The sequence below is a fragment of the Lepisosteus oculatus genome, chromosome 17 (genome assembly GCF_040954835.1).
Source record: "Lepisosteus oculatus isolate fLepOcu1 chromosome 17, fLepOcu1.hap2, whole genome shotgun sequence".
In the NCBI taxonomy this organism is placed as follows: domain Eukaryota; kingdom Metazoa; phylum Chordata; class Actinopteri; order Semionotiformes; family Lepisosteidae; genus Lepisosteus; species Lepisosteus oculatus.
Window position 1 is genome coordinate 9,386,042 of NC_090712.1, and position 116,742 is coordinate 9,502,783.

Sequence of the window (116,742 nt, forward strand, 5' to 3'; positions counted from 1 at the left end):
TTCTTCAAGATCCATAATGAAATATGAACCAGAGTTTCAGAAACATGAAGACGTTTAAACCGAGACCAGGAGGAACTTCTTTACACAGAAGATTGTGAGATTATGAAACAAACCACTTAGCAATGATGTTGAAGCTGATGTTTCTGACCTGGTGCCCTTACTAAAAACTGTACCTATATACTGTACATAGGGCTGCAGTTGATTGATTAGTATTTTAATTGGAATGATTGAATTTATAGTGAAACACTATTTTAACAAACAACAATAACGTGTCTTTGCAAATGTACCATCAAACGTGCAAAGAGAGAGAAACAAATGAGTACTTGAACTAATATAAATGGTTGCTTTTTTCATGTTTCTCATTATGTAGTATATACTGTATACAGCACTTATACAAAAATTCCTACGCAACTGATGTGTGCATGAAATTCTGTTCTAGTCTTGTGAGGCAACAGAAAAAGACTGTTTTAGTCCTAAACTGGACTAATCGATAAGCATTAGAAATATGGCCTTGACATATAGAGTAGCTGTTCATCAACCAGGAAAGTCAATAGTTCTAATTCTAGGAGTGACTGAAATATTGACAAGCTTCCTAGTATGCATTATTTGATTTACAAAAACCTGAAATTGAAGAAATGATATTGTGAGACATATTTGGTGTAATATTCAGTGTTCAGTGTGTGGTAATTTCTTTGGTGTGAGTGAAGTTTTATTTAATCTCTGACCCAGGGAAAAGTGTGGTGTGGACAGTTGAGGAGAGAATGCAGGCTCGCGCTGTGCACGTTATTTTGATTCTTTGTCTTCTTCTTGCTTGATCGGCTAGTTTATTTTTTTTGTTTTGCCAATAAAGTTTGATAATCGGCCAGTGAAAGCTCTGTTGTCCTTCACCTGAATGCCTAAAACATTTTACCGAACCCAGGATTTTACAATATTAACATTATTAAGTAGTGAGGCCCTAGTAGAATGACCCTGAACAGGACAACATTACTGAAGGTGCTATTTGTCTTGAACCACATAGGTTCCCAAATATAACCTTTATAAAAAATTGTTGTATTGCAGCTACAGTATGTCAGTTTTAGTTATCCCATTTAGAAAATTCATAACAAATATAATTCTATAACATATGAAATCATGTTTCATTTATCTAAAGAGAGTTTATAGGCATTTTAACAACCACAGATTTAGTGCCATTCACAGGAAGTCTTTGTTTTCTGCCTCACTTGCCCTTTCGTCTGAAAAACATTTTAAAATTATTTAAATAATTGCAGCTGTGCTGCAATGTTCAGCAGAGTGCTGCACAGTATTTCTGGTCTGTACAAATGTCTATTAAAGATCTGTAGCTCTGAAACCCTCACACTCTACTGTATATCATATATACACATCAGAGGGAATCTGGGCTTCAAAATATGCGTTTTCACAACGTGCATTCACTTCCACGGGAGAGATCAGCAGAAGAAATGTACCCATAAGGTTTTCAATAACCTGCTCCCACAAGTAGTCCCACCAGCTGGTCCCGACTACTTGGTCAGTGAAGATCTCAAGGCACCTTTTGAAACTGAAGGCTTTCAGTTTGAAGGCAGTGTCCACTCTAGAAAAAGTGGGATGAAAAGAGCTACTGTAAATCATCACAACAATAATACTTAACAACTCAAAATAAGTATCTCTACACCCATTCCATCCGAATTCCTGGAAGGAATTCAGCACCACCTGTCTTGTTTCACATTATTGTACATGAAGGGAAGGCTCAGAGGGCTGAATGATCACCGCGTCACTGATGAGATGCTATACAAGTCTGGTCATGTGAGGACAATGGAGTAGTGGATTTCATTAAAAGAGAAGCTTGAGAAGATGTGTATGCATGCCACACTTGGGAGACAGAAATCTGAAAACACCTCTGTTGTGCTTTGGGTTTTCCACTCCGATAGAGTGGAAGATCTTCCTCACAAAATGTCAGAACTTGAAAAAATTATGTTTAATTTGTCAAACATTTTTTTTATTTCTTCCTTTCTTGGTTATGAGGGCTCTTTAAGTAGTTTGCTAAACTGTCTCTTATGAAATGAACCTGCAACTTTTCTTGGGTGCCATTGAAAATGTTAAGCTAACAGTCTATTTTTTAATGGGTTTTCTGCACCTTTTTAAATTTGCCAGCAAATGGAAAAATATAACTTCAAAATCACAGCAATGAATGTGCTGCTTGTGAGTGGGTATTATCTTACTGATAATGCTAAAACACACTTGCTTTTTTACCATCACTACAGGTGATTGCTCTCTGACTACAATCCTGTTCTTTTCTTCATTAAAGTTTTCCAGATGATTAATAACCAAAGCTTTTCATTGCACATGAGCAGTAAACTTCTTGGCAGCCTATGTGCTACAGATAAACATGGAAATAATTAAAACACACTAAAACAATTGAGCACCGAGCTCTGTTAATGAAGCAAAGATAATCTCAGTGCGGATCTGGGAACTTTAAAGTCTGTCTAACGCGGTGTGAAGTGGTGTGTGTAGAATTAACAATTATCACAATAACTATAATAATGCATTCTCATTTAAAGAATCCTTTCACACCATTTGATATTTTTCTAAAAGATTTGGTTAAAGCCATTCTGTGTGCACTGAGCTTTTATTTTACTTCTGAATCAACAAGTCAGTTCGGTATGATTTCCTCTGAGAGCAACATAAAGTCCCAGAACTCAGGTATTGCAGGCTTCTCTGTCTTGTTGTCTGTACTCCCAGTGATACACAAGTTATCATGCAGACCACAATATTCCTGCTCACACATTCTTTTGTGCAGGAACTCTGAAAGAATGCATTGCTCAACTTACAGCAATCTGCAATTTCCAGTTGGCTGTCGGAAGTCTGCAACTGCTGTTTTTGTAAAAGGAAGAGGAACAACCGTTTTGTTCGATTCCCAAATCTGTGTTTAACAGGAAGAGAAAAATACAGATACAGCACATTGTCTAGACCAAGGTCAAGTGAAAAATAATGTACAAAATACAACATTGGCCATATGATGTGGGGCTCCAGAAGGGAAAAGGATAGGTTAAAACCTATTAACCAATTTTCCAAGTCCTTCATTAAAAATGCCTAAAGTTCATAATGCCCTGTTGAAATGCTAGTTTCTTTTATTTCAATACCTAATGCCCCATTGTGTTGCTATAAAGTATATTTACCAGTTACATCTGCATCCTTCAAACAATATAGAAGTTACATGAAGGCCACTTTCAATTGGACTGTTAAATTTTATGTGATGCTGTGGTTAAGCTTTAACATCACCTGCATCTGCCTGAAAAAAAGTAATGCATACTTCTGTTCTTGTCAGGATTTCCCATTAAGTATCTTTCTGCATTATTCCAGATTTCTCTGAAATGGAACTCTACATAGGGTTAAAAAAAGACTTTTTTTGGCATTTCTAGATTTAGAAAATATGCCATCTTGTTTACCTTATGGGAAACTCACTCCATTATGTGGCAGAAGATATGATCACTGTAGTCACATTTTCTCAAGTTATGTTCTCACCTTAACAAGTACCTGTCCAGACACGCAAAGCATAAGCTTAAAATATTAACGAATATCCATTGTAGTCACATTAATCCACAGTTAACTACTGCCCTCCTGTGGCAGCTCCACTTCACTGTAATTGAGAAGAAGTTTTTTCAGAATGATTGTGAAATTATGTTCTCGGCCGGCCACAAAAGTGGAAGGCACTGCTTTATGAGACCTAAAACCGATATCTTCCCCTCATAGAGGCGTTAACAAAAATGCCAAAAAGTACAGTGGGGATTGTGATTCTTCACATATTTTCAGTTGTTTTTACAACCTACCTCTTCAAAATGCAATTAGCAGCTAATGATTGTTCACTTGGTCCCCATTTATTAAATTTGTTCATTGCTGTCCAAGTACAACATTGACAGTACATTTCTGCTATGTTGCACAAATAGTATAGATTTTGCAACTGGAAAAAATAAATGCACAATATATACAGTAGATCTCCACAATCTACAGGACTAGAATGCAGATTAGGGATCATCTAAACTCCTTTAGAAGTTGAGTTAGACTGATGTTCAGTGAAAAGCAGTTAATTTTGCAATTTAAGGGTTTTAGCATTTATAAACTAGAAAACTGAATCCGATAACAGCAAAGTTAAAGGGATTGTCTGCAAACAGTACATATAATAGGCAGAACGTGCAAGAAGTCAACCGAGGGGAAAAAAGTACATCCTCAGCATGGGAAGAATTCTATAAACAATTCCAGACACTTTACATGGTTTTTATTGTGGTATTTTTATATCACCGATACAAGGACAAGTGCGTTACAATGACATCCCCAGTTTCTTCCGGCAAGGCCCGTTAAAGCTGCACAAATGACACCGAGCTGCTGGAGTTACAGACGAGAGGGAAGGTTCTGGGTTTCTAAGTGCTGCGTTGCTGCTGGGTCCTGCCCTAGTCAGACTCCCAGGAAAGTGACGGCTGTGTCCCTCTCCTCCACCAGCTCCGCCGCAGTGGCATTCATCTTCCCACGGGAGAAGTCATTGATTTCAAGGCCATCCACAATCTTCCAGCTCTTGCCCTAAGCAGGAAAGAAGGCAAAATCTGTGAGTGAAAAAGACCTTATACCTGACAGCGGTTTTCAGTCAGGCAACATCATTCAATAAACGCCAATTAAAGGGGAACTACAGTCCCAATGTCTCAGACCGGTTATTAAATCTTGCTAATAAAATAAACTAATTGACGATTCAGAAAAGGTTGATATTTATTTGTCCTTAATTTGAAATCATAAACTTTGCGGAAGTACTCCAAGTCATCATGTTGTCGCAAACCCCAGCTCTGGCCACAGGCGAGAGCGAGTTCCCACGAATTGCGAAGTGAAGTGGCCCTTCCTGCTCGCTAGTCACTGTAATAATGTGACATACGAGCAAATTAAATCCAGGTTGTGCGGTGTTTCACTGCAGAAAGTTTCCAATGTGATCTGGATGCCAAGTTAACAAGTAAGCTCTCGAAATCAAGAGCAATATTTCTATTGAATGAAAAGAGATGCATTCACAATGCTGCTTCTTCACAGTGCAATAGGGCCGCTTCACCTCCTTGGACATTTTGTTGCCTCATTCTGAATCGCAGAACATGATGTGGCACATACATGTTTGAAATACACGCAATGCTTTCTAACCCCAAATATGAAAATAGCTTTGCAGTTCCCCTGAACTTTACAAAAAGGTAAAAATCTTATTGGAGTCTTAAAAGTCTCAAGGGTTAATGACTACCCATTGATCCACATAGAAGTAGCTGCAGCATTACCTTGATGACGACGGGGAAGGAGTAGATGAGATCATCTGGAACACCATAGGAGTTTCCAGAAGAGTACACTCCCATAGAAGTGAACTCACCCTAGAGCAGGGAACACTGTTAAATTGTTGTGGCCAAAAAGCAGAACAGTCACCTTTATATACCATAACAGTTTTCATCGACAGTGGGTTTTAATACTCTAGGTTTTAAAAGGATTTTTTTCCAGATGTGCAAAACATACTTCTGACATTCACCTACAGCACAGGCTTTTGTAAAATGGTCAAACACCCTTAAATAATTTTTCCACTCTTATATGTTAAGGATGACCACGATTGGGATATTTTAGGGATCTTGTTTCCTCACAAGTTGTACAACATTGCTTTGACTTTGCCAGCTCTCCCCTAGTCTATCCCATTACAGAACAGTATGAAGGACCCAACATCTACCAACAGCAGAAACCTGCTTACCTCAGGAGTGCCAAACCAGATGTCTCTCATGTGGTCACAGATAGCCTTGGCGGCAGACATGGCGCTGGACAGTTTGCGGGCCTTGATTACAGCAGCCCCGCGCTGTTGCACCGTCTGCCAAAGAACAAAAAAGCAAAACCCAGAGGATTTACACACATGGTTCTGGACACTGCCCATAGCACTTGGGGCAAAGCTCACCAAGACAGGCCAAACCAGCCGTCCACAAGCTCAACTATTTAGAGACACTATGATCTTGGGGAAAAAACAAGGGCAACTATATAAGATGTTAATCTTCCCTTGAATTGTGGACAATGCACGAGGAAAGTCAAATGTACGTTTTGGGGAAAAAATCAGAAATGCGAGAGTTACTTCAAATCCATATTTCAGAAAAATCATTGGAGGGGGAAAAAAAAAAAACCAACAACTCACAGAAATGAAATCTCCCTTGAGCCAACTGTCATCCTTCACGGCTTCATAGGCCCCGATCTCCTTGCCATGAACTTTGACCTTAGTGTGATGCACATCAGGGTATTGGGTGGATGAGTGGTTACCCCAGATGATAACATTCTTCACATTGTCAGCTGGGACTCCCACACGAATCGCCACCTGTGCAGGGCAAGAAAAATTAACTACTTTCAGCCTAAATTAGTCTTTTGTTTCCACTCAAGCTATATAAAGCAGCAAGTGTGCTTCAGAAATAGTTTTGAGTAGCCCTTTCACTTTTGGGTAAATACTCTAGCTGTGTAAACAGGACCTTCAGCCTTAGACTGATGCATATTACCAACATCTTTATCATTGGGCAACGTTTAAATCGATATACTTGCTCTTTGTGCTGGACAAGTAGATCCTAGAATACTGAAGATTAACTTGAAAGCACACGCTGGTCAGCTAAAACAAACTTATATCCCCACAGGTTCTCTAGAACATTGATTGGCGGTTATTTGATGGATGTAGCCTAACTGGTGCCCACATTATTACAATACAAACTTTCTACCATTTGGTTACAAGGTCATGGTGAAGGCTGCAGACCTGTGACCTGGCCCTGTTGTGATCCAGACGGGTCAGGCAGGAGAAGTTCTCCTTGGGAATAGAAGGAGCTGACTTGGAGGCAATCAGGCAGTTGGTGTTTGCAGGGTTTCCCACAACCAATACCTAAAAAAGCCAACACAGAGTCAATATGAATTGCCATCAGCAGTCATAGCAGGTTACCACCCATAGATTTGAACAGAAGCAGAGCAGTTTAGATTTTTGGAGAATAACAAAGGATCACTTCTCTTTCTTGTATCAGGCTTAAACCCACAAACATAAGTCACCTGTTTCATTTTTTTGTGTGAGCTCTGCATCCTAAAGCAGTTACAGTACATATATAATTCTTACCATGGAGAGCCCATTCCCGCCAAACAAGGTATGAACACCCCACTGACTGAATACTGGCGATTTCATACCCTACAAATAGTGTTGCTCCTATGGTGGGCACAGTTTCCCAAAGGAATACATTTTTACATTCCAGTTTTTAGGTGTAATAATACAAGATTTTCTGCATGGTGCAGTTTTCATTACCCTCCACAAAAAATGAAAAGCCTACTGCATGTTTTCTGATCTGGGACTCAAAAGATTACTTTGAAATAAGGTCAAGAAATTGAACATAAATGGGAGGAGGTTTGGGGGTTAATCAGTTCACATACTTGTATTTTGTTACAAACAAATCAAATGTAGTTATATACAAGTCCTATTCTAGCAGCTTGGGGCTAGAATAATGTGGTTATTGTGTTGCCATACATGTTCAGTCACCACTCAGGGCACAGGGAGCCATGTGGGCTGACATCCTGGTGTTCCAGTGCATCGCAGGGCAGAGGAAAAACACGCCTTGTGCAATTTTATAGATGACAATTAACATGGTCACAAGGTCTTTGGATTGTGCATGGAAACTCAAGGAGAACATGCAGACTATAAAGCGATCATTGAACCACTGCCTTGGTCTTGCCATATAGATATAATGTATGGTAACTGATGGATATATGCAGCTCTAGTCACACCAAACATCAATTCAAGCAATCACGAAGTGTACCTTCAATGCACTCTTTTCTGAATACCACTATACAAAATAACCTGAACAAATTGGTCACTATTTTTTTATGCCAATGGAGGGCAGAAACACAAGCTGTTTCTATCCCATTTCTTCAAAAGCATTAAATACCAGGAACATTCATTTTACAATTATTCAACATTTCTTTCAAGTGCTTTACCCCCCCTTCAGTCCAAATTACAAGCCCACAGGATGTAAGCTGAGGAATTCAGGTTATTTGCAGCACAGAAATGGGAATTACTGGCTGACTGCTGTGCGCAATGAATTAAAGCCAAATCTAACAAGCCACCAGCAAAACTGTGCTTTCATTACAGGCTCATTAATCTTAGTCACCTTGACGGTCTTCTTGGCATATTTATCCAGAGCGGCACCCTGGGACTTGAAAATGTTCACATTGGCCTTCAGCAGATCCTTCCTCTCCATGCCTTCTTTTCTTGGCATGGAGCCTACCAGTATGGCTGCGTCAAGATCCTTGAAAGCCACCTCCTCCTTGTCAGTTGGGATGACCTCTGCAAACCACAGAATTACACTTCATAGTCGGACAGAAGCTCTGCAAACTCGTTTTTCCCTTGACAAAACAGAGGATTAGATTTCTGCCAACAGCAGCCAAAACTTAAAATGCTCATTTACAAGTGGCTGGAAAACTGCTGGTCACCAATATCAGGCAATCTGGTGTTGCAAGTTGCAATAAACCCCCATTATCAGGCTGAACTTCAGCCTGGGCTCTGTGCATTCATCAATTTCCAGTAGTATACCTTGCACACAGTCTGATTTTGTTACTGCGGCACATACTGTGGGTGGTGCTTTCATCTAGGTCACTAAGTGACCAATCAGAGCCCTGCAGTTCGGCACACCTCTCCACCATCCGCTGCTGAGCCTTACACACAGCAGTGTCAGTTCTGCAGGGGGGACCTCAGACTAGGGCTGCAGTCAGTAGGCAGAGAGCTCCATTATAGCGCTGTACGGCAGGAGACGGATCTTAATCAATGGTGCTGGGACAAAGTGCTTTTCAAGCAGTGGAATAAAAAATATTACACATGCAGTCTGCAATTATGAAGGACTGGTCTGAATTATGTTGCAGATCTGATGTCATTAGCTTCAGCACAAACTAAAATGAACAAAGGTAGACGAAAATGAGATTACAGGATTTTAATTCCCCCCCTCCCCCCCGAGATAAGACGCACAGAAGGAACCATCACTCCTCTTCAAGACTAGCTGTGCACTTCAAAATATTACCTAGAATTTTTAATTCACCCAAGCAGTTAGAGAAGTGCACACCATTTAAAGCACTAACCTACATGTTCACTACACATGACTAGGAAAAAAATACTAATCATATTCAAAATTAAACCCTCTGTAGTAGGATAATTGTCCTCCATTTAGAGTAATCTGTAGGAGTTAAATTACCCCCCCACACATTAATTGCATAAAGAAAGTCCTTGCTTCACTGGGTTAAGGCTCTACACACTAACACGCTTGTCTGCTAGAGAACTGGGACTCCAGCAGACTGGGGCATCGGGCCCAGCATACCTCTCAGCAGTGGGAGGGCACAGTCCTGCAGCTCCATCACCACGCCGTCCAGGACTGGCAGCATAGGGGTGATATCCAGCAGAACAAGAACAAGCGGCTAGGAAGAGGAGGCAAAATACTTCAGAAGGAAGCACAACAACCAGACCAGAGTCACTGCGCACATGCAGTCACGCCATCACAAAACAAGGTTACACCGTGCACATCACCTTCAGAAGAACTAAATTCAGATGCCCTTATTATGGACTAAGAACATGCGAGCAAAAAGTTAAACTCAGCTGAAATAAGCATTGGCAAGGAAGTGACTAATGTTAAATTCAAGCACCACTATTTTATAATCCTAAATTGCCAGATACCATTTTACAGCCCCTGGCAAAAGACCCACTTACAAACAGTACGTTTGTAACTTACACGTCTTTAGTGTCTGCAGTTTGCCAGCCCAAAATTAAAGTTCTTCAGTACCATCGCAATTTAATTATATATGAGGCCTAGGGTGTGTTTCCTAAAGAAAGATGCAACTAAACCGGTCCATTACTTACCTGATCTTTGCCGAAGACATCTCCCTTAGCGATGCTGTACAGAAGGGAATAGGCGATCTGGCCAGCAGCGCCAGTTACCAAAACTTTAATGGGATCAGACTGCAACAACAGGGTGAAAAATGGGGGCTTAATGACGGACCATCTCAAATTGCTTTATAAACATTTTCCCCTCCCAGAGTCACCTCCCGCAGAAGCGACTGCAAGGACATCTCCATAGATACACAGCACACATTCAAAATAAAGATTAAAGCCGATAATCAATATATCCTCAGAAATGTTTATGCAAGTCTAAATGAACGTTAATTTATCGGTTTCAGCTTCGCAGCAGGAATAAACTTGCTGTTCTACATTGCAGTGACCTTGGGGTTTTGTTCGAGGTAACAAAAAGCATATAAACAGGCATATAAGCAGCCATTAGACTACAGCAGATGAAACGGATGTCGGAAAAATCATAACACCATGGCGATTATGCACTGCAAGTGTCGTGCAACGCGTACGCAAGTCAAGTAACTGTAGCTCATCTTAAAAAAATGTAACGCCAAATTTATTTGGTGCAAATTTGAAAGTGCAAACTGTAAACGCCTTTCTTAAACAATGGAGTTCAACATACCAGAAACTCCGGTTCCTACCCTCCAACGTCTTCCGATTTATATCATATTTATATTCAATCGGCCCGATGTCGGTACCTATGTACAATGCAAGGCGATAAAGTGGCAAAACCGCCCAAAAAACAAACCAGAATCCTAAACACGTTAAAAATGTACATATGCATGTCTTTACAAACCGATGCCAACCGTCCTCTTACCATTTCGATGACTCTTGATCTGCTAGACACCAACTCTCTCACCTAACTGAACAGAGTGAGGGTGACCTCTATTTCAGACAGCAACTGATCACGGGGGCCCAACGAGTTGTTAATGCGCATGTGCCGCTGACCCCAGTGTATTCTGGGACTTGTAGTGTTGACTCCGGCAAAGATTTTTTATTTTGCTCCGAAATCGAAATTTGGGAAATACATTGTCCAGTATGCCCTGCTCCCTTCCATTTTTAGAATCGCCTGCCAGTATTTCATTGGGGGAAAAGGTGATTAATATGAATGTGGAGCTCGGCTTTCTTCCTGATGTAAGCACGATTTTCCAAATGTATAAAAAACAGCGGCATTTTTTTGGACTTCCTCTGCATGAAAACACTTTTCTACCTACAGTATATATGTTATCTTTTTTTTAAAAAAAGTGATTATCCGCTCAAAGCGTTTAACGCAATTTCTACACGTGTGCACGGGCATGTTCAGATCTAAAATTCGGAATCAGGAGATGATGGAGGAATGTTTACACCTCCGTTACTACGGATGATTAATATTGCTTAAAACTTCAGTTGCCCTCCCGGGAGGAACGACTTGTCTGACCCGGAAGGTAATGGCGGTCGCACGCTGGGCCGAGGGAGTCTGAGAGTCGAGGAAGCTTCCCTGGTTGCCTGGACACGGAGAGCAAGACCTGCCAGCCGCTTCAGGAAGCGTTCGTGCGGCGATGACGGCGTACCGGTGCTCAATCTAAGAAGTAGCTGTAAAATAAACAACAGTCTTCTGTACATCACATGTACAAGAATCTTTTGAAAAAGAAACAAAAGGGTAAAAAATTACACCTTCTCTTTGACACAGAGACCAGTAAACCGTTTTTTGCTCCTCCGTCTGAATGCAAGCTGCAGAGATTGCACATCAGATCTCGGAACACAGCAGGTAGGTTGAAACTGGAAGTTTAAAATGGCATTTCTTAAGTGCTTGTCAAATACGCCAGTGGTTTCAAAATACCTGATGTCTTCTGCTTAAAGATTTAACGTGAGTATAGATTCATGATTATTCACTGTGCATGCATGTTTGAATGAGCCCGTTTGATTTAACAATGCCAAACTATAAATGTGTAGAGTTAGTCCGACAGGCTGTGGGATTAATACTTTCCAGCTTCTGAAATAATGGGAATTGTGCTACATTTCGTGATTTCAGGTTTAGAATTCGATTGCTATTTCTTCCTATCGCTTACTGTTCTGCAATTGCAAGTGATGTTCATTAAAATAGATGTTATTAAAATGTAGTTTTATATTTTATTCTCAGAATGTATGAGACTCTCTAATAGAAATCTGAGTGATTCTTAATTATCAACCTGACCTTGGTTAGTTTAGAAGCTTCAAATGTCTAAAATACTTTTGTATTAAACATAACTGTGCAGTTCATGAGCTCCACCGAAACGACAGTTCTACTGGTAGTACTGAGTAGATACAATACCTTTGGATAGACAGTTTCAGTATAATTTACCCGTTGTTTTTTCAAATTATGTTAATACCATATCTGCCTTTCACTTTTTAAAATACTCCCTTCTTTTTAAAATCTACCTACAATGTGCAACTGGACCACGGTCATTTACCTACAAGTTAAAATAACGTCATTGGATTATTGAAGAATTGATCTTCTTGCTAAGACAGAACGAATACGCTCAGACACTCTAGTGTACATTTAACAAATGGAAAAAAAGAAAATTGTTCTTTGAAAAAAGTTTTTAGAAATGACCTTTCACTGACGGGTGAAAAAAAGTGAAAAGTGCTGTATAAGATCATTATTTCAGAAGAATCCAAGTACAGTAGATCATTGTTCCTCCAACGCTAAGACATTTTTGTTGTAGTTCTGATGTTTATTTTTCAATTCAGTTTGCGTTACTGGACTAAACCTTCAGATCCTGGAGCAAGTGTTACTGCACTGAAACGAATAGGAAAGAAAACAATTGGAAACAATTAAAGTAACCAATGTACAAAACAATTGGAATAATCTAATATAATAAATTAAATAGCAACTAATATTGATTAAATGTGTGGATCAGTGCCTGAACATAAGGTTGTCACAGAAGGCTATATACTGATCCACCTCCTCAATGAACCCTTATCTTTGTAGAGAATACATAGAATTTATGTGTTTTTTTTTGGTTGGTCCGGTGGAGATCACTTCTAGCTACAAATTACGTTTTGTTTGACCTAAATGTTTGCTTGCAATGTAGTGGTATTTCTGTAGATTTTACTTATTCACTTTCCTTAGCAAACATGTTTCCCTAGCATCTTGAAAACATTTTGAAATGTGAGTTTTTTTTAAGAGTTCTTGGAAATAATAGTGGGTGTTTTTTATTACACCCACTATTGAGCAACATGGTGATAAGCTGCTTCATAGCTCTTGGGTGCTGGGTTCAATTCTGGCCTGCAGCACCTTCTGTGAGGAATGTGCATGTTCTCCTCTGGACATGTAGTTTTTCACTGGGTGCTCTGGTTTCCTTCCACAGTCCAGAAACATGTTGTGTATGTGTCTCTGAGGATGTGCCCTGTGATTGACTGGCATCCTGTCCAGGGTGAATCCTGCCTTGAGCCCGTGGTCTGCAGGGCTGGTCTGTGGCTCCCCTCGGCCCTGTGTTGACAAAGCTCTTATTGGAAATGGATGTATCAACGATGAGTGTGATTCGTGTGAGTTGAATGTTTGCTGTCAGGAGAGATGCTGTAACAATGGGAAGAAGAAGTGCATTAACCTACGATTGTGAGATCGTTGTCATTCTGGTTTGACACAGAAAATTGCAGTTCCCTGGCCAGGTGCTTAGTCCTTTCAGAGCAGGAGTGTCAGAGGCTTTCCATTCAGGGGGTAGTGTTAGGTGATCTGACTTATGAATATTTCATGGTCTAATTACAGGGTCATTACATCAGTTGAACAAAGCTGGCCCAGATTTTATTACATCTCATTGACTTTGGAAACCATTATGCTTTGACAGACATTTCCAAGTGCCTATTAAGGGTTCTGTAGTGTTATTTATTTAATAAATAGGTCATTTTAACAGGTTTGGATTTTTTTTTAAGTAGGTGTGGTATTATTTTACTACTTTGTTTTCTTGCAGGCAGAAACATAGTTCTATTTTGTTTTTGGGTTGTCTTCTGTTCTGTTGGATCTGTTTCCAGGGGTATCTTTTCAGGGCTGTTAAGAGCGTTAACAAACAGATGAGAGGATCGGTGGTGGCTGGAAAAAAGATTGTCCTTTAGTCTTCCAGCTTCCAGCTCCATGCCTCGCTGCTGCCTCATTTGAATGTTTGTGTTTGGTTCACACAAATCTTTAGTACTTCAATCAGGAATGAAGCACAGTGTTACGTTTAATTGAACCATTTTATGGGTGTGTTGCCAAAACCTCTCTCCTGCAGCATTACAGGCTTGCTGAGATAATTTTTGTTCATAGTTATTAAGTATGAATGGAGCGAGGGAGGTTTTAACAAGTCGTGGTTTGGAGAGCTTTCAAACCTTCAGAAACTGACACCGACGTTCTGCTGTACAGTTAATCAAAAGCGTGTTATCCTGTAATGTCTTAAATTCAGAAGTCTAGTAACAAGAACAAATAGGAGATGGTGCACCTCAAGAAAATAATCTTGAGGCAATAAAACTATGCAATGGGGCCGTAATCACCTAACATTCTGTACTCTTCGTAAAAGACATTTCATACAGGGGTATTGCATTTATTAAAACTAGGTTTCTTTTCTTAATCTATGTGCCCATACTTGCAGACCTATCACGCTGTCTTGGCAGTGTTAACTGAGCAATGTTTGAAATTCCTTAGTATGAAGCTGATCCACATGTGCTCTCTTACTGTATGTTAGTCTCCTAGAGTTCTTAGTCTAAACAAGCTGTGTCTTGTAATATAAAATACACCCCCCCCCCCCTTTTCTGTCTTGTGAATAAACTCACTGTAATACTTAACAATACAGGCTTATCTGTATTAGTTAATAATAGCGATGATCAGCTTTATGTTTGTTTTTGTTATGGATTGGTTTTGGTTCTGCAAATGCTATTTATATTAAAGCTAAATAAGATTTGCTACTTAAAATGAGCAAACGTACATCTTAAAGGTATAGGAATGCAATTACTACAATAAGCTTAGCATTCTTAAATATTGTCTTCTTACTATTTACTATTTACCTTCTTACTATGTGCCACTTTCCTTGATGCATTAAACAAAAAAAAAACTCTGGACTCTTAGTTCAGACATTCAGAACAATTGTCAGTTTTCAGAAACATGTTTTTAAATGCACCTGAAGTGCCGGGTGAAGCTTTGGCACCAAAGAAACCAAATGACAAGTCTATTTACTGTAGGTTATTAAGCACTGAGTTAAAATGAAATCCAACAGACTCTTCTGATAGAAATCTGCAAATGGACTTTTGGATGGATTTGCTTATGAAAAGGCTTTAAATCCTTCTCTTTGTGGACAGATTGCATGTTGGTTGTGTTGTTGCCTTAAGCAGCACAAACACACCAGGGAGATATACTGTACTGTATTCTGTGTAACACCAGAATATTTAAACGTTGCTCATTCTAAACCTGATGTTTAATTAACTTAATTCAAGATGCATCTCTGCTCACACGATGACCTATAGCCTACTTCTTTCAGGGAGTCTTCACTGTGAAAGAGCTTTCACCTAGAAGATTGTACACAACAGTTTACATCCTTCTTCCATGGATCTATAATATGAGATAAACTAGTGATAGCTGATACCTGAAAGGAGGTATTTCCTAGTTAAGTGCTAATGTTTTCCCAGCATCTTAAGGATTTTTGCAGTTGCATGTTGTAGAATCTTCAGATCACTCCAGGTGAATCACAGTCGCGAATGTTTCGTGTTTATTTGCATCTCTTTGTCTTAGTAAAGGACATACAGTCTGAATTGAGTGGTGATTGCAAAGGGAATTGTAAAGTCACATTTATTGAAAACGTCATCATAACTCCAAAATAAGGCCATACATTGGTCTTAAGTGTAAATTCTGACATGTCTAGTGTGAGAAACGTGAAGGTTTTAGGAAGGTCCTGTAATTGGAGTAATGAGGTTTGAACACTAGAGGGAGGCATTTTATTTGTAATCTTTTCACTTAAGGAGCCTTCATTTTCTATGAGAAATGTCATTTTTCCTGGTGCTTACGTTAAAAAAGTGCACTAGAATTAAACCACATCTGAGAAGGCCCTCATTTATACACACAACCTTTTTGTATGAAAGCAATAGATAACCATATAAAGAATATATAGAACCTGGCCTGTCTTTTTTAATGGAAAGTTTATTTTAACACTACTGTCCTTTACTGGAACCTAGATAGCATCTACATTGGCACACAAGCAGTTACACTGGAGTTAGAATGGTTGTAATGTATAAATTGTAATAATTCCTGGAACCAAGGAATTAAATTATTATTATGAATGAGAGATTATCTTGTAATGATCATGAAATCCATTTGTTCTTTACTTCTATCAAGTGCAGGGCTAGAAAAATGTGAACACCCTGCCCTAAAGGTCTGTGGTCAATTACTGTAACCAGTACTGGCAAGAATATGCATTACAGTTACAGTTTCTTTGCATTTCAGTGGTTGGCAGCTGATCTGGAATTGTTATCACGGGTAATTAAACAGATCACACCCCAATTTAATAACATCTTCCTTGGCACTTCCCCCACCCTTTTCTAATGGACAAAGAGCTGTTTTTCCTATTTCAGTAAGTAAATGAGCTGGATAACCTTAAATAAAGTTTAGCTCTATTAGGGATTAAAGAATCATTTGTTCATTTGTAAACCTATAGAGGGTGGTAGTGAGTTGCCTTTGACGTTGCCTTTGATGTTGCGATCAAGCCTTTTTTTTTCTCTGGTTTAAAAACAAGTGCAAAAAAAAATCCTGTTAGAAATCCTGTTGCGGCGTGGTCTGGAGTCACCATGGACGCTTGCTACAAGTCTTGAGAAAGAAATGTCAGTAGAACTGTCTTGATAAAGTCTGGCGACGCAGAATTGTATTTGCATAAGGGCAGTTAATTAAGGTAATAATTAAGGATGTGACAGTTTCCGATTCTACTTGATTTCAGCTCAAAGACTGCAGCCTCAAAAGTTATGTTATTTTTTGGGGGGTGAGGGTGGGGAAAATTAGCACCCAGGTTTTTTATGCTTGAATGGGGTTGAATTACTATTTGAACCTTTCTGCTATCAGTTCCTCCTCCCTCCAATAAAAATCAGCATGTATTCCAAAAAAACACAATATACAATATATCTACTTTTGTGTATTTTAGTGTATATTAAAGGGTTGATTGGTTTCATGTGGTCATTAAGAATTTCATGCATAAACTGATGGACATTCACATTTTAATCTCACCACATCATAATGAAGGTATTTAGTTTGTTTTATCAATTGTTTTGTGCCACATTGACTAATCTAACTGTAAAACTAACCCATGTGTTTAAAGCTTTGTGTAATAAAGCCTACTTTTTAACATAGAAATGGCAATATTTACATTTTAGCAGCTATGTTTTAAGTGCATGAATAAACTGATATATCTTTTGCTCTCTGAGTGAGAGATTGCTATCCGTATTAAGATTGTATCCTCTATATTGTTTTTAAATAATTCTGAAGTTTTTTTTTTCAAATTGCAAATATTATGACAACCTTTTCAAGATATTTTTATCTGTTCTCTGTTTGATATATAAGCACAGTTCCAAATTAGCTTTGTAATTTGTTGAGACATAGTTAGCTATTGTAGCAGCAAAAAAGTTTGAAAATTACCACAATTTTCATTTACAACGCAACTTTTATACTTACAGAGGTTGAGTAGCTCTGGGGTCATGTTCTCAGACTGACAAAATAGCTGGAGATACCATTGTTGCTAGCACTGTCTCGTTCCTAACACTGTGCAACTTTTGTTCACCAAGAAAATGCCTAAGGATTTGAACAATTACATGTAAGACTATAGCTTTACAAGTCTGGGGCTGCTAGTGTGTTCAGTTGACATTGAGCATAGTTAAATAACGTTTTGCCCACTCTATCTCTTGTCTTATTTTGCTGCATTTTCATAACACTTAATTTATTTAGCATCTAAAACTGGTACATGCAGTTTGTTCTAGCTGAAAGCAAGAATAAATTTAAATTCCAGATAGCAAGGTGCAACCTCTTGTATCATCAGTGACCTGAGAATGCAATATTGTTGGTTAAAAAGTGGTTTTTCCCTTACACTTGTATTCAAAGAAAAAATATTTGATAAGGCAATGTTATGTGAAACTGGAAACTATATATTTTGAAAGTCATTCTAAGGACTTAAACTGTCAGTGAACATTCAGCAACTTATCTTTCCCTTTAGGATACCACTCTAGTAAGATGATAGTTGATCTAACAAGCCAAGACGTGAATGAGAAATACACTTCTACCCATTGTCCTAGTTGACCTGGTGAAAGCACTTGTATTTGAAGTTTTTCTTTTGATAAAAAAGTAGTTTCAACCCTGGGTAATGTGAAGGAAGGTGTAGTACCTGGATGTGGTGAAATCATAGCCTTATTGAAGATAATTGTCTGTGAAAACTGTGAACGTCTTATTGAGCTCTGAGGGAATCTGTCAGCTGAATTGACAGAAAATTCAGAAATTTGGTTTGATGTCTTTATTGTCTTTATACATGATATTTCTCTTGCTATTGCATCCCGGTCTAAACAGTTAAAATATATGCCAATGCAATTTGAAAGTGTTCTAACTTAATAAGGGAATTAGGTAGAAAACTAACTTTTTTTCTATCCACCTGCAGAGAGAAGGAGAAAATAAGTGGGTAATAAGTGTCTTTATTTATTTTAAATGCATCATGGGAAAAAAAAACAATCAGAAGTAAACGGTTTTGCTTTGTGGTCCTGGAGTGTATCGTGATGCTGGCAAGAAAAGCTTTGTCCTAAAGCTGGAACTCAAGTAGAAATGCTTGTCATTGACTTAACTGCCCTTGCCCAAGTTTATCTGGAATTCTGACAGTAAAGCAAAAAGAGAAAACCCCTTCTTCACTGATCAGTGGCCCAGCTGGCCTTTCGACTATATATTCTTGTGCAGTGATCTGATTTAAATACATATTCTTGTGGCGTGATCAGATTCAGCTCTTACTGGGGAGTGCAACCACATTAAGTTTGGTAAAAAAAGTCGAAAACTTTTTTCTACACTGCTACACTTCTTCTTATACACTGACAGCGAATAAATTACTTCAAACCTTTTCTTTCACTTTTCTGTGGAAGAACATTTAGTTCAGTCTCTCGCCATAGAACCATACATTGAAGAAAGCATTGATTAGCATAGGGGATACAAGGGTTAACAGTTACCAGTGTCATTTCGTAATAGCTTAAATGCATAGGCTGTGGAAACGGCTATCGGCATTATTAGAATATCTTCTTCAATGACAAGATCCAGGGAGAAATCAGAAACAAAATCAAGACCTTTTTCGCCTCATAACTCCACAGTGTCCACATGTAATAAAATGTCTTAACAAGCTTTAAAATATCTAAATGTGAGCTGCTCTCAAAGTTCCAGCTCACATGTCAGCTGGCATTTTGAAAAAAAAAAGTCAGGTGACTAGAAACAGGAGGAAAGTAGCATGCGTTTTGTCTCCTCATAGATGAGTTAAAGATTGTGGATTTATTTTTTTTTCCAGATGGAATGCAAAGCAAAGATATTTAGAAAGGAGAGAGAGTACAGAATAATGTAGGGCCAGGATGGCCTAGGATAAACGCTAATCTTGAGAGTCCTGAGCAAAGAGTGTAAATAACGATCCCACAGAGACTCCCTCACTAAGCTGTTCATCAAAGCAGAGCTTTTTGTAAAGAGAACAGTTGCTCCACCTTCCAGCTCCTGCCATTATGGTCATTCTGTTTATTTTACTGCTCTGGTTCTAAGGGCAAATACCTGGAAATGCCATTTTATTGTATTCTATCTCAATTTAACTTTTGCATTACCTTTTAATGAGGTTTACAGAAGTTCTTAGTGTTTCTCATTTCTAGGTCTTCGGTTCCAGTCTTTTGCCCTGTACCTGCTTTCTAAAAAAAGTCATTACAGCAGCTAGTTTGGGGTTGCTGTGGAAAATGAAATTGAACTTTGTTGTGCAATTTGTGTGTTTTTCTGCACATCAAAGTGTATCAATTTAAGATCAATATCATCAGATTTCCAGGCACAACACTGTGAAATTCAAACCTAAAATAGCATTCTAAATCATTCTAAAAACAACGCAAACATTTAAGGCTTACTTACTATTTTACATCCTAGAAGAAAGGTGCATCTTAAAACAGAGATATAGAGTGCATAGTTGTGCATATTCATAGCACAAGATGTAAAAAACATGCTAAGAACTATTTTTTCTGTTTTGTTTTTTTCTTTGCCAATATTTTTTTTAATTGAGACTAATATGGAATGAAAAGATATTCTCCTGGCAGAAGAGAGAATTACACCAGATGGTTTCCTAAGGATGTGCTGTGGCACAGGAGAATGTGGAAAGGGAGGCAGATTTGAATTCTTTCATTGTAAATCTGAAATGTCTACTACTATCCTGGAAAGAACGTGTTTAATCTTGACATTCCCAAGAGACACAAGAGAGTGGGGTTGACTTCATTAGAGGCACTGTTGACCCATTGGTGGGAATAGTGGGATCTGGGAACCTGGAGAGTCACAGTTGTGTTTTATATAGTAAACAGTGTAAATTGTTATATAAACCTGTATATGGTTACAGTACAGGAAGTTAACACATTTTGTACACATATTTATATCTGAAACCTGGTGAGTTTATTAATTAGTGGCCTTCTTATACTTTTCCTTAAAAGGAAGAAGCTTTTTCTATTGTTTTGTAACCTGCAGATTTTTTTTTAAATGTGTTTTATCTTGCTTAGAATGACCCATTCATGAGCTTGAAAACAGAACCCCTAATTTCTCAAAAATAAAAAAAATGAAAAGGGAAAGCCAGGCTTAATAAGCAGGGCTGCTTTGTATATCTACATGATACATGCTCTGTAAAGAGAAGAGATGTGACTTAACACTCAAGTGATCCCAATGTATGTTTATATACAATATGTTCCTTTGAATACACAGTATAGTACAGTTTCTCAAGAAAGTAGTTCGAGATAGACGGTGTTTTTCTATTTTTTTTACCAGGAGGCTGATCCTGCACAGTCAAATCTTTGGCCACTTCATGCTTATCATTGTTACTTTCAGTTTGAAAAGAGACAAATAGCAAAAAGCATTCCCAGCATTGGGCTTCACCATAAACCTCCTGAAACATGCTTTCTGCTGGGCCATACTCATTCTGGTAAGCACACTGCCTAATGTTCCTCATCCAGAATGCCTGCTGGAGCCCTGGAGACATTCCAGGACTACTCCTTTTCTCCTTCACTGGAGTGCACTGTGGAGTTTCTCAGTGCAGGACTGGAAGAATTGCTTCCCCACTCAGTATTATCAATAGACTTTTCACTAATTCCGGAGATCCTGATCCTTTGATCTTCTGTAATACTCGTTTAAGGGTGGGTCTGTTGACTGTTGCACATTATTATTATTAAATACATGCAAATGAAACAATTTATCTGAACTAATAATTTTAGTATCAAACCACAGAATATTCTAAAACCTACAGTATGACTAAATAATTAACTTTGTTAAAAGACCTGATGTTTTTTGTGTTTAGTCTATCAACCCTGTTTTTCCAAAAATACCTTGTTTTGATACCTTTGTTATGAGCTGATCACCCTGGGAAAAATTAAACTGTAATTTCAAATTAAACATCCATTGAAATTTAAATAAGCAATTGTTTTGTTTATCACTTTGAGGACAAATAGACGTAAAACAGAAACTGATAAGTTTTGCAATTAAGAAACATTGAATGCTGTGTTTAAGGAAATGCAATAATGTGACAGGCTTTTATTAAAGGCTAAAGGAAGCATTTTTAACTAATCCTGTGTTTTGTAAGGCATTGCTGGTATGCAAAACTTTGTGTTCCTTGTCTAAGATTAAATACCCAGCTACCAATTATAAATAATTGCCTGTAACTACTGAGTGAAACATTTTTTCTATTACTATTTATTCTATTTATGCGCTATAACATTCAAAACTTTTACTTTTTTAACTTTTCTGATTTTGAATTTGATTTTTGTGGTTAATTTTTTAAAATGTTTTAATTTGTATTCTCATATTGTTTTTTCCAAGGTTATTGCATGATCTCGGTGCCTGTCTTTTTTTATAGCATTAGAGATGGCTCATGGGAAAATTCGATCTTTAGTGTTCTGCCCAAACCAGCATCCTCCCGCTAACTCGTATGCTGTAATTGACCCCAGTAAGCCATGCAGTTCCTCACATGTCAGCGTGTGCACTGGTTTTTCAGCCTTTAGCCATGTCAGCCGTAGTCTCTGGTTTCATGCATCGAGGAATCTGTCACCCCCCACCTCCTCAGCTCAGTCTGTATTATGTTCTGTCTTTGGCCTAAGGGTCCTATCTTACACTTTTGCATGAACTTTTCAACTTTTAACTCTGTGCACACTCCATGTCCTGGGACAATTACAGCTGGATCCTCTTTGACCCTTTAAACCTCTCACACCCACCTATTTAGACGGTTCCTGCCAGCAGTAAGGCTTGCCTACAGTATCAGTTGTACAGTGAGTGTTGGACTTCATTAACGTTGTCAGAGGCGTGATGGATACACACACTGTACATGTCTCCAGAACGAGTAGTATTACCTTTAGCTCATTTTGTTTTGTTGTTCATAATCCTATTATCCTTTCTGTTAGTCAATAGCTTGTCTCTCACAGGAGTGTCTCTATAACCACTCCACTTGGTGTTCGGATTGTATGCATGAGGTATTTTCCCCAGGTTAATTTCACTATACTTTGCAAACTTACACATTTCTTTCAACATTACGGCTGGCGCCACATTGTCCTTGTGCGCTTCAATAGGCGTGCCGCACTTTAGAGCATTCCTCTGTTGATATTCGCTGTTGCACCTGTAGAGAGCATTTGACGTTGTGGCAGGTTTTGTTTGCGATTTTGAAGACGGCATTTTGCAAACAACATTTTTTTTTAATGCTGATCCGTCATAATTAGGGACTAATTAAGAAATTCTAAATGAGGAAAATGGACATTGTGACAATGTGCACTTGCGAACCCTTTGTTGGAACAAACCTTGTGCATCTGTACTTTACTGTAATTGTAGCTTCTGTGAAAAGACAAAGATTCCACAACTGAAATGGCTATTATTTTCATTCACAGAGATGCTGTGTTGCTGAAAATATTGATCTTTGTTTTTCTTAAAAATAATGTTAAGACAGGTTACACACAAGAAGAAGTTCTTCAACACATTGGACTCGTCAGGCTGCTAGTAGCTAATTAATCCAAAGAACTACTGCAGCTGTTTCTTACATGGCGGGGCAGCAATTTTCCAGGCACCCACAGCCCTTTTTTAAATAATGGTGCATTCTGATCTCAGTTTTAATAAAGCGGTCCATTGGGCTAATTTTGTGAATATTCCAATGATTTTGAATACCTCAATCAGATCCTCTCAGAAGCAGAGAAAAGCTTCAGTCGTTTTAGCCTATCAATGTAGGTCATTCTTTTAAGCCTGGCAAGGTATCTTGTCCCTTTTCTCTAGTGCAGCAATATCTCTCCTGTAACATGCTGGCTAGAACTGTGCACAGTATTCCACAAATAGCAAATATTGTGAGATACTTTCCTGCATTTCATGTTCTTATCTGAAATGCAGTAAACAATAAATGGCCTCGATCAATTACCACTGCATGGCCAGAGATTTTTCAGCATGTTACATTTGGTTGGAGAAAGACTTACAGTATAACCCATCGCCTAATCTTTTATTTTTTCTCCAATATTTTATGGCATTGCATGAAGCAACACTGACTCGTATGTTAGAAGGTAGTGGGAAGGGGATCGTGGCAGACGCTGTGCACAGAGGGATGCAGAGAATTGTTCTCCAGTCAGGGAGTCACCAGACTAATGCTGAAAATTATAAAGCTCTGCTGTTACTGAAATCAATAGAACCTTCATGAGAAGATGCAGAGTGTCCCGACTTTTCTCACAATCTTTTTAGGACTTGTCAAATGTAAATATTTTCTTACATTTCATATTTTACATTTTCTTATTCATTCTTTTTTTTATCTACCTTGTTTATCTGACATGTTTTGCCAGCAACCCCTTTACCACGGAGATAACGTCTTATTTCTGGGAATCTTCAACGCAGCCAGCTGCACTCCATTCATGTTCTTCTGACACTGATAATCTTCCGTATCGGGAATTTTAGCTTCATCCTTCCACTCAGATAAGTTCCAGTGATGCCAAGGTTATCAAAGCACAATGGAGAAACTACATATCTGACCTTCATAACATGATCTGTTTTAATTTGAACTTATCAACTACTGTACAGTGCTCTGGGGCAACCAGCCAGTGTCCCCTGATACAGCATTTTCATCTATGACATTGGTCCCTCTGTTTTCTCCAAGTATTGCTTTGTTTTTATTCCTGGTTTTGCTACTAAGACAGTTAGAACATGACACACCCTGAAGGACATAGATAAGAGTCTTGCTGCATTGCATTTTCTAGGTTTTAATGCATATTGGTTAGGATTTGTAACCATGCTGGTAAATGGACAAACATACAACTATTAGGGTCAAATAAAAGCTTAGAATTATCTTTTAATGTGCTATAGGGTGTAGTTATTGAAGTGAAAGCAACAGTGTGTGCTGGTGTTAACCTTAATCACTGCCCAAGGCACCCTCCTGTTGGTTATTTAAGCCATCTGATGTAGCGTATTATAACTGAAGTTGTATAGCTTCAAAGTATACGAATAACATTTTTCTAAGTTATTTTAATAGTGAATTGTCATTAGTGTCACAAAACAAATTACAAATGGTCCGAAAGTATGGGAAGGATTTGAAATTGGTTTCCTGATTAATAGGAAGTGTTATAAATGAAACACTTGTGTTTGAATGCTGTCTGACAAGGTGATCTGTAATCTGTCTGATTTTCACACACCACACCTCTGCAGAAATCCACCTACAGCACATCCTGGGACACACAGATGAAGGCTTGGTGCGAAAGAGGGAAAACTACATTGCATTTTGCATTTGCACTTAAAAATATGTATGCATATGTGAGAGAAAATATAATGCAGATGGCCTTCAATGCCCAACAAAGTGGTATAGTATTTAAAAATTAAAATATTAAAGAGTTTTTAGAAAATGAGTTGGTTTCCAAAATTAAATTTGTTACATTTCAGATGTTTGTTATGATGAAATCCCAGGGTCTTTGTGGCTATCACTTGTGAATTGTTGAAATTCTACATAGAATTATAATAATAATTATATGTAGTTATAAATATATAACATACAGTAGAGGAGTAAACACATGGCTGGGAAGGTTGTTCCACACTCCCAGTATAGACATGATCAAAATGAAAAAGATGTCTATTTTTAAAAAGAGCATCAAAACCAGAGTGCTAATTCAAATTTTGACAGATGTGTTCAGTGTGGTTGTATATTTTAAGCCGTGCACAGGTGAGACATCCGTTTCGGCGTGGCATGACTCTCCTGCACCCCTTCAGAACAGCAGCCATATGAAACCTTTCCATGAGGTGGCTGTCTTCCGCCGCAGAGACACTCGCCATGGCTTGTGCACGGGGAGAGAGGGATGCCGGGAGTCTCCCAGCTGGATGAGCACAGACATGCCAGTCTGCAAACCGAAGGGAGCCTGCAGCGATCCTGGCCCAGTGCTCCCAACAGGAGTCACTGTGCAGTGGGGATTTTCTCAATTAAAGGGATTAGTTGTCATGAAGAGGTAGTTTTGTTGCGTTTTTTTCATAACAGCATTTAGAACTAATGGAGGAGATGTCAGGCTTTGCCAAGGGGATGGGTTTGTTTTGCACTTCAGATGAAACATTAAATATTTAATTCTGTGGACTGTTTTTTTTCTCTTATTTTGTTACAAGTCAGAACAACAAAACCTGAATGGATATGCACCATGCTCTAGTCATTGGCACAGAAATGGGTAAAATAACATGGGAAGTGATTAATTTAAATCTTAAGTATTAAGAAGAAAGTCCTCTTTCGTACAGTAACTAATCCACTAATGGTGAGGACCTCATTTCTTCCATAAGAATGCTTAGAATGATGATGATTAAAATTTTTATTATTAATATTATTTGCTTAGCAGACTTCCTTTTCATAGAGTTACCATACCATAGAGTACATATACTGTATGCATTTTGCATTTTGTTAAATATATCCTTTTTCTACATACATGCAGGGATGGGTCCTGATTTAGGCATGGCACCTTGGCTAAACTCTTGAATTTGCTACTTTAGTGATGTGCACTCAAAGAAGAAAGCATAAGCTATTAAACAAATTAAAGTCTTGCAAAGTAGCTTTGCGGAGAATGCAGACTGTACAGTACATCTGGAGACATTCTGTTGGCAGGGTATTGACGACCTGCGTCTGAAACATGGTCTCAATGCTTTCTCAAGTGTAGTAAATGCAGTTTTTTTAATCTATGCTTACTTAAAATCTGTCAGTTAAAATGGATTAGAAATATCACTTCCAAGAGTACTGTATATTCAAAGAAATAAAAGTTTTTATTTCTACTTTCCTGTCATTTAGCATTTTCCTAACCGTGCCCTTTGTTGTACAGGTTGTGTACGACTCTGATCTGGGTCACAGGCAGGCAGTTTGATGTGCCAGTTAACTATAACGAAAAGCAGCTTGAGATGCAAGGATGCAGTTGAGCACATTGGCCAGTCACATAACCTGCTACCAAGGCTTTCCATTTAACCCTTGGGGAGGCTTCACAAGCTCTTCCTCTAAAAACTAGTAGGTTTCATTTCAGCCCAAACAAAAGTGACAGACCCACAAAGCTCCGCAATCATTTGATTCTGTCTTACTCAATTTTCTATAGATTTTGATCACCTTCTAAACATGCAGAGAATGTGTAATGAAAAAATGAAAGAACGTCCCACCAAGACACTTAAATGGCCTTTGTGGAAGGCTTTTGTAATATCTTACAACTTCAGCATGTCACTTTCTTCTGGGGAAAAGAAACAGTGGTAAAGTTAATGCAGTCATAGACAGTGAGTAAGTGCTGAGGTTAAAATAACACTGTAGAAATTGCCTCTCTGACATGCTTTCTAAGTTAGCATTGAAAGCACAATGAAGTGACTGAGTGGATGTGTCCTGATTTTCTGCCATTCTTGTTTGATGAAGACCCGTTTCAGTTCTCCATAGTTGCATTCACTGGGGACTAGTCACAGAAGTCAGGATTTAAAAAGTTGAAAAGGAATATGATTATTTTTTTTACACTTTGATGTTGAACCCACCTTTTGTAATTGCAAACTAAGAAGAGCTAATTTCCACCCATGTGTTTGGACAGGCAGACAGAAATGTTCGCCTGCACAGGTCACGTATTCCCCCATCAGGGACTACTGGATCGGCTAATCTTGAACCCCAGGATAGGGATTATTATTTGTCTGACAGCTGTTAAGGAACGCAAGAGTGCTAAATGTGCCATTCTGTCCGTAGCCTGTAGCAAAACTTTAGGCCACTCTGTGAACTTAAATACTTTGGAGATAAGAAAAAGAAGGGGGGTAGGAAACTCTTAAGCTTCAGAGAGCAAGAAGTTCCTAAGTAAACAGACAACTGTGTCAATTCTAAATAGTTGGTACTTTTCATGAACTCTTGTCCATTTCATGAGAGTTGGGCGGCTTGCTTGCACCACGAGCAAGCTAAGAATCCAATGGGAGGTAATCTTTTTTTTTCTTGGCAGCATTGAAAATTCTAACTCTGTGGGTTTTTTTTAGACTGCCACCACTCATAGCTGGTCCATCAGGTAACCTCATAAATCAAGTACTTATTAGTTGGTTTCTCAAATATAAATCTTAGTGGTTCAAAATGATGTTACCTGTTCAAATCTAAAATCAATTCAACAGCACATATTATTTTAGTTTTAAAGCTGCCTTCAACCCTTTTTACCACTTTCAACTTGAGAATCGATTCTTCTGTATTTATTCATTTGTTTCTCAGTATGCTATCCAAAGAGCTTGAAACCGGTCTGTTTCGAGTTTATTTTCATTGAAATATCCATCTATTATCTTGCATTATTAGAGAACGATCTTCAGATTTTTTGAAAGTCCATCTCCTTTATGTAACGTTAGTGTCAGTCACATTATCTCTTCACAATAAGGACTAGATATCTCTACAGATTGCTATATATAAGGCCTAGATAACCACCCCACTGCCTCTGTCTCCACAGACTCTCAGCTATAACCTCTGTGGCATGGTCTGCAATAAATATGTGCTATCCTGAACTCACACCTAATTGAAATTTAGATGTACTTTAGCATTGTCAGCAGCAAAAATGGGTTTTGTCGGCTTTGGTTGTCAGTTTTGAAGTTTGAGAGTTTTCTGTGTTTATATCCCTGAGTGCTGGCCTCAGTGGCTTCAGATTTCTCAATGGACACAGTGTGATTCTGCCCCAGGGTGCCGAGAGCTCACAGATCCCTGTTCTCTGTCTGCGCCACACCTCCTCTTAGCAGTAAAAGGTTCTGCTCAGAACGATGAGCAGGGAAGACGCAGTTTTTCTTCTGGGATCCCACTGTAAATGGCATCCTTAATAAAGACATCAGATGCCAATTACTGTGGTTCTTCCAATCAGGCAAGTTTTCATATCTTCTTTAACCAGGACCACCACTATGATAAATTCACACACTTGGCCAACTGCTTAGGAACTGTTTCCTTACTCATAAGCCAATGATGTCTAGATTACAAACTTCTTTCTGAAAAGAAGGAGCTAGAATAAATGTTTAATGTATTGTATACAAAGAAGGCTAGAACAGGGCTGAGAGTAATAGCTGTAGCCTATTTACCTGCTGCAATTCATACTGTAATTTTCATAACTGTGATACCTCAGGTTAGCTTAAATTAAGCAGCATATAAAGTAATATGGTGTAATCACAGTTCCATAATTTGCTTTTCAGAACACTTTGTACTGATGTGTCATTCTGTGCAAATCAGTTCTGTTTTTTTTAGAGAATTCCAGAGAATGCTCCAGTGGTTAAGCTGTATCACAACTGGAACAGAATTGTCCCAGCTCCCCTGCATGTTCTGCTGGTCACTTTCCGTCAGGATTAAAGTGATCCTGTGCCATACTGTTTCTTAACATGAGGAGATAAGCCTCGCAGGCCTGGCTGGGTGTTTAGGCATTGTTTGGGCTTGATTGGTCCAGTCCGATAAGCCAGCAGCGCAGCTCGAACCCTCTGTGTGTTGGAACTAGGCAAGAGCGTCTGCCTGCACCAGAGGCATGGTCACAACAGCCTTCCAGGCAACGCCTGTGCCCCTGGGAGATGCTTGGCTCTGCTGTGAGCTTGGGGAGGTGGCAAAGTGCCCCAGCTGATGTGGCAGAGACAAGGAGGAGCCCAGTAAAGCAGGAACTGCTGGTCCAGCCCTCTTCATGTCTCTTGCCGTCTCCTTCACGGTTCATTGCTAATCGGGAGCGGGCTTCACAACAGCCTGCAGTGCCTGACGCTCGCAGGAATGTAAAGCAGTTGCATCAGGTGCAAATGACAGCTTGTCAAAATTCAAATAAGCACTCAAGTTGTCTTTGTTAAAAAGTAATTACATTTCCCTTTGAAGGAAGAATGTTTAAAGGGTACGTACAGTAATGCTAGGAAATAAGCTAAAGGCTGACATAGCTGCTGAACTCTTCCTTACCAACACCCAGGAAGCTCTGCGTTCCTCGGGCGGTTTTTTTCCCTTTAATGTGGGCTCAAGGTCTCAGACATTCTGCCTTAAGAAGAAGGGCTAGTCCAGCAGACCGCTCCCAGTTCCAGCTTGCCTCCTCTACTTGTGCTCATCTCCCTTTCATACATTAAAGTGTGTGCAGCTTGACACAAACAAGCATGTTACCAGAAACCCATTAACACATGCTAATGTATGGGCACTCAAGGACTACCAATTTGTCCTCATCTGTGAATGTTGCATTAACAGCTGTTCCCAGTTCTGTAAACAAGTCATATTACGGAACACTTTGGTCTTAAGCAGGTTTTGTTAGTGGGAAACCTTTTAAATGTTAGTGGCCTTGCTGTACCTAGTTGCATTTTATTCATATTTTTTTTCCTGATAGTTTATTTTCTTTGCAAAGTGGTTAACAGTGTGTATTCATAATTTTGTGGACCCACCACCCTTTTTTGTAGCTAAAACTACAAAAAATGATTATTTTTTTTCTTAAGTAAATCCTCATCCTGATGTTTATGGTCAATAACTGGTAGATATAATTTTTTATATCGAGAGGCTGTTCAATATGCAGTTTTATATAGAGTAAAGTGAAAGGAGCTCTTCTGTTTCAGAAAATAAATTGCACATCTAGACAAGTTTTTTTTTTAATTAAAAGAGCCTACTCTGAATTTTTTTTAAAAGCTTGTCAATAGATTACATATTCACTTACTGCGCTAAAGGTATTAATCAACAATACTTGGTACACTGGTTTGTAGTTTCTGATTTATCAGTATTTTTCTGGACAGTGTGTGGCTGCCATTCTCTTCATGCAGCCTGAGGACCAGATAAGACTCTGCAAGCTCTCAGCTTTAACTACGTGACCTGTAACAATAAAGGACCTGTTACTCTGAATGCACACATTTTGTCTCGGATGCAGCTGTATATCAGCAGTGTCAGTAGTAGGAATACGGTATTTAGCTGTTGTTGCCAGTTTAAAAGTCAGGTTTTCAACATCTGCTGTGACCTGGTCTCAGTGGCTTCACTGTGGCCAGCGGTAGCAGTATGCTTTGCTTTGGGGTGCTGAGAGCTCTGATATCCTGAGCCTGTCTTCTGCATCTTAGTGATAAAAGTCTTTTCAGAACTGAGTGATGAGTGGAAACGATGGATACCTGCTCCCTTTTATGTGTTATCCTGCTATAGAAGGTGAATACAGCACAAACCTCACAGCTCTTTTTCTGTGATGCTTCCACTTATCATGCTGTAAAGTTCCTGATCTGCTCAAAAACCCTTCCCAAACTCTCATTAGACCTATTACAACATAGCAAATATTCTTTATTTTTATCTTCTGCTTTTAGAAGGGTTTTTATTTTGCCTTTAAATGAAACAGAGGAAACAGTTAATGTCTGTGCTAAGCTGTTTTTTTTAAATTCAGAACAAAAGGCTCTAATGATCTGTTGCCGAGTTATGTATTTTTTCAAACCTCCTGTAACAACCCTGTAAATATGCTTGAAAACTAGAAGGAATAATCCTGCGACCTTTATACTGATTGTTTGCGTTTGAAGATGAGGTGATTTTCTTTAGAAACTGTATACACAGATTAGGAGATTAGGATGGTATAAATAAATGTGAAAATGACCATTTGACTCGACCTTGGGTTGAAGTTCAGTTCGGGTCTGCAATCAGGAGTCATGGTGCTCTTAGCGTAGCTCCTGGTGGACACTGGTACGTGCAGTTTCCTTTTTAGTGAAGAAATGGCAGCACAGCTTGGCCTCTCTCTGCGCGTCTTGGCAGCGTGACTTGGACGAGGCCCAGGCTCCAGTGGCAGGAGGTATTCAGGTTAGGAGGAGGGTGAGCGTGCAGAGTTCTGAGGGGAGTCTCTCCAGGCCCCTGCTGGCAATGAGCCTGACTGTGTTTGGTACCAGGGCCCTCGCTATTCACAGGCGGCAAAATGACAAAGACAACAAAATAGAAAAGGAGGTGAGCTGTCAGAATTCTGTATTACTAACCACCCAAGGCTTTCCTCATTCCATCTACATAGTGTCAGATCTTTACAAACTGTAGCTCAGCAGCACACATATCAAGTGTTGAGGGCTTTTATTGCATTATTTCACATTTAAGAAATACAATACAATTTGTTTAAATACAATTGTTTCAAAATTGAAGTTAACAAGGGAGAACATCCTTATGAACAGTGCTAAAATGTACAGAAGGGTCAATGAAACTTTTGGAAAATAACTTCTGACTGCAAGGTTTTTACATTGGACCCTTTATTTAACATCAAGGCATGGATGTGTTTTTGAAGAGGAAAAACACCCACTAGTGCCTTATTTTAAGCTCTTCCTTCAACTGAGTCGCATCTGTGCAGCATACTGAGTTAAATGTCAATGCTAAACCAACAACATAAAAGCCCTTTGGCGTAAAATATGACATGACTTTTGGACTGACCAGGCTTCCACAGATTACTCTACAATAGACTGGTAAGAGCTCTTGTGGTGGAGAACTTTTAACAGCCATCAAGAGAGTTATCTTTTATGTTTGTTGTCTTTTTTTTTCTTGTTTCAACAGAATCAGGTTTCCCTTCACAATCAGATGTCTTTCTGCCTGACTGAGCTGCACTTGTGGTCCTTGAGGAGTTCCTTGCATGTCAAGGGTAATTAATCTGGCCGTCATTTGTCTGCACCTTTTTACTTTACGTGCCAATTCTGTGCAGCGGCAGTTTACATTCTTGTTCAATGCTAACCCCTTCCTACACCCTGCGGCAGGCAAGTGCTTTCTCATAGTGCCGTATGGCTTTCTGTTTAAGTGCCCACAGTAAACTTAAATATCTCTTAAATATCTCTGTTTTTGTAACAGAACATTTATTTGCACCACAGTCTACTAGGTTTTATCAATGTGCATCACAAAGAAATGGTTAATGACTTGTGCAGTCTATTGTAGATCATTATAGTCGATTGATGAAAACCTCTGGATCTAATAGTGTTGAAAATGAAGTTCAGGCTCCATTTTGATCAGGCAAACTGAACTTATGGCTAAATTTGGCAATTAGATGGGATCTGAAATTTACACACCTGGTTATATCTGGCCATCTTGTATGCAGCTCTGTCACTCTCAAGTCCATTTGTGCTGAGTGGCACACTGGGCCACATTACCATTAATAATATGGTCAAAGTAAGGTGAAAGAATGGAATACTGCTCCTTTGCCATCATGGTGGACAAAGATCTGATCCTAGACCTTGATGTTATTAATGTTATGCTTAAACCAACTGAGCTACCTAGCTTTCTTCATCCTGTATGTACATCATTAAATAAAACTTAGATAAAATGACTTCTACCTGCTGGATTGTGTACATCAGCCAACATGAGGCCTGCTATCTAAAATACTGAACCACCGCTTTCCTTCCATCCTGAGATTCACTTTCAGAGTAAACCAATTTGGTTGCTTATCTCTCCTTATTTAATCAACACAAGCTTGTCTCATTACAGTACTGTATTGCTGTTTAAAAAGGAATGTATTGCATCATAGGTATAGGCATGGTGTGACAGCAGTATCACAGCTGTTTGTTATTTAAACAGGCAAATTAAAGGTTTGTAATTTGTTTAACCCAATAACCCAAATAAAAACTGGCAGAATGTCCTTCAAGAGCAAAGACAAAGTAGCTCAGACTATGCTGTCAAATACTACATTATCTCATCCAAACAAGAACTCTGTCATTAATCTAGGAAACAAGAAATATTAACCACTTATGATAAGAAAATTATACACATGATCCTCCTTCGAAAGCAAGCAAGTCTTTTTGAAACCCAAAAGAGAACAGAAAGAGGCAGTTGTGTCATATTAAACATTGTATAAGGTTTGCTCATTGTAACACAAGATAAGCCAGTTATGGCTGAAAATATCAATCCAATGTGAAGCTGTCTGATGATGTACTTCTTGTTTTAATAAAGCTTTCTTGAAAACGCAGGACTCACCTTTGCCTGACTACACTGCAGTACTGTATATGCAGTGGTCACTGAACAACTTCATAATATTCTGTTTGCCTAATGCTCCCAACTTTCAGTTTGAGAGCAGCATTAGGTTGTTTTATTCTTCTCTCCAAACATAAATGGCCATTTAGTATTTAAAAGCAGTACTCTAAATCCCATCTAGAAAGATGGAGGATCTGTGAGTGTCCCATGACTCAGTGCAATAGTATGTGAAGATATAGACCACCGTAACAGGATGCTACTGTGCAGGTCACTGATCAGATCATACCACTTCACAACATCGGGGGATGTATCTCTGTCCCACCCAGGGTTAAAATGGGTTAGAGGCTATATGTCACCTTAAATCCAGGAAGACAGAAAAAGAAATCTGTTGTTACATTACACCTCTGTTGTCTATCTCCTCTGGATGGCAATGATGAGTGCTTCTCTGCTCAGTACAGACAGACACAGGATGCTAGATTGTATGTATTCAGACAGATTGATTCGCTCTTGTTTGTCTGATTTTGTTTCAAAGATGTTTTAATCCATACTCTAATAACCTTTCACATGGGATGATTGTCTTTAGACTGGAAACTCTGGCAGTATGTGGCAAGGTTTAAGGTTATTGTCACTTCTATGTAATAGAGGTACACAGTGTTCTTATTTCTAGTCTATTCACAAGGCCTGTCTCCCACAAACACATAAATTAAGCATTCGGTCACAGGCAATGTGTCTATTCAAGCAAACCCAGCTGTGTAGGACATATAAGTCCCACATTCAAATTCAAATGGAGACCATTGCCCTCAGGTTTCATCTTCTTTTTGAATGTACCATTAAATGTTATGTAATTTGAAAGAAGTGAGCGATAATTACTAGGCAGCACCAAGAATTACTTGTACGAACATCTCCTGTTGCAGTTAAGTTTGGCTTGGATTTTGCCATGATTTTAATAACCGTGTAAGTGCTGTATGGATCTTATGTGTGATCCATGCATCCAGTGGTAAATGAAAATAGATCGCCAGTGCTGACCTATGCCTAAAGAAAATTGGTGCATTGTGAAAGTCACATAGTTTTGGTGCCATGAAAAATAATGCCAGCGCTTCCTAGGAGCTGATTTAGGAAAGAAAGATATCCTTGTGGGTAAAGGCATTGATGGGCATAGTGATCTCCCTTTATTAAAATCCATTGCTGCAAATCCGTTCCTTCCACGTCTCTGGTCTTATCTCTCTCACTATGCACCAGATGGCGCTGGACATGGGAAGATAATGATTGTTTATCCTGTAGCGCACAGTTGCTGATCTGTTCACTTCTAACAGTGTTTATTTTGTCCACAGATACTGATATTGGCACGTATCAGTACTATGATAAAGGGGAACCAGGTAAAAAACTTTTTTCTTTTGCCCTTTTCCTAGCAATGACAACAGTTGCAGGTATATGGCGTGACATTTCCAAAACTCAAAAGAATAAAGATGAAGATCTTTAATCACTGTTGATTAAATAGTGTCCACTGGGGCCATATAAGCAAGTTCAGATCTTAATATCACAGTTTTGAAGATGTTTTTTTAGCCTTAAGCAACATATTGAAAACCATCTGAATATCTCTTTCAATGAACAAGAATGAAACATGCCAAAGAATAGCTTTCTTTAATCACTCAGGCCCACAACAATTCACAGAACTTAGCTTTTTTTGCTTACAATTTAACAATACAAAAAATAATTTCTTATTTCTCAAAGTCTTGGCAACACAGATAAATGTAATAGGTGTTCATAGAAAATACTAAGCTTATGTTGTTGTATAAGATATTTTTTATGGCTGTGAAAATGCCATTGAGTCCATTTTATATCCAAAAGCAGCCACATTTATAAGAACGATTCAGCTGTGTGGAGTGATAGTGTTACTATATAAGTGGTGAGACAGGTATCAGAACTTCTGTAGTGTAATGAATTTGCTGTAACATTTGCTATCAGATTTCTTAATACTTCCTTTCCAAAAGAATAAAACATCCTTTCTTGAGTGAACCTCTGTATTTATTTTGTCATTATTTGTTGTTCTTTCAGATATGAAAGCTGTTTAAAGTTTGCAGGGTTGCAGGAGATTAGCAAATTAAGCCATGTTGCGTAACGCCAGATTTTATTTTTGCCATTAAACAGGCTAAATTCCTTTGAGAAAGTTTTTGCTTCAACCTCAGAGATTGTTTCAAAATTAATGCTGAAAATGTTGTTTAATGCCTAAAACACAGCCTTTTGTTTCTAAACTACATAGCTGTGTTTGAAAGGTTCAATTATAATAATTTTGTTATAGAAATGAATGGCTGTGTGATAGATTTGGCTAAAGTAATCATCCCCTTTCTCTTTCAAAGAATCAAGGTGCAGTAATTCAGAATTGATAACTCAGTTTATGGTGTTATGGTTTTTGTTGTTAAACCCCTGTTAAGCCACTTACTTTGAACAATTTTGCTAACTATTTACTCAGTGGAGCTGTTTGTGTTACTGGTGTACCAAGGCAATCAGTACTTTTGCAACTCTCCTTTGGTCAACAACACACTATCCTTACTGAGATTAAATCACAGAAAAGGGTGTTTAAAACAGAGGATTTAAGATAAAGTCAGACATAAAATGCTAATTATTATGAATCTCTAAGTATGCTTTTTCATTCAGTTTGATCAAAATCAGTTCTCGTATGCCATGTTTTGTTAATTTCTTTGTGCAGGTTATGTGGTAGAACTGTAATCTTGGCATCGGTAACCTTAGTTTAAGACAGGCATCTCTTGACCTCATCCCAGTGGGCAGTGATTGAGGCTCTAAAATCCATGTGCAGGTTAAGCTATTCAAGTGCCAGTGAGTCTGAGCTCCTTATTTTGTTTCCATTCATTTGATTTCTTTCTTTCTTCATGATTCTTAATCAAGTGGGTGTTTCCCTGCTCTCTGAAGCACTTTAGAGTTAGTCTGGTGTCCCTTTCATTAAAATCTTCAGTAGAGATGCTGCTCTTTGCTGAAATCCTTTTAATTCTGAGGATTACAAAAGTATTGCTTGATAACTGAGTGAAAGAGGGGGGAGAGACAGAGAGAGAGGGAGAAAGAAAGAGCTGACTCATTTCTGCGTAATTGAAACTGTGCAAATTGATTTTTGCCGTTTTTATATTCTTATGAGGCAGTAATTATTTGAGCATCCTTGACGTTACTAGCTTGTCATGGCATGCTTGATCCAGCAGGGGGAGTCACAGGCTCATTTGTCAGGATCAGCTCAGCTTCCCTCCCAGCAGGTGCCTTATAAAAAATAGTGAGATTCTTCTTGTATAATAAAGGGTCTTTATCTGATTAATTCTATTAATCCTGGAAGTTTCTTGAACTGCCAAAAGGTCCTTCCAGCTAAGGTTGCTTCCTGTTTGGGGGCAGGTTAAGGAGGAAGCTTGTGTGGCACCTTTGTTCAGGGTGTGGCTGTAATATATTGTCTGCTCAGAGCTGCTGACAGACAGAGAAGAACTGGATTCAGTTTCAAGGCATCTCACTATCCGATAATACAAGGAGTGCTGTCGTCCTGACCCACCTGTTGTAGCTACAGAAGTATTTTATTCACTGCCAAGTTGAGGCTGTGGCTTGTGAATGTGCAAATTACATTTTCTTCCCCTCTCTGAACACTTAAAAGGAGGTTTGAAGACACTAGCAGCAGAAAATAGAACACTGAAACTGTTCTTGTAGAACATATAAAATGCGAGTATCATACTCTACCAAATAACTTGTCATTTTTGTTTTTTAGTAACACCGACTGAACGTCACTACTTTGAAGAGAAGCAGCATTTTTTAGAAAGTAAGTCACCTTATTTTATAGCAGTTCTACCTGTTTTTTTGGTAAGCCTTTATTTATTTGTTTGAATTGAGCAAAAACTTTGTAGTTTAAGATTCTGAGTTGGCGGAGAGTAGAAATATTTACAGAAAAAGCCATCCATATTCTCTCAAGTTGTTCTTGTGATTTCAATGAATTTGCAGGACACTAATCTTTTTACTTGGGTAATGTGTTGGCTGTGTTTTTCATTTTAACTTAGTCACAGAAGCACAGTGTCAAAATCCTTGTACTGTGATTATTGAAATCCTATTAGATATTTTGCCCATCGACAAAAGGTGTTTTGATAGGCTGTAGATCAGATAAATATCACATAGCTCTCTTCATTCAGTTGCTATTGTAAACTGCTATGTAAACTAGCTAATAAAAGCTAATACACACAAGCAAGTGATAGACATCTTTGCAGAAGCAATTGAACATCAAAACAAAAGAAGGAGAGAGTGCATAAATGTATTGATGCAAGCCTTTTGGCCGTATCCATGTTTATTGGTCACCTTAAAAAATAAAGTGGACAAATAAGTCTGTCTTCCATTCAACAAACTAAATTTAAAAAATCAAAATCGATCACTAAATAAAAAACACTATCCACAATAAATATTGTAAGAAATCAAACGTTTTATGCAAACCGTTTTAGTTTTTAGAGTGAGGGTGACATTTGAATCTCGACTTCATCTCAACTGGCATCTAGTCTGGTATTGAGTAGAGCACATTCGTTTCTTTAAACAATAAACTAAAAGCCCAAAACAAAACATTTTTAGAGGATGACATTCTGTGCTATTGTGTTGTGTGCAATTTAAGAAAGAGGAAACCGATAGGGCATTGCAATGAAGAAGCTTGTTGGTGAAACCATTCGCTAGCTGTTGTAGTTCGAATGACCCATCCCACAAAGGCATGCCACGTTAATGAAAAAGCAAACCCAGGTCTTAATTTCCTTTTCATGTTTCATGCTCTTTTTCTACCTGTCATCTACAGCTGATGCTTATATTGATGTTAAAAAAATACTAATTTATCTGTCCTGAGTTGGCACTTCAGTGTTGTTGGGGGGGAATTCCTGCTTCCTCTGTATTGGGGTTCAAACCTGCACATTATTGTATCATTAAGGGCTAATATAGTATAGCCATCATCCAGAAATAACTCTCAATCACTAGACCTACTCTGGATTCAAACCAGGTGCCCAGAAGGGAAATATAAACACCCTTATCAGGAGACAAACACACTGCTCTGTGCTGCCATCACTTCTCTATTTATTTAAATTGATTTATTTAGTTTCTTGCTCTTTTAAAGGAAATTTCTTAATGGTTTAAAAACAGATTTGATTTGATTACAGCATCTTAAAAAACAGACCTCGTTTCCATATTAATGCAAATGTATATGCAGTGCCTGAACTCAACAGAGAATTCAATTAACTTTTTCGCTGGAGGGAAGCCTTATGGGAAATTACAAGTTTTTTGTAACAGGGAGTGAACAATATTAAGTGGGGATGTGAAATATGTAATGCAGAGTGGAGCGGCATTTATTTAGTGTCAATATTGTATTACACGTAAGGGGTTGTAAATTGAGCCCAAATAAAAATGCTACCTCAGTTGGTCCATTTACTGCCTTTTTAACTTTAGCGAAATTGTTCCCCGTCAAGCTGGGAAGTGAATTGAATTCAGATTTTTAGGGGAGAAAAAAAATAGCTGTTTGCTCTGTGAAGTTTTGAGCATATCTGCTCAAGATTTCTAGATATACAGTACCTGCAATATTAAAGGCAAAAATGCAGTCATTGGAAGTGTTTGATTTGTGTTCATTACCTGCTGCATTTGATTGAAAACACTGCAAGTGGAATTTTTGTAGTACATTTGTGAAATAGACAGTATTTAATATAAGTAAATTCACTTGAAAATTCAACAGGAGCCCGACAAAAAGTACATATTTTATGCTATGCATTGTGAAGTCTGAGCTGCAGATAAAGAAAAAAGCTTAGAAAAATAGCAACTAAAACATTTTTGTAAGGATAATGCAGCAGATGGTGGCGTTCTGAGTCTTTTCAGCCATTTAACCCTTTAGTTATTGCTCAAGGCAGTGCAGCACACCGACTGACACTTCCCTAAGCTTTTTGTGGAAATAATAATTTTACGATACCGTATACAAACCAGTGATTTCCTGTGTGAAAAGAATCTTCCTCAACTGTCACATATGTAATTTAAGGTCATGTTATTTTTTAAAACGTTTCTAGAATAAACTAATTTTCCAGGATGCTTGTTCCCTTGTGATTGCATTCGCTCGTTATACAGCATTTATGCAGCCATTTACCTTGGGCTTGTCCCATTTCTGCCTAGCATCTTACATTACTATGTCCTAACAGGTGCATTTTTTTTCTGCTTATCATTCTTTTGTTATTTTGATAAAGCCAAACTTCTCTATCTGTGGAGGAAAAATGTTTTCCCCATACTGTGTTTAATTTGAGATGTTTTTCCATCCAGAGATTTCCTGATGTGATACAGCGTGGGTAGAAGGATGAGCAAAACGTAGAATGTTTCAAAATATACTCTCTAAGCAGACACATAAAAACATATGCAATAGAGGATTCTTTATTCTGAGAAACATATATTCTGCTCTTTTGTTTGAGAACGTTGGCAGAGGTGAAGGGCAGGCCAGTTTCAGCATCCAAGACAAATATTTTTTTTTCCACAAAACTAATCAAGATATATCACACTTTGCTGTTTTGCACAGGTAAGACATTTATCAGTTCAGTATTATGCAGTCCTTAAATAGTTATTTCACACTGTACTTTTTTCCAACAAGAACAGGTTTTAAAAGATACTCGCTGGCATATTTGACCCCACATTCCAAGCTCCTCGCTGCTGAATAAAGTCTGTGTGTCGATCCTTGCCTTTCTTCCAGGCTGTGAGTAGATGGTCTAGGGTGAATGTGCTGTTGAGGACTATCATGAGCCGCTAAAGGATTTGTGGTTTACTTTTCAGGGAAGACTTCTAAAACTATCTTGTGAATTAAAGGGACGATATAGGGACTATAAAATATAATTCAATTGATTCTCCCCTGACAAAACCGAGCAAAAAAACACTAATAACTCATGGGGAGGTAAGACTTCAGTCATACCTTCTTTTCTTAACAGTGTCTTTTCCCTGCTAGGCAAGAACCTTTGCTTTCTGGTGCGCTTTCACCTAAGCATATGCCCGAACCGGTCGAATAACAAACGTATCAAGTTTCATGGCTTCTCTCCTGCCAGCTCGTGGCTATCCATGGACTCTCAAGAACAAGCGTCCCGAGAAACTTCGAGACACACTCAAGGAGCTGGAGGTAATGTTTTTTTTAAAAAAACCTTATATGAGATTGACAACAAACAATTGTGCTTCTCCCCCCCCCCTCCCTCATTGCCATTTCCCCTCTGTCAACAGTCTCAATATTTGAAGTGAATCAGCCAGCGGAGTGCAGGTAACTGTGTCCCAGCATGGCGACTCATCTTAAAACAGATGCATCTTTGTTTGTGCACCTCGCTAATCTCTACCAATTTGAAATCAGAAACACCTTACCCAGAGGTAACCGTGTGCAGGCTGCAAATGGCTGACTGTTCTGTTCTCTTTCAGGAGCTGCTCCACAGCAGTCGGTGTGTTCGAAGCAAATGGAAGAACAAGCACTTCTGTCAGGTAAATGCTGCTGCACTCAGCCAGTGTGTTGTAAACCAACGGACCTGAACCACTTTTCAGCCCCGTGAGCTGTAGGCATACGATGGTGACGGTGATATAGAATTGAGAGCATATTTATGCAGCTCAGCTATGGGTCCATATGCTCTTGAAACAGGCATTTGATTGTAGCGTTTAGAAAAGATTACATTCTCCATTAGGCTCCCACAATTGTTTCAAGTGAAGTTAACCGCTTCACTGCTATACTTGATTGAAATCATCTGTCTGTGTGTCTCTGACAGAACCAATGTACCTCAAACCACAGTCATTGGAATTCCACCAGTGATGCTGTCAAAGTGCATCCTTGCTTGCTTCACTGGGCAGCACAATGCTTTTGCTTACAGCAGAACCGCATCTCCTCAAATGAGAGAACAGTGCTTTCCTGATGTGAGGATAAGGCTTTCTTGGGAAGGGTTTAGGTCCTGGTGAATACATTGAATACATGAAATCAAGGAAATTAAAGTTCAGTTTGGCTTTCAATGAAGCTTTGTATTAAATATAAACACTGTGGGCGTTAAGGCTGGATAGTGTATTTAAAGTGCACGATTTCTACAAAATATTGTGAGCTTCACAAGTTAACTGATTGTAACTTGAATTTCTTGTGTTTTTTGGTCTGCTTAATTTATCTTCAACTGTGTAAAATAACCTACAATTAATTGTGAAATTGTGACATTATCTAGCAACTTCCCCCTCTCCTCTTTCACTGTACTGGCTCACATTCTTTGAGAGCTGCTAATATGGTGGTTCTGTTTCACAGTTTCAGCAAACAATACACAGGTTTTGTTTTCCAACATCCCGTTTAACTGTGGTGATTCTGAGTGAGCGCATCTTCTTTCTTAAAAGATATCTTCTGGGAAAAAAAAATGTTTTTTTCAAAAGTTGGACATATTTTTTTCTTTAGCTGTGGCTGAGTCCCCCAAAAAGAGATGCTGTTGAGCTAAAGTCAATCGAAAGTGTTTGTCTAACCTCCAAAGGCAAAAGAACACGAAAAACCTAATGACAGTTCACACTCAGTTTGCTTTGCTGCAAAAGGAGGATTTAACAATAAAAAAAAACCTTTGAATAGAGTTATTTTGGTGCCAGCTCTTGTCCTGCATTGGTGCTAACTGGTGTTTCTGTGTTTTCAGCTGATCCTAGGTTCAGGTGTGCTGGTGTCTCTGAGCTTCTCAGGGCCACAGCTGGAAAAAGTGACAATTGACAGGACCCTAGTGGGCAAGCTGGCCGCAGACACCATCAGCGATGGTAATTACACACAAGAGCAAACAGACTGTCTACACTAACACTCAGGCACTAAATACACTCTGCCCACACAGCCGACAGGTGGACTGATTGCTGACTCCAGGGATTCACCAAGAACCAAGTAATTGCAAATGCAGCCTTAGTCACAACCCATGAGACCCTACATATTGAATATTGTGGTCCTTTTCTCTTTCTTTTTTTAACTTCGGTTCCTTGAGATCAAAGGACTGCGAGTCTAATAATGAAGGTGACGTACGTTCAGAGTGTCACTAGACAGCTTACTTTCATTAGCTGTTTCTCCTCTGCTGTTCTTTTAAATTTATTTTTTTTCCAGCCCAAGGTTCTAGCTGGCTGGCAAATGCATGGGAAACGACATTAGAGTACTTTTGATTATTATTGTTCTGCTCCAAATATTTGTTGGAATTTAGTGATGACCTGAAAAATTTGAGTATAACCGCAAACATCAAGTGAAATGCATAACAACCTTTCTTATTTAAAAATGAAAACTTTCCAGTGTCTTGAATCTTCTGCCTTCTTAATGAACCCATTTCTGAGGGATAGACAAGCAACTCTAGAGTCCCTTAGTGATATTTGTTCAAAAGACTTATTTCATAAAACTGTGACTTAACTAAAGATTATTTGTGGCACTTTGTCCATAGTGTTATACATAAAAACTAGAACCAATGAATGCAAAAAAACAGGTTTGCTACCTTGAATACCATAAACAGCAATGTACTGTGTTACAGAAACAAAGGGAGTGTCAGGCAAAGGCAAAGACCTTTTACCAGGTCACTAATCTAAAGTGGTAGTATGGAAGTAATCAGTGAAATATACTGTTGAGATGTATTCAGCAGCAGCGCCTCTGTGGTTGAGGTCTTGTCCTAGAGCAGGAGTCCCCAGATCAGCTCCTGAAGTGCAGGTTTTATGGGTTTCTGTTAAGCAGAGGTGCATCGCTCCTGTCCTGTGTCATGGCTAAAGTGTCTGTAACTTCTCCTTTCACCCTGTTCTTGGTGACCTGACTGGGTTCATCGTTAGCACAGCTCCACCAATGTCTTTGACCACTTAACATTAATTGAGCTAAATTCAACCTTGTCCTGAGGTTTCATGCTGTTGAAGAAAGAGGTCTGCATCACCTGCTGAACAGTATCCTTCAAAGACCATACCTCTAGACCAGCAGAAATTGGTCAGACCACTTTAAGTACACTAAGACCATGACAGTCTTTAAAGAAAAGACAATAATCACTCATTTACTGTACCTGAAATGATGGCAAAATCAGATTAATTGTATTTTCCAATCTAATAAACACTTTGTGCTTTGGAATCAAATAAGGCATGTGTGGTGTAATGGTTAAACAGCCACCAAATGTCTTTCCAGTGGTAATCATAGTAGTGTTTTAGGTTTTGACAGTCATCTAAATCTTGCACATTCGGTAGTGTGCTTATTTGCAGTACAGTGTCCCTTCTGAGAACAGGAGGCTGCCAAAGGGGAAACATCCTGTGGAAAGGGCCAGTTAAAATGGTCAACAAACCATTGTGCCTGCATTATGACCACACAAGCAGGAACACCCCTGCCTGCCATCGCAACTGAGCCTCCCCCTATTGGCTCCGACCTCACCCCCCCCCCCCCTCCCCGCTGCAACTCACCTGACACCTGAGACTCCCAGCTCTACTGTCTCAGGACAGCCTTTAAAGAAAGACCACAATTGTCCATTCACTGCAATAGAGGAACTAATTACTGGGGAAGAATGGAGGTATGTGCCCTGGGGACTCATCTGCGCATCTGTCCAACAATACTTCATACACCTGAGGCTCTCCAGCCCCATACAGGCCACGCTGAGCTGCATGACAAAAAGACAGTATCCAGTCTGTCGAGCCTCAACTAGCAAAGGACCAGGTCCTGGAATGAAGGTCTGCTTAATATGGCAGTGGATGTGTTTATTAGAAGTAAATCTGTTTTCCATAGAAGGAATGAGATGATGTTCTAACCCATGCTGAATTCAGACTAAAGTTGTCCGTTGTTGGGATATACTGAATTACAAATAATTATGTGTTAGAAAATCAAGTGCTGACGTATACAGAACTGAATTTTAATCGTTGTAAAAACAGATTGTAATTATCTCTTCTGAGATTTATAAATGATTTTTCAGTTGATACACAGAGACCTGAGAGTCCAGTCTAGATTTAGACTCTTCATACAGCTTATCCATTGTCTTTATGCATCTCATGACTACCAAAACACAGCCACTCAGCACCATGTACAATATTTCCGTGCATGACTGTGATTTACTTTAATACTACTTATCATTCTGTGATGGTGACCTTCATATGAACTCGTTATGATGTTAAAAATGAGAATGAGGAATGTCTTAAGTCATTTTTTAGTACAATGAAATTCAAAGGAACATTTTATATTTCATCTGTTTATTAATTAATCATACTTGTTTCTTTGAAAAATGTATGTTTTCAAAATGTCATTCTAAATTAGGTCTACATTTTAAAATGTAGGGTACAATATTCTCTTAAGCAAAATGAGAAATTCAAAATGGATTTTTCTCTGTTTAATTGGTTTCATAAACAGATTAATTTTAAGGGGCTTAATTGCTTTATCATTATGGATGATGTTCACAAGCAGTTTAGCTGGATCAAGTACAAGTTTTTGAATTTAACACCCTGCACCCTTCAGGGTAATTATTCTGCAGTTTAGCAAACACTGAAATCCACAGAAATCAAACATCAGTTTATGATGATTCTTTCATATCTTTTTGACAGCTTAGATATCTGCTGCATACAGTGTGTGAGGGGAAAGGCTTGTGTGAAATCTGGCACAGCTGTGAATATGTTAGAAATCCAGATAGTTCAGTGATGGTTTGGTATGTAGGGAAACGGTTTTCAAAGAGAGTTGTGGAAGCACAAATGTGGATATCTAGACTTTTAGTTGTGTTGAACACATCTGGATTTTTGATTGTTGGATTTGTCTCCCTTTACAGCTGTACTCACTGACAGATTCATAATTTTGACATTCCTGGAGAAAAACAAGGTTTGCTACATCCATTTCACAAAGAAGCAAAGCTCCCCAGACTTCAGCAAGAGGGCAGAAAAGTTGTCCCTTTCCGAACTTAAGGTATAAGTACATTGCTACCACATTCATTTGATGTCCTTTAGGAATAGGGTACTGATAATTGTGGACTGTACTGTACTGTATCCAGGGACCTCAGATTTGCAAAATAATACAAGAGGTCATAAGACTTCACAGGGTCGTGTTTACCTTTAAAATGACTTTTTCATTGCTTACTTTTATTAATGTATTAAACACATCAATGTTCTGTAGCTTCTACTAAATATGTGGATGTTCATTTTTTAAAAGATATATATTTGAAAGCATGTTAAAATCTATAGATTAAATATGTGCCCTACTGTACACAGGAGCAAGATGACAGTATATCTTTTGGAAACTGCACTTTTCACTGAGAAAATATATATTGCTTGTACATGTAAATAGTTCTTTAAAATACTCCTTTACAAAATCTGTAAGTATATTCAATTGTCTAGTTGCTGAAACCTAATACTTTAAAAGCTAATTTTCCCATTTTTTCTTTGATGTTAAAACAAAGTGTGTTAATAAAATGTTGGGAATTTTCTTACATTTTGCCAAATTTCTTACTTAGTTCTTAGATTTCTGAATGACTAAATATCTGGGCATGTAAATCTTTTCCTTGAATGATGCCGAATTTCATTTTGGCCACTCTTTTGGTAATCTCTACTTGTGCAGTGTTTTGACTGTCCACACTCAGGGACAGCAAGTGTAAGCTTGTTTTCAAATGCAAAATATCTGAAGGAGAAAAAACAGGGAAGAAGATATGCTTTTAACATATGAGCAGACACCATAATTGCATAGATTCCTTTCACTTTTGATGTTCATTCAGGTTATGAAGAGGTCAAGAATACTGTGCTTGCGCAGAAAGAGGCGCCTTTTTTCTTGGGCACATAAATTCGGCAAAGGGTTTTTAAAGCATTAACCCCATTTTAATGGCCCTAACGGAGTGGTGAGATCACAATTTGGATGAGTCTGATTATTTACTAAATACAATACATAAATGCATCGGGTCCTTAACACCCATTGCACTCTGGCATTATCGCATTACCGTCATCCTTTGTTACCACGCAGACGGGAATATGAAAGCAATCTATCCTGTAGTGAGACTGGCTCCAGAAGCATTTTCCTGATAAGGGGACCCCCTGCCCTCTGCTAGTGTTTGGTCCAGTAGGCTAAGCTGTGAGTCTAATCCCCAGAAAGTGGTTTGATTATTGCTGACCAGCAAAGGCAGAATGGCATTTTTTATTTCATTTATTTATTTATTTTGCTATCAGACAGCCATTAATTCCTTGGCTAGGAATGCGTTGCAATCTATATCTACGGATTGTCATTTTTCTTGGTTTTTTTTCTATTTTTCAGCCTTTTATTTTTGGGGGGCTGTGCTAGTTGTCCAAATGGTCCACTGCCTGTACATTTTTTCCCCCCGTTTCCCCCGAACATCTGCAACCTAAAGGCAAATTGCATCAATAGGACACCCGCTAATGGGAAAGTAGAGTTGTTGACATCTGTTAGAGGAGGCACTGTCATGTAGTGCCCAGAAGAGTGTTTACTATAAAGGCAGAGATGATGTGAAAATGGAATTTGTTTAAATGAAACAATTTGTAAACTATTTTCTCAGTATTTTGAAAACATGAATCAAAATGTACCAGTAGGCACAAAGAATAAATGAACACTGTGCATTTTTATGTTTGTTTTCCCAGAAATGGCTAAATAAGCAAAGCAAGTCAATTCATTTTGGTTACTTGTGGTTGGGTGTTAATAAACAGTGATTCCAGCAAGCAGTGCAGGAGAACATATGTGCCAAGTTAATGCTGCCTGTATTTCCGATGGGTTAGATCTCCTATGTGGATTTACCCGGGCCTGCCGGACGCAGACTGGACCGCCGGGTGGCTGTGAACTGCTTGCAGGATGTAGTGATTTGCTGGTGGCCAGCAGTTAATGAGGATGCCTGGCCTTGGTCTCCCATTTCCAGCGAGAGGGACCGAGCTAACCTGGTGCTGCTGAGCTGCTCAAACGCTAGCCTGAAGGTAAACCGCTGTTCTCCACGGCTCAAAATTTATGTGAATGCCTGTTTTGCCATTGATGTCATTCTACAAATGTTAAACTGGGGAGTCGCTTAATTAATAGGGCACCTATAACAGAACACCTTATGTAATGGGGAACGTCTGCCCTGACAGAGAGTGGGTTCTGTGTGCTAAAGAAAGACCTCTCTTCCTCACCCATCTCTCTAAATATTTCTGTTACTATAGAATTAGAAGCTGCCCCCATTATGTGAAATCGATAAATATAATGGACTGAATTAGTGGGAAAAAATATAATTATAGCAGAAATCTTGTAAAATATGGTTTGTTTTGAAAAGAATCAGTCGTTTCATATGTATTAATTGGGCATTGATCACATTTATGGTCTGGAGTTGATTCGAATGGAATAAAAGTACCCTGCCACTTTCACAAACAAGGACCTGATAATTTGTGATGGTGAATTAAATATGTCAAGGGTTCCAGACTTGGGAAAATAAGCTGTGATTTCAGCAAAGACTTTTATCAAGACCCAGTCCTCTGAACTCACTGATAGCCTGCACAGCTGCTTCAAGTTATAGACAAACAATTTGATGTTGAATGCCGTCGATCCCAAAATTACTGAGCAGCTTAGCAAGATAGCAGAGAGCTTCTTAAATATATGCAAAAAAATTTGTGCAGTGGAAATAGCGTTACCAATTTCATATGCGAGTTATGAAAATAAATGCAAAATGATGCAGTATATTTAGTCTGTTTGGAGTGTGTGAGGATTTATCTTAGTCCTTCACCTATTTTTTTTACGCTCAAAGAACATTAAAGTCCTTCCTTGCATCATTTCTAATTAAAGTGTTTGTTGTCATTTTCAGATCCACAGTGTGAAATTAAGCTAGCAGTTTATGTAAGACCCATGGAGTAAATCAAACACTTTTCTCATCAGAAAGACAGGGACTTCAATCACTTCAAGCTTATATATATGTTTCTTTTGTTAAGTTTTCTATCTGCATGCTAAGCCAATTTTCTACTTAGACTCTAGCATTTAAAAGTGTTATTTAGTTCCCTATGTGGTCTTTATCCCTACCTCTTACTGATAAGCACCACCATAGCCAAAATATATATATGCTTAATTATGCAGACATTTAACATTTTTAATGATTTGTGGTCCCCAGTATTAATAATCTTGAAAGTGATTTTTTCATATCTTGCTTTTTTCACTCATCAGTTTGTTTTCATTTGTCATTTGGTTATTCATTTCAAATGTACTGTATACCGTTCTCTTCTGGCACTTTGAATTAATTTAGCGTTATTCACGTTTCTTTTTTTCCAGTTTTTTTTTGGTGTGAGCTACTACATTTTAATGGATAAAAAAAATGTCAGTAGTGTTTTCTGCACTTTGAGAATGTGAATGATCAGTGTAAAACTTTTAGGACAGCTTTGTGGTGAAATGGCCTGTGTATCTTAACTGGATGGTTGTGGGTTCGAATCATAGGCACTACCCTTGAGCCAGCTGCTTCACTCATATTGCTCCCTACTGTGTCAATGGGTGCAAATGGAAATTATTTTGGAAAAAGAAATAGCTGAATAAATTGATGATGATAACAATAGAGTCGTGGAGTAAGATCTCTGTGGCATGCTTGCTAAAATTCAGAGCAGTACTTTTGATTCATTAGTTAATATCCAAGGTTTTTATTCAGGGCTAGAGTTCCCTTTAACCACTCTGTATATCATGGTCTATATTATGTAGTTTTTAATACTGTATAATGTATGTTAAATAATAATGTTGAATCTGTTGAAGTGCCTAACAGCTACAGGGAGCTTGTATGTTCCTTTGGTAGTCTCTGTAGTCAAAGGTTTCAGTCTGAGTTAAGAGAACTCTATCTTTTTGTCAGCATTAATACTTTGGTACCTGCAGATCCGTGAATAAGCAGCAAGAGTAGTATCTATACTTTGGTTGTCACTTAAGATCTTCTACTCATGTTCCAGTAAAAAAAAAAATTTTGGAAAAGGTGTGTTGTTGGTCTGTGTCAAAACATTTACATTGGGTAAGAAGCAATTGCATCGTCTGAAAAAAAAAAGCTTTTAAGTAAAAATCTAATTTGTAAAAATTTGAGCAGAGCTGTTGACAATCAAAGGTTCAGATTTCACATTACATCTATAACAGGCCAAATGAGAATGGAAACAAAGTCTGAGTGCCAGGAAATCCTGGGTTCTAGCTGACTATGTGACCTCCAGGCCAGTCTGTTGGCCTCTCGCTGCCTCCACTCTCTGAACTGGAAAATTCGGTCAAAGTGGGATACTGCTGTGAACAAGGGCTTGGATCTCAGCTGGACGATCCGGGGTTTATCTTTCAAAACTGAAAGAAGATTGGCCGACCAGTCACTGAAACCAATAAATAGGAAAAGAAAAGGAGCGTTGGGGTTTATAAGACGCTGTGGCTAGTGCTTAATTTCCTTGGAGGTGTATGCAGTCCAAATTGTACAAAAAGAAATTGCTGCTACTGTATGATTTAGTGAAACAAGGTTTAAATTGTGTTTATGTTTTTAACTTTTCACATAAGGGGTATTAAATTTTTTAGCACATGTTTATTTTGGACCTGCACCTTGTGTAAATGTGTGCTGTGTCAGACGGCTTTTAAAAATATCCGCTTTGAAGTTGTTAAGCTGTAAAAACCTTATCGCTATAATGCAATTAAGCATTCATTAAACTATATTTTATGGGATACATATTCTTTTGTCAGTGGAGTTTTCCCATTCACTGTTTTATGAATGATGAGCCTATAAGTGTGAGAGGGCCCTAGGCTAACTAGAGAGTTCTGACCAGGCCCAGCCTGCTTTAGTGACAGCGCTGGGATGAGCTCACACTCCGAGGCAAATCTGTCTTGTAGGAGATGCCACCCAGAGTCAGAGGGATAACTGAGCTGGCAGAAAGATGAATTAGACCGAAGCAGCGTCAGCACGTTCATCTCCAGCCCCTGGAGATCATCACGAAAGAAAGATAATGGAAAATCTGCTTTTCATATAGAGGACCAGAGCCCTGGAACTGCTTCCCTTTGGCACTCATTGACAAACACAAGCTTTACAGCAGATCTGCACTTCTGTCTACACGGCAAAATGAACTGCACTCGTACAGTAGACACACGCTTTAGTTTTGCAGCAGTACACACATTTTTAATGAATCAGAGACTGTGTAAACGTAGCGATACAGAAGACCAGTTACTTTCCAGAGGAAAGCCTGCGTCTGAATTCTGTTGATTTTCTGTTATTAAAAAATAAGTACTTTTACTTATCCCAAAGCTTTTTGCTTTCCCCATTTGAAAAATAATTTCCTATCTAAAGCAGACAGTATGCTGTTGTCTTCCCAGTTGTCTGTAGCAGGTTAGAAAATGACACCTCTAAAGAATTCATTAACTGCTGTTCAGTTGATTTATTTTCCAAATAATCTAGCAGTTTCTAGGTGTGTTCATTATATAATGAACTGAACAGGAAAGCAATTTGGTTTCTTCACAATGTACTGCTAACCAGGGATTTGTTTTTGCCACTATCTATTAACGTACTGTACCTGCAGTTTTCACATAAATTACATTTCTCCTTTAAAATATACACTAATATTTATTAATAGCACACAAACTATTATGGTTATTTAAGAATTCATACCTGTATTTCATAAAGGAGTTTTTTTTATCTTGTTGCGAGGAATACATTTTGCATTGAAGAAGACAGCAGCACCCACTCAGTAACAAACCCATGAAAAAAATCTGAAAAATAAGTTTTGTAATTTTTTACAATTCTTACAATTTTTATTTAAGTGCCCTTGAAACCTGAGTTACATTGTAAGTAACAGAGCAGTCTAAAATAAAATATTGAGTGCAGTTAATCAAGAATCAAGCAGGTATGAGTAGCCGGTTGTTATATGTCAGAATCAAGGAAAGCTTCAGCGTTATATTTACACTGTTGAGCTTCTCTGACACTAAGGTCGTGCAAATAAATTAATTTAGGACTGCCTTGTTCTCGGGCCAGTGTCAGGAAATGAGCCCTGGTGTCCTAGCCCAAAATAATTTCTGCTTCCTCACGTATATAGCTGATGTCATATCTTATACATACATTTCACTTATTTGTATATATAAAAAATGACAACAAAATAGAAAAATTCTACCATAAAAAAGTATACCATACCATCCATTCATCGTCTTATCTCTTCTTTCAAATCCAGGGTTGCGGGGCAGCGAGAGCTGATCACAGCAAGAAATGGGCGCAAGGCAGGGGACACCCTGGGCTGGCAGGGCACACACACAGACATAAACATAGACACTCACACCAGGGCCAATTTTCCCAGAAGTCAAATAGCCAAATACCAGTCTGTTTTGGGGATATGGGCGGAAACTAGAGCACTTGAAGGACGTTGATGCAAAAAAAAAAAGAGAACATACAAACTCCACACAGATTGCACCCCAAGCCCAGAACTGAACCAATGCCCCCTGCAATGCCAGGCACTGTGCCACACATGTGCCATTATTTATATACAATTTACTTTTGTGTTGACCATGTTGGACTGTTTGTTAAATTGCGGAATAAAATAATGGTAAAGAACAAGCAAACATACCTACATAGTTTCTTTTGAGACCCTTGTCTCTAGTGGGTTCTCTTCTATTTTTGGAATTGGATTAGTAATTGTTGTTAATTTTATAACTGACTGCCCTGCAGAAGAGCTGAGCTGTAAGTGAATTTCTTGGATGGTTCTCTGGTTCTCTGGTTCTTTCTTAGGTGCTGAGCTGCATTCGCACAGAGTGGGACCCTCTGGACTGCGGCTTCAGCAGCAACCAGCCCTACCAGCTCCTGACCGTGGAGCGCTCGCTGGGCCCCGAGCAGGAGGAGATGGCGGATAGCTGCGTGTACGAGTGCGCGAGGAGCCGTGTCCAGCGTGTGGCCGTGACCGGCATCCCCCTGGGCTCCAAGGCCATCTCCTGTAGCCGGGACCCCACGGAGGACAAGCTGCTCCTGGGCTGCCTGGACTCCTCCCTGGTGCTGTACGACGCGCACCGCGGGGTCACGCTGCTGGCCCAGGCAGCCGTGCTGCCCTCCCTCTTGGCCTGGCACCCCGGGGGGGGGTTGCTCGTGGCGGGCAGCAGCCAGGGAGAGCTGCAGTGTTTCGACTCAGCCCTCTCACCCCTCAAGACACAGCTCCTGGCAGAGGACCTGAAGCCCGCCACCACTTTCCAGTTCAGCCAGCACCTGGAGACGCCAGGCAGCCTGAGCCACCTGCAGTGGGCAGCGGCCCTCTCTCCCCCTCAGAGCACAGACAGCCTGGAGGTTCACAACCTGCTGTTTGTCTGCTTTGATGGGGGACCACTGGGAGCCCTGCACTTCAAACCAGGTACGAGTTATTTTAATCTGGGCTTGCTGGAAGGTGGATATTAGCGAATGAATTTGTTATGTTGAACCAGAGAAACCTTCTTCCTGGCTTGAAACCGATGCTATTCCAAACCAAACCACAGTAACACTCATTCTGATAAAATCTGTCCCTGTCAGAATGGAATACTGATGGGAGCTTTATCATACTCGCTGCCTCTCCACAGCCCTTTTGCCCAGGAACATCGCTGATAAATATTTATAAAAATGCACTTACAGTTATTAAAAGGGGACAGGGGGATCGTCAAACCCAGAAGCCTTAAATATTATACGTGTCATCAGATTTGTAGTATAGCTGGTGTCAAAGAAAAAAACATTTCTTGCACAATAGAATCCGACACTTTAAGAAACTGAAGACACTCGACCTATAACAAAGTAATGTTATATTTGAAACACCTTGCATCTGCAGCTGTGTAAAAGTTGATGTGACCTTTCAAGTCGTGCTGAGATGTGGTGCACTCGGCAGAGCTCCTCAGGCCTGACTGCGTTAAACCCTAGGCGCTCAGTCCTGGTCCACTGTTGTGGGCTTTTTTTTTGTGACGACTTGTTTACAGTGCAGTATGTCCTCTGGCACTAAGATAAAGCTTGCCAATCAAACTCGTCAAAGCATCTCACTTTAATTGTGACTTGAGGAAGATTTGAAACAGAGCCACAATCAAAGTCGAAGGAGTCGGGGTGGGGGGGTGGGGTAAAATATTTGCCTTTTTTCCCCATGATCTTTTGCCAAGGTTTTGAAACACAGACACAAAAAAATGGTGTTTTCTGTTAATAATTATATAGACACATATGGTTTGTTTATTTGTTTATTTATTTTTAAATTATAGACGACAGAGCAATTTGAACCGGTATGGAAGAAGGGATTGGCAAGCCTCCATTTTGAGTAAGGTTTCTGCCACATGCGGTTATCTCATCTGGGCACGCATGTGACAGGCCCTGAAATGCAGTTTTTTTCGGGTGGATTTAGAATCGTGAGTCTCATTAGCCTAACAGAATTGTGGGCTGTAATAATTGCTAGACTGCCGCACGTTCTTCTCATTGCTGGTGTGGAAACAGAAACAAAACAGCGTGCTGCACAGTCTTTATATCTGAATGAAAGACTAATATGCCTGCAGAGAAAAGGCAACTGCTTTTCCATTTAATTCTTTCAGTGTTTTTGTTTTTCATGGGTGATCTGAGCAAGCAGTATGTTTTATTTATGCTGTTTTGGCTTGTTGTTTTTTTCTATTTCATTAACCTGTTTTTGTCTTTTTGTACCAAACTCGCGTTACTGTACTTACCCACCTCTCCTTGTCACTGCAACCCCCGTGCAAGCAGAGAGGAGATAAAACACAAGTTGAAAGGCTAACGAGCACTATGTCATAAATCTTTAAATATTAACACTGACCATGACATTTCCTTATTGGTATCCTGATTCTCTGCAGTCTGTTTCGTTGTGTTCTGTTGCTCAGCTTAGAAGATTAAGAGGTACTGTATATCACATTCAGGTAGCTCATGGCATGAAGTCAATATAGGGTGTCCATTCTATAGAAAACTTCTCTCGTGACACCACAGTATAGGAGAAATATTTGATCTACAATATTTTCCGAGTTAAAAACTAATGATGCTTAATGGGACTACAGAGCCTACCCCCAGCTACCCTGATGAGTGTCCTCTCCAGGTGCCACTTGTTCAACATTTCTTCATCATTAAAAAATTGCTTAAAGTTATCAACAATCTAATAACCTGACTCATACGATACCAAATACTGGGTCTTTATGCTGAAGAAAACTTGAAGCAATGAGGTGATGATGGTTAGTGATGTTGGTGATGATTTCTGATAAAGTACCTGAAGTGAACACCTGAACAAATTGTTTTAACATTTCATTGCTCTTTCTAATGCATTGATATTAAGTTGCTCAGTACAAAAATCCAGCCTTGTGCTGAATTCTGGTCCCTGACTGTGGACAGGCATGTATTGTGAGTGAAGAGACGTCAGCGTGTGATTGGAATGAACTGTAGATGTTTGTAGTTGGAGAGGAGTATCTCTTGTGTGTGTGACTAAATGTGTCCCGGCGTCTCCATGTTTGTTTGGGTGCATGTTGATCATCGTGTGCCTGTATATGTGAATGTGTTTGTTTCTTTTTTCCCTCCCAGGGGATTGAGCTCAGAACAGGCGCTGATGAGAGACCCAGCTTTTTTCCCTTGAAATCTGCAGCTCGGTTCATTTATTACTGACATTAGCAAGCTCTTTGGGGATTTAGGGGCCTAGCTGCTAATTGCCAGCTTGTAATTTTAATTGGACGGCCTCCTTCTTTCTTAAATCAATTAGGCAATAAGTTGGCCGTCACCTTATTCTCCAAAGCAGGCCATTTGGAGAGCTTTACCACCCACAAGAGGTCAGTTGTCCAGATGGAGATCTATTAAGGTTTACAATTAACAGCCCTTGCTTCTACAAAACCTGGCTATGAGTGTTTGAGGCTTGTATTTCTATAACCATGGAAAAAGAGAATCAGCTCAGTGTCAGACTTCAATGTCTGAACATGGACCATGTGTGGATCATACAGTTGGGTCTTCATCTAGCTCTCAATTTTAGTGTCTTGTGTTCCTGAGTAACCAGGCTGAGCGTATTATTGATTATTTCTTATTACTCAGAGTGATTCGATACTTGGGATTAGTCAGCTGCTGAATAATTAACTTTTTTCCCCCTTTTTTACAGCTAATGTAGGTGTTAGCCAGTCTCAGGTGATTGAGGGAGAAGTTGATTAGCCCCTTGCTGATTAAGTCTTTGAGCAACGTGCACAATTTCTGTTTTTGTCTGTAAATGTCATGGTAACATTGAGCCGCTGAACTGACTCTCTCCTTAGTTTGCAAAAAATAATCTGAGTTATTATGAGCTGCGAAACCAACTGTTTATATGGTGGAGCTTCATTTATGGAGATGCATTGTAAATACCGCTCTTCGTTGCACGAGTTTTATTTCTAGGCAGATTTTAAAGAAAAATGAGAATGTTAAATGACACGTCTCTGAGATTTCCTGATTTAGTTCTTTAAATACTGCTAAGTCTGTGAAAACACAAGTAGGAACACAGCTTTATGTGCCTCAACAGAGTGTCTCAAAAAGCCACCATGTATTTGAAGATGTAAAATTCATGGTCTGTACTTCTCTCTCATTTTACATGTTCTCTTTCTGTTGATATAAAACAGTGAGCTGTAGTTATCAGCATTTCCAGTTGAACACTGAGAATGAGCATCAGAATTTCATTATGAATAATAAATTATACTACCTACCTTATTAAAATTACTGTTACTACTGCTACTAATATAACATTTACTAATACTGCATTCAGAAGCAGAGCAGGTGGTCACAAAGGCGCACTGGAAAATAGCTCCAATGATTCACAGCTTAGAAACAGCAGCTCTGTTCGGTCTAGGCTAGACCCTTCTCAACCTCCTTAGATTTTTTGCATTCCTTATGTCACAATAAGTGACCCAAGAATGTCCCATATGTCGACAAGGTGAGCTTTCCCCTCCAAACCTCAACTAGCATTGCAACACTAAGACAAAAGAACACAGCCCCGAATGACCTGCATCATTACAGGCCTCGCTAAAAACCCACTGCGAGATTACGGTATGTAAGATTAGGTAAAGATGTTGTTTCGTTTTTGCTCTTGATGGTTTTTGTTGTTCGGGCATTATTTAATCTTCATTGTTAAAACATGTGCTAATATGAGTCGTCAAGTCACATGGCCGGGCTACAAGGGCAGACGTGGCTTAAATTCCTGGGCCTGATAGCCTACTGCTTGCAGGATAAGGGCCCAGTCTATAGTCTCTTCTCCAGCTCATGTTCACCATCCCTACATTTAACTGTCATTCCACTGGGTCTAGATATGCCAGTCTGTGTACAGTATTAACTGGAAGTCCATTGGAAATAACTCAGTAGTATTATAGATTTAATTTAGTTTGAACCAAGAGTGTCTTGGTACTCATTAAAAAGTGCAAAACCCAAACATTGACTAAGGGGGAAAGAAGTAACATGACAGGAATGTCCTTGGCAGAGCAGTAATGAAATTATTATAAAAATGTCTTAGTTGGTTCTTTTTAGTACATTGCCTTACAGTATGCCTTCCATTATTAGTTACTTTTAAGTTTAAGCATGCTTAGAAAATGTCCTGGGAAAAGACTTTCCCGTATAATTTGGATTTCTTTGTACTGCATGTATTTCATGTGGAGTTCTGGCAGCCTCTCTCTCCAATTTAGAGAAGTGATTTGAGAGGACCTCACCATGGTACTCAACCAGTGCTGACAGAAATAAGAACATAAAGAACCACAGTGACAGCTTTACTTCCAGTCCGGTGTATAAGTGTAGGTAGTCTTGTGAGTGATGCGTTAAGGCTAAGGCTTGGACTAGCTGGCTGGACATGAGATGCGCTTGAACTGAATTAATCCTGCAAATGTTTCTGTGGCAGGAGTCCTGAATCTGGGGCAGCTGGGGCCAGTCGACATGACCCTTCAGTGTATCCGCTGTCAGCAGATCGAAGAGGCTATTAACATCTTGAGTGGCATCAACTGGAACACAATGGGACCAGACTGCTACAGGTGTCTAAGTGCCATTGTGGATCATCTTCTCAGGCAGAAGTTAACAGCAGAACGGGAAGGTTTGCCTAACTTGTTGTTTTTTTTTTTAGCAATCCTTATTTCATTTTTCTGTTGTGCCTCTTTCTTTGCTTTGAGAACTTCTCTTCTTGGAGCAATGTTGGGAATTGTTTTGGTTATTTTCATTTTTCTAGACAGTTGATTTGTCTAATCATTTTAGTTTCCAAACAGTGCTTTAAAAAATTCTGCCTATTAGGAAATGATGTAAAGGTTGCGGTCAGAAACAAACCACATACAGTGTACATTTAAAAGCGAGCATTGTTACTTGGTTAAAGTGCACACTTTTGTTTTTAACTAATTGTGTTTCAACAGCAAATATCCATCACCTTATAATTGGCAAGTCTGGACTGGTAAGAATGAACAGGTGGAAAAAAAGAATTACCCCCCCCCCCCGAGTCTTAAATGGGTTTTGAGTTCTATTCTATGTGCTTTTATACTCAGGGAATCTGAACTCTTGTGATTATTCACTCTGCTGGCTGTTGCCTCATTGATGCTTTCAGTTCTGGTCAGGTGTCTGCCATTTTTTGTCTCTCTACAAAGGATCAATGCTTCAATTTTGTAGTGTTCTACTCACTGCAAATTATCTTCTTGAGTGCTCTAAATACTTAGAAGGGTCCAATAGGATCTTGCAACTAATTAAGTACATGTACCTCTGAATCATTGCATTATACCAGACAAACTCCCGAGCATTAGCCCTGAGGGAAACAGCAAGTGTTATACTAAATAGCTGCTTTATTCCTGAACTGCATAAATAGGCAGACTTTTACTGAGCGGCTTGTTAATGATGCCCGTGTCATTTAGGTTGTTTTATGTCTGTTTTTCACTTTCATGTGCAATAGTTTGAGCTTGGCATGTGTTTATTATAGGAATTGCTGTTTGTATTTCTCACAAAGAGTGGTGTCTGGTTTGGGGGCTTATTCCGTTGAAGATGAAACTGTTCTTCCTGCAGGTTTACTGTAGTTTTAATGATTAGTTTTCCACCTAAAAAATAAATTAATCAAGAAAATGAGAGGTTATAGTGTCCCTTACCCTGCTTTAGAAATACTTTTATAATTATTACTGCTGAAAATGAATTAAAGGGATTTTCTGACTGACATACTAATTAATTTCTTCCACTCTTTTAAAAGTACTGTTGATTAATAATTGCAAGGATTATTGTCCTGTTTAATATGCTTCTCTGTCTTTATCTTATAGAATACGCCTTATCTGTGGCTAAATGTCTTAAAAAAATAATCCATCTGATTATTGATTGGTCTATTGTTAGGGTGCTAAAAGTTATTCCGTTAGTACAGGGTGAAGATTTGGTTAAAGTCAAAGCTGAGAAAAGGATTGAGTATTCTTGTTTTCAATAAATAAATATTTTGAGTTATGACATTCTTGGGTCTGGTTTGGTGTCTGATACTCTGTTCCGTCTTCAGCTCAGCTGGAAGCAGCCCTTGGAACATTCTATGTTCCTTCCAGACCCCTTTCAGAAACGGCAGTGCTAGAATACCGCGACCCTATCAGCAAATACGCTCGCCGCTTCTTTCATCACCTGCTCAGGTGAGTGCCGCTAGTCTGTGTTTCCTTTCAAATTGACTTCAGCTGTCATAGTGCTTGGGGACCATTCTTTGATATAAACGCATGAGAGTACCTGTAGCACATTTCCTTTTCAAAACCGAGACTCCAGAGGCATTTGAGAGAGCGGGCAACATCTGAAGATTAAAAACAAAAAGAATGCTAGTTACTGTAGCTCCATTTAAACCACAATCTCATTATTAATCCTTCCTTGTCCACCTTTCTCACAAACAGCTGGGACAAAACCTAATAAGAAATTAAATGTGTGTGCTGGAGTTATGTGACTGTTCAATGTTTTAGATCAGAAACAATTTTTAAACTACAAAGTTTATTGTTCATACGTGCCATGAATATGTGACTTGTAATGAATTAATTTAGATTTAATTCATTTTTATCTGGTTTTGAATATACTGTATGATAGGCTTAATGAATTAGAAAAATAAAAATGTGTGTGCTGATATTTTAAATACTGCATAAGAGAGATTTTGAAAAGACTGATGTGTTCTCATGGTATATTGAAAACCATTTACATTGTATCAGAACTGGACAGTAAACCACAGTCATCAGGATTTATTGTTTTCTGCATTAAAAAATTCTGTGTTTCCTCTTATCTGCATATGCTGCAAATCTGTAGTTGTAGAAGCTATGGCAGCTCATGTATGGTATCTGGCCAGTTAAGATATAATGATATGTTAGTTAATCGCTGTTTATTCAAATCATCAGCATTGTTACAGCAGGGTTTGCCAAGGTTGCCTACAGTGAAAAACAACTGCTACCAAAAAAGCTTATAAAACTGATTTATTTTGTTGAAAAACAAATCTTAATCTTTCATTGTTAATAAGGTCAAAGGGGTCAGCACTTTTAATCCTTCTATAATACAAATGCAGTATTTAAACACTAATTGCTTGCTGACCTAACATTTACCCCAATATGCAAGTCTTCAAGACATGTTTCTGTTTTGAGGTTTTGCTCTGAAATATACAAATAAGTAGTACAGTTCTTGATTGATAGCTGTAAAGACAAAGCATTAATTCTTTTATTAAATGTGATTTAGCGTTTTTTTTTCTCGTTTAATGAGAAGTCAAAATTTTATTTGCTAAAATTTGGCTCTTTGCCTTGTTCTCTTCTGCGAGTGACAAAATGAAAGGCCTCTGAATTTCCTTATCATAGACCTCCGTTCCTCACAGCCCCAGAACATTAAATAGGCTTGTTTTTTGTTTCATGTCACTTTTCAAGCATGGAAGTTTTAAGGTTCGTTTTCAAGCGATATTCAGTTTCTCTGCGCTAATCTGTGTCATGGGCTGTGCCAGCCTGCTGTCAGCTATGGAAGGGTTTTGCTCTTTGTCATGTACAGTATGCAGGTTTGTCTGTTTACACCTTGTTTGTTTGGCACTTCTGTCCCCTCTGACTTCAGATGCTTTTTAAAAACCAAAGTCTTATTGATCTTATCTTCATGTTGGGAGGAGCTGAGAGAAACCAGTTTGTCAAATAGTGACAGGTGCTGTTATCCTAATGGTATAAAATAAACTGGTGTGGAGAGAAGGCGACTGAAATATTTGCTGAGCAACTGTCCGGTTCCTTTCTGGTTGTTTTTGATTTATAGGCTGAGGGACATATTTTCACACGCTTTTTACAAAATGTGAGAATTGCAGCAAACATAGTTACTCTTCAAATTATACCAATTGATGATGAACATATTGAACATATATTGATATCAGTATTAAACCTGCTCAAGGCGCATTATTACTGTAACCATTTTGAAAAATACACACTTGTATGAATGTTTGTCCATGGCTCTCTGTACATACTGTATGCAGATAATGGCTGTCTGAGTGATATGTGTTCTTGCAGCAGACAAATTCTGTAATAACATTATAATAATAAGTGTTGGTGCATGAATCCAAAACTGAAAATAGCTTATTGACCCCTTAAGATGTAAACATTAAAATTAGACACTTGTCTGACGGCGCACAACAACTGAGATCTCATTTCTTTGTAGGTGTGTGTATAGTGTAATGGAATAACTAAAGGATGCTTAAGAACAACTTTGTCCAAACACAACTCCCATTTCCTTCTTTTTTAAAGGTACCAGCGATTTGAAAAAGCATTTCTGCTTGCATTGGACATTGGAGCTCGTGACCTGTTTATGGTATGTACCTTTTTGTTAGAAGGAATATATGTATTTTCTGCTGTTTGTAAAACAAAAGAGGGTCAACTTAAGGAAAATAAGGGATTTGGCTTCTTTTAAGAGTCCATTTGAAAGACACTATTTCAGATTATATAATGTTTATACAGGACGGTGTAACAGAGAAAAAGATTAATCTGAGATGTAAAAATCTTCAGTTTGCATCTAAACGTCCTTTATTGATTAATATAGAGTGCTGAAACCTGTAATTATCATATGCTTTGTTTACACTTTTTAGAAATGTTTTAGAAAAAAGTGGCAATGACAAATCTCTATGGTATTTTAGCACCAACATATGGAAGTGAAATTGAAAACACCTTAGCTTTTTTTCTAAAACGAATGCTTCAATTAACAGCTGAGATTCTCAGATGGGAGTCCATTTAATAACAATAACCACCGCTTTTAGCTTGTGTGAAATGGTCCCATAAGAAAAAATCTGTTTTTTTTTCCTACACTTTCCACTGGCAGAACAAAAATAAGATATACCCACGGATGTGTAGTCTTCCACCTCTCTAAAAACATTAGCAGGAATCACCCCGGTGAAAACGAGCAATGACTGGAGGGTTTGTCTTTTATGACTCATGTGGTCTCAATACTCTTCTTTTCTTCCCCTCTTTATTTCTGAAGCAATAGCGCTGTATCTTTGAACCTCTTTTTTCCCTCCCCTGCCCTGAGTACTGCAGACACTTTTCACTTAAATAGATAGGAACGTTCCAATCCATTCCCCACTAAGTACAGCTGCTGAGACTAGAATTGAAAGGTGGTGCCTGTTCTCTGGACCTTGAAAAGACTCAGTGTGTCACTTAGACACATGAGAAAGTGACAAATTATGAACGCTCCCACAGCTACTTTTAAAACAACAAAGCAGCAGTGAGGACCTAAAGGCATTGACGTTTCACCTCACATTATGCCCTCCCATTTAATTAGCTACAGAAGTAAAATTAACCTGCCTTTAAAAGGGCTCTGTAAAGGCCCTGCATGTGGCCCTTGTTTTGTAAGATCTTGCCCCACAATGTCGCACGAGGTCGGGTGGACAAAACCAATAGAACTCCATATAAGTCTCCCAGCATGCCACTTCTCCACAGCTGATTCAATTGTTTTCAAAGAAACAATAGGGGGAAAGCCTTTGTTAAGGAAATACTTTGGTCGGGGACTCGTTTGCTGGGGTGTTTTGCATAATGATGACATTCTATAGCTCTAATTACACTTTGATAGTGCCAGATAATTTATCCAATTAGATCATTTGTGAGCACTCCAGTTGTGTGATGTATAACTAATTAAGAATTCTGATTACAGAATTAGATCTGCGCTTTGTTCCTAATGGGCCTTGTTTTTTGATTTGGTTGCATTAAAAAAAAGGGAAAAAAATGTTAAAGAACTGCCTCGACATCTCAGATTAGACACTGCTATTAATATTCATCACAGTACAAGCTGTACTGTACTTCAATAAATCAGATTTATTAGTTGTTATATTGAGATGAACAATTAATGCTATTAAAAGGTTAAGTCCCGGCCATATATCTGATAAATGTGTTATAAAATCCTGCACAGATTACAGTAATGACTTTATGTTCTTGTGGCTTTGTGGATGAGTTATAACATATGTTCATGTGAAGGGTTCTAATTCATTCTGCTTGTGTTTTTTTTTTTTACAGCTAGGAGTTTAGCATTATTGGCCTGTGAAATAAAAGAAAAACAGACTAATGGCAGATATAAACTCCATTTCTCTTTGCTTTAAAGCTCTTATGTAAAATAACTGTGTCCTGTATCATATCTGTGTGCCCATAAATAAAGGGTGGAAGTTGTGATTGTTTGTTCATCCCCCTTTAGCCCCCTCTATTCCCTTTCGAACTCCTGACCACTCATCACTCTGCTTCCACAGAGAGCAGCTGAAACGCTGTGACCAGCCAGGGTCCCCTCCGGCCACTGTGCCCACTAACACACCAGCCCTGTCCTCTTAATCACAAGAGGCTGGCAGGAGCAGTGGCTGTGATCATTCCCTTTCTCCTCCGCTCACAAAAGGGGTGACAATGCAGTTAACCCCATCAAAACCCAGGCAGGCACAGCTGGATTTCAAGGCTTAACGACCTTCCTATTCAAGGGGAGCTGAGCGGAAGGGGTGGGGGTGGGGGGGGAGCACACATCTGCCAGTTTGCTGATCCTGTGTAGCCATCATGCAGATCCTCACATCATGTAGACCAACAAATTGAAACATTAATAAAAGAAAAACACAGCCCTATTACTCTTATTCTGCCACTATTATGATGCTTATTCTCTTATTACGGCACTATGGACAGCAGTCTGAGGTGATAGGTGATACCAGATTAGGCAGTGCTTAGTACTGGTTGGCGCTGGTCTCTCATGCTCACATCTACTCTCCAAAAACAGCTCTGATTCTACTGAGATGCAATAGCTTGTGAATAGACAAAGAACTGCTTCAGCATTATGTTCACTATGAAGGAACAGAAGATCTGTGTAGATTTACATTTGTGCTGTATATGATTTCATGACCTAACAGTGGCTGCTCAAATTGTCACAACTAGGTCTGCTGCTATAGGTAGCCCTCACCGATAGCTGAACCAGTGAGTGTCTGGAGTGCAGTGTCAGATTTTATTCATAGTTATATTGGCATAACTGTTTTCTTTACAGTGAGTGGTAACGAATTGCAGCAGAGTTGCATTGCACATTTATGAGGATACATTGTCTGTAGTTAATGGTAATAACTCAATTTATAAATACATTTTTTTTAAATTTTTTAAAAGAATTAATAGTTTTAGTTTTAGTATTTTGAACCTTTAAAAGCATGAAGACGCTCTTATGTGTCTAATAAGTTACACATATTAAATATTTGATTTTAAAAAATCAAGTTATATCATATATATATATATTTAAACTTACTTCAATAAAATAAAGGTTGGTACAGAATTTTCATTACACTGTGACCTCCTTACTGTAACAGAACCCTGGCAGGTAGTGGTGAAGAGAGCTGTGTAAAGAACTGTTGTAGAAAGCTCTTAGATTTAGTGCTGCTGTCCTTCCTCGATTTTTTAATTTTGAGATAAAATCGCAAAGGGAATGTGACTAAATTAAAGTTTTAAGCATTTTCATCTGGGCTGTCTGATGTGAACTTCAAGCAGATTATTTTATCTTTTTAACAAAAACGAACCATTGTTACTGGACCCAGATTCATTTTAGATTAATCTCTTATTTTGCTTTACTTTCAAAGGACATCCATTACTTAGCGCTAGATAAGGGGGAACTGGTGCTGGCTGAAGTCTCGAAGAAAAAGGCTAATGAAATTGATGCAGAATCAATATCCACTGGACTGGGTAAGAACGCTGTCAAGTAAAGCACTCTTTTGAAATGAGCCTTTCTGTAAAACATTGCACATGAAGTAGTTCTTTTCAGGAGGACTTAAAATTAGCTTCTGGTTGATTTGGCTGCTTTGTAAAAATAATTTAGATTGAAATGCTGTTTAACCTCAGAAATGCCAAACTGGTCTACAGTGGTGCTGTGTTTATGTCTCAACATGTGCGAAGCAGCAGTAATTACAGGAGACAGCTCTTTAAAATAGTTTTACCCTAAATAGGCCTCTTTTAGGCATGAACCTTTGCTTTATCATTGTTTTGATCAAAGATTATTTTGGCAAATTTATTTTCACGTTAAATCTGAAACAGTTGTTTACTAATTTGTCATTTGGTAAATATTGTTAATTGCGCTATACATATTAAGTTTTTATTAATATAATTTCAAATCTTAGCACATTCTTACTAAGCAGTTAGTAGGCAAGAATGCAGATTAATTAACTGATTTTGAAAAGAAAATATCATACTTGCACTGTAAGCCAATTCCCTGTCTAGGGCTAAAATGTAGCTCTAAAAAGCATTGTGCTGTGCACATTTCCTACACATACTGGGCCATTTAACCATTTTTTATTTGTATCCTAAGGCATCTTCCATAAAAATCCTATAAATAGTTCTGGAAAAGGTGAGGCTGATTTCACTGTGATGTGCAAATTAATTATTACTTATATGACAGCATTCAATTTTTGAGATTTATAATATGTAATTTAGGTGCACAGTACTCTGGTTTTCTTGATTGCTAATTTTCATTGGTATTCCCAGGGCAATTATGGAGAGAAAATAGGATGCAAATGACAGTGCAGGTTAGAGAAGTAATATAAATGACTCTAACTAACATAACCTTTGCCAAGTTTTATCCTTTTTTAAATTTTGTACGTGTGTGGGAGATTACCGTGCGATTGTGCTTACACAATGCTAAATATCTTTTATGTATTGTTCTGGACTCCATATTCCAACTTATAGTCACTTATCTTTGAATCATAAATAACTGATGCTTGATCTGTATATTTTCCATTGTATATTTCTGTTTAGAAAGCCTAAACAATATATGTTCTCGTTATCCATATTCATGGTGAATGTATTGCACTGGAAATTGGGGAACAGAGAAATATTTTGTGAGTATGAAAGTTTTGAAGCAAGCACTCCCAGTCATTTTGAGTAGCTGGCACTGCTGGGTGAGTGGGTATCCCGAGCAGACTGGGCCTCGGGCTGTAGCCCTTGTGCAGACTGCTTCCTTCCCCAGAATTAAGTGGATTGCAGACCCACTGCTGGGGTGGCCTCGTAAAGAGATACTGCTGAGATTTGAACACCAGCTTACATATAATTCCCAGATGAAAGTTAAAATTACCCATCTTAAACTTATACCCAGATATAACAGCAGAAGGGAAAAGAGTTTCACACTTGTACAGCAGAGGATCTAAGCAACTTTTTCACGATTTACAGAAGGATCTAAAAATCTAAAATGGCTTAACTTTAAGAAAAGCCTTTAGATAATCCTTTCATTTACTCATTAGATAAATAAAACTGATCACTTTCTTCATTTATAAGACAATAAAAAATAGTCACAGCTTGAATACTCATGCAGTATAATTAAAAAATAATAATTTGGGCATTTAAAAAAAAAATATCCAGTTATATAGAATGATCCAGAAGAGTATAAAATGAGTGTCAAGGTTCTATGATGTCTTTTTGAATTGGTTTAATCACATAGGCCAGATAGACTAAAATTGTCTTGTAATCGTATTTAATTTGGGTTATGTGTTATTCCTAATTTGAAAAGCAAAGAGGGGGGGTACATTCAGGGAAGCAAATAGACAGAGTTTAACTCCTTGAGAGTTTGTTAAAAGCTGGATGTTTCCTGGGGGGATTGTGGTGTGTGTTCCACTTGGAAGCTTTCTAATTATGTCCTTGATGATTTCCATATTTTCACTTTACCTGGGGCATCACGTATCCTTGGACTCTGCCAGGCCGAAGACAATGGAGAATACAGCAGTGCCGATGTAACCTTTTTGGGAGCATTTTGCTGATGTTAGTAGTTAAAAAGCAGCAATTATATTTGATTGCCTGGATATGACTTTGTGGAAAACATGGCAGAGCTACCCCCTGAGCTAGATCTGAATTAATCAAATGTGGGCTTTTTCACATCAGTGTATTCCAGTATATAAATCAATAATCTAGTCCCAAAAGGAGTTTGAAGAAGGGCAGCAAATTCTGGAAAAAAACTCACACCAGGGCCAGTTTTCCCAGAAGCCAGTTATCCTGGCAGTTTGTCTATGGACTGTGAGTGGAAACTGGAGCACCTGGCAGAAACTCGGGGAGAACATACAGACACCATGCAGACAGCACCCCAACAATTGAACCCAGGGCCCCAGAGCTGCAAGGCAGCAATGCTCACCACTGCACCAGTGTGAAGCCCATCCTAGAACCATTAATTACATGAAACATAAATGAACAGTAGCACTAATTTTCAGACACCAGCTAGTATTTTCTATGGGACAGTTTTATAAAAGATCCCATTGTTTGATGCCTCTTAACCACTTTCGGCAGCCATGGCTTAGATGCAGTTTTATTTTATTTTTTTTTTATTTTTATTTGATCAATGTGAAACAAGTGTTTCAATATCTCCTACAATTTTGAAAGCACAGCGTACGCTCTTGAAATGCAAAGCATCTAGCATGAAATAGCAGTCTAAAGCTTTGTGCCTTCTAAAGTGCCAAAACTATAGACTACCTATCAAAAACTTTTTTTTGAATAGTTTTCCAGAACGGTACTGCTGTGTTTCTAAATGAATTTCTGCTTTCGTCTTAGCTGTGATACATTGTTATCTACTGAGCAGGAAGGAATTCAGTTTTGTGAATGTCTTCTTTTTGAGCAAGAATACTTTCTCTTTTCACGGTTTCCATTTACAATGGCTTATACAGTAAGCAGAGCACATTAGCTGAAGTTGGAATTAGAGTTATTTTTGAAGTGGTTTGATTTTGATTTTTCTTTTTTTTTTCCACCCTGGGAAAAAAAGGAGAGTTAGGCATTAGTCCGGGAATGTGGAAACAAAAACAGCTACTTGAGCAGCAGCACGGACACATGATTCACTAGGGTTGCAATCTGGAACTGTTCTCAATGGCTTCTTTAAATGAAATAAGTGTTTATGAGCTTGCATTCCTTCTTTCTTAAAAAGACTGCTCTCCACGGTGGTACGGTGGCGAGATTTAGTGATGCTGAATTCATTAAAATGTGAAAGGGCTTGAGGCGTTGGTCTGAGAGGCGGGTGTCAGTTATTGGTATGCCTGTGAATCGGTGCTCTTGAGAGAGCAGTGAGAGGTGGAGTGAGGGCTGCTTTTAACTTCATTAGCCTGGACACTCTTGGGAGAGTTACAGTCTTGCAATCTAACAAAGTAGCTTTTATCTCCCGGGTCATTTTACAATTTACATGCAAGTTACACATTACTATACCTCAGTGTTCCTGCACCTTTATTCATTTATTGTACTATGGCATACCATTTCAGTTTAGAAAAGTCTAACCCTTGATTTCACATTAATTAGAGAGGTGCTCTGGTGTCTAAAACCTCTAACGTAATAAAAGGATGGAGAAAATTTAAGCTAGATCTAGCAAAGAGTAATGTATCTCCAACCTTTAAATGCTATAAAGTTATTTTATTTCCTTTGTAGGTAAATATTTAGAATGACCCTATTCGTAGCTTGCAGTCTTTCATGTTCACTATGTTCACTATGTTTATTAATATAGTTTACTGTTAGGGAGATAGAACTTGTCAGTTTTAATAAATTTACCCACCAAGATGCTAGTGTAACAAAATACATTGTTTTGGGTTCATTAAGATACCTATCATATTAAATCCCTCATTGGCATTTTTCTTTGTCAGTATGTAAATTGGCATTAAGTGTGCTTTTAAGTTAATTAGTAGCTACATGCTGTACTGGCCTAATTATAAATAATGACTGTGCATAAATAGAAAAAATGTGAAAGCACAGCTATTAAGTTCTCAAATTTTGTCTTAATTTTAATCTCATTTAACATCTGTTCACATCTTAAAAGCTTTTTAAATTCACTATTGGTGATTATAGGTTTTATTTTATCTAGCTGATATTTTACATCAAAGCTATCATTTATCACCTTCATTACTGATTAACAAGTATTATATGAATAACGACACGACTGCTTCTTTATTGAAACAAAGTGAAGACATCGCTGAACCAACATGCCATTTCTGAAAAGGCGGAATTGTTGTTTGTTTGTTTTTTTATTTGCTATTTATAAAATGATGTGTAAAACCTTTTATAGCAGCCCCATTCGGAATCGTCTGGTATCTCGGCTCAGCAATGACCTCTATGCCTGCATTAGGGAAATGCGGAAATACAGGCTAATCAACCCTTCCTGCCCATCAGTCCTGCTGTGCCACGTCTCTGCAGTGACTCTGCACTGACTTGATGATTGGAAGAGAGGTGCATCCCTCCCTGAAGTCACTGCAGGTCTGCGGGTGCCTGGGGAGATACAGAGGTCATCGTGCACTGGGAGCCAAGAGAGCCCTGGCCAAAAACCCGAACAGCCCTGTCCCAGCGGGGCGCCCCTGCTTGGGGGAGTCCCAGTCACAGACAGCTGGTGAAATGACCCAGGATCAAACTCACAGCATTTAGGTCAAAGAGCCCTGTGCTCTGAGCAAGTTCCCTTAGTGATTTAGCCACTAGGGATCCCCCCACTGTTTGATGCTTTACTTTATTTCCACTGTATATCTGCACAAAATACAAGGTTACCTGCTTCAGTCTGTAGTGGAGCGGACATTATAGAGGAAATCAAAGCAAACACTCAGTGCTTATGTGATGAGCAGGTTATTACAGCCATTTGGAGAATGTCTCTCAGTCAGTACTTTAAAGAGAGGACTCATGGCCAGCCCAGAGGGATGCAGGTGTTGTACAGAGTCCTCTGGCTCTCACCTCTTGAGATCTGGGGTTCGACTTTCACGGCCGTGTCTGTAACTGAAAAGCCAAGCTGACAGGCCATGCCATGTTGACAGGCCTTAGGACCCTAACACCTCCGAGATCTGCACACTCTCCGGCCGGCCTCACTTTAAAGGTACAGAGATGAAAGACAGGGAGGGCAGTTCAGATTTCAGTGAGCTTTCACCCTGTCCAACCCCACCTGACACACACAAAGCCAGTTCGAAGAGCATTGCTCCTCTGGCCAACTGAACAGCATGAACAGCCACTGAAACTGACAGACAAATTACTGAAATAATAGAAACAAAAACATTCATGTGTCCCTCCCATTTCCCCAGAGGACTGCTCTAAAGTGAAATGGCAGGTGTAAGTTGAATTTGGAAGTGATTGACCTGTTTGCAATATTGTGCAGTGAATGTTATCTCGTACACAATGTTACATTTTCAGTCGCAACACTATAACTGCCACAGGAATGTCTTCTCTCAACATAATTTTAATTGTAAGGAAAATAAAAACACTGCTGTAGGTAAGTTGGTCATTAGGGAATATTTTAGGAAAGTGTGCCTGTGACAGTTACAGACGAACATTTTTTTTGTCCACAAGCCACAGTATTGTCAGAGACTTGATTACAGAAAAAGATAAGGTCCATGATTCAACATAGAATGAATCCATGCATTTAATATGCAAATATATTATAAAAATAATGATGGCATGTCTTTTTTTTTCATTGGTCTATTCTATTTTCAAATAAATGTAATTAGGTGCTGTGTAAGAATTAAGCCTCAAGGGTCTCCAGCTATGGACCTGGAGAGCCCCACTCCAGTTATTCTTATAGATCATCCTAAATCACCTGTTATTTAAAGTGTAGGAATTGATCAATTAAGCAAGTAATGTTTCCGTGAAAGGAAAACTGGTCCTGGATGGTTGAAGGATATTTTGATTTTTTTATTCCAAATGATCTCTTAATTGCTTAATTGAACACACCACATGTTTAATTGATCACAGTTAAATTGCTTCAGGCCTCTAGGAAGTGATGATTTAAAGACTACCTATGTAACCTGTTGAACTAAGGCTCTCCAGGACCAGGACTGTAGACTCTGGTCTTAAGATGTATAGAAGAATGGTCATAATAACAGAAACCCATGTATGGGAAGGCAGCTATCTTATTCCAAATGCAGCAGAAATGTTTTGGAATGGTGCAGCTTTCACACTTCAGAATAGCTACTACCTGGTGTTAGCTAAATACAGGAGTGTGCCACTGCACATGAAAGGCATTGTTGTTACATGAACCCACTCGGCCTTTTTGAGCGCGTGAATAATTTAGTACTCTACATTTAGATTTTCTCTGGGTTTTGTTTATGCCGTCTCCCGAATTTGGAAAAGGTCGGGGTTAAAAAAATTCAACCCATCTGTTACTGAGGGGAGCAAACCCTAGTGCCTTTCCCCTCCCTGGCCAGTGGGCATCTTTATCCTCCTGTGCTTTGTGCGGGTTTGTGGCCAAGAGTGGCAGCTCAGCATAGCTTGTATTGACGCTGCTGAAATGCAGGACAGGACGGCCCACACAAAGCATCACGTGGTGAGCCACCAATTCGCCCATCAGATCGTCTTTCAGGGTTCCGAAATCGTTCACACCTACCTCAGGAAGTTGGGACGCCCGGCTTCCATGTCAGGTTTTTATTAGATGTCGTGTCACACAGTGGGACAAAACACGGCGACGTAAGGTGAAGTATTAAACTTTTCATGTCAGTTCCTTTTTAATCAAGAGGAGTGGCCAAAAAAGGAGTCTGCCTTTCCAACCAAAACAAATGTTCTAGCACTAGTTCTTTGCTCCATTATAAACAGATGGAGAAGACGTAATAATTCTAATTTGTTGTTCTTTTCTTAATTTGTTTTTCTAATATGAAACCCTCGACTCTATACGGTCTATTCTATTTTACTGCTTCAAACGTAAAGATGGCAGCGCTTCACAGTCCTTAAGGAAATCACTTTTAAATGTCTGTCTGACAACTCAGCTGATGTAGGAAGATATACCATTGTCGTGTGTAATAGGGTAAAGAATGTGAGCTCGGCTCTTTCAGCACATTTAGCCACAAGGAATATCCAAGAGATGCTTATTCTGTTGCGTTAACTTCACAATGGAAGGTCTAGCTCCGGGCCTTTACTGTTGTAGTAAAGTGGAAAAGCTTTATCTCTTTGCTATTTGAGATCCCCCCCACCCTTTCTTGTATGAAAGCCATGTACAGTAACTGCAAGACGTCAAGAACAATATTTCCTACCTCGTCTCTCTACTTTGTGGGAGTAGCTAGGAAATGTCACTCTGAGTGGCATTCCCAAAGTACCTGTTAGATGTTTTTACCGGCATTGTTGTCAAAAGTCTGTGAAAAACAAAAAAATGAACCGGGAAACATTTGTTAACCCTTACGTCTCTGAAATGCTGCATTTTAAAGTAGTAAAGAGACAAGGTTGAATACTGCTTTATTTCCCGCTCGGCGATGGTCAGAGTAATGTGAAATTGATTCTAGACCACAGAGAAGCATCTCCTGTGTGCACAGGGCATAGGTAGGAATTGAACAAAGGAATTATTTTATATAGGGGGGTCTTACTTTACGCCTGTATTGTGTTTGTGCTCAAAAGAGCAGGGATCTTTGAATGGTGGTGAGCCTCTGGACGAAGGACTCCGCAGTTCTCCTGTGGACAGATGGAGGAAGGCTCAGAGCCCACCAGGTCCCGGAACAGGAGGAAGCCACTCGTCCTTTCGCGCGGCCTCGGAGAGCAGCTTGCACTTTCCGTGAGTTACCTGATGGAGTTCTCTTGCTGATTAATGATATCTTTCATATCTTTGGAGTGCAAAATGTTTTAATCTGCAGTTTTGCATGGATGCTACAACCACTTCGTAGACGTGCTTGTGTACAAACTGCATACTTGTGCGTGTTGTCTTCACTGGCCCTGTACTACATAATCAGCTATGGCAGAACTATGGTAAAACTATTGTATTTTGAAAAAGTTGTTTTAATTAAGGGATTTGTGGTTCTTAAACATTTGATAGGAAATTGTAAATTTAAATATTATTATTATTATTATTATTATTATTATTATTATTATTATTATTATTATTATTATTATTATTGAAAAGGCTTTTGAGATCCATGTTTAGATTAACAACAGTAACCCTTATGTGTGAACATTCCTGATGGCGGGGACATTAGTGAGAGTTAAAGTATTTTGCATCGGTAATCCATAATCCAAACTATAAACTATTGATTTCAAGAGCATCAAATGTCCCTTCATCTCCACTATTTTGATACTAATCATGTTTATAATTATCGCACAGAAAAAGACATCCTTTATTATAGGTGAACTTTTTTCATTTATTTCAAGAATTAACAGACACTATTAATAACTGTGTCCAATAATGTTGCACAAAGTACATTTAAAAAACATCTTAAAATCTGGTTTCCAGTTTGCCTTCTCCCTCATAATAGACTAAGTTGAAAGCAAAATTATAGCTGGGGTTGAATGATTATTTCTGAAAATAATCTTGGTATTCTTTAAAAAACCAAGAAATTTGAAGTTATGTAAAATAAAATTGACTTAGTTTTCAAACATTACCAGAAGACAAATAATAATCTGACTTGGGCTGAAAAGCTGAAAGGAAAGTGGGAGTATCGTCCCTTTTTTCATCTCCTGCAAGATATCATCAGGAGGCCTTTATATGAACATGATTTAAATAGAAAAAGAGTGAAGAGAACAACACTGTGACTAAATACACGAGTCAAATGTGTGGATGGCTTGATCTGTCTCCATTTGAGGGGGGGAAAGGAAGTGTATAGTTTTTTTCTCTAATACATTGAGTATTTATGTGGATTTGTATGTATTAGATAAAAATGGTCTTGTTCTTTTTATCCTTATAGGCTTTTCATGCTTGTTGACTATACAACTGGAGGCTCAGTGGCAACTACATCTTCTTCTAAGCCTTTAGATATATCTAAAATCCTCCCAGTATCAGCCAATTTAAAAAGGCACATCCAAAGAGGATGGACAGACTTAAGCTCTTTTAGAACATAAAATAAGAGGGTTACGGCAATTTGGCAGCCAAAAAAGCAGTTTACAGGTCTTCACAGAATTAGTGACAGTATGTAAGGAAGCTGATCAAGATGCTATAGGAAAGATAATGGAGACTGAAAGAAAAACAATCCCTCAATTTTTTAACCAACCTAATCTGGTCTCAGATGAAGTTTCATTGTTTCTTATGTTGAGCCAATAAGGCTTAGCGTGATGGAGTAGGAGCATTATTCCAGCTTTATTTTGGCTCAGGGAAAGCCGATGAGAAGTACAATTGGTTCGTGGCTTCACAGCAGCGTGCATAAAGCCTTACTGTACAGGGAGCAAAAGAAGGCAGAAATCTGGGAAAAATCCCAACATTTTCACTAATACTTTGCGTTTCTCCCCTTTACACGCAGCTGTGGGAATCATTTGACATTTTTATTTAATAAACAGCTGCAGTCATCTCGTGCAGCAGTCACATCCTTTACTATACTCAAGCACACTGCGCTGGAAGTTAACGCCTCGGTCAGGTCTTCAAGCCTGCCTGTCCTACAGCTCACACCACTGGCCTGTCATGTGTGCAGGCAAAGGTTTGAATTCAGCCCTTTTCAGTAATGAGGCAGGCAATCAGAGGCAACAAATCACCACTGGCAGTCTAATCTTTTCTTCTTTGTAGGCAGTTCCACTAAAGTTATTTCTCCATGTTACAATGCTGTTAACACCAAATTATGAAGCTACTTGACCTTTTAATGCCTGACTATGTTTAAATTCTTGGATTCTCACAGAAAATTTTAAAATAGCCATTTATGATATTTATAATGCACTTTGTTTTAGGATGGAAATTCCTGTGAACCATTGTATAAATAGTAAAAATAAATAGTGGAAATGTGTTGCCTTAGAAGTGATGTCTATTTATCATTTTTCTTGTGTGTGCTGGAGAGATCTAGTATGTATTTTTAAGCCTTGTACTCCTGTGAGGTCAAAGTACCAAGAGAGCCAATTCAGATACTGGGTCCTTTGTATTAAAAATGTCATTTTCCTTTCTTTCTGTGTCCTTTCTGCCTTGTGTTACAAGCCTTAGGGGATGCATGTAATGAATTATTTTAGTGCAGTGTAATTATACAAATTATTCTAATACTGATTTTCTAGACTAATTCTGGTCTAGGTATAACAAAAAACAAATATTATATCGCCATCTCTATTCACTGAGGTAAAACAAGAGATTTCCATTAAATCTGCTTTATGGTGTTTTCAAATTCCAAAGTGATCGCTGACTGATTCTGGATTGTCAGCCTCATTGATCCTGTCTCCGCTGCCCTGTTTGTTGATGTTGTAGCCGAACCATGAAGGGTACGTCTGCTGGGCTCGGGGGCTCTTCCCCAGAGTTTTTTTGTGCGCTCAGGAGCTCGTGCCTCACACTCCTTTCCCCCAGAGAGCTCGTGACAGGGTGCTCCGCAGTCACCATGACGGGCTCTGAGCTGGCCGGTGGGTCTGAGAGAGCCGGCGGGCCTGGGCAGGGCAGGGAGAAAGACCACCTGGCACAAAACAGAGAAGGTCCACTAACGATCCAAATAAACAAATAGGTCACGTGCCTGACATGCCCTTTGTGTGTTTCCTTCACAAAAGCAGTTTAAAAGAAGAACAAAAGATGAGACATGACACACAAATGTACAAAAACCAGAGCTGCCTGTCCCCAGGAGACATCATAAATAAATTCACCCTCTGTACCTCTCATACCCCTACTCCAAGTGCACCTTCTGTGCTGGGCTGCTACTGTGAAAACAAGCACTTAAAGTTGCCTCCTCTTCCTCCTCAGGCCTCCCGGCCACACCCTGACAGGCAGGTTGGGGAGGGAGCTGGGCATCGAGGCCTATGAGGCTGCCCTGACAGGGGACCCCTGGGCCCGGACACAGGCAGGTGAGGTCCTTCTCTCTGCTCCCCTCCTGCCACTCAAGGCCTGACAGTGGTAACACCGCAGGTGGCGTCTCAGTTTCTCCATTTCTCTCTAGCCGTTCACAAAAACCTGGTAACTGTGGTTTCCTTCATTTGTATTTCATGATACAGCATGTCAGAAAAAATCCACATGCACTCTTATCTGATAGAGTGCTTGATTTATGTGCATATAACATCTTTATTGTTTTCTTGTTATATGAAATAGGGATAAAGTTACTTCTAGCAAACCAGTATATAACATGAATACAAGATCTTCTGGGCTGGAGTAGGTGAAAGATGTGGAAGCTGCCTCATATCTTACCTAAAAGAGGTAGAGTAGGGTCCCCTCTGGATGGAGTGCCACTTTGGGACATTCGCCCCCAAAAGAAAATCCGTTCTCCTGATCCAGCGGCAGAGCCACAAACTTGTTTTTGTCCTTCGGTTAAAGGAGAGGTGGTGTTCCAGAAATGTGTGGGAAAAACAAGTGAATATGGAGAAATTGATGTTTGACTAATAGTGCTCAATTTGCTCCTAGGACAATTTTTTTTAATGCTTCGTATCTTTATATGACTCAATATTTACACAAACTGTACCTGACATTCTCAGTGTGATTGTTCTTAATATCAAAATTCTGACTTTGTGAATGAAATAGTCACAAGCATACTGTAAATCATGTCCATTTAGTTTAATTTAGTCTTTATTTTTGTTTTTTTTTTTCATTTGGTATAGTAGCCTTTATGATTGAACTCAACTCATGGCATGGACATGCTGACCTCCTGTCAACTTTTCTTGCTAAGCAAAGAATCATTTATTTTTAATGTATGAGCACCTAGAGATAGTTAATGAATCATTTTGAAAGTTGCAGTCCACCAGCTGTGCTCATTAGGTTATGTAATAAAGGACATTGAATTACATAATGTACATAGAACGGGTTTTAAAAAGCATGATTTCACATCAACTCAACACTCAACAGCTTAAGAATTGTACTACTTTCTTATTTATACCAAAGTCTTAACATCAAATTTAGGATCAGTGATATAGCCTACCTACTTGTTGAGTTTATTTGTATTGCTAATGAGCCAATACAATTCTGTATAAATTACAAATAAAAATAATTCTTATAAGTAATTATTTTATTGAATAGAAATGTATTTGAGTGTTAATGTACAGTAAGATACAGGAATCTGTGTAATCCATTGTTTTTATATACAATCATAATGAGATTTAATTTTGAACCTATGTGGGAATTAGTAATTACAGATTTTTTTTAAAAAAAATTGAACTTGAAGCTCATAAATCCCTCTCAAAATCTTGCACAGAATTTCAGAAATAAAGAATTTTGTTCTAAGGACCTGCAAATTGGAGTCTGGGACTTTTGACATAGTAGTGATGGAGGATAGCATTTGTCAGATTTGTCTCACTTAAGTGGTAAACATTGTATCATGGAATCATGGAAAACTAATTGGCTTTTATTAATCTTTTAAATTATTATAAACAGTATTCTTTGTACTTGCTACAGCAGTCTCTTTAATGCCCCAAATTACCACTGATATCCTAGAGCATCTGTATTGGAAGTGGTCTCTTTGCACTAATCCTGTGAAACTTCCACCCACACCAGTTTGTTTAAAATGAGCCTGTAGGTATCCAGCTAAGTACAGCCTCTAGTCATCTGAATCACCTGATTAGGCTTAGGCTGCAACCTAACAATGACATGCTCCTTCTCCATATGCTTCTTTGTCTCTAAAGCAGCATTAGCTGAACTGTAAGGCATCCTGAACAGAGGGATAAGAAGTAGCACCATAATCTGTGCCACAACTTTCATAAACTACAGGGGTCTTTTGCTGAAAGGGTTTTTAATGCTTCGAAGTGAGAATAGCCATTCAGAAAACTGTTCTGTCACTGCATCTGACTTGGGAATGCTGCTTGTCTGCACATTCCATAGGCGGAAAATGGACCCCATTCCACATAGTTCCTAATGCTTGGTTGTTAATCTTGTGGCGGTGCTAGCTCCTTATGGACAAGAAGAGAACTACTGTAAGTGGGATCTGAAAACAAGATTGTTTCGCCCTTGTGACACTGCAGGTTCTATTGCCCACGAAAGGTTTACCATCTGTTTTCTGGAAAGGTTAAAGCCCCTTAATACAAGTAAAACAATGGTAAACATAGTAAAAATGGCTATCTGAGAACCCAGAGTGTTCTACTTACATGATCATTCTGACTTTTCTCCCTGTTTTTTTTAGGAAACGATCATGCTGGCAATGTAGATCAGGTAATATGCTTCCAGTTTTTAATACCTGCAATGAAAAGCAATAATTAATACCCAAACATGAGCTTTCAGTAACACTGTATGAAAAATACACTCCTTTAAGGAATTAAGAGTTTTACATGTATCTCTTCTTTTATGCTGTGGAATTGTTGTTTGCATCTGGGTTGAATTCTTAATTCCTAGTTTTTGCATTCTTTAAGCAGCTGACAAGAAAACACAATGTGCAAAACTTTTCAATGCATGTAAAGGAAGAAATCATTAACAAACATTCATGTTAAGGTTCTTAATGCTAATGTCTCGATCAAGGAGCAGTCGTATAGTGTGCAGTGGAAAGTTCTGTGTTTTTTTCAGTCTGAGATTAACTTTCAAATGTTCTCTACATCATCCTTCTGGACAGCAGATATATACACTGTAACTGCAAACATGGGCTTCAGTTTCCAAGTACAGTCATAACCCTAACCGATCCTCCAGTGTAGTATTTGTTATTTTATTTTTCCCACTATCACTCCTTTACCTTTAGTTGGTTTTCTTTTAGGTCACTGAAGAATCCGGATCTCTGAAAGTCATCCATTTTGGTTTAGTTTAAACTGTATTTTTCTGGGGAGTTTAACCTTCAAATATACTGTATATTTACAATTAAAAGGCTGTTTTATATCTTATTTCAGTTTTCAGATTATTCTTCCCAGTTATTTTTCAAAATGTGTACTTCACAGCTGTCACATTTAATTTCAGTTTAGAGTAAATACATTTTAAAAAACAGGTTTACTTCAAAGTGTCTGGCTTATTTTGGAACATTCAGTCACCTGAATGGCAGGCAGAAATCGTGAGTCACTTCTGAGGAACTCTTTTGGAGTAGAGTTGTTGCTATAACACTTTGAGGTATATATTAAGGTGTCATTATTAAAGCAATGTGCCTGTGCCAAAGTTCATTGCTTTCAAATATACAGTATCTATAATTTGCATGTACTGTACATACTGTATAGTGTATTTTCATATAATTTCTTTTTTAGGATATTTTTGTAACTGGAATTGTTTTGTACTTGCTTGTGAATAGAAATATTTTACATTATATACTCTTTCTATAATTGACTTGTGTACAATAAAGGATTTTGTAATGGTTTGGAACAAAAGTTTTTTTTTTCTCCTTTGAACATTACCAATGCATGAATGCTTGTGCAGATAGACTTGAATCCTACAAATACTAAAAGCAACATTTATTTATTTATTTTCTTATTTCACAAGCAATATTTTAAAGTTATTAATCAATTTGGTTAGCCCTTTCATTCAAATCGTATTATTTATGCACAGATTGGACAGTTTTAATGGAGCAATCTGAATGACATGCCTTGCTCAGGGGTACAACAACAGTGCCCTACCTGTGATTTGAATCTATAATCCTTTAGTTGTAAATCCAGAGCCCTAACCACTCCTCCACACTACAGCCTGCACTGTGAAAAAGATCTGTAACTTGTCAGAAAACTGCATGTATGTTGCATGCATGTAATTAAAATGTTAAATCTTTAAATGAAAATAAAACATTGATATGCACTACATACCTTTCTATATTTGTTTTCTGAATGCTTGATGCTAAATGTACTGGAGACAGTTTAGTAAAACATTTGAAATTACTGTTGCAGTATTTGTTTTCAGCTGTTTGCTATCAGTCCTTGTTTAAGTGTTGCTGTGACCTTTTTTTGGGGATATGGGATTTTGAAAAAGTTATTCAAGGAAATATCTGCATGCACCTTTAAAAATGTAACAACTGGAGCTGATTTCCTGAACAGCAGCCATGGTTGTGTCAGTGTTGTTGATGGTCTGTACTGAGGATTAATCTGACAGCAGCCAGTGATCCATAATCCTTCACTGTATCGTAATCTATTTACTTTGCATTCTAAGAGGATTTCCATATAAAAATATACAAGAAGTGATGCTGGAAATGGACAGAAGATCAGGATGGCTATGTTTTTTTTCGAAATCTGGTGGCATTTTTTATTTTATTAAAATCTGTTTATGTCATTTTTTGGAGTCAAAATCAGGGGCAAGGTACATTACAGATTATAGATTTAGTTATTTCTTTGTGTGTGTGTTTTTCCCCCTCTTTTCCTTTTACGTATCCCTACAGGTAGATTAATCATTTCTGTCAATGTCACAATTCCTGCCTTGTAAGCCGACTGTATAAGTGTGTAGTTGTCACTTTTTTTATCAGTAGAATCTATTAAGGATATATTGATACCACTTGATTTTCCTGGAAGCTCGCTTAGGGTCACTTTATGATTGAACTGGCAGCACAGATTGGAAGATTTCCATTAATTTCACTGTAGTGCTGTACGGCGGCACTGTGTTACTCTTTAGACTGCCAAACAGCTCCCTCCCATTTACGAACCTAGTTCAGCAAATTAAAATGTGTTTCAGTGTGCAAATCACTTATCATGAAGCACTTAAACCTTTAGGCACGTACAATTTGTGTAAGTGCGGATTATATCTCTGATGCTATTTTTATACAGACCGGCCATCTGTTATTATTACATTCCTAAAACAGATGCTTTTCCTGACTTTTAGCACACCATTAGTTACTAAAGGAGGTTTTTACATGACGGAGATTAACAAGGAAAAAAGCTGTTTTATTGCTGTTGTTTTTGTAGCTGCCCTTTTACAACAATTTGTTTTTTTATCCTTTGTTGATAGACACGTGAGCATAAAGTTTCCCTGCAGCGCTCTTTTCTGAATGGAGTTACTGAAGCCCAGATGGGTATTCTGTAATCTTAATTAATAACATATTAATATACACTATTTATACAGTACATTTAATATATATATAGTCAAGGCAACCTCATTGTTTATGATACAGAGCTGTATGTATATGTCTAGCTTCACAGATGGAGTTGTTTTCAACGAGTGGATTAGAAGTGAACATTTATGCTTTTTCATAAATGTTCTCCTAGTAATAATGTTCACTTCTTAGTCTTTAAATATAGCAATACAATTTTAGGTGTGTGTGTGTTGTTATATTTTAAGACTAAGGAAAAGAGCTACTGAACTTAATATGTAGACTTTATGCTGGGCAGGGTGCTGTAAGATTAAACACCAGAGTAAATCTGGAAAAGGAATGCTGAAAAAAAAGAATGCTTCTAGCAGTGTGCAAGCAAGCGGGTGTGATTTTATTTCAGTAGCTCATCCAAGTCCTGACATTCTTGGTTCGTTTTCAAATCTAGCAGGAGGTAACAACATAATCGTAGCCTCTCTGTTGCTCCTTAAGGTCAATCATAATCTTTCACTGTCTCACAAACACATAAACACTAAGAGACAAATGTTATTTTTCTTTTACTAATAAAATCTTTCAATAACATTTATAACAAATACCATATTTCTCGCATCCTTGTGACTGCTTTTCTTACAACACCTCTTTTGTTGTGGATAACTTCATGAATAACTAAAAAGGTAGCAAGGCATTTATTTTAATCCAGTATAGCTCTGTATGATTAGTGAAATCAGGTACCGCATTATATACTATTTACTACCTTTTAAAAGACTCAGTACATTGGACAGAGATAATGAAATAAAAATGACAAACAGCAGAACATGATTTTTGCAGGTGCAGGGCATTATCTCAGCCAGGTAGATAAGAAGCCTGACCCCCTGGAGGGCAGATTGCCCTGTAAAAAGTAACAGAAATCCCATAAGAAATTTAATGAATATGGTGTTGTGTCAATGAATTGAATCAGTGCAGTGCACATCGTGAGCAACAGGTAAGTGGCTTTCAGCACTGTGTGAGATCACTCTCATAGGCCACCAGATCTTCAGTGTTTTAGCACAGAGCAAAGCTTTTTGTAAAGCACATTGTCAGAGGGGGAAAAAAGCATCATATTGTATCTTTTTTGGGGAAGAGCTAAATGAAAACCTTCTAAAAAGGACTCAGTCAGGGATTATTAATTGGTACTTAATGTACATTAATATAGAGTGTGCGGTACCTCGCAACTGGAAAAATATAAAATGCAAACAAAATACCATGAAGTGTAAGCCATTTGTGCAAAACAATTTGTAACAATTTGTTTCTAATTTCCCTTCTCTAAAAAGTAGTTCACTGCTTTAAGTAGAGAGAATTATTTTGAAGCTTAAGACGAACAGCTATCATGACAAACAGGAGATGTCATAGAAAGCAATATAAATATTTTCGGATCATGGCATTAACTGATTACGTTATGATAATTTACCATATGGATGATACAATTTGCCAAATGGTTCTTTAGAGCTGCACATCTTCTCCCCATTTTACTGGGACTTCAGGACTAAGTCCCACTTCATTGTGATACTGATGTACTCTGTTGGATGATGCTTTGTAATAGCCGTGTTTACTATTTCATTTCTGAGAACAATCTTTTCCCTCATTGGAATGTGTAATGCAAGTCAACGGTAGTAGTTAAAGGCATTTTTATAGCGATTGATAAACACCTTACCATTGGTCCAAAATCTTCCGTAGGTTAACTCAATTTAGAAATTAATAATAAATCTGTTTGAGCTGATACTTCAAGAAAGGTGAGTCAAATGACCTCCTCTGGTTTATAATTTTCTAAAGTCTTTTTTTGTAAAGAGAAATTTGTTTTTGTTACTCTCAGCCAGGGGTCCTTCAGGGTCAAACATGCAATATACATCATCATCATCATTATTATTATTATTATTATTAAAATTAACACCTGCCTCTAAGACCCATTTGTGTTCAAGGTCTTTAAATATAAATTACATGTATCCTACACAGCCCACCAGGGGGCAGAACAAAGTACATACCTGACCCCCATTTATTGTGGTGGCCTCCTGATGACCCAATGTTCCATCTCAGGAAGGCCTAACTGCCCCTGACTGCATGTTCCTCATGAGCTGTGGTCGCGCTGGACTGAGAAAAAACGCACAGAATTTGGCTTCTGTGGGCAGAGGCCCAAGATCAGATTGGTTTTGAATGAAGCTCTGTCACTCCCAGCTTTGCAAAAAGACTGCCATCCCTCCATCTTTCCAAAACATCTCTTTAAGGCTTAAAACCAAAACTGGAGCAGATAGAATCTAAACATGCAAAAGGCTGTTACGAGTTCATTCCCTGGACATTTATGCAAGCAGAAGATTGACAAGTGTTTTCATTGCATCAAAGAAATACATATTTGCATTTGCTAGACAGAAGCAATCCTGGACAAAAGACTGAGTCAATATTTTGCATTGTGGGATAAAGAAAGAACAATATACAGAAGGTACAATATACAGAATGTAGTTTATTTTTTAATTAAATAGACCAAATATTAGCAACTGCCTACTTCACAGTAGTATTAAGCACGTGTGAGTTTAAAAAATACTGAAAATCCAAACCTCTTGGTTCATGCTGGGGTGTTACAACATGTCCTGATGTGACTTCAGGTTATATTTTACCTGAGAAAGAGCTATTTCCTCCTCCTATAGCCCCACTGTAGATTCAGAAGATGCCCTAAACTCCCAGTGCTAGTAACCTTTGCATACTTCCTGAAAGACCACTAGCATCACTGCATGATGGAAATGCAGGACAAACAGGAACGTGATATACTGTAATAAGAGGAGAAACTACAGTGACAATGGCTTCTGTCAGCAGTAGCATCCCACCATCTTGTCTAGATTCCTCTTGGTCTGCCCTGAAACTGAACTGAAGGGTAGTTGTGGTCGGAGTGCATGACACCAGACAGCTTCATGGGAAATAACATTCCTCTTCCTTCTGGCAGTTCACCAGTCTCATGTTAAGATGTGTGACATAAAGAGGTGGGAGAACTTCAGCTTGCCCTGCCCACCAAACCTTTGGAAACACAAGAGGCCGGTTCTGCAGTACCTTCTCATGACACCAAAAGACCAATGAAGTACTGGATCCTTAATTCAACCTCTTTGCTCAGATTTACTGGATGGATGATGTATGGACCATTGGTTCTAACATGTTTTCCCTCTGCTGATTATAAAGTGAGTTACAAAGCATATTTTGTACAAGACCTATCACTAAATCCCACAGGGACAATATTAGACTGTAGAGGTTTGCATTTCCTGTGATCTCTGGACAGAGCATAGCCTTGGACAATATAAGGTTACTTAAAGACCAAACGTGCATAGCATCAAACTTTCCTCTGAATTCTCAGGGTTATCCTGTCCAGGAAAAGGACAGCGTTTGATGTTGGTGCCTCACCTGCAGGTCTGATTGACAGATTAAACACAAGATTAATATAGATACCAGCTCAAGCAGGAAGAAATGTACTTCCACTGATTTAGAATTGTCCTACTGACCGTCTCCTCTTTTGCCCTATATACTGTATCTAGCTTGTGTCCAAAAAACAAAACAAAACTAATGGTACGTGTGTTGAACATCACTGGCTAGCAGGGAGATGCTGTGATGGTTCTATAAGGTGATGAAGAAGTCATTAACTGCCGGAATGCGCTCCAGTCTTTCAGTGAGTCACCTGACGCCCACCATCCAATCCCTGTGCGCTGGTATACGCCACAGTGAGTAATGCGAACTTGGAGCTCAGGGTCTAAGAAGCTTTGGTATAAAAGCTAAAACAGACACTTGTTGAAGTTTAGCTTTAGTGCAGATTTTATTTAAATATTTAATTGCAATTCTTCCTGTGCATTTTCCGCCACGAGTTAGATTTGACCTGAATAGATGATCATCTTTTAATAATGTCATGACAATTAACAGGTAGACGTTGAAAATGCAATTCATGAAACGATCGGGTGGGAATTCGTGTTAATTAAGAAAGGACGACAGTGCAATCGCGTAGGTCTTCGGCGAGAATATGTCAAAACTGCGCTGTGGTTCTACCTGCGGCTCCGAGCTGCGCGCCTCCGCACAAGTAACGTGTTGCATTAATACCTCAAGACAGTTAGAAATGTTAACACTTGGCATAAGCGGGCACAATAAATCACGCAACAGTCAACACAATTTAAATTATGTTTTAAACTTCTTTACTAAAATAGTCACATACTAAACAATCGTTGATCTTTTATTTCACTATTTACCATACGCGTTTTTATGTACACATTTTCATGCGATACATTTTTTAGTTTTACAGCAAGACGTTTATTTTTTTCGATGTTCTTTCGAGTCTAGATTTTAAACCATAATTTAATATATATATATTTTAGAGACTCAGAAGCGTGGCCAAAGTGAAAGCTTACTGAACATTTTCACCCATGTTCAGGGAGTTTGCTGTATCGTATTTGTTAAGGTTAACTCGTGAAAATGACGGAGACGCTCGCATAAAGCCACAGAACTGCACTGAAAAAAACCGTACGCGATATATCATGCAGAGATTCGTTGACCTCTTGCTCAGTTTGGCTTTGGTTTTTAAATCCGTGTATCCATATGTTTTTCAGGGTAACAAGTTGGCCTACTGGAAAAAAACAATACAACTATAATTATCCAACAAAGTAAACTATTTAGATGTGCCAAGGAGCCCGTTGAAAACTGGAATTATTTAATTTTGTCCTCATATAAATGCATCCCAAATTCTTCCATTTTATGCCCACTAATTTGGAAAGGTCGGTTTTCAAAGGCTCGCCTTTTTTCGATTCATAGAATTCATTTCCCCCTAACAATGAGTTCATTTACCTGAAATTGTACGCGTAGCAATAGAAAAAAAATAAAAATAAGCATCCCTTTAAATATAGAAATGTACTAAAGTTGCTTTTAACGCGTAGCATAAACATAAACGTAAATGCTAAACCAAAATTGGTTTGGGATCAATTAATAATTAGAATAAACTTACCAGCGACCAGATTCTTGATAGGGAGCTTTCAAACTCGGACTCAATTGCGATAATGTTACTTGATTTTTTTAAATCGTTTTTATAATGAATTTAGGATAACTTTTAAAATTAAGCGCAAACACACACACACACAAAAATCTCTAATAGTATTAAGGACTGCAAAAGTGATCATCTAGACAGCAGAGTAACCCGACAGGTGCGTCGGTTCTCCGTGAACTGCAGAATTAATCTCCAACGGTAACTGAATTCCTTAAAAACATTAATTGACCTTATTTGATGCGAATTGGCAGAATCCTGTCGTGTTTAAATACGGGCTGGAATCAGCAGTAGTATACAGCCAGAGCACCGTGGCTCTGAGCATTTTTGCGGCAGCGCAAACAAATTTTACGTTCTCGTGGGCGGAATGTTTAACTCCTTTATTTGTTCAGCTGGTACACGATATTAATTAACATACAAAGAACACGGGCTGGTGTTAATTGAATTCGTGCGCTTTTGTCTTGTTAATTTTTTTCCTTACCGTGATAAACAAAATTAAACATTACCATGATAATACAAAAAGAACCCGCACACCAACGAGCAAATATTTTGTTTTTCTTTGGTTTGTCCATTTCGTTTGCTTTCGGGGGTTCCTTATATGAGCCCTGCCGATCAAGAACTTCACAACAGTAGAGGTTTTAAAAATTAAAGGAACTTCGAGTTAAAGGAAAAGGGCGCGATTTAAATGTACAGGAACAAGTAATAGGTTTATTCCCTGTTGCAAAGTGAAGAAAGAAAACAACGTTTCGGCTGTGGAGCCTTCTTCGGGTGTGAGGGTGATTTAAATGTATACTTATTCAGGAGTTTAAAATCGAGCTGCCTTTGAAAACATGGTGATCCCATTTCATTATTTCTCCAGAAAAACCTGCTCATTGCCATCTTGAGAGGTACTTCTTTTAAATATCAAGTGACTTGGAATAGTCTTCCCCTCGTCAACCGATTAGACATACTGACGTAACACACCCCAACTTCAGGTCCATTATGGCTGATTTCGTAAAATAGCAGCAGCGACAAAATATAGGGATCTTTTGTGCTGGGATAGTTATTGCCCCCAGCGAGTTTGTTTTCAAAGATCTGGGCAAAGCATGATAAACATGTTTAGCCAAGTATTTTTTCATTGTTAGAACATGTACGTAAAAACAACCAAGAACACGCACAACTGGCTTTAAAGAAAAAGATAATACTGCCTGACAGCCACATCTTTCATATACTTCTCCCCACATTTGACCCGATCACCCATCTCCACCCACATAATCACAGTATTTTAAGTAGTAATATTCCTTTAGGTTACTTCAGACAAATCTGACCAGTTCTATACAGGCGAAGCACCGTAAACGCCTGATAACTGGTCCTTTTATTTTATGTTCGATTGTATGGTTTGAAACTTTGCTTGGACGTTTCTCATTTAGCCTAGATCCAGCATCTCCTAAAAATTGACATTAATTCCGATTTTTTAAAAAACGTGCATTACATAGAGATAAAAAAAAATCAGGAAAACGTATTAGCGTTTAAGATGCAATCGGCAAAGGGTTAATTTCACAAATCTATACTTTAAAAAGACGTGCAGCCCAAATATTTAAAACAAAATGAACGTCCATATAGACGCGCTATTAAATTGATTTGATCAAGTTTGATTGCGCCCGAAATCACGAATAAAAGTGGCAAAAAAACGCAGCTACATAAAGAAAACGGAATCAATTCAGAAATCTGACACAAAACGAAACCCCAAATAATCCGATTCGAATCAAAAGTTCTGCCGTAGCATTAACCTTTCCGTTTTCCGTGTCAGGCCAGAGCGTGAGAATCTGCTCACTCCCATTTCGCTTTGTACGGTTGTCACATAGGTATGGCCGAAGCCTACAATTTTAAAGAAAAATATTTTGGCCAATTATATATATGTAATGAGGTTAGCATTTTTTCCAATAAAAATGTTTTGTAATACGTCCCCAGAAAGCAAAATAGTTGAACTTAACGATCGGTTCTTTGGCCTCACGCTATTTTCTAGCGGACTTTTATTGCGAGTAGTTTTTTTGTCCAGAGAGTTCACGACAATTTTCAATTTAGTAAACTTCAATGTTATAATAAACGCGACAGTAGTTCGATTACATTCTGTTTTATATATAAAACCTGCATTAGCGCTTGAAGGAAAACAATTTAGAGAAGAGATGATCGATTCACTTGAAACATCTAGATATTAGTTATTTTATCGATAAACACTTCTACATATTTGCGAGGTATTGTTCTTCACGACACCGACTGGTTTGGGCGCTCCGAGGAACACCACCCCATTCATTTACAACTCAATAAATCACTTTGGATATTTTGTTGTTAAACTGATCTTTATTTTATGGACATGAATGTAAGGGCGTTTGCCTTAAATACATTCAACATTTCACTGGCATACCGAAATTGTATGTCTAATCCACATTTTTTTTTTTGCTCATTATAAAAAAAAAGGACAAATCAGTCATAATTAACAAAGATGTTCAAGTGCTGCTATTAAAAATGAGTCGGCAACATACATCACTATTAGACAATGTATCTAAGGTTTACTAGATATCGTTTTAATTTTTTTTAAGATTTGAAAAACAGCAGCTTGAATGGAAATCCAATATAATCGATATTTTTTTTTTGTTTTCCTGGGCAATAACCTATGATTGTTCGCCACAAAAGGAATCCTACTTGGATATTGGACATTTACAGCCGATTTTCTGGACATTCAGGGACAATTCATTTGACTGTTTTGTCGTTGCTCTTAAACAATTTCAATCCAGCAACACCAACTAAACGTGGTCACTGTAATGGACCCAAATACATATTTACAAAATTTCAGCTTCTTTATGCAGCTGTCTATTTTTTTTCTTCCTAAAAATAACAGAATACGAAGAAAAACCTATACACAATTGAACTGGACTGGGGTGGGGGGGAGGGGTGGGTCACCAGACCGAGAGTTTTTTAAAAAGTTCCTGTGTGAGAAATTACTCTCCATGAACAAGACCTAAGAAAACAGAGAGCCTTGACGCACGGGCTTCTCACTGCAGTTTGGTTAAACAAATCTTTGCTTTTAAAAAATAATTATAATAATAATAATAATAATAATAATAATTGTCCCGCATTTTCGGTGGTCCACAGACTTTTAGATTCTTCACTGATTAAAAGGGGATTAAAACTGGAAGGAAAAAAACGCAGGCCAAAGCTGTGCCCAGCAAGATAAGTTTTGGTTCTGTTTTCTTTAAAAGGGATGGGGGGGGGAGGGCAAAAAATTATTTGAACGTCTCTGACAATTCAAGTTCGTCAAGACTTATTCGTCTTAAAAGATTAAAAAAAAACCACCTTGGATTCACAAGACCTGGAACCTCCAGGATGCCTGATCTTTATAGTCCAAGCAGTCCGTGGCGTTGAAGTTGAGTTTCCAAGAGGAGGCGGTCTGGTCTTTGTAATCCAGGCAGTCCGAGGAGTTGAAGGCCAGCCCTGCGCCACTGTAGCCCTGGTGGTGGTGGTGGTGGTGGTGGTGGTGGCCCGAGGACTGGCTCAGGTGATGGTGGGGGTGCCCGGGCATGGAGGACGCCGCCATGGGGCTGAGCTGGTGGCCGTGGTGGTGAGAGTGCATGGGGCTCAGGTAGGAGCCACAGTCGACGCCGCTGAAGTAGGAGCCCGAGGGGCCCGGGTAGCCCTGGCTGTAGCCCGTCGCCTGGCTGTAGGACATGGGGTAGGAGGCGGCCGAGGCCCCAGAGACGGAGCGCTGCATGCAGGAGGCGCTGGTGGGGGGCAGAGGGTCGGGGATGGAGACCGAGGGCGGGGCCGAGCCGGGAGAGATGGAGGCCGGGCTCCAGATGGACGAGACGGGGGTGCTGATGGAGGCGGAAGTGCTGCTGAGGCCGGCGTGGCCGGTGGAGTTGGAGCCGGAGGAGGAGGACGAGGACGAGGACGAGGAGGACGAGGAGGAGGAGCCCGAGCCCGCGCTGGACACGGCCGGAGGGGTGAACTGGCCGCTGCTCTCCGAGCCCGTGCTCTCCCGCGCCGGGGACGACTTCTTCTTCGCCGGCCTGGCCTTGGTGTTGCTGCCGCTCTGCTGCTGCTGTCGGCACTTGGCCCTGCGGTTCTTAAACCACACCTGGCAGGGGCAAACACGCAGAGCTTTAAGACAGGCCCCCAAACAACAGCCATGTGTACGGTCTGCTAAATTGTTTTGCATTTTGGTCTTAACATTTTCACTGCTGGCGATATTTCATATGATACAAGTGCTCCTGGCTTCTGTTTTGAATAAAGTTCCCCTTATTCATGAGGTTGGCCTAATCATGAACAATTTCCTCATGCACTTTGGAGAACAATGAGCTGCAGAGGCACCCTGCATTGTTCTTTATATGATTTATCCCAGTTCTGCTCTATTTCAGGCTTCAGTTATCCCTGCGAGAAGCAGGTTTGATTGTGACACTCCGAAAAGTCTAGGACTTTTAAAGTACTAACTTTCGCGGTCATCTGTCGGAAAGGCCCGATGTGCACGTTTACCAGAACTAAAGACTGTGCCTCTCCTCTGCAATCAACAGATTGTTCATTTCCCATTAAGTACGTATCTGCAATTAATTCAAGACCGTCTATAACGGAACGGGATGAAAATGTTTATTTGAAACAGACGTCCGGCCACAAAAAAAAAAAGAAATGGAAAGAATGATCTACTTGAAAATGGAAAAAAAAAAAAACACACGAAGGAACGGTCAACTCTAACACAGTATAAGTCGCGTCATGCGATAGATCTAAGGTAAAACACCATGTTTACTTCAGCTCGATGCTTTGATACACCATGAACAAAACGAATACAATTCTATGAATATCTACATCTTCTGAGACCGCAGGGGAAGTAACTATTGATCGGTTATAACCGTTATCCATTGCAAGATTAAGCTTCACACCCTCGGTTCTGCAGCGCATGAACTCGTGCTGACTAAATGATATTTAAATATTTAGTCAGTGTCTATGCCTTTTACATAACTCATGCGTTGACTTTAGCAGAATTCTTTTCGCTTATTTCCCGGAAATTTACAGATAATAAGCGCAAGAGGGGGCCACTGAGCGAATAATAGAAAGCCCCCCAATACAAATTTGCACCGTGCCCTCAAAACGAGATGTAAAATGGTTGCATACAACACATTCAAATACGGTGCTCTTAATCAGATGAGTCCAACGGCAGCAACAGCGGCATTTAAAATACCTGTACTCTTGACTCGGGCAAGTTGATTTTTAACGCCACCTCCTCCCTCATGAAAATATCCGGATAACGAGTTTTCGCAAAGAGCGCTTCCAGAATGTCCAGCTGTGAGCGCGTGAAAGTAGTCCGCTCCCGACGCTGTTTTCTCGGGGTCGCTGGAAGGCAATATTAAATATTTCAGAAAACCGTGCTTTCTTTTTTATTGCACATTTAACATGCTATGAGACTCACAGTCTGCCGTTTTAATACTGGTGTATTGTAAAGGGTAAAAATCGAAAACCTCATATTACCCCTCCACAGATCATTTAATATTCGTTAGCCATGGGTTAAAATGGTTTCTTTACAATTCTGGACAAGAACTCGACGTGTAAAAGTCTTTTAGCGCTGTTTTGAATGTACCTGCGGACAGACATTACAACGCCATTTCGAGAAGGCTACAAATGTTAAAATACAGTACCATTTTTCATTCTGTGTAAAAATAAACAACAGGAAACATTTCGAAGCGTCAGATTAATTTTTCATGAGGCAGGCCTTCGTTAATAATTAACCCGAATCTGATGCCGGCCTCATGCAGGTGTCACAGTCTACAAAGTTTATGATAGTAAAGAAAAGGTAAGGCAGGTTTTTATACAAAATCATGGCTACCTCATGTTAGTCTGCACTTCCTAAAGAAAAAAAATAAATCAGGCTTTTAGACACGGTAACAAATCAGAGACTAAAACATTAACATTAAATCATAGCTCTGGGCCTAAAAGTTTTCTTCTCTTTTTAATTTAGGGAAAAAATATTTCGAGTACAGAACAAATAAGCCTGAAGCTGGAGCGCAGACCATGCATTTAGATTTTTTTCTTCTCTTTACCTGGATATCCCACTGAAGGATGTAGTAACTCCATAGCTGTTCCGCTCAGCCCCAGCCCGTTCATACCGTACGGGGGCTGTTTGAGGTATGACATCATGCTAAAGGCTTTATCAGGTTCCTCCAAATCTTGCCAATTATTCTATATTCTCTTATATTAAACTCCGGGTCAATAGGGCGATCAATTGAAAGCACTGAAAAATAATCATAAAAAAATCAATTAAAGTCTTCATTCAAGTTACTATCTCTCTGCTAGAATTCAACACGGTGCATTTAAACTCTCTAGAAAGGTTACAAGCCCTGGTGTTAAAGCCGTGCCCACAGCATTTTCGTGACTGGCAGTCGGTAACGTAAAAATGTCGTGAAGTGATTGAAATTTTACTTCAATCAATTTGGTCACAAAAATGAGGAAAGTACTTTTAAGAATTCAAAACACGGGGTGAGGTACGCGTTTATGCACTCAACAGAATGTCAATTTTGATGAAGCGACCCCATTTTTTTAAGTACGAAAAAATACAATTGCTGTATGAAGGAATCAATGGCAGAAATATTACTGTTAACCTATTTATAATTTATTGTATTAAAAACACCTCAAACAGCGAAGTTCGACAAATACAAACCACTGTGTAATACAACCAACACTCCAATATTTTTGGTATGTAGGTGTCAAACTTCTTTTAGATGGAAATGTAGTTCAGCGTTGTTAAAACTGTCAGGAGAAATGTGAAATTGTGGTAATATTAACTAGGTCATAAAGCCAAATAAAAAGTTTTTCAGCTGCGAGATGTTTACGAACTGTAGCTCTCCACTTTGGAATTGTTTTGTTACTGTAATATAATACGAATTCATATTTTTAAATGACGTGATATTGAAATAAGCTCCAAACATATACATCTTAAATCGTAAATTTAGAATTTCCAAAAAAAAAGTGTCACGTTACTGAATTAATTTGACTTTCTAATGTGGCCACCATCTTCCACAAATACCCCCACTATTCATAATTATTAAGTAATATTGAAAACAAATTAACGTGAATAAACAGGAATGTAAAGGCTTCCAGTTATAAACTAATTCCAACTGAAGCAGATAAAGGAAAAACGCTTCAAGGTACAGTTATACATCTGAACGACATGTTGTTTCCAACATTCTTTATCATTTAAAATGTATTCGCATTTCTTCGAAACCTAAACCTGCCAATATCGTATTTTCGATTCAATTATTTTGTTAACTACTAGAACTCCCCCTCCTAATCAAGATAAGATCTGGTCCCGTGCTGTGAAAATGAACCGGCAGTAAACCTGGCGTATTCTGTGTATTTAGATGTTTCTTAAACTACATTTGCAGCTCCACAGGACGGAGATAAACTAGATTGAAAAGGCGAGAGCTCCGTGCAAATGAACTCAATTACAATTTAGATTAGACCTCCAGGGAGACCATTTAAAGAAGGGGTCTTATCAGCAAAATAAATTAACAAAAACCAAAACACGCCTCTCCAATTATCTACTAAGTAGATTCAACATTTTTAATGGGCAATCGGTCTCTTATAATTATCCATTTCCATGAGAATAAATATATAGGCTATATAAAAAAGCAGTCCAAACAATTCTCGCATCAAGATCGAAGTTGTTTTAAATTCCCCATACTCTTTGCTGTGCACATTAATTGGGATCTTTAAATTGTTTTTGGGGCAGCTAAACACCTTCTCTAGAGCGCACAGACAGAACAGCAGGCTTCTCAGACCGTATGTAGGATAGCCTACGTGTAACTTTTATCGAAAGACGTATTGTACACCAAGAAGGTCCATTTAATTATCATATCATCATCATTATTATTAACACAATTAATGCCCAACATTCAGAAAATGTATTGCGCTTATGCTGCACATTAAAATTACTTATATGGCAAACTTCACGAAACAAAACAAGAAACAAACCAAGCTATGCGAGTCGTGTTCATACATGGCAAATTTCTGAAGCGAAAGCGAACTAGACGAAACCATGCAAACTTACCTTCAATTTATTTCTTTTTTTTTTCGATGGTCAACAAGAAGCGTATTTACATAGAACAATATCCAGCAAGTGAAGAACTCTGGGATTCAGCAAGGTGGAAGAAAATAAGGAATTTAAAACTACCTATATCATTCGCTATACTTTTTAATGGTTAAAAAAAAACCCCGTCGTGCGTTTACGTTTCTGTACCAAACACTTGCAAACCGCACGTGTTCGCCGTCGTTTCACTGCTGCAATCAGTGAAAGTTTCCGGGTTGGAAAACCAAATAAATCAAACGCATTACCTTGGCCGCAATGTATGTCTTCCACTGTGTTTAAGGTGATTGCTAATGTAGACCGATGAAGATTGATCACCTTCTCTCCGCCCTGCCCTTCTATGAGTGTGAGACACCTGCGGAACCGCCCCCTCGCACCAATCCGTGAGCGCTCTTCCCATGATTGACGTCGCAACGAGTCAATAACTGAAAAGAGTTAGGGGGAAGCCCCTCCCCTTCATACTGGGAACAACATAAACCTGCAAAGTAAGACCAGGGGGATAGAAAATGTTTTAAAAATGAATTGGTGTTTATTTTGTTGCAATTTCGTTAGCCACTGAACTGAGGGCCGCTAAAAACAACAAAACAGAGTGTTTCTGTCAGGTTGTAGCGGAAAGTTGTCGATTTGCGTGCGTGAACGAGAAAATCTAACCTTTAAAAGAAGTATTAACTTTTACAGTATTTTCTGTTTAAGGATTATTTTTAACAGATACGGAATTTGGCGAAAGAGGGGCCTGTACACGTGTTATTTGAGCAGGAAAGATCAAATCTGGAGATTTTACTTGATCTTTTGAAACGGTTAGGTGCATGAGATTTCTTCAGATGTTACGGATTTTTTTTTCGCAGTGGAGAATTTATACTTTGTGTCACCTACTAAAATACAGAACTAAGCGGCTTTCATCAAACGTAAAATTAAGCTAGTTTTAAGAATTAGGCAGTAGCTACGGGACTTTAATGTGTATTTAATGTGATAAACGTAGACGTATTAAAATTACTATAGGTTTGGGAGCAAAGTTTTTGCAAAATTAAATTTTCTTTTAGATCATGAAATTGTGCCTTACACATGTCCATATTCTAACAAAGTAACAAAGTAGTATAACTTCAACTTTATTTTATTTTGTAACGACCTATCAACTAAAATCCTGAGCAATTGTTTTTTTTCTGCTGATTTAACATGGAGATGGTGTAACATATTGGTGCCAAGATCTGTCGACCAATGTCCTTTGAAATTTAGTGCGCATTATTTCTGTTTTAGTAAATATGCCGAAACAATCTGTATTACATTTTTTTTATTTTAGCAACCATCTCATGAATATTGATGATGAGTTAATCCCCCACTTAGAATTACATTTCAGAATAGTCAGCGTAAAGTTTAATAGGGACTGTCTTTTAACAGAGCGGTTGGGAGGGGAGAGTGAAAAGGACGAGAAAAACCCAACCGACACCAGAAAATAAATGAAATCAGGCAAGAAAGCTCAGTGGCTGGGTATCAAAGAAAGCACCTTTCAAGCGTCACTTTCCTAAAGAAATGCCAATAAAATACGGTAACAGAATATCATGGAGGGCACACTGTTTCCTTAACTGTTTCTCAAAGGGTCGGGATATGTTCTGAGGACCCTAATAAGCCTTTGCTCGCTCCTATTGTTGATCTCGCAAAATCAACTCATTCTAATTGAAGCCGGAGCTGAAAGCGAGCTAATGTTCAAAGACAGTGACCGCCAGACGAACGAAATTACATTTTTGACTATATAGGACGACTAATCAAAGGCAGGGTCTACACGATTCTTCTATAGATCCAAAAAGTCATCGACATGAGCACTTTTTTTTAAGAACAAAGGTGCCGCTACAAAGGCACAGAAGGTTTGAAAACAAAAAAAAAGTTCTTACGTGAGGTGTTTTTTTACACAGACACTGACAAACAGACCCATATAGGCCCATATGTATATACCCGTGTGTCTCTGTGTGTATATGCACACAAGTTTATCTGCATGCTGATAAAACACAGTTTTCAAATACATTTGCACGGATCTGATGTCAAAGTATGTACCCGCAGTATTTCAATTACACACCAATATTTGGATGGACATAGTTTCCCCACACGTTAAACCCAGATGATTTCTTGTTTAAGCGGATCTTTGCATTAATGCAGAAAAAAACGACAACATTGCAGATTAAAATTTAGTTTAAAAAAAACAACAAAAAGTCTTCTTTTAACAATTCGCCAGATTTGCTGTTTTTATTCGTGATCTCTGTTTAAGATGTGATCAACCCTGTGCAAGTATCAAGGTATCAAGTAGCACTAACCTTTTGTAATAAGAGTATTTGTCTAATCCCAAATTGCAGACGAATTTTCTTAATGCTGAGCCTATAAAGGCCGGGATTAAGGAAGCGGAGGGAAAGGGGAAAAAAAGTTTTGTCTCTTTAGCCGACAGGATTGTATTAGATCGTGGATGTTGTTGGGTGCTTATTAAAACCGTGATGCATAAAATACGAAATCTGTAAGAGCCCCAACACAAGAAGATTTGTAACGTCTTCCCTGGGTTCATTTTTTTTGAAAACTAGGAGGGAAATTATACAGGACACAACGGCCGGGGCTCCATGAAATCCGACTGATCAACACCTGTGAGGTGAAACTAGACTTCAAAGTGTTTACATCTACAATACACAGGAGATTATTCCATTCTCACATCGACCTCTTAAGATATTTTCTGCAGTGCTCTTCGTAGCAAAAGACGCATCTTTCTTTCCGTTTTATCGTTTTTTTTTGGGGGGGTTCTCATTCTCCAACGTTACTGCTGAAAAGCTACCAGTGCAGGTAAGCACCGAGAAACATATTTTATAGAATTTTCTGTGTCAAGAAATAATCTTATTCCAAAAATTATACCGGATGTTACAATTCTTTAAAAAAAAGATCGTATGGCGATTTCTGATTGTACAGCGGAATAATGGAAATCCATATATCTGTGAATTAGGAGCGCATCTGAAAAGTTCATTCGAAAACAGTTTAAAGTTCGAGAAGCTAAAATTAATCTCAGTGTAACGTGAATATTGGCTACAAAATACAAATGATAATTCTACGAAAAAAGTATGTTTTTCTTAATGTTAATACTAAATATACGGGCTATGTTTGCCCTTGAAGCGGTAGCACTTATTTGAATGACTTAAATCATAGAAATAACCCAGATATTTCCGATATACATATATTGATATAATGTAACCGTCTTCCGAAAGTCGTCGTTAATAATTTAAAGTTTTTTTCTCATATAAGGTTGATACAGTTGTTCTATTAGAAATTCTAGGACCATTAAAAACAAAAGGCTTTACATGAATATAAACCATTTTCCCGAATTGTTTTGTGATGGTATTAAAATGGTTATGCTGTCGATGTTCTTTGTACGCCAGTGTTCTTGACAACACTGCTACGGTTGCATCAGCGGCCAGAAAAGTACAGTGTACCTCGGAAAATAATGAACTGGAAAGTGTCGCGTCCGAACACAGGTTTTTTTTATAATACTGTGCTTCCCAATTCATATTTCTTAAAAAATAAATGTATTGAGTTAAAGAATTAACAAAGACGGGTATTCATTCAATGCAGCAAAGTTTTTCGGAAGTGCATTCGATTGTGAACGTTATAAATTGCAGGTTATTCAACAGATCACGGTCACCAATAATAACAACATCATAACGAAAACAAATCGCCTTAGAGGACATAATATGGGTATACAGTTGGACCCAAGCAGAGAGCCGATCAGCAAATTAATTTGAAAGTATTAGAAAGGCCAGAGAGGACGTCAGCTGTCAAAACTTATTTTTCACTATTTAATCACAGTGATGAGGACGCAGTGATGAGTATTTCGTGGCTGGTGTCATTAAGAGGCGGCTCTTTATATATAAAAAACCTTGCTGGAGAAGGGACCGAAGGTAAACAGATGTTCCGTACAAAACGATTTCGTCTAATCTGCCTCTCAGGAATGAATAATCTGCATTAACCTAAATTAAAACAAAATGCAAACACTCATTTATAAATGAATTTAAAACACGGGGGAATTCGGTATAACTCCTTGTTAGAAGAATCATTCAGATTCAACTTATGTTTTAGCCTATACATCTTACATTATTTGCACTGTAGACTGGTTGCCTTTTCTTTTTAATTGATGTGTCCAATTTAATTCCAAAATGACATGTTGTAAATAATGGCAAAGTAAACTTCGGGTATTTTACTGAAAACAAATTTGCAAATGCTAAACAAATTAATGTAGCATTTAAAAAACCTATTATTCATTATTTTCAGCAAATACTCGGCGTTTTATTATGAGCACCCCGTCACTTTCTTAAATGTTAGTGGGTTACAGAAAACGCTTATCTTTAAATGTGATTTTGAGATTTTAAGCCCTGACGGGTGAAAGGATTGTGCAATTTTCTAACCCTCCACTCTAAACGGATACCCGATTAAATGGTTCATTATCGCACGCAAAAACGTTATTTGAAATAGTCTGCGCTACTGTACTTTTTATTTTACGACTTCGAAGAAAAAAAATTAAAATAGCGATGAAAATAACGAAAATGTTATTGGTCGTGACTGCAAACTTTATAAGCATGTACACCCCCAGAATTATATTACACTGAAGAAATTAGAATTTATTTGAATTCTCCACTTTCCAGCAAGCTAAAATCTAAACAGTTTGGAAAGACGGATTAATGCACGCGTTTCTCAAAGTTTTTTTTATGGTTTTTAACTTCCTACTAATAATATAACCTGGTCTATAAAACTTAAAATTTCGCCACTGAATTAAGTTTTATTTATATCTGGATCCAAGATTTCAATACAGAACATGTCGCTTGATCATATCCTTAGCTATTATGGTCAACCCCATGTGAATAACAACCGTAAACCATATGAAAGTACTTAAGATTTTTATTGTGGACTCATATATGACACTGGAATAAATAAACAGGTAACTGTTTACACGAGAACACAGCCCATCAGCTGCAAAACCAAGATATCTGCATCTCAAAGCCAAATCTTTATCTTAAAGTATACAATAAATATTAAAAAAAAGTCCTTGAGCAAAAACACATGATCAAGATGTTATAGTTACTAACATGTAGCTCAAGTATGGAAAAACTGCAATAAATAATTAGATTAACAAGGTGGTGTCTCAAATTGTCTTCTGAGGAAACTATTGCAAACTAACTTAACCTCATAGCAATTACAGTATACAACAGCTACTGCTCTCTCTCTTCTAAACAGACCAGTTTCTCTAAAAAATCTGCTAAACTTTAACGTAAAAATGAATAATGTCCTTATTTTTAAATATTATTCTTTCCTTCTCCTTAAGATTTCTTAAATAAAAAAAAACATTGAAGCAACTTATACAGTAATTAAAAGACTTCAGGGCCATCATAAAATATTTAAAGTCAATACAAAGTTTTTCTCATTGAAATTTCCTTTTTCTTCCACTGTTGACAGTTTTTTTAATATCTTGGTTACCTATTAATAATGTAACAATTCGATTTATTTTCCAACGATTCATTTTACCCTTCCCCATAACTACACATTTGGATCAACAACACTGTGCTTTTTGCAGGAGCTCTTATTAAAAATAATAAACAAAATACAGTTGAAATATTCTTGATTAACCATTTAATCACATCATATCCATTTCAAAGTGTTTTGAGAGCGTGAAGCCACATCTTCTACCTTTTTGCGCATGAAAGTTTAAGTACAGGTACCTTCTGATTTAATAAAAACAGCTGGATTTCTGTTGAAAACCATATAAAGCAGTGAAGGGACCATATTAAACTATGAACAAAATATTACACAGTTTGGGGACCAATATGATTATGGGACTGTAGGTTTATATAACTGAGTAAAGTTCTAAAAGAGTTGGTATTACAAAGATACAGTTTTTTTTTTCATTTGATGGGAATCACTGAATGACACATTTTTCTTCTTTCTTAGCCATTTTGCCTTTGTTTTGTTCCAGAGTTCTTTCCAAATGTTCGTCCTCCTCTTCAGCCCTGCAGAAGAAACAATATGTTTAATACACAATATTTTGTGGTAGCTAACTATGGTCTTTAGAATTGTACAATATGATAAAGGAAAGTTTGAAATAGTTATAAAGTGCTAGGCATAGCACACAGTATGACTACAGACCTAATTTTGTTAAAAATCTTCTTAAAAGCTTATTGATCCTAAGGTTTACTGTACTTCCTTATAGTATCCTTCTATAGTGGTGAACACTATAGAGTTACAGTACAATGCAGCATCATCCTTTCCTACTCCTCTCACTGCATAATCCATACTATTAGAAATAGAGCATGTTCTCATCATGTGCGCCTTTTGGGACTTACTGTTTTTCCTGGGCATCCAAGTCCCTGACCAGAGCATCTCGTTTATTAACCAGAATAACGAGTTCATCCAGAAGAAGCTGCTCTCGTCTTTTCTGGGCTTCTGTCTTCTGCCAGTCTGAGAAAGGCAGAGGAAGAGAGAATTATTTGGGATTTTTTTTTAAATTAATGGCATTCAAGACCAGGTTTAATGAGACAGGGCCTACTTAGAAGCTCATCAGTATGCGTGATGTCCCAAATTGGAATCTTTGCTCTTGAGCACGATAGCTCTGCGCGCCCTGACCCATTCCACACCTTAACACCTTCTGCTGGCACAGCCGTGATTAATGAGCGTGTGTGTGTCTGCAGGAGCAAAATATCAGCTACCCCTGTCTGCAGGTTCTGGATGCAGATCGACACAACCCACTTTCATGTCTGTAGTATGAAAGTATTCCATAATACCATCAGCTTTCCGGCAGTAAGGTAGTTTCAAATTTTTTATTTTCTGCTCCACTGACATGTATTCCAGTGCTATAATTTATGTGAATCTTGATCTTAAAGGAATTTCAAAAAACAAGTTAAAGCATGAATAGCATGTAAAAATAAATACAGTATTTTTTTCTCATGCTGTCGAATTGCAACAGTTGGGCAGATTTCACGCTGGGGACCATATGCCTGCCCTGAAAGATCTGCTCTATTCCAATTTAACCTCTAGTGCTTTGATGTCACAGATCAAAATTACAGTTTCAGTATTGTCAAATCATGTTAGGCATGGAATCATATCATTAATAATATCCCTTTATTTTGGGTTTACATATTGAAGACTTTCTATCACATTTTTGCAGTATGGTTTGATGAGTCATGCATCCAAAAAAGTGATGCTATCATCTCACAGCCTGAAAATGATGCTTTAACCCTGCTCTGTCAAAGTGCTACAGAACACTAAGGGAGGCTGCCTCGTTTCTAGCTAGACAGAAGCCCCTCAGCTCTGTGCAGTTTGTCACATAGATGTTGACTGTTTCTTTAAAGCCATGCTTGCTATTTATGGTTGCTGAACAAAACCTACTGAAAGACAAGCAGGGACCTAAATCCTCACTATTTGTCTTTATGCTAACCCCAGTTCTGTTGCCCACTGAAATCCCCACTTGAGTGAAAAGGACAGAGCCAGGGGAAAGGAAGGGCAGAGCCAACAAAAACTTTTCAAGAATGCCACATATCTGCAAAAAGGGGTAGATATTTTTTTTCCCTACACACCTCAGAGCCAAAAGCCACAGTGCCTCCCCTTGCCAGGCAGACAGTGGGAGCATGTGGCTGTCAATCAGAAAGCAGGCTGTCCCGCCCACCTCATTAGGAAGGTAAACAATAAAAAAGAAGGCGCAGTAGATGATGAGAGACATAGCAGAACAAATGAGGACCAGGAGGGAAATCAGACACCAGCTTAAAAAACCTACAGCCACTGACTGAAGCAACCGCCTCCCCCCCAGTACACCCCCTCCTAAAAAAAAGAAGAAAACAGACCAAAGAGTGTGTGCAGTCCTTTTGGATTACTCTCTTCTCTCCCTTTCTCCATTGCCCTGGGCAATCACGCTAAAACTCACATGGCCAGTGCTTATTCAGATAAACCTAACAATGCACACCATCGGTTACCATGTGAATCTTCACAAGCCACACAAGAATGCGCTGGTTCAAATCCCCCTGACCCCCCTCCAATGCAAAATTTATTCAAGAGCGCAAACTGCTCAGCAGCTTTATGAAAGCAAGTGGTTCTTCAGGGAGTTCTGGTTTATATTTACAAATTTACACTGTGATACATCTCCATACGATGGAAGCTTTGTAATAACACACAGATTGTCTCCCGTGTTTAAGAGATTTATGCAGGTATATATATATATTTGCCATTTTGCAGTATTTGTTAGTAGTTAGATGTTTTAATTGAAAAAGAAGAAAAAAAAACTCATGGAACTACCAGACAAGGATATGTGATCTCGTTTCAAGAGATTTTTGGTCCGACAGAGAGAAATACAGACCGGCCTAAGATGCAGATTTGGTTTTATGTTCTAAATTCACAGATCTCAAATGACTTTTGTTTTGGAAAAGTTAACTGCTGGAAATAAAAAAAAAGATTTGTGCGACAAAAGCCATGTTATTTGTAAAACGGAACACTGAAAGTAATTTAAAGCGGTATTTTTCTTGAGGTGATTGTGGACCTACAATACAGAATGCTTTTCTGAAAGAAAGGCTCACTTTTTGAACACAAGGTTACCTGCCTAACAAAGGCCAGGTCAACATCAGAGAGAACAATAATTGGCTGGATTCCAGAGGGCGTCTCTCGTCACACTGTGCCCTGCTGTCCCAACAAGCCAGCCAGCCAGGATGGAAAACAGAGGTAGAAGTTGATGGAGCTAACAGATTAATAAATAAAGAAATACTGATGACTAATAAAGACTTTAAGAATGTTTGGATTATGCCTCCAAGATACATTTCTGTTAATAAAATTAGCAGTTTGACTCAAAGAGAAGAAACCAAATTGTTGTTTACCACTACAACCACTGGGAAATAGGATAAAGATTGCTAAATTAAACTTCCACACACACTGCTTACAAAAAATGCATGAACATTGCTTTTCTGTTACTTTACCAATCGTTGCATATGTGCGCAATGAACTTAGCAATTAAAAGCAAAGAAAAACCTGCGACCTGTATTTATTACAACCTGTACCTGACTACAGAATACAAAAATAAATATGAATGTGATGCCTAAGTGATGTGGAAAATGAGAATTCTAATAATAATACTCACAATAACAAGAGCTCAGTTACTGAGTCATGTATCGCAATATTTCTGGTCACATCGGAATGCAAAAAAGTTGCAGTTCCTTAATCTTTTTTTAGGTTTAAATGTCTGTTATTAAACCCTCAGAATTTCTGTAAAACTCAGGCTGTACTTTAATGGAAATTAACACAGTTTTTGTTAAGAGTGCACAGGGGATTGCAATCGAGTCTTATCTTTAGTTCCAGTCAACTAGCAATCCTGAAAGAGTTTGCAACATCATCAGAGCAGGCCATTTGATAGGATTCTACTGCTGAACCTAATCAATCTGTGGAATACTGTGGCTGGGCTGTGTAACAAAGCTAAAATAGATTTACAAATGGGGTTTTTAGGGGATAAGCTCCTCCACAGGATTACATATTGATTTTAAATATATAAAAAAGCTTATCATATAAACCGTAACTACAAAAATAGTGAACCTATGCATAAATCCCTTTAGAAGAGCGTCCACTTTCAAATACTAACCAGGAGTGAATCAAGTCATACAGAAATCCGGGGGAAAAAAAAAAGATCCATTTTGTGGGAGAAAAATAAACATGCCGCGTTCTAAAGACCACCCCAGGGTGTGTAAAACTAAACCCAAGCAGCTTTTCTAGGCAAACATTAAATACGCAAGGACAAACAACAGAGCTACCACAAGATTATTCCAACATCATTTTAAGTATTTGTTACTCAGTTAGCTGTGCTGTAAATCCACTGACCTAACACACTAAAATCCAGGATCAATTTTTTTTCTCTTCTGTAATCCGTTAATAAAACTCAAGACCTTTTACTAGAAAATCACTATCGCTTTGCTATTACTTAAAGGGAAAAAATTCTCATGTGCATAAGTTTTTAAATAATGCCAGGAAGTTTTGCTTCATTGATCTTCTTGCGAAATATTAAGCTTATTTGCACAATGCGCGGCGGCTATACCCGAGTAGGATGCCTGGCTCTTTGCTGGAAGATACAAACCAGCGATTCCACAAGATTTATTTCAGTGGAGTCCGTCTATCTCAGTATCAAATCTTATCTAACTCTCCCTCCTAAACATCCCTCCTAAAAAAAAAAACTCTCCACACATATGATATTTTATCAACAAGCCATGTGAAAACTGTCCACACATCACCAAGTAACACAAAGGTTGACAAATAAGGAACAGGGGTTGTCCCCACACAGCCAATGCTGACAGGTCAAGCCCATGTCTGATAAAGTGCCTTCACTTTCCATCAGTAGGTCTCTGCATGAGCACTTCAAGAGGCTATGTCTCTCTGTCATCAACTGGCCAAGCAAATCAGCAATTACCTGTCTGTATTGCACAGTCATGAATGGACCTGTTGGAGCACTAAATAAGAAATGATGTGCGCTCTTCCCTCATCACTAGGTCAGAACTATCTGTCTCAAAGAAGAAAGCCCTACCTTTGAATGTTAAGTGCTCCTTTAAAAAAAAAAAGAGACAGATAAGTTATATTCTGTAAATTCAACAAGTTGAAGTGCAAGAGTCTAGAACACGGGCGCCTGCACACATGTATGCAGCATGCACAGGCTCAAAAGAGGCTCTGGAAAGTTAACACAGCCCGGTGTGATTTTTCTTAAGAGTCACCCACTGACCATTCAAGAACTAATGATCACATCCGGAAGATTGTTTTCTTAATAAAAAAGAAAAGCTTAATATGAATACCTACAATCTGTTTGTCTTTTTGCCCCTTTAACTATTCTTGAAAATTTTAAATTCATAATGTGAGCTATCAGAACCTCAGGATAACACAAAAGATGCTGACTTACTTTTTTTATTCTGAAACACAATAGATACAACTATATAAATAAAGCAACACTTAACACTGAAGGGAAGAAATACTCCTACAAATGTGAAATGTGAAGGATTCCATTATCTTAAAAAAATCTTCTGATAAATGCTAATTCTGAGCAAAGACTTACATTAATACAAAACTTTTATCTTTAAAAGCCTGTACTTTATTTGACAAACAAAAAAATAAAAACAGGTAAACTGACAGAAGTAACAACAAAAACAATCTGTTTCCTATGAATGCATGCTATCGGTGAAGACTCCAAACTAATTAGAATTGATTTATTATGGATCAGGTACCTTATCAGGTGAAGAAAGAAATTACCATGGCCAGCCAAAGGGTTAAGAGGTCACAATCGAATAGCAAAATCAATTTGCATTGATTGTAAAAGGTTCATTTTGAGAAACAGGACACAGTCAAAAGGATTAAACTTAAGCAGACAACTTTGATACAACACAATGGCCTCTTTTATAGCCTGAAAAGAGTCTGCTTACCTTGATTTATCTGGTGACTCAAAATATTTTTTCATTTATAAACATGCACATGCATACCTAAAATGAGTTGAATATTGCACATACACATGCATGATTTTATATACACAGTCTTAATTTTTTATTTGAAAGTTTTATGTCACTTAAAAAGTCGGGGGACCCCTGCAAATCCCAATATAAAAAAAATGTAACTGCAGAATTTTGTATCATGAATTTAAAATTCCCCTGCATGTTTGGTTCACCTGAAACTAAAACGCTTTTAAAATTAAGGAGACCTAGTAAATAACGTTGGAAAAGATCAATTAACTTATTTTTCTGTACTAACGTTTAGAATTACCGTAAAATCAGAAACTTGAACCAAACAACCCTGCTGATGAAAAGGAGAAATAAATCCCAGTGTTGTGTCATAAAGAAGCACACTTTTACTGCACGCTTCTGGGCCAAAGTGCAGTCTGTTCATATTCCTTTCAGAAAGGCTCTGTGTTCGTCTTACCTTCTATCGCCAACATAGCCCGCAACTCCCGGTTCAACAGCTCAAACCGCCTCTCAAGATCATGTTCCTTTTCCCTAGGCAAGTTGCAAAAGTTCATCAATATGTTAATTACTAAATCATTAAACACTTAAAGAAACCTTTAATAAACATTGATTTAAGGACTTGTCAGCACCTTTTCTCCTTAACATTAATCTACTTCAAAAAACTGATACACAAACCTAGAGCCATCTGACGGAACTAACAAAAAGGAAACGTTAACTTGCAAATTTAATTTTTATTTCATTTTTTTCTTTTGTAAGTGCTAGAACTGTACTAATTCTACCGTAATAGAATTTGTCCTTCAGTTCCATTTGTATGACAAAGACTCGCTCGGAAGAGAAATCATAATCACGATTTTTCTAATTTTACAGCACTGCAAAATGATTATTTTTAACAGAATGTAATACTCTGTTGATAATATTAAATGATGAAAGCAGAGAGAGCATTGATCCCAGGAATGCTCGGACACTACGGTTATAAGTAGAATTCATTGACTGTTTAAAAAGAAAAACAAGAAGACTGGTATATTATATTTTCTTTAATAAAAAGGGGCTTTTTAATAAAATCTTGTGGTGCTTAGAATAATCATTGCCTTTTTGTATTAAAAAGAAAAATTCTGGGATAAAATTCTGGAATAATTCCCAGAAAGAGGCAGATATCAAGAACACTCATTTTTGGGTTAAGCACTGGAAAAGTCTGATTCTTATACTGTAGAAGTGTTGCATATTAATTTTAAAATAGTTTGGCCATTTATTTGCCACTACCCATTCTTAGGGAAACATACATATACAGTATAGTCTACTTTTATAATAAAAATTGTGTGACATATACTATATGTTTTAGAAATAAATGCTCTTTCAGCCTGGTTCAAACATTTTTGAACACATCAATTAAACAGCACATCAGTTACTTACAAAAGAGAGAGCTGGTTCTGTCTTCGTATCAAAGCATTCTTTTTGTTGACCAGTGTAAACCACTCCTGCATCATGGATTCTTCCTCCTCTTTATTATTTCCTGTAATCACAGACAAACTTAATACTTTATCATTTACATTCAAATTAAATAGATAATACACATATCTGCAATAATGAATATACCAACAATTAGTTACTGAAGTTATATACGCTCCCTTCTGTTTCTAGCGTTGGGAGAATGAAATAAATTAGATTACGTGGGGCTTCATTTAAAGCTCCAAATTGCTGTGTAATTTAGGAACTCTGTCAGATGTGTTGCAAAGGCAAAACACTAGACACTCAACAGAAGTTATTTTTGTCAACAGAAGATATACACTTAGATTACTGTATTTATACAAGTGGGCACATGATTTTAAAAATCAGGAGTGTGGACTGTCCCTCTGCATCATTCAGCATGACTGTAAAAATACAAGTTCAATACCCTTAAAACATGATTATAATACATATCAAATTAACACTTTAGGTGTAGGTAACAAAGAGATGCTAAATCTAAATCCCTGCCAGGGGCTGAATTGTTGTTGTGTTTCAAGGAGAAATGCCTGGTGTTGACAGATATATGGCTCTGATTTAGGCCACTGAAAACAATATTAAAAATGTGAGGGGGAAAAGCGTTGTAATAAACACTGTAGTTTTTTTCTGGAAGGATATGGCAATACTTGAGTGGTTATTTTAAAATAGGAGATCAGACCTTCGTGAACAAGCTAGAAGTTTACACGTTTTCAAGAAAGGCTGCCATGAATAACAAGATGTAAATTCAGAAAGTTCGAGGTTAACACAGCCATCTCAAACACTCAGACAGTATTAGAAGTATGTCTGTGACACTAATTAATTTGTTTTTTTTTAAGATCCTTTAAGCTTCTGTAATCATCTCAACTCTTCGGTGATTCTTAATGCCTGGTGCTTAGACTGACAACTGCTTCAGAAGTCCTTCAGTTTATTATCTGACAATTACATATTAGAAAACAACAACCAGATCTAAAAAAAAAACTGCATAAAAATATTGATAACTGATTTAGCCAACAACGAAGCAGTCCAAAACATACCCATTTCTCTAACAAGTGTCCACTGAAGAGCGCTGTGGATATTCCGAAATAAGGCAGCCTTACCTTCTGCTAACTTCATAGCAACTCGTTTCAAATGTAAAATAAACACAGTAGCCACAGAAGAGTGACATTTCCAACCATGTCAATAAAAGCAAAACAGGATTGTAAGATGTACCAAATGATGAAACTTAAAACTGGATTGATTTTAATGTTTGATCCAAATCTGTTAAAAACAAACCCCTTTGAATATTAAAAATGGCTGTACCCTATTATTAGTTATTTAACAGGCAAGTTACAGTGAAAACACTTTGCAGCTAAATGTAATGTTTCAAGCTACTTAATTCTCTTACATTACCGGCACACCTGTATACTTAAAAACTGGCAATTTTAAAACTCCCGGTACCAATGTATGCATAGTGTATATAGAACAAACATGGACAATACATTTGCATAAACTGCCACATATAAAATCTGCCTGGATATTAAGTGTTATTTGCAGCAATTTAGGAACTGCAGGAAAGAAAGAATAATCAAGGCAATTGAACATTTTCTAAAAAACTGGGAAGGTTGCTAACACTAGCACAGAGGTTTATTTTTTACTTTTTAAACGTCGTCACGTCCAGTAAATACCAGAGGTTTTTTTTTTGGTGTGGTTTCTTTTGTCTATCGTCAAGAATTAAAGGTAGCGAGCGGCAGTTGTCGTCTTTTTCCTGCCATGTGACAGCCCTGGGCCGGTCATGTGAGGGTGGCATGGCAGGCAAATCCTTGGGCAGCAACAAAAGAAGCAGAAGCAGGCCAGAGGAACCCGAGGAAAAAAGACCCGTCATTCAGAACAAAAAAAAAGGCCAATTGTTCTGCAGGGAGACCCTTTTTAATACGTGGAGTGGCATATGCATGTAATATTATTAATAACTTTAGGATTTAGGATCAGCTTTGAATTGCCTTACTGAAGTTTAAAGCAGGGCGTGAAGGATAAAGGTGTTACGACAGGTTGCTTAAAACGAGGAGGGAGACAAAAAACAACATAATAATGGGACAGCAGAGATTAATGAAACCTGTTGGATTTTAAAATATTGCAGTTTTTCAGTTATTATCCCCCCAAAAAAACTCATTAAACTTGGTCCATGTTTTCCAGAGTCTCACATGCAAGGGTTCTAAAGGGTTCTGGAGCTTACTGTGAAATGGAGAGCCAATGGAACAGGCACATCACAATAGCGGTATCAGGCACCGGGCACAGACCCTCTCCTCAGGTTTTAACCCTTTAACGCTGACCTACAGTATGATAATATATTTCCGTGGCAGTACTACCATCTTCGCTCTTTGACATTCTCTTCCAGGAAGAGGAACTATTTAAATTGGATACGCGAGTGTCTGAAAAAAATACACCCCTGTATGTGCTCACAAAATTAAGTATGCATTCCGAACGTGCACAAGTGGTACAACTGAAAAAGAAAACTTCAAAGCGGTACAACCAGATAATTTAGCAATTAACATTTAAAAGATATGTTTTGCAATATCACACTTTTAAGTTTAGTCATGAGGTGACAATAATGTGGCATTACATTGTGTAACTACAAGACTGAAGTAAAGCTTTTTCAATCTTTAGCATTTTAAGAAACCGTCCCTGAAAAGATCACTTACCTTCCTATGTGGGAAATCAAAGACTAGAAATTCAAAATTATCCATGGCCTTGGAATTAAACTTGGTTTTAAATACAGGCAGAGATCTTAGGGACAGAAGGTTTAAGCAGCTAAACAAAGCACAGTGTAAGGATTTCACTAAAATGTGCTCAGAAATCAGTGAACTGCTTTGAAATCTCTTGTGTTTCAACCAGTTCAGTTTTGTTCACACATCGTATTTCTTACAACCACAAATGTAGGGAGTCTATGGTGCCCTTATAAGCTCACTCACAGTTCCCTAGGAAATCAATCGCACATAATGAAAGAATATTGTACTTCAATATCAAAGTTACACAAGGCTTTACGATTTAAATGGTCTTGTACTTTTGCTCCCACTTGAAAAAAAAATCTCACCTGTTCACAAGCCGTGGGAAATTTCATCGCCAAGGTGCATCTGTCAGTAAATGTCAATTGTAAGCAAACTAAATGGTAATTTGAGTAAAAAAAAGTCTTCTAAAACTTCAAAATAAGACTGAGCAACACTTGCATTTTTGTCAACCCATCCCAAAGTACAGTACCAGTAAAGGTCTTTTAAATCTGCTCAAATATAGTGATTTCCCAATGTCTTCAGCTTGCGTTGATGTGTATGTCATGAGCCATGGACGAAGAAAGACGAGACATTTCAGTGGCCTGCAGGTCGGGAAATAGACCAGTGTGTAAGCAAGCTTCAATAGCCAAATAAGATTAAGATAGTGATCTTGGCCACTGCTACATTCAAACTCAGACAAAAATAATGGAAAAGCCCTGTGGTGAAACACTCCTGTATATTTCTGGTGTCTTTTTCTGCATTATTAAAGTGAAAGTTTTTATATACAAAAATGAAGAAACTTATCATACCTTAAGAAGCCGTAGGAGATAATCCTAAAATAATTTAAATTGCCATTCGCCGATGTTTGCTTATATTTACATAGAAAATAAAATTGATATATAAAATTTCAACGCATGCAGAAGTTATTCATTTCATTACACGTAGCAAGAGGGTTTTTTTAAAAAATAAGCTGCAAAAAATAAACCTTAATCCATTTTTTACTTTAAATTGATAAAATCATTTAATCAGATCATTCACACATTTCCTATAGCCAGATGGACAGAATACTTGCAGCAATATAAAGTACGCACTATATAAGTGAGCAGAACAGGGACAGAATAGGATACATAATTTGTCTTTTTACCAAAACAAAACCATTAAAGATAATTACTCTTTGAACTTTCCTTTCTTACAATCTTCACAAAAGCTTTTTTTGACCGATCCCATTTCCAGAAAATACAAGCGCCAGGAGAGAAGAAAACAATTCAAATTACAAGAGAGGGTATAAAACCAATTTGGTAAATTCTACTTTTTTTTGTAAGAGTTTAGATATAAATCTTAAACGACAATGAACAAAAGCGACCATTACAAATTAATCCCGACTTTTAATAAGTAGCTGAGACCTGGGTTTCCCTAGTAAAGAAAAAAAAGAAAAAATATATTAAAACCCTGTGATCACAGCAAGCTTTTCTCATTTCTTATCCAATCATTTTCTTTTTAATCCAATACCAGTAATCCAATTTGTCTATCAGACTTTTAAGGGGCAGAATGCAACTTCCATTTCTTCTACACTTCTGAACATACAATATATTTTCAGAAGAATGCGGCATGTTTCATTTTAGCCCTACTGTTCGCTGCTCTAATGTCTTGAGGAAAAAAGAACAAGATGAACATTGTTCCTACTGATTAAGTAAGAGCTCATTAAAGACCTGTCAGTGCCTTACTTTGAATATGCATGAAGCACATAATCAGATCTCGTACCGTCACTAGAGGAGAATACGGTAAGTACAAAGGATTGATTTAATTACTTAGAGTGGGCTGTGGTGTGGAGCTGTCTTGTTAGCAAGGAAGAAAAGCAGGCTGTATTCTTGCTCTGTTCGAAAAGGTAGTTTAGCTTCTGTCACAATACCTAATCTCAGGATAAAGCACTGTGCATTGTGGTTTAAGGGGCCGTCACTAGCCTAAAATGAATGTAACACATTTTCTCTTGTTTAACTCAACCTGGTTAACCACCCTTATGCTGACAGGTCAGCCTCACTTCAATAACCTCTAGATAAAAGTAACCAAGCGAAGTTTTAGCTTCAGTGGAGTGAGGAGTCACTATGTCCCTCTATCTTTACGTGTTCCAAACCAATAGAAAATGTAGTAACATGATAATACTGTTTGTTACACAAGAACTTAAATTTAATTCCTTGGTTAATGGACCAAAATGTTACAGAAGGTTCGTCATTAGTAATTTACACCAGTTATTCAAAGCAAACACACATTATAATGAAAATTTCACGAGGCAAAAAGGCAGCTGAGGTACGGTTTAGCTCTAATTCTTTTTATATATAATTTTTCATACAAGAACCTGCATTATTTTCTTAGCGTTCAAAAAATGTTGTGCCTAGTATATTATCACAGCTGTTATTGATGTAACTGTTAATAATAATGTCACAACTTAACTAGGATTCAATAATCAATTCTCCCGATTAACAGGCATTCTTTACAGGGTGAGCTGCCAGTTTGGCACGCGTAGTAGATTAACATGGAAGCAAATTCACACTTTACCTGAAGTATTTCTTGATGTCGCCAAACACCAAACGGACTTAGCAAATGTTCTTGAAATGGGAGAAGCATGGCTATACATACAGAGTTATCACCTATGCTTTTATGTAATTGTTAGAACGTGTGCTCTGAGAGAATGCATTGTTATTACCCGAGGAAGATAACTCTCCTAATAAATTTCTACATCTCCAGTACGCAGTACACAAACACCCCTCAGCAAACACCTCCTCCCACTGCTAGCGGGATAACAACATTCAGTTAATAACGGGGAGGAGGGAGGCAAAAACAAACATGACTCCGATAACAGATTTGCCTTTTAAGCCCAAGTGTTAATTTAATTTCACCTTGCCTAACTCTTCTCTATCTGCTGTTTTTATTTGTCATTGGTTTACTACAGGAAATCTCAGTTAGAAACAAAACTGCCCCCCCAAAAAAGCCCCTGTTTCTGAACCGCCCCAACACACACACACCCATCCACCCCCTCCCCTTTTTTCAAATTGCATTCTTTAAATCAATAAACATTATCACAGGCCAACAGTCTATCAGCTACTTGCAGCAGCGGCTCTGTTTTTTTAATTTCAGACTAGCATGTCCACATTTTCCTGGAGCTCTGAGGCAGGTATTGATGCTGACAGGTTTACATTAAAACGTACACCATGTTCAGGAGACATAAAAATAGATAAGTTAAAAACAAGATCAGGGCCACTTCTGTGTTTCAGACAGAAAATAGCTTGAATTTATTTCATAATCAAACACGTGTTTGATTTTAATTTTGTAAGTACACGGCCCGCAGTGTAGTTTTCAAAACTGTTCTCTAATCGGCAATGTAGTCTTTTGCTCTTGTCGGCACTGCCCATAGCCACATTGAAATATATAATTACACACAGATTCCAAGGTAAAGGCTTCATTTAAAAGCCAAGTGCTAAATACCACATATAATAGCACATAAAGCTGCCTTTAAGACTTAACCTATTTAAATCACAGCAGTTATATTGCATATACTGGCTGCACCATCACAAAACGCCAGCTAAGATTGAAAAAGCTCTCCGAAACAACCTCACCAAGAGGCTAGATGTGATAAATGACCATATTTTCGTTTTGGGAACATTGGAACCTATTTACAGCTTGCTTTTCTATGTTGAATATCGAGGCAAAATCAAGGACCTTTAGAAAAGCAGAACACTTCAGGTAATTAATACTGGAAGAGGGGCAGATGAGAGATCAATGACAAAATCACCTGGTAAAGCCATAAAAAGGTGTTGCATTAAAAGGCTTTTACTATACATGCCAAACAATACAGAGAAACCAGTATTTTAGCACTTGTACTCAACAGGCACTCCAAACCAGGCTATGATGAGAACAGAAACCTATCCTAGCTAATAATCTTGTAACAAAAGCTAAAAGACATCATCCTATTAACTAGTGATCTCAACTGCTAATGCTGAGTACTTCCTGGTGCCTTTTATACAGAACGCTGCTATTAAATGAGGTCTAAACAGTCACTGGGAACACAGACTTCATTCACCTTTTATCTGTCTCTCTTGTTGGAAGACTACGAGTGGGGCTGAAGGTGTCAGTGATATTATAGAGTGGAAATTAATCAGAAATTTTTCTCATATTTTTCTTGTCACACTAATTTACTTTTTGTACAAATTTTGCCCAGTTAAAAAGTTCAAACCCAACCCCCTGTTGCACTCTTTTTAGTTGAGAATATTCAATGAGCAAGCCAACTGAAAAGCACCAAGTCCTCACACAAAAAGCGTTCGAAATTCTCATTTAGTTGTCTTTATTTTGTTAGCGCCATGTGGTCCTTGAAGATGTAGAAAACACGGGAAGCTGAGTAAAGATCAGAGCAGGCTCATTAGCATTCTGACAAAATTGGAGTGGCCGAGATGTATAGTTTGCCTACTTTGCTGGTCTGTGAAAGCTGCCGGTGGTAAGCTCTCTACTTCATTGTGCTTTTGTCTTTTCTTGGGGTTTTCAGCGCAGCAGGGTATTTGCTAGCCCCAGGTTGCACAGAGAATCATGGGAAAAAGAAAAACGTCGCTGTCTATCTCGACAGCAGTACAATTTCTCAATACAACACCAAGTTGGCTTCTAGTCCTTTTATTTAATCTCCCAAGCTTCTGATTAACGGCAACGTTACTGGTGTGTCGTTAGTCTTCTCCCTTTTTAAACTCATCCCCACAACACTTCACAAACCCCAATCACATGCAAAGATGCCGAAAAACCTTTGAGATTTTCTTCGAAAGGAAAACGGCGTGGCAGAAGTCATTTCTGACTGGTTGCCCAATGAACCTTAATCAAGGAGCTGCCTTTTTTTGATAAGAGAGTAGAGGGGGAGAAGACTAGAGAGATCGTGTATATTGAGGGTATATAAATAATGACTCGCCCGGCAAAACCTGTAAAACGTACGATTTGGGTCATTTGGTTTAAAAACATTTAACTAAAAAAAAAAATACGGCTCAGCTTTGATGAACAAGAAAAAGGCTACATTAATGCTCACTATCCTGCATCAACCTTTCCAAGTTGTAGTGAAATGGATAAAGGTCTCTCTGGATGGATTTATCTGCTGAATCCTTGTGGTTGGCCTCCTATCTTGGATGGTGACCCGAAAGAATGTCAACAGCTCATTTCCCAGAGAGCTGGAAGGAGTCGTCATGCAAGTCATAATCTGCTCCTTCTCAAAAGCACTGTTTCAGACATTAAATTTCACAAGCTGTTTAACGAGATTTTTCGTATCATCTCTTACCCCGCCGATACTTTGCACGCATCTGATGGACCAAACAAATTTTTAAAACGGGATTGGTCTGCAAAGAACCTCTTTCAGCACACATAAAATGGGATCCCTTTTTAGATAATCTAGTTTGCCGCAGATCTTGTTAGGGAGGGGAAAAAAAATCTACACTATAAAGGCAAAGTGCACAGCAATGATGATTAAATTTACCCCATACATAAACACGGCAAGTGAAAGAATCAGCAATTTCCCTTCACAATCAAAATATGAATCTGGGACTAATTGGAAATGACCCATAACCTTGAGATCACACGTCGACTGCATCCAACAAACAGAAACTGTAGCTGAGAGCATAAAAACTCCTCTGGTAGGTTTATTATTTTTTTATTTCATGGCTGTCTTCCACACAGTAACCAACTGCACAGAGAGGTGAAGCCTTTCAAACGCTGAAATTGGGGACTTTTTCCATTTTATTGCTTTTACGGAATCTTTTTTAATTGGAATCTTAAACCGCCTGGGTGAGATTTGCACTGTTAGGTGACGTCCTAAATCTCTGTTCATACCACGAAGCGGCTGTCAGCTTGCGGCAAACAAAAATGTGCCTTACCTATTGTGTGTTTACTGGAACGTTTTCAATTCTTTTCTTTTTTGCTGGCTTCTAAAATATTTAAAATGTTTAAACAAAAATTAAACAGATGAATAATTCTTATGTTCAATTTTCACTCTGCTAACTGCAGCAAAGGAAAAAAGCCCGTATTCTGTTCCTAGTTTGGGACCAGATGTTTCAGAAATGACCAACAATTGGGGGCCTAGAATAAATTAATGACTGATTTCTGAGCTTTGATGGAATTAAGTGCACTCCTTTTCTCAATGTGCCATGTGAATGTCCTCCCGTTAAACGTTTTTTTTTTTGACAAGTGAGGCCACCCAGCAGAAAGTAACTGATGCAAAACCCAGGAGTAATCCCCTGTTTAGCTCAGCTCCGTGGTTAGTCTTAACACTGCCTCTATTATCTGATGGATTTAGGCAAACTTTCATTTATTTGTTGGCCTCGGTTTTCAACTTTGTTGCCTGAGTTGAAGATCCCAAGCCCCATTCCAATGTAAATAGATTTGCATACAGTTACAATGCTTCTTGCCTGGGTTCTGATGAGAGAGCAGTAGGTAGCTGCTCATGTGGAGTGTCTTAGGCATACATGTATATGTTAAAATGTGGTTCCTAATAACAAGGACTTAATGCACACATGCATATCCGAGGTAGCCAGAGTTCCTCTTTCAGAAATCAAGTGTGTTCATTAACTTGTACAGCTTTTGAGGTTGTTTTCCTCATATGTACTGTAAGCTGCAACATTAAAATGATCAGAAATGGTGCTCAGATTTGTAAAGTCACCCTTCCCCGCCATCAAAAAAGGGTCCATGCGTTTTAAAGATGCATTCAATTTGATAACGTGCTAGAGTAAAGTTTAATCAGCAATTAATCTTGTTTATTGTCTGCAGTCAGTAGTATTGTGTGCGTTACAGATATCCCCACAATAAATTCCTGTGGTGATGATCACAGGACCACAGCAAAACCAAGGGAAATTGCAGGTTTCAGGCACATCGCAATTTCTATCAGGTACCACCTGGAAACAATTTCAAGCCCGGATCCCCAGGTCTGACTCCGCTGTCGTGTTGGGAAACGTGCGACATGACAGCTGGGCAGGATCCGTTTCTTCTTCAGGGTGATGAGCCATTATGGGCCCGATCACAGGAACATGCGGCTCCAAACTAAAGGCTCAAACTGCTCTTTTCACGTGTTTAAAAAGAGAGAGGAAAAAACAGCCTTCCCACTTTATCTCCAGTGTTTATAAACTCAATTCGTCCAAAACCGTCCCATCCTCACAAGCATGAGGGGCTTTAGTTTGATGACCAAATTATAATACTCGCTTTTCATTATTCTGTGCCATGAATCTAAGGGAGCATCTATAAAGCAGATTTCTAATTTAATAACACTTGGACCGATTTTGACTAAACAAAAAAAATGTTATAGTACTTTAAACCTGTTACCTGTTTTGACTACTACAGGCCCATGTCTCGTCTCTAGAAAACCTCTATTTCATTTTCAAGCCCGCAGATGCATAAACGCTTAGATTGTTCCTTTCATTTGCTTTCTGTCTACACTGCAAATCCAATATTGTGCCTTTAAAGACACAGATTGTAAAAAAAAAATCTCTGACACATTCATGGTTT

At 38.3% G+C, this 116,742-nt stretch overlaps 4 protein-coding genes and 1 long non-coding RNA gene across 11 annotated transcripts in view; 2 read left to right on the forward strand and 3 right to left on the reverse strand.

The window, feature by feature from the left end:
• Positions 1 to 4,253: 4,253 nt before the first annotated feature.
• Positions 4,254 to 10,814, reverse strand: mdh1ab (malate dehydrogenase 1Ab, NAD (soluble)). The gene is made up of 9 exons (XM_015363065.2): positions 10,707 to 10,814; positions 9,902 to 10,000; positions 9,366 to 9,462; positions 8,169 to 8,344; positions 6,779 to 6,901; positions 6,179 to 6,355; positions 5,750 to 5,863; positions 5,295 to 5,384; positions 4,254 to 4,569 (listed from the first exon to the last, which is right to left on the reverse strand). The coding sequence occupies exons 1-9, from the start codon at positions 10,707 to 10,709 to the stop codon at positions 4,447 to 4,449; spliced, it is 1,002 nt and encodes a 333-aa protein (XP_015218551.1). The 5' UTR covers positions 10,710 to 10,814; the 3' UTR covers positions 4,254 to 4,446.
• A 171-nt stretch (positions 10,815 to 10,985) lies between these two features.
• On the forward strand, positions 10,986 to 79,176 carry wdpcp (WD repeat containing planar cell polarity effector). Of its 2 annotated transcripts, none has more exons than XM_015363063.2 (18): positions 10,986 to 11,636; positions 32,029 to 32,113; positions 34,761 to 34,805; positions 37,184 to 37,234; positions 40,500 to 40,570; positions 40,858 to 40,917; positions 42,081 to 42,195; positions 45,180 to 45,313; positions 47,122 to 47,313; positions 52,062 to 52,671; positions 57,151 to 57,339; positions 58,756 to 58,879; positions 60,980 to 61,043; positions 64,306 to 64,408; positions 72,026 to 72,179; positions 75,252 to 75,352; positions 77,608 to 77,636; positions 78,169 to 79,176. In XM_015363063.2, the coding sequence occupies exons 2-18, from the start codon at positions 32,053 to 32,055 to the stop codon at positions 78,217 to 78,219; spliced, it is 2,154 nt and encodes a 717-aa protein (XP_015218549.2). In that variant the 5' UTR covers positions 10,986 to 11,636; positions 32,029 to 32,052; the 3' UTR covers positions 78,220 to 79,176. The 2 variants fall into 2 exon arrangements, with proteins under 2 accessions (XP_015218549.2, XP_015218550.2); XM_015363064.2 differs by having other exon boundaries at positions 10,986 to 11,528.
• An 8,573-nt stretch (positions 79,177 to 87,749) lies between these two features.
• otx1 (orthodenticle homeobox 1) lies at positions 87,750 to 93,874 on the reverse strand. Of its 2 annotated transcripts, none has more exons than XM_015362700.2 (4): positions 93,785 to 93,874; positions 91,495 to 91,685; positions 90,639 to 90,790; positions 87,750 to 89,543 (listed from the first exon to the last, which is right to left on the reverse strand). In XM_015362700.2, the coding sequence occupies exons 2-4, from the start codon at positions 91,589 to 91,591 to the stop codon at positions 88,770 to 88,772; spliced, it is 1,023 nt and encodes a 340-aa protein (XP_015218186.2). In that variant the 5' UTR covers positions 91,592 to 91,685; positions 93,785 to 93,874; the 3' UTR covers positions 87,750 to 88,769. The 2 variants fall into 2 exon arrangements, with proteins under 2 accessions (XP_015218186.2, XP_006638669.2); XM_006638606.3 differs by having other exon boundaries at positions 93,501 to 93,839.
• A 4,558-nt stretch (positions 93,875 to 98,432) lies between these two features.
• ehbp1 (EH domain binding protein 1) overlaps positions 98,433 to 116,742 on the reverse strand; it is a 133,016-nt gene continuing 114,706 nt past the window's right edge. For all 5 annotated transcript variants that reach the window (XM_069180030.1, XM_006638608.3, XM_015362910.2 and 2 more), the window contains 4 exons: positions 106,418 to 106,517; positions 105,465 to 105,538; positions 99,890 to 100,004; positions 98,433 to 99,556 (listed from right to left, as the gene is read on the reverse strand). In XM_069180030.1, the coding sequence (XP_069036131.1) occupies positions 99,466 to 99,556; positions 99,890 to 100,004; positions 105,465 to 105,538; positions 106,418 to 106,517 (380 nt within the window). In that variant the 3' untranslated portion in view covers positions 98,433 to 99,465. The remainder of the gene's footprint in view (positions 99,557 to 99,889; positions 100,005 to 105,464; positions 105,539 to 106,417; positions 106,518 to 116,742) is intronic.
• Positions 110,867 to 116,742, forward strand: part of LOC107079373 (uncharacterized) — an 11,150-nt gene continuing 5,274 nt past the window's right edge. Inside the window, exon 1 of the long non-coding RNA XR_001480332.2 lies at positions 110,867 to 111,008. This is a non-coding gene — a long non-coding RNA (uncharacterized lncRNA). The remainder of the gene's footprint in view (positions 111,009 to 116,742) is intronic.

Bases quoted from the DNA above. Each gene is read 5' to 3' on its own strand.
- otx1 (XM_015362700.2), bottom strand. From the start codon at position 91,591: ATGATGTCATACCTCAAACAGCCCCCGTACGGTATGAACGGGCTGGGG. The intron at 90,791-91,494 runs GTAAAGAGAAGA...ATTGCCTTCCAG, and splicing joins TCCTTCAGTGGGATATCCAG to CGACCCCGAGAAAACAGCGT. The intron at 89,544-90,638 runs GTATTTTAAATG...TGCCCCTGCCAG, and splicing joins TGCCCGAGTCAAGAGTACAG to GTGTGGTTTAAGAACCGCAG.
- wdpcp (XM_015363063.2), top strand. From the start codon at position 32,053: ATGTCTTTCTGCCTGACTGAGCTGCACTTGTGGTCCTTGAGGAGTTCC. The intron at 34,806-37,183 runs GTAAAAAACTTT...TTTGTTTTTTAG, and splicing joins CTATGATAAAGGGGAACCAG to TAACACCGACTGAACGTCAC. The intron at 72,180-75,251 runs GTGAGTTACCTG...CTTCCTCCTCAG, and splicing joins GAGAGCAGCTTGCACTTTCC to GCCTCCCGGCCACACCCTGA.
- mdh1ab (XM_015363065.2), bottom strand. The intron at 6,902-8,168 runs GTGACTAAGATT...TGGCTTTTTTAG, and splicing joins ATGCCAAGAAGACCGTCAAG to GTATTGGTTGTGGGAAACCC. The intron at 5,385-5,749 runs GTAAGCAGGTTT...TCCCTGCTCTAG, and splicing joins TCTGGTTTGGCACTCCTGAG to GGTGAGTTCACTTCTATGGG.